The sequence below is a fragment of the Nicotiana tabacum genome, chromosome 6 (assembly GCF_000715075.1).
Source record: "Nicotiana tabacum cultivar K326 chromosome 6, ASM71507v2, whole genome shotgun sequence".
Taxonomy (NCBI): domain Eukaryota; kingdom Viridiplantae; phylum Streptophyta; class Magnoliopsida; order Solanales; family Solanaceae; genus Nicotiana; species Nicotiana tabacum.
In genome coordinates, this window is record NC_134085.1 from 144,725,075 (window position 1) to 144,869,253 (window position 144,179).

The following is a 144,179-nucleotide window of genomic DNA, read 5'->3' on the forward strand; positions in this document are numbered from 1 at the left end:
TTCCGTAGCATAAAAATGAATGTACTAATTTTTTTTTTGATGAAGAACATAAAAATGAATGACTATGTTGTTAAATGTTAAATCCACCTATTTTTGTTAACATTTATGGATTGGTAAAGTTATTATAGGTCATGGGTTCGAGCCACATCACACCCTTTGGGGTGCGACACTTCCCCAGACACTGCGTGAACGCGGGATGTTATGTGCACCGGGCTGCCCTATCTATGGATTGGAGGATTCGGACACCATAGGCTTTCCTTGAAAAAGTCGAGAGCACAGACTAGCCTACAGCATTGGCCATAGGCCTGTCGCCTGTTCAGTGTATAATATTATCAAAGTTTAGAACATAAAAAACTCAAAATTGCAATACATATCATTACTGCATTTTTAAAAAGATTCAGAAGAAAATAGCATGCTAAAATCCAAATATTTACCTTATTTGCTTTTTAGCAATAAGAAAAGAAGAAAAGTTATAACATGCTAAAAATACTTACAAATGAAAGTTAGAATACCATTTATGGATCTCATATCCTGGTTATAAGCCCCCAACTAACCAAAACACCCAGTAAACTGATAGTACGGCATGCAATGAAAATAAAGTAAAACAATAGACAAACAATGGAAATAGAAACAAACAATATTATAAAAACAGAAAAAAAAAAGAATTATCTTAAATATTAACTATCTTTCTTGCAACTATCAACATACTGAAACTATTTGTATTCACTTCCCAACTAAGTCCTTTAGGGTTGCTGAGATAGTTACACTTACTGCTTTGCACGTTTCGTGTCATTTTCTGATGCAGAACTCTTACTGTGAGAAGAATCCTTTTTTTCACCAGATCCCTTTGGATCAGGAGTGACAGATTCAAGTAAACCCTGCTTGTCACTTCCTGCAGATTTGGGTCTCTCTCCTTCTTGTGGAAGAAATGATGATCCCAAGCTCTGAGTCTTGACATTTTCCCTAGAAGGTGGAAAACCACGGAGATGTGGTTTGGCATTTGGAGATGCATCCCTTGACCTACTCTTTTGTTGGTTAGAGGAGTTTCGATCAACATGAAATGTGGCATGCCGAGCATCTTTGTAATAATCAAAGTCTTGGGATCCCCAAGAAGCGACAGGAGTTATATTTCGAAATTTGTTATCATCTTGCGCTATGTAATCTAAGTTTGCAATATTAGCAGCATCAAAATATGTAAAGGAGTCACTAGATGAACGCCGGTGGCCACCTCTGCGTACAGGAGTTTCCGGTTCATTAAGAAGATCATCTAACCAAGATGGTTGCTCCTCTATAAGACAGCTTTCAGAAGAAGTACGCTGATGGTGTGAACCATCTCTGCATTTCGAAATGCCCTTTTGGGTGACTGCAGAACTAGGGGGATAATCAACATACGAGGGACATGTGCTAGGAAACGGACTTTTAGGAGGCAGTAAAGAGCTCTTTCCATTGTACATCATATGTCTCATGTTAGATGGCCCTTTGGAATTTGCCATAGCAAAGCATGCAAGATCCCTGCTAAAGGATGAAATAGAGGTAAAATATATTAAAAGAAACAAAGAAAACTATTGTTTCCAAAAGTAAGAGCATAAAATTACCAATTTAAATCAATATTAGATAAATTAGAAGTAACTTATATTCCCTCTCCCCCCAATTCAAACCAGCCAAAAGAAAAACAAAAAAGGAAGAAAAGAAAAAGGTAAACAGATAAACAGTCAAATTGAAAAAGAATCTAACTTTACAATGGTAAATTTATCCAGTGATCGATTCTCATTACATCACGAGGCAAAATTCACCAAAAATTCAAAATATTTCCATACTAAAGACATTAATAGAAGCCAGTCTTCCAACCAAATATTAAGAGGAACTAAGAGCCATTGCTAACATTCATGTCACTATACAAAAATATCATACCTAATCATGGAATAAAAGTTACACAAAAATTGGAAAAGCTCGCTGCCTCTGCAGCAGGTGAAGAAAGAGCACGTCAGGAAATGAACCACATGAATTTTGGACGTTTTATTTAAGGATGCTAAAAGCGAAAGGAAAGCGGAGGAAGAAAAGATGAAGGAGCATATTTATCACCAGCAGAGGAGCAAAGAAGAATGAATGCTCCTCTCAAAATTTGCAAAAGCTGTCAAGACACATATTCCAAAAGAACTGCCATCTTCTCATTTGTGCAATTCTTTTCTTTTTTTCTTCGTTTCAAGAAAGAAGATTAAATGCATATAGCATACAACATGTGGGAATCCAACAATTGATTAAAGCACTAAGCTTGCTACAAATCAAAGTCTGAACTATCTGCCCGTGGCTATATGTAGTTATGTACCACTATTTCATGATAAATTTACACTACCATTTTAGGGAGAGGGACCCACAATAAATAGAAGAACAAGGGAAATAAGAATATATAGTATCACAACTTCGAAGGGGAGCCTTGGCGTAACGGATAAAGTGGTTGCTGCCGTGTGACCAGAAGGTCATGGATTCAAGCCGTGGAAACAGCCTCTTGCAGAAATGCAGGGTAAGGCTGCGTACAATAGACCCTTGTGGTCCAGCTCTTCCCCGGACCCCGCGTATAGCGGGAGCTTAGTGCACCGGGCTGCCCCATAGTATCACAACTTCATCAAATGGATAAAAATATCATAATTTAACTTTGCAACAGGAAGCTATGCTTTTCTTTAGTTATGCTGTTTTGTGTAAAACAAAGAAGCATAGGTCTGACTTGGGGCCTGTAATTAAGAAGAAACTCCAATGGCATCGGAGTTGGACGTTGTTTTGAATTTCTAGCTTCTGTATTTCATCAGAATAGTGTTGGCAATGGTCAAAACATTTTGGTGGACGGGTACAAATTCTGGATCAAACTTTGAGGAATCCTGTTATAGGCTTTTGTTGAATTTAGGAGCAAATAGAATGGAATAGAAGATTGGATTGAAGAGTGCATCTCCTCTAGCTTGGGTAGCAGTTACCAAAAGCATAACTTTGCTATACATGGTTGAAAGAACAAATTGAATGTCAATCAAGTGTAGCGTAAGTGTGTAACTCTAGATCACTACAAACAAGTAGCTCCAGGCATCCAAGTTTAAGGAAATAAATAAAACCCCTGCCTTGATGAAGAGCTTATGAAACTAGTTGTCATTTAAAAATTGAAAACCAGCAGGACAATAAGGCTTTCAGCAACATTATCTGTTCAGGAATGCATTTGGAAACTATTAAATCATAGCACCAAAATTCCAGCCGGGCTAACCCAAACTGCATTTTATGACACTCGAAAGGTCAAACTGTAGCTTTGCTTCCTCTCTTCTGGCACTTAAGGATCAATCTTCTCTCTCGACTAATTGGTTATATCATGGGAACCCCGTGTATAACCAACAACAACGAATACTAAGCCTCAATCCAAAGTAGTTGGGATTGACGGTATGAATCACTTTTATCCATTATGTTATATTTGGGCATGTTTCTTTCCACTATTCGATAACACTTGCTGTTTAAGACAAATTATGGTCTCTCTAAAACTAGACGTTCTCTAAATCTCACACTTATTCTTGCATTGACATACAAATCTCGAGATAAACAAAAAAAAAACTTATGGAAAACACCAGAAGTAATCAAAAGACTACCGACATGATGATGCCTTAATCCCAACTAGCTGGTAAATTCAGAGATTATTTCCATGTTGAACATCTAAACGAGGAACCATGAATTTCCATTAACTCTACTAATGTACAATTAGGAAACCAAGTAAATTAAAAAAAAAGGAGGAAACTTTCCCCCAAATCTCAGGTTAACAGAACAACTTATTTTTTTAATTTTTTTTTCTCAACCAACATGCAAATCCAATTGATCACACAAAAAGGACAAAGAAAAAAAAAAGATTCAACCTTTTCCCTTTTCCCTTTTCCCCTTCTAATTCTTTCCCTTTTAATCAACCCCCATCCCCGAGCAACCAAATAGATAATTTCAAGTATAATTATAAAATTTAAAAAAGAAATAACTAATGAAGATGTGAACATAACTTTACCAATGAAAATGCTGATCTCAAATCGATGTGATTCACTGGTGATAAATTGAAGATTCAATCAAATTTAAAACTCAGTATATTCGAATCTCTTTCTTCTTTGCTAAATCTATCAACTACTCTCTCGTTGACGTCTCATGTCGAAAAAGGGACACAGACAGCTAAAAATGAGATGGTTTTATTACTTTTATTATCTTTGCAGTATCATCCCCAATGTTCTTGGATATTCCTGTATAGATCCCTACTATTTTGCCCTCTTTTCAACTTTTACGTAGAGAACAAATAGCATGTTGCAGATTTGGATAAACATATTTTTATAGCTAGTGTATGAATTGTTTGATTATAATATATCCTCTAAATAATGGACCTAAACAAGACGAATATATACAGATAATCGATTTTCATGAATTTGGACATGTTGTATTGTTAATTGTTTTGATTTTAAAGAGTGTAAAAAAGAGTGAGGTGATACAAAATCTGAATCGTAAAATTTGTTACCTTATATTTACTGATATGTTTAACAATTTATAATTATGGACAACGTAAATTGAGAATGATACACGATGAATATATACAAAGAATTGATTTTCATGAATTTGGACATATTATATTAGTTGATTGTTTGTTTTTGAAGAGAGTAAAAATTGATTTTCATGAATTTGGACATATTATAATAGTTGATTGTTTGATTTTAAAGAGAGTAAAAATGAGTGAGGTGATATAGAATTTGAGTCGCGACAGATTTACTTGTGGCCTCTTAATTATTGAATTGTATAATAATTTATAATTATGAATAATGTATACAGAAAATGATCGCCATTAATTTGAAATTGAAGTGCTGTTGATTGATTGATTCTATAAAGAATTAAGGTTTACTAATAGTCTTTTTTATCACTAAAGAATTCTCTTGGTATAGTGTTACTTATTAAGTATTTTCTTGACTTTTTCTGGTGTTAGTTAATATCCGAAGCCATTAATGAGTTCTTTTTCCTTTTAGTATTGTGAAGGAAAAGATTTTGCCATTAAATTTTGTAGTATTATTGCTGTCAAGAACTGTCACAATCATATACAATGAGGAAGCCTCATAACTCACTCAATAGTGTTGTATGAGTTGCAGGCATAATCTTTACAACTCATTTTATACTACCACGTTATGTTTTCCAATAATAGTGCATTCTTAAGAGAGTTTAAGTTTTACACGTTCAATGTTTATTTTTTTTGCATTACCAGAATTTAGAACTTAAATTCCTTCAATATATATACATTTTGTATTAATAACTCACACCAAACCATCCATATTATAGCTTCATGTCAATAGGATACTAAATTTGTCATATTGTCTGTCACACCTCCTTTTTGCGCGCCCGCCCCGAAGGGTTAAGATGCGCGGGTGGAGTTTTTCCAATTTAAGTGACAATATTCGAAATGGGATTATTTATTTAATTCAGAGTCGCCACTTGGGAAAGGATTGGCTTTTGGTGTCCCAAGTCACCGGTTTATCTTAAATCCCAAATCGAGGAAATTTTCGACTTTTCCAAATGAAGTCTGCGAACCAGAAATTCTAAGTAAGGAATTCTGTTGACCCGAGGGAAGGTGTTAGGCACCCTCGAATCCCGTGGTTCTAGCACGGTCGCTTAAATTGTTATAATGGCTAAATATCTGATTTAAATACATGTTGTGACTTATGTGCTTTTTATTAAGTTCAAACCGCTTTTATTATTATCATTTATTTTTATAGAATTGCAACGTCGTGAAAATGCACCTCGAACCACGTCACAGTCAATGCGTCCGTAGTTGTTAACACATTTCGACTCCGTTGAGATTTGGATTCGGGTCACATCAATGTGCACCCAAGTTTAATAGTGTAATTTATTAAGGGCGCCTAAGGGGGGTCTAGCGCGTTATTATTTGTGGAAGGCCATGAAATTTATTAAATGGCCTATCCTGAATTCTAGATAATTATCATGGTTATTTATTGAGGGCCCCGCGATTTACATCTCATTTGGCGAGGCTCGTCTCATTATTTTAGAAGGAACATCCTAAAGCGATTACATTTCTAATGTGTTTATCTCTTAAAAATAGAAGAAAAGATGCGTGCTATTTTTAACTATGTGTTTGGCCCAAATCCAGATTTTAGCTAATCATCCGATTAATTATTTACGGAATAAAGAAACATTGTACCTCATGAAAACATGCTTTGAACTCGATAAAAGAAACGTATATGGGATTGATGAAATGCTATGACTGTTACAAGAGCTCCCTAACTTTAACTTATTCAGACAAGATTAATTAAAATTGTTTGTTAGGAAATGCGACTAATGGTATTTTAAACTCATCCTATAAACTGCTTCACGCAAACTGAAACTCAAGAGTTTGAAACTGCATTGTCTTTAGCTAGATCTAAACAAACATTTGCCCCTACATATTCGAAACATGCTGAAATGGCGAGTTTGAGTTAGCAATTGTATTAAAATGGCTGCACATTTCATGGATTGTATTTACATCTTATGTACTACTAAACGAATAAAATGTCACAGCTTCAGATGGGCATAAACTTTAATTAAGTACAACCTTACTAATGTGTCTCTATTAGGCTAACAGACCAAGAAACTGCATATCTTAACAACATTAAAAAAGCAATCCGTAAGCAATACAACAGGTGATTATAACTCCTTCAAATCTTTTGATTCATGCTTTCATTGTTACATCAAATGTGAGTCTTAGTATGTACCTGGATATTGGATACAACAGGAGAAGCAAGGGGTCAGTAGGGCAATAGAAGCGATACCAAACAACAGCAGTAACAGCAGGTACCAAATAGAACAGAAATCCCAGTGCAAGAGACCAATAAAGCCAATGGAGGAGAGGCAGAATGAGACAAATTCCCAGTAGTAACGGAGTCAGAAAATCAAGCAATCCAATTCCAGGAGAAGCCAACAACATAAATCCAAACAATAGACAACTGACACTTGAAGGAAAACAGGACTAACTTGGACAGTTTGAACCAAATGAGAATCGAACAAACAGTAGGGAGAAGACAATTCCTGATTTTGTGATATCCCTTTCCCTATCTCCTTTCTTTTCAAGTTCTAATGTTAGTCCTCAATTTGAAATCTATTTGGATTATCAAAGAGAAAACTTTTCCAGTTTCTGTTTTCAGAATTTGAACTCTCAGATGTTCCCTCCCAGTGTCTCTCTCTATCTCTGTATGCTTTTTTGTGTATCACTATCAACTCTCTCTTTCAAAACTCCTCACAGTGTCTGTATTTTCTTTCCCTCCTTTTTCTGTCTTTTTTCTTTCTGATTCTGTATGTCTATCCCTTTATAAGCCTCAAAACTATCTCTTTTAACAGCCTGTTTTCAGAATATCACAGTACCCCTCCCATGTGCCTTCCATTTTCAATTCCAACTTTAGCTAATTAAGTATTAGACCTCATTCACATTCCCTGGCAGATTCAACTTTTCCATTTTATTAACTAAAAGCAAGTATGGGCAGTAGAATATATCTGACAGCATATGCTGTCAAACCATTTTTAAAATTGAAAGCCCTTTTATGCAGGAAAACAGGCTGTGCACAAGGCACATGAGGTGCACCAATGCACATGCTGTGCTAAGTGCACATGCCCTCCATTTCAGAACTTTAAACAAACAATCCTTTTTACATTACTGATCAATTCAAACAGCTATAAGTAAACAAAAACTGGTTCTTAATTGACTCAACAAATGCTTAGCAGAAGTAAATCGATTTGTTATTGTTCGGACAGTTGAAACTAATTGACGACACATGTCGACTCGACTATATTAGCATTAACATACACAATCGTAACCAAAAATCCGACATTTAACAGTATCGACCCATAATTCGAATTATACTGACTGAGCAAAGTGGTACTCGAGGAACCAATTGCTCAGTCAACATTTGAAGCTCAATTATTGTACAACAAATACATATGTCTTATCAGAATAGGAGGGGGGATTTTAGACAAACAAACAGAGGTTCAGGCAAAGCGGTTGAAGCACAGTTGATAGAAGTCAAGGACAGAAAACGAACAGACCCTTACAACAATCAAACGAACCAAAACAACTAAGAAAAGAAAGAAACTCACCTTAAACCGCAAAAGATCAAAACCTTAACTCGGACTTGGTCAGGCCTTTCTTAAGGCTGAACGGACTTTAAACGAAGTGTTTCTCAGATGAGAAACACTTTGATTAAAGTCCATTAGACCTTAATCTCTTCGGTTGAACCAGTGACGGAGGAACACAAAACTTTCAAAACTTAGTTCTGGGATTCAGGCTTCCCTGGTTAGATTCGGACCAAACCAAGTATGGTTTGGTCACGAGGAGGGTCTGGGGAGTGTCTGGTGTGAAGCTGGGGTTGGTTGGTGTAAACCGAGTTTTGACTCGAATCTTCAAATGAAGATTCGAGGACCTAGGGGATGATTCGAACTACATGGTTAACAGATCCATGTTCAGGATGGAAAGGGGGTTCTAGGGTGTTAAGGGGAAGGTCACCAGCGTTCATGCCGCCGGTTTTCATGGTGGGGGATACAGGGGCGGCTCTAGGGTTTGATGAGGATGAGGTTGAAGACGGAGGCTGGGGTGTCGGATGGGGGGCAGGGTAAGGATCTGGGCTTATATAGTTAGTGGGTGGGTTGATCTCAACCGTTAGATCAATCTAGATCTACGGTTTGGATCTGATGGTCTTAAGTGAAACGGTGTCGTTTCAAGTGTTGAGGGTTTGGGTTCGGTCCGGGTGTAAACGGGTCGGGTTCCTCAGTGGGTTGTGGGGAAGTGATCTTGGCCGTTGATCAATCTGAGATCAACGGCCCAGATCACACTGGACCAAAACGTCGTCGTTTGGACGTCCTGGGTATCAGGTGGTGTTGGACCTGGGCAGGCTTGGGTTTTGGGCTGTTTGTTTGGGCCAATTTTGTTAAAATTGGCCCAAGTCCGGAAGAAGAAGGGGTCCTTTCTTTATTTTTTTTTATTTATTTCCTTTTTCTTATTTATTTTAAAACAAAACTAAGCCAAAAAATCAAATTAAAATTAAATACACACTCAATACAATTATTTGCACACACACTAAAATATTTCAAAACAGGTAAAGTCAAACAAAATAAAATCACGGACGAAGATGCTTATTCATGATTTTCTATTTAACGACCGGATTACGGTTCGAATTATGCAGGACACATATATTTTTTTTGAATTTTGTTTTAATAAAGTAAATAAATAAAAATGGGCTGAAGTCACAAATAAATCAACAAGGTGCCGCACAGAAATCCAAAAATTGTACAGCAGGGCCAATTATTATTTTTTATTTCTTTTTGGAGCGATTGTCGTGCGAAACAAAAATCACGTGCTCACAGCTGCCCCTCTTTGTTCGGAAACACGAAGGGTTTTCGTGCAAAGATAAAGTGAGCGTGTATGAGCGATTTTTGCCTATAGACCACTCCGTATGAAGCATGTTTTTTTTTTTAATAAAAGATCTGACCGAATCTTGCTTCAAAGATTTCCTACATATCCTGGGCTAAACAGGAATCAGGTCAATGTAATTCGAGAAGTTTTGGTAGCTGGGACTACCATGGGATTGCAATGCTTGCTGCTACTGCTGCTGCTGTTGTCACTGCTACGTTACTGACCGCCTTATTACAACCAAACGAAAATTGGAAACTGAACTAACTACTTATATGCATGTCAACTGCTAGTTACAAGATTCCTATCTATGATTCTTTTACGACTTGATCTTGGGTCTTAGCTGATTCTGCTTGTAGACTCCGATCTGAATCCTGATGCTTGCGAGTTGCGGCGACCTGTTTAGTCTCTGGGATACTTAGTGAGACGCGATTGGCAGGGTTTAGGACCTTAGTCAAATGTTGGAGTCGATCTGCTCTCCATTCACTCTGATATCTCGGGATGTCTTCTTTTGTCTTTTTCTTCTTTGATTCTGAGTTGAGACTCATCTCGTGGGTCATTTCGATCCGTGTGGCTCGAGGTTAGACCTGCGGGAGAAAACAAACGGACGAAATTTTCTGCCCCAGTTTCACTAGGAAAATTTCGTTAATTATTCACCAGGAAGTTCATAAAATTGATGAAAGAGGATATGCATGCTCAGTTCAGGGTTGGAGCCCTAATACCGACTAGATGGGGAAAGGTTCAGTTTAGGGTTTAAAACCCTAAAGCTGATTGCGTGAAAAAGCTCAGTTTAGAGTTTAAAACTCTAATGCTGGCTGAAAAAAATTCAGTTTAGGGTTTAAAACCCTAATGCTGACTAAAAGGAAAATTCAGTTTAGGGTTTAAAACCCTAATGCTGATTGCATGAAAAAGCTCAGTTTAGAGTTTAAAACTCTAATGCTGGCTGGAAGGAAAAAGTTCAGTTTAGGGTTTAAAACCTTAATGCTGACTAAAAGGAAAATTCAGTTTAGGGTTTAAAACCCTAATGCTGATTGCATGAAAAAGCTCAGTTTAGAGTTTAAAACTCTAATGCCGGCTGGAAGGAAAAAGTTCAGTTTAGGGTTTAAAACCCTAATGCTGACTAAAAGGAAAATTCAGTTTAGGGTTTAAAACCCTAATGCTGATTGCATGAAAAAGCTCAGTTTAGAGTTTAAAACTCTAATGCTGGCTGAAAGGAAAAAGTTCAGTTTAGGGTTTAAAACCCTAATGCCGGCTAAAAGGAAAATTCAGTTTAGGGTTTAAAACCCTAACGCTGATTGCATGGAAAGCTCAGTTTAGAGTTTAAAACTCTAATGCTGGCTGGAAGGAAAAAGTTCAGTTTAGGGTTTAAAACCCTAATGCTGACTAAAAGGAAAATTCAGTTTAGGGTTTAAAACTCTAACGCTGATTGCATGGAAAGCTCAGTTTAGAGTTTAAAACTCTAATGCTGGCTGAAAGGAAAAAGTTCAGTTTAGGGTTTAAAACCCTAATGCTGACTAAAAGGAAAATTCAGTTTAGGGTTTAAAACCCTAATGCTGATTGCATGAAAAAGCTCAGTTTAGAGTTTAAAACTCTAATGCTGGCTGAAAGGAAAAAGTTTAGTTTAGGGTTTAAAACCCTAATGCTGACTAAAAGGAAAATTCAGTTTAGGGTTTAAAACCCTAATGCTGACTAAAGGGAAAATTCAGTTTAGGGTTTAAAACCCTAATGCTGATTGCATGAAAAAGCTCAGTTTAGAGTTTAAAACTCTAATGCTGGCTGAAAGGAAAAGTTCAGTTTAGGGTTTAAAACCCTAATGCTGATTGCATGAAAAAGCTCAGTTTAGAGTTTAAAACTCTAATGCTGGCTGAAAGGAAAAATTCAGTTTAGGGTTTAAAACCCTAATGCTGATTGCATGAAAAAGCTCAGTTTAGAGTTTAAAACTCTAATGCTGGCTGGAAGGAAAAAGTTCAGTTTAGGGTTTAAAACCCTAATGCTGACTAAAAGGAAAATTCAGTTTAGGGTTTAAAACCCTAATGCTGATTGCATGAAAAAGCTCAGTTTAGAGTTTAAAACTCTAATGCTGGCTGAAAGGAAAAAGTTCAGTTTAGGGTTTAAAACCCTAATACTGACTAAAAGGAAAATTCAGTTTAGGGTTTAAAACCCTAATGCTGACTAAAGGGAAAATTCAGTTTAGGGTTTAAAACCCTAATGCTGATTGCATGAAAAAGCTCAGTTTAGAGTTTAAAACTCTAATGCTGGCTGAAAGGAAAAGTTCAGTTTAGGGTTTAAAACCCTAATGCTGATTGCATGAAAAAGCTCAGTTTAGAGTTTAAAACTCTAATGCTGGCTGGAAGGAAAAAGTTCGGTTTGGGGTTTAAAACCCTAATGCTGACTAAAAGGAAAATTCAGTTTAGGGTTTAAAACCCTAATGCTGATTGCATGAAAAAGCTCAGTTTAGAGTTTAAAACTCTAATGCTGGCTGAAAGGAAAAAGTTCAGTTTAGGGTTTAAAACCCTAATGCTGACTAAAAGGAAAATTCAGTTTAGGGTTTAAAACCCTAATGCTGATTAAAAGGAAAATTCAGTTTAGGGTTTTAAAACCCTAATGCTGATTGGCTGGAGATAAAGCTCGAGAATACTACACGATCTATTTTTGAGTTTTCTTGTTTCAATAGAAGATAAAAGGGAGTTTTGCGGGAACTTACCTTTTGAGTGAATTCCTTATTGCCAAAATGTTCTTTGTACTCGTGTACCTTCTTCTTTGGGCGACACCTGCTTCTTGCATGGTTGTCTTAGATCATTCCTGTTTCAACTTTTCAGACAAAGAACAATTGTTAGTTCGGAATCGACGGTTGGTTCGGTGACCTTGATCGTTCCCAATTGCTTTGTTGCATCTCTATTTCTGTTGCGAAGTCCCGCCATTGATTTGATTCGAATGGCGAAACCTTTAGGCTGCTCAGGCTTGTATTTCCGGATTCTGTGATGATTTGCCTCGTAAGGCCTCTTTTTTTCTTTTTGTACCGTTTTGATTGAAGGTTCTCAACGGGGATTTTATTGGAGGTGTTCTGTGGGAACTTGTACAAAAGGAAGCTATGTGGGGGGATATTTACAAAGTGGATTATTTGTGCGGATTCTGTACAATGGGGTATGCTGGGTTTTTGTTTCAAAACGGGTTTCCCAGGGTTTGTAAGCTTGTTGGGGAATATTTACAAAAGGACTCGCTGGGGATGTGCTGATGAAATTCCAACGGGGATTTTTTTTTTTTTTATACTGGGGAGACCTTGTGGGAGATTGTACAAAAGAGAAACTCTGTGGGGTTTTGTACAGGGGGAGACTCTGTGGGGATTTGTCCGAAGGTGGACTTGCTGGGGGAAGATTTCAAGATTCCTCTCTTTCTTCTTTACTCCGGAACACCATCAAACGTCATGATTCATCATGCTTGGGTAATCATATCAACGAGATGAGGTGCTTTCCTTCATGAGACGGGATTCCGTGCAAACAAACCTGCCACCTGTCCTTTCCGGTGTGTCCTGAACTCGGGGTTAAAATGCAAAAGGGATTCGAAAAGAAACAAAGAAAGGGGAAAACAAATCAGAAAAGGAATACCCTTTTCGGGATGAGAGAGACTTATCTGAGGAAGATAACGCTGGCTTTAAATGACATGCTTTTTGGACTGGACGTCTGACCTTCTAAGAGCTTGCGTTTTCCTGAACCAGAACGGATCTGTGATTCCAAACTGGTGGCACACTGCCGAAACTTTCTTGGGATGGCGTCATTCTTTTTCGGTCAACAGCGCCCTTTGCGGGTTTTCGCTGGCTGACCTCTCTCATTTCTCTTCCTGTCATCGCTTGATAGCACTCTTTGCGAGTTTTTACTAAACAAGCTCTCTCATTTTGGTTTCTCTTCTCCCGTCGCCTCGTGGTGCCCGAAGGTTTTCACCGCCGAGACTCTCTCATTTTATCTCTCTCAATTTAGAGTGTGATAGTCTTCGTTTGTGACGCTTATTGATTCCCCACCATATTTGGTAATTGATTTGAAGGCTTGTGCTTGGTAACGAGAGGTAGTGATACTAACTTCTCAACTGCTCGACGTGCCCCGGTTTTCAATTTCAGGGTGGATGGGATTTTATTGTTGGTGTGACTGAACCTCAGGGAGAGGCTGCCTACGTATCCTTTCGGAATCAAGTCAAACATAGTTCAGGCCTCAATCAATGTTTTGTTTTGTTTTCTTTTTATTTCGTTTTTTTGTTTTTTTTTTGTTTTGTAAGTGGCTCAAAAGCGGGTGGAGAGGATTGGGTAGTGTTTGGGAAGTAGTGGGGAACAAATCTTCGTCATTTTCAAACGTGTCAGGACCACTGGAGTACGATTTAGACGTAGTATCTCTTGACTGCATCTGCATTTACTGCTGTGTCGGGGTCATTTCCTTCGATATCGCCTAAATACAATGCTCCTCTCAGCAATATCTTCCTTATGATGTACGGGCCTTTCCAATTTGGGGCAAACTTTTCTTTTGCTTCTTCATGATGCGGCAGAATACGCCTTAGTACCAGCTGACCTACTTCGAAACTCCGGGGTCAGACTTTCTTGTTATAAGCACGGGCTATCCTTCGTTGGTATAACTGTCCGTGACAAACTGCGGCCATTCGCTTTTCATCAATCAACGTCAATTGCTCTAGTCGAGCCTTAACCCACTCGCTGTCTTCGATTTCTGCTTCGACAATGATTCGAAGTGAAGGAATTTCTACCTCTGCCGGTATTACAGCCTCGGTCCCATAGACCAAAAGATAAGGAGTCGCTCCCACCGATGTGCGTACCGTAGTGCGGTACCCCAATAATGCAAAAGGTAACTGCTCATGCCACTGTCGGGAACTTTGTATTGTTTTCCTCAAAATCTTCTTGATGTTTTTATTTGCAGCTTCCACAGCACCATTGGCTTTCGGCTGATAAGGAGTAGAATTCCTATGCGTTATCTTGAATTGCTCGCATACATCTCCCATCAAGTGACTGTTCAAGTTTGCTGCGTTATCTGTAATGATAGTCGCAGGAATACCGAAACGATAGATAAGATTTGAGTGTACAAAATCTACCACAGCTTTCTTAGTGACCGACTTGAGAGTGACAGCTTCTACCCATTTTGTGAAGTAATCGATGGCAACCAGTATAAACCTGTGTCCATTCGAAGCCTTTGGTTCAATTGGTCCAATGACGTCCATGCCCCAAGCGACAAATGGCCAAGGTGCGGACATGGGATGCAGTTCCGTGGGAGGTGCATGAATTAAATTACCGTTCACCTGACACTGATGACACTTCCGAACAAAGCTAAAGCAATCCTTTTCCATGGTCATCCAGTAATAACCTGCTCTAAGGATCTTCTTCGCTAAGACATACCCGCTCATGTGAGGTCCGCATACACCTGCGTGTACTTCGTGCATGATCTTTCTCGCTTCCTCGATATCGACACATCTTAGGAGATTGAGGTCCGGAGTCCTCTTATATAACAATTCACCGCTAAAAAAGAAACCACTTGCATGTCGCCTAATGGTCCTCTTTTGATCTCCAGTAGCGTGCTCGGGGTATTCTTGCGTCTTCAGGAACCTCTTGATGTCATGGTACCAAGGCTGCGTATTTGATCCTGCCTCGATTACACTGCAGTAACCGTGTCTTTCCTTGATTTGGATTTCCAAAGGATCGACGTGGGCGTTGCCCGGGTAGGGTAACATTGAAGCCAAAGTAGCAAGTGCATCTGCCAGTTCATTGTGACACCTCGGAATATACCTGAACTCTATTGAGGTAAAGCGCTTGCTGAGGTCCTCCACATGTTGTCGGTATGGGATAAGTTTGACATCCCGAGTTTCCCACTCGCCTTGAGCCTGCCGGATGATCAGGTCAGAATCTCCCATAATCAGTAAGTTTTCGACATCCTGATCGATTGCCATATGCATGCCCATAATGCAGGCTTCATACTCAGCTGTATTGTTTGTGCAAAAGAAACGCAGTCTAGCTGTGGCGGGATAATGCTGACCGGAAGGCTAGATCAAAATTGCCCCAATCCCTACACCCTTGGCGTTCACGGCTCCATCGAAGAACATCTTCCAAACATGTGCATCCTCCGAGATTGCTTCTACGTTGTTTACCTCTTCATCTGGAAAGTAGGTATCCAATGGCTGGTATTCCTCATCAACCGGATTTTCGGCCAAATGATCTGCTAACGCCTGGGCTTTCATCGCCGTGCGGGTGACATAAACTATGTCGAATTCCGTAAGCAAGATTTGCCATTTAACCAGTCTCCCAGTAGGCATTGGTTTCTGAAATATATACTTCAAAGGATCCAACCTGCTTATGAGGAATGTAGTGTGGGCTTGGAGATAATGTCTTAGCTTTTGAGCAACCCATGTGAGAGCGCAGCATGTCCTTTCCAGCAGAGTGTATTTGGCCTCGTAGCCGGTGAATTTCTTGCTCAAGTAGTAGATTGCTTTCTCCTTCTTTCCGGTTACGTCGTGTTGCCCTAGGACGCAGCCGAAAGAGTTCTCCAAGACTGTCAGATACAAGAAAAGTGGCCTCCCTGGTTCTGGAGGGACCAAGACTGGGGGATTCGAAAGGTATTCTTTGACTTTATCAAAGGCTTCTTGACACTCAGGTGTCCATTTGATCGCCGCATCTTTCCTTAACAGCTTGAATATGGGCTCACACGTGCTTGTCAGCTGGGCAATAAACCGACTGATGTAGTTCAACCTGCCCAAAAGACTCATCACGTCTTTCTTTGTTTTTGGGGGAGGTAGATCTCTGATGGATTTTATCTTAGTTGGATCTAGCTCGATTCCTCTTCTGCTTACGATGAAACCCAAAAGTTTTCCCGACGGAACTCCGAAAGCGCATTTGGCTGGATTTAGCTTCAAGTCATACTTCCTTAGCCTCTCGAAGAATTTCCTCAAGTCTTGGATGTGGTTATCCTGCGTCCTGGACTTGACTATCACATCGTCCACGTACACCTCTATTTCCTGATGCATCATGTCATGGAAAATGGCAGTCATGGCCCTCATGTAAGTAGCCCCAGCATTCTTCAGACCAAATGGCATGACCCGGTAACAGTAGGTGCCCCAAGGCGTGGTGAAGGCAGTTTTCTCGGCGTCTTCTTCATCCATCAATACCTGGTGATACCCAGCATAACAATCTACGAAAGACTGTATCTCGTGTTTGGCACAATTGTCAACGAGGATGTGGATGTTGGGCAGCGGGAAGTTATCTTTGGGACTTGCTCTGTTCAGATCTCGGTAATCTACACATACCCGAGTTTTCCCGTCCTTTTTTGGTACTGGAACCACATTTGCCAACCATGTTGTATATTGGACTACCCGGATCACTCCTGTTTTCAGTTGCTTGGTGATCTCCTCCTTAATCTTGTCACTGACCTCAGTTTTGAACTTTCGTTGCTTCTGTTGGACTGGAGGACAATCAGGATGAATCGGCAATTTATGAACCACCAGATCAACACCTAGTCCCGGCATGTCATCATATGACCAAGCAAACACATCTTTGAATTCAAAAAGAAGTTGAATTATCGCCTCCCGCGTTTTCTCGTCCGTGTGAATGCTTATCTTGGTCTCCCGGATTTCTTCCTTGGTTCCTAAATTTACCGGTTCAGTGTCATTAGGATTTGGCTTAGGTTTATTCTCGAAATATTCCAACTCTCGGTTTATCTCCCTAAAAGCCTCTTCCGCATCGTATTCTGGTTCTGGGTTCATTAATTCGCAGTTAAATAACTCATTGTGATCCGGGCGTGAAGTCCGCAAGCATGTCATATTTAAAGCCGCATTATTAGGACTGAAAAGGAAAATAAAAGGAAAAATGATAAAAATCAGAACAAAAGAAAGAATAGGAAAGCAATGATGATTTTTTTTATATATTTTCTTTGGAAAGTTGGAAGACAACAATGTTTACAACTAGGAATTCAAAGCAACAATTGAAAAGAAGAAAACGTTCAAGTTATGTCCTGGAGATAACTTGTGACACAGGAAAGGTGGCAGGACAGGTCTACCCGGACTTCCGTCTAGTCGGGAATGGCGTAGCCTTCCAGTTTTGAAGTTGGGCGCTCGGCCCCATGTACAGCATCTCAGCAGTGCTTGTGCCTTCACCTGGTTGAACCATGTGGACCTCGTAGAGCATCTCTCTCATTGCCCCACATATTTCCTCAATTTCCTCAGCTGTGAAGACCTCATCATCTTCTTCTTCAGCGTACCTTGGCCTGATGAAAGTCGCATACAAATCCGGCAGTGGTTGAGGTAACTTCCAGCCCTCATTTCTCCTTTCCTTTGCCCATTTTTCGTCTGCTGGAGTAGGTTTGAAACCTAGTCCAAAAGGTTTCTTGATGACTGGCAAAGTAATGGGTTCTGTTATTCCCTGAAGGGTTCGTCCAAGTCCCTTCCCTGGCCTAAATCCGTGTCGGATCATCTCTTTGGCCACCATGACCTAAGCGTTAAACAAGAAAGGCTGGGGGCAAGGTACTCCCTCTTCGTGCTGCACTGCCAGTACCACCTCGAAAGCTTGATAGACCGTATGTTCGCTCCCTTCTCTTGGTTCAAGATACGGGATGGATGGGTCCCGATAAATGGCATGTTCGTCTTCCCCATGAACCACGATCTCTTGGTCTTCGTACTCGAACTTCACCATCTGGTGAAGAGTGGAAGGCACGGCTCCTGCCGCATGGATCCAAGGTCTGCCAAGGAGGAAATTGTAGGATGTGTCCATGTCGATCACTTGGAAGGTTACTCGAAATTCAACTGGTCCTATGACCAGCAGCAGGTCTATTTCTCCCATGGTATCTCTCTTGATGTCGTCGAAAGCTCTTACGCAGACGTTGTTGGGTCGGATTCTTCCGGTCTCAATTTCCATTCTTTGCAGCGTGGAGAGCGGGCAAATGTCAACGCCTGAGCCTCCATCCAACATTACCCGCTTGACATAGTAGTCCTCGCATTTGACTGTTAAATGCAAAGCCTTGTTGTGTGCTGCTCCTTCCGGGGGTAAATCATTCTTGCTGAAAGAGATTTGGTTGACGGCGAAGAATCTCTCTGTCATCCGCTCTAGTTGCTCCAACGAGGTTTCGACTGGTACATATGCTTCATTCAGGGTTTTCAGCAGGATCTTTTGATGCTCGGTTAACCTCATTAATAATGACAGCATGGATACTTGCTCAGGGTGCTTGCGTAGCTGATCTATCACTTCGTAATCCGGCATCTTCATCTGTTGGAACAACACTTCCGCTTCTTCAACACTCACGGGCTTCTTTGGAGGGAAGCGCCTTTGTGTGGCGTTGTTCAGTTCTTGGGTATTTGAGTACCCTCCAATGAAAGTATTTTCTGGAAGTTCTCCCATGACCTCTTTACCTTTGTACATTACCAAAGTCTTTTGATAATTCCACGGCACTGTGGACGGGTTGGTCATTGGCTTTTGTGGCACGCGTCCGATAACCACTGGCTCATTCAGCTGAGGTGGTTGAATCGTTCCCCGGACCACATAGGCCCTTTTAGGCACGTACATAGGTTTTGTCTTTTTGATTCCGAAGTTCTGCTTCTTCTTGGCTTGACCTCGTGGTATGTAAAGAACTCCACCCTTTGCTGGTACCACTTTCTTCTCCACCTTCTTTTCGGGCTTGCTCTCTGCAGCCTTGACCTCCTCCCCCTTTTCTGATTTCTGGTCTATTTCAGGCCTCTTCCCCGTGTCGACAATGGCAATTATGGCTTTCAAAGCAGGGTCGAACTCTTTGTCTTCACAAATCATGCCGATCAGCGGCCCATTATTGTGAGCGGGCAATGGATTGTTAGTCACATTTGGGATCTCTTCGTCCCTTAGCACTATTTTCCCCTGCTCTATCAAATTTTCGACCACTCTTTTCAATGACCAGCAGTCGTTTGTATCATGTCCTTCGGCTCCTGAATGATAGGCGCATCTGACTCCGGCTTTGTAAGAAGGCGATGTTGGGTTTTGCCTCGTTTGGGGAATTGGTTGCAAGAAACCCAACTGGACTAGCTTAGGGAACAAAGTAGAGTATTGTTCACCGATGGGTGTGAAAGTCCGCCGTCGAGGTGGCTCCTGGGGGCGGTAGTTATTCTGCGGGGGTTGTGGGTTATAGTGGTTGCAGTAAGGAGGCTGATTTCTGGGAGGTGGAGCTGGGCCTCGGTTGGCTTGTTGTGGTGGGTGGTTATAAGGTTGGGCATTCATGACCATATAAGGCTGATGAGCATATGCCAAATTTGAGTGGGGGTAATAGTGTTGTGGGGCTCTTTCCGGAAAATGGGGCCTGGGATGACGATACTCCCTTGCTTCAGAGGCTGCCATAGTCGCTTCTTCCTTCTTCTTCCCCCTTGTCGTTCCTCCAGACCCGCTTTGGACGGCCTGAGAGGTTGCCCTTATGGCTGCTTGACTCAAAATCCTTCCCGTTTTCAACCCATTTTCCACCATCTCTCCAATCTTGATCGCTTCCGCGAATGGCTTACCCATGGCCGACATCATGTTTTGGAAATAGTCAGACTCTTGAGCCTGGAGAAAGGTAGTGACCATTTCCACTTCATCCATGGGAGGCTTCACTCTCGACGCCTGTTCACGCCACTTAATAGCATACTCTCTAAAGCTTTCTGAAGGCTTCTTCTTCAAATTCGACAGAGAGTTGCGGTCTGGCGCAATGTCGATGTTATACTGGAATTGTTTTACAAAATCTCTGGCGAGATCATCCCATATATGCCATCGGGACATTTCCTGATCCATATACCATTCCGAAGCTATCCCTACTAGACTTTCCCCAAAGTATGCCATTAGCAGTTCTTCTTTTCCGCCGGCTCCCCGCAATTGGTTGCAGTATTTCTTAAGATGTGTAATGGGGTCACCGTGCCCATCGTATTTCTCAAACTTGGGGGTCTTGAAACCCGTTGGCAGGTGCACGTGAGGAAACATGCACAGGTCGGCGTAAGAGACGCTCTTTTGCCCGCTCAATCCTTGCATATTCTTCAGACTTTGTTCAAGGCTCCTCATCCTTTTGGCAATCTCATTTTGTTCTGCAAATCTGGGGTTCTGATCCTGCCCGGGTGCAGGCTCGCACTGAGGCGGTAGAGGATTAGTATTGGTAGCGAACCTAGTTGGTTCCATTGAGAATGATGTGGCTTGGAATGTAAAAGATGATGAGTCAAAGCTTGGCTTGTATGTGGTAGGTTGTGCCGTAACCGGGCAAGGCGATGCAGTAAAGATGTTCATGCTTGCATCAGTGGCCGACATTCGGGGATGAGGCTCAGAAGGCGATCCAGCGGAGAAGGCTGAGGCGGCTGGGTACCCGAATGGGGTAGCAGGGTAGTTTATGGGGACATTAGAAGTCCCACTTGACCTGGAGAATATTTCGGGGAATCCGGGGACGACACTTGGCGGCTCTTTCCCATTGTTCCAGTCGTCCAGCATTTCCAACATGCGGAGCCGTAGGATTCTATTTTCCTCCGCAGTTGCGGATTCAGGTGTGAGGACGGCTAAGATTGAGCTCTCCTCAGAAACAGGGATCGTTTGCAGTGGAATTTCTGAAGACATTTCCACACTTCCTTTTGACCTGGTGAAGTAAGTGTGAGTACTGCTTCTGGTCCTAACAACAGGTAGTTGAACACTTTTCCTTGACCTCGTGAAATATGAGTGCGAGGCCAGACTTTCACCAAACCAACCGTCTTTTCAAAAAACCCTGGAAATACTCAATGACAAACGCACGGTTAATTGTAGCAAATAACAGATAGTTAATCTCACGTTGGGCATGATGCACCTATACAGTTAAGTGGATTACTATATGTTTGCTACGAGAGCATGCGTCATTCCGGCGTTTTTGGTTAGTTTTCTTTTTTTTCTCTTTTTGTTTTTCTTTTATTTATTTTATTTATTTCGCAGTAAAAGAAATGCGACCGGATCCGATGAGGATTGCCTACGTATCATGATGCCTACGTGAATCAGATCATTGCGTAGTTCGAAAAACACAAATGAGCGTGAAAGAAGCAAACTCTTTATTATTGAAACAGTCTATTACAAACTACATTCTGCAAAAATCAAACTTTGAAAAATAAACCTAGACTCAAAAATAGACTAAAAATCACCCTGATGGAAAAACAAACAGAAGACGCTAAGATACAGATTTGACCTATGAATGCATTATGGTTTTAAAAATTGATTTCCGCGGGGCATCGTTCGGCCTCGCCGCGGTCCTAGGCGTGAGATCCCTCTCAAGTTGCTCTAGCTCGTGCATAATCTGCTTGACATAAACCATTACTGCCGAGAGGAAGGTAACACTGGACATGTTCTCACATCGTAGACATCGTCTGGTGATGGCGTGGGCAATGGCTTTGATCCTATCTCTGGTTTGCTTCTTCTTTACAAGCAGGTGCCTTATCTGATCGCTGCATATCTTGAAGACTTGAACATCTTGTACATGTTGATGCTTCAATTGCCGTACTTCCAACTTCATCTGGGCTATTGAGTCATACCAGTATCTGCTCTTAATTTGGAAATCCTTGGCCTGACTAGCTGCTTTGATCTCAAGTGTTGTCATCTCTCTCTTTATTTTAGCAACGGTCTTCTCGTGGTCACCTTCCAATTGATTCAGGTATATGCGATGCTTATCTGCTCTTGTATCCCACTGTGCCCTGAGCTCTGCTATGATGTTTTCAGATTTCTCCAAACCATCTCGCCATTCCCTGATTTCACCTTTTAGCCCTTTTATCAGCTGCTTATCCGATCGACGCCTTGGTTGTCTATCTGCATCCAACCTTATTTGTTTGATCTGGGCTCTGAGCATTTCATTTTCTTGAATTAACCTGTTCCGCTCTCCCAGATCGATAGCAATTTGCACGCTGTGCTCGTATTTCATGCCTTCTACTTGTTGCTTTAATCTGCTGATTTCGGCACAATAACCTCTTTCCTTTGCTAGCCAATCCCAATGCCTTTGCGATGACTCGGTGAAATCCCGGAGGTGGGGTCTCTTAGCTGGCCTTTCATGCTCGAGTTACCTTCTATACCATGCAAGGTAACCTGGCGTCGTTTCTCCTTTGGCTCGATCCCGCACGCAAGTATCTGATTTCAAAAGTTGACCCTCATTCCAGATTTGGCGAATCTTTGCTTCTGGGAACTGTCCGTTAGGACTTATCTCAACTGTTTGAGCGCTAAGATCTTCCTCATGAGGTACTGTCTGGCATCTTCCGAATTGTCTCAAAACTCGGCCGGGTGCGTAAGGTTGAATGCTCTTAAGCCCCATCAGCAAGAAATGAGTTTTAGCCGCCGACATATATAAGATCTCATCAACAGGCAACCATCCCGACGTCCATTGTATTTGGCTGGCAGTAAGAGCTTGCAAGAACGAGGTCCATGCCAGGACTCCTTTGGGCCAAATAATCCCTTTGGTTCTCGTGTAAGATTCTTCTATGCGGGTCTTTTCCGGGGAACCATGGCTCAAAATCTCGGAATGATGGCAGAGGTGCTCGGTCATCCATATCTGTAGGAGCAAATTACAACCTTCGAAGAAATTTCCCCCAACTTTACAAGCTGTGAGAGCTCGAAAGATGTCAGATACCACCATTGGCGCGAGAGTACTGTCACTTTGCATGAGTAAAGTGCTGACGACCCCAGATATCTTCAAATCGATGTTTCCATCTTTCCTCGGAAATACCAGAAGACCCAGGAACATTATCATGAACGCTACCCGTCTGTGCTCGTCCCACTTCTGACGAACTCCTTTGCTGCACAGTTTGTTGATTGGATTATTGAATCCCCCCTTGTGACCGTATCTATCATATATGAAGCATGGAGTACAAAATCCGGCTGCCAGATCCGGGTTGTGGACTGTTCTAGGTATCTTCAATGAATCTAGGAATCGATGTACCGTGACGACTCTTGGGGCGACCAAGTATTTTTCCCTCAAGGGAAACTCAGTATTCCCGATGTATCCGGCCATTTCTTCCAAAGTCGGGCTGAGTTCAAAATCAGAGAAATGAAAAACATTGAGCGCCGGGTCCCAATAGTTAACCAAAGCTCTTATGATATCTCCCCGAGGCTGGATTTCCAACAGACCCACAAGACCTTTCAGATATTTCTTAACCTCATTTTGTCCTTCAACACCTAGATCATTCCACCATAGCCGTAACTTGACAGGGATTTTGGTCATTAGTGAAAAATGTTCATTTTGCATCGTGCTCATCCTGCACATTTATTAAGGTGAAAATGACTGACTCAAAAAATATTTTTACAGAGAGGATCAAGTTTTGAACACGGCCTTTAAACACTTCGGAGACGAAGATTTTAAGGCTGTGCGGGTCTATTGGATAAAAACGCTAAACAAGACCCAAAGGTGGCTGTTTATGCAAAGTCAGCCTTCCGGCGTCCCTTTCGGGAACATTCGGCTATTTATGATAAAACAACGTCACCTGACTTATTTACGACTCTTTTAAAAATTTGACACATCTTTTATTTATTTATTTACTGATTTTTGGCTATTTAGAAAAATGGGGTTGAACCCGACGAGGGTTGCCTACGTATCTCACATCCGGTGAGAATCAAACCGGCGTAGTTCGGGCGTATCGTAAAATAGGAAAAAATCGAATAAACCTAGAAATCAGGAATGCGTATTTTTTTTTACATTTTTTTTTTGAAAAGAGATAAAGATTAAAGAAACTATTTATTTTTATATTATTTTTTTAGGAAAAATTTGGACTATTAGTCTGAATTCATAAAAGGGGTACTACGAAAGAAACAACACATTTTTTGAATTATGAATTTTCGATTTTTTTTTACTTTTAAAATAAATACCTTTTCTTTCTTTTTTTTGATTTTGAAAGTGATAAAAGAAAATTTTTATATATTTTTTTTAATAACTCTCAATAAACAAGACAGTTTTGTTTTTTAGAAAAATTCCGGCGAGGTTTTGATACTACTTGGACATTGGTTTTATTTTCCAAAAATAAGTAATTATCTCCCCTACGCTGCTATTTTCCCTTTTTTTTAGGAACCGGTCGACATGTGGAACCGAAGCAAATAAATGCACAACACAGATAGGAATGCAGCATGATGGTCTTTTCCATTTCAGGTTGCCTGTCCTAGACGGACCCAACCCCTGTGTTGAGTCCCCTAAGTCAAATGCAATATGATGCAAATAAGCGTTCCTACTAGGGATCCGGCATGAAGTTTCGTTATACTAGGTTTAAACCTTGGTATTTGTTCTAGACTGTGTACCCGAGCGGACAACTCGAGTCGAGGAGGGGGCTACGTACCGGGGACCCGCGAGATCGTCCGGCTTTGTAACTTGTCCGACCTCTTTCTTATTTCAAGTATTGACACTAACAGAATAGGGAGTCTCGACCAGCGAGCTTCTCCCCGGAGGTAAGAAAAGAAGGGTTTCGGCACAGTTTATATACAGTTCAGATAATATCAAAAGCGGTAAAAGACAACATTTAGCACTTTTATGCAAAACATGTAATAAAGATCAGATAATAAAGCCAAATATAACAATTATTCTAAGCTCGAATTCTTGGACCCTGAACCAGTGGTTCTGGGTCAATTCCCCAGCAGAGTCGCCAGAGCTGTCACACCTCCTTTTTGCGCGCCCGCCCCGAAGGGTTAAGATGCGCGGGTGGAGTTTTTCCAATTTAAGTGACAATATTCGAAATGGGATTATTTATTTAATTCAGAGTCGCCACTTGGGAAAGGATTGACTTTTGGTGTCCCAAGTCACCGGTTTATCTTAAATCCCAAATCGAGGAAATTTTCGACTTTTCCAAATGAAGTCTGCGAACCAGAAATTCTAAGTAAGGAATTCTGTTGACCCGAGGGAAGGTGTTAGGCACCCTCGAATCCCGTGGTTCTAGCACGGTCGCTTAAATTGTTATAATGGCTAAATATCTGATTTAAATACATGTTGTGACTTATGTGCTTTTTATTAAGTTCAAACCGCTTTTATTATTATCATTTATTTTTATAGAATTGCAACGTCGTGAAAATGCACCTCGAACCACGTCACAGTCAATGCGTCCGTAGTTGTTAACACATTTCGACTCCGTTGAGATTTGGATTCGGGTCACATCAATGTGCACCCAAGTTTAATAGTGTAATTTATTAAGGGCGCCTAAGGGGGGTCTAGCGCGTTATTATTTGTGGAAGGCCATGAAATTTATTAAATGGCCTATCCTGAATTCTAGATAATTATCATGGTTATTTATTGAGGGCCCCGCGATTTACATCTCATTTGGCGAGGCTCGTCTCATTATTTTAGAAGGAACATCCTAAAGCGATTACATTTCTAATGTGTTTATCTCTTAAAAATAGAAGAAAAGATGCGTGCTATTTTTAACTATGTGTTTGGCCCAAATTCAGATTTTAGCTAATCATCCGATTAATTATTTACGGAATAAAGAAACATTGTACCTCATGAAAACATGCTTTGAACTCGATAAAAGAAACGTATATGGGATTGATGAAATGATATGACTGTTACAAGAGCTCCCTAACTTTAACTTATTCAGACAAGATTAATTAAAATTGCTTGTTAGGAAATGCGACTAATGGTATTTTAAACTCATCCTATAAACTGCTTCACGCAAACTGAAACTCAAGAGTTTGAAACTGCATTGTCTTTAGCTAGATCTAAACAAACATTTGCCCCTACATATTCGAAACATGCTGAAATGGCGAGTTTGAGTTAGCAATTGTATTAAAATGGCTGCACATTTCATGGATTGTATTTACATCTTATGTACTACTAAACGAATAAAATGTCACAGCTTCAGATGGGCATAAACTTTAATTAAGTACAACCTTACTAATGTGTCTCTATTAGGCTAACAGACCAAGAAACTGCATATCTTAACAACATTAAAAAAGCAATCCGTAAGCAATACAACAGGTGATTATAACTCCTTCAAATCTTTTGATTCATGCTTTCATTGTTACATCAAATGTGAGTCTTAGTATGTACCTGGATATTGGATACAACAGGAGAAGCAAGGGGTCAGTAGGGCAATAGAAGCGATACCAAACAACAGCAGTAACAGCAGGTACCAAATAGAACAGAAATCCCAGTGTAAGAGACCAATAAAGCCAATGGAGGAGAGGCAGAATGAGACAAATTCCCAGTAGTAACGGAGTCAGAAAATCAAGCAATCCAATTCCAGGAGAAGCCAACAACACAAATCCAAACAATAGACAATTGACACTTGAAGGAAAACAGGACTAACTTGGACAGTTTGAACCAAATGAGAATCGAACAAACAGTAGGGAGAAGACAATTCCTGATTTTGTGATATCCCTTTCCCTATCTCCTTTCTTTTCAAGTTCTAATGTTAGTCCTCAATTTGAAATCTATTTGGATTATCAAAGAGAAAACTTTTCCAGTTTCTGTTTTCAGAATTTGAACTCTCAGATGTTCCCTCCCAGTGTCTCTCTCTATCTCTGTATGCTTTTTTGTGTATCACTATCAACTCTCTCTTTCAAAACTCCTCACAGTGTCTGTATTTTCTTTCCCTCCTTTTTTTCTGTCTTTTTTCTTTCTGATTCTGTATGTCTATCCCTTTATAAGCCTCAAAACTATCTCTTTTAACAGCCTGTTTTCAGAATATCACAGTACCCCTCCCATGTGCCTTCCATTTTCAATTCCAACTTTAGCTAATTAAGTATTAGACCTCATTCACATTCCCTGGCAGATTCAACTTTTCCATTTTATTAACTAAAAGCAAGTATGGGCAGTAGAATATATCTGACAGCATATGCTGTCAAACCATTTTTAAAATTGAAAGCCCTTTTATGCAGGAAAACAGGCTGTGCACAAGGCACATGAGGTGCACCAATGCACATGCTGTGCTAAGTGCACATGCCCTCCATTTCAGAACTTTAAACAAACAATCCTTTTTACATTACTGATCAATTCAAACAGCTATAAGTAAACAAAAACTGGTTCTTAATTGACTCAACAAATGCTTAGCAGAAGTAAATCGATTTGTTATTGTTCGGACAGTTGAAACTAATTGACGACACATGTCGACTCGACTATATTAGCATTAACATACACAATCGTAACCAAAAATCCGACATTTAACAGTATCGACCCATAATTCGAATTATACTGACTGAGCAAAGTGGTACTCGGGGAACCAATTGCTCAGTCAACATTTGAAGCTCAATTATTGTACAACAAATACATATGTCTTATCAGAATAGGAGGGGGGATTTTAGACAAACAAACAGAGGTTCAGGCAAAGCGGTTGAAGCACAGTTGATAGAAGTCAAGGACAGAAAACGAACAGACCCTTACAACAATCAAACGAACCAAAACAACTAAGAAAAGAAAGAAACTCACCTTAAACCGCAAAAGATCAAAACCTTAACTCGGACTTGGTCAGGCCTTTCTTAAGGCTGAACGGACTTTAAACGAAGTGTTTCTCAGATGAGAAACACTTTGATTAAAGTCCATTAGACCTTAATCTCTTCGGTTGAACCAGTGACGGAGGAACACAAAACTTTCAAAACTTAGTTCTGGGATTCAGGCTTCCCTGGTTAGATTCGGACCAAACCAAGTATGGTTTGGTCACGAGGAGGGTCTGGGGAGTGTCTGGTGTGAAGCTGGGGTTGGTTGGTGTAAACCGAGTTTTGACTCGAATCTTCAAATGAAGATTCGAGGACCTAGGGGATGATTCGAACTACATGGTTAACAGATCCATGTTCAGGATGGAAAGGGGGTTCTAGGGTGTTAAGGGGAAGGTCACCAGCGTTCATGCCGCCGGTTTTCATGGTGGGGGATACAGGGGCGGCTCTAGGGTTTGATGAGGATGAGGTTGAAGACGGAGGCTGGGGTGTCGGATGGGGGGGCAGGGTAAGGATCTGGGCTTATATAGTTAGTGGGTGGGTTGATCTCAACCGTTAGATCAATCTAGATCTACGGTTTGGATCTGATGGTCTTAAGTGAAACGGTGTCGTTTTAAGTGTTGAGGGTTTGGGTTCGGTCTGGGTGTAAACGGGTCGGGTTTCTTAGTGGGTTGTGGGGAAGTGATCTTGGCCGTTGATCAATCTGAGATCAACGGCCCAGATCACACTGGACCAAAACGTCGTCGTTTGGACGTCCTGGGTATCAGTGGTGTTGGACCTGGGCAGGCTTGGGTTTTGGGCTGTTTGTTTGGGCCAATTTTGTTAAAATTGGCCCAAGTCCGGAAGGGAAGGGGTCCTTTCTTTATTTTTTATTTATTTATTTCCTTTTTCTTATTTATTTTAAAACAAAACTAAGCCAAAAAATCAAATTAAAATTAAATACACACTCAATACAATTATTTGCACATACACTAAAATATTTCAAAACAGGTAAAGTCAAACAAAATAAAATCACGAACGAAGATGCCTATTCATGATTTTCTATTTAACGATCGGATTACGGTTCGAATTATGTAGGACACATATATTTTTTTTGAATTTTGTTTTAATAAAGTAAATAAATAAAAATGGGCCGAAGTCACAAATAAATCAACAAGGTGCCGCACAGAAATCCAAAAATTGTACAGCAGGGCCAATTATTATTTTTTATTTCTTTTTGGAGCGATTGTCGTGCGAAACAAAAATCACGTGCTCACATTGTCTAGTGAAGCACAAGCGTCAAAATACACAGTATAATTCGTATGAGTCACACTAGTCTGAAATGACGAGAAATAAATTTACAATATCATTATAGTTTTATTAACTTCAACGAAAAACAAGATAATTGATTTTAGACACCAAAATACTTGAACTCTATTAATTTGAACAAAATTAGAGGTAAACAATTTCAGTATGAAGATGTTATTACTTATCGGTCTTTTTGTAATAGTTGGTTACAAAATTGAAAGGAAATGGAAGGACAGGAAAGTAAATGTTGAGTACAGTGGGCCCCAACTATTTATTAGTTAGGAGTAATTAGTTATAACTATCATTAGTTAGTTGGTTAGCTGGTATTTTTGTATAAATACAGTAGTTAGCTGATAGTACTGTACAACTATTCATTCTTTTTCTGGTCAGCTAATAACAGAGATTGCATTTCCTCTCATTTCTTCTTCTTCTAGAATCTTCAAGTCCTGCCATGGCTGAAACTCCTTAACAAAGTATCATAGCTTGGTGTTCGATCTCCTCAAGCTCAATCGTGAGAGAACTTGAATTATTCAGCTGTATTGAAGCATCCTTGCATCGATTTGATCGAGCTATTTTTTCAACACAGAAATGTCCCTACTCGACCTAGGATTTGGGGATTTTTTATTTTCTAGTTGAATCACGGTTAGATTGTATCTACATTGTGTGAATTTGATAAAATTGTAAAGATTTCTGATGAAGCATTTGCTGCTGGGACAATGTCGATCAATGAAAAGGCAGTTGGTTCTCTTGTTGTTGCTTCAATGTCTATAGAACTCGTCGACCACAATCATCCTCTCTACATTCATCCTTCCGATACTCAAGGTTTTTTTCTCATTTCTATTCAGCTTCAAGGTTCAGAAAACTATTCTATTTGGAGTAGATCTATGAAAACCGTGTTGCACGGTAAAAATAAGCTAGGCTTTCTCCTAGGCACTTGTAGGAAAAACATATATGATACTAGTTTGCATGAATTGTGGGATAGATGCAATGCAATTGTACTTGCTTGGATAATGAACACAGTTTCACCAAGTTTGATTAGTTCAGCGATCTATGCTTCTGATGCATACACACTGGGAGGATCTTAAGGAAAGATTTGATAAAGATAATGCATCTTGGACTTGCTATTTGCACAAGGAAATTATCACATTAACTCAAGGCATATCCTTTGTGCTTGTGTATTATACTAAACTGAGAGAGTTTTAGGACGAGTATGAAACTTTAACTCCGCCACCTACTTGTGGTTGTGCTAAATCAAGGAAACATATAGAACACTATCAGATACAGAAATTGTATCAGTTCCTCAAAGGGCTAAATGAATCCTTTGAGAATACAAGGAATTAGGTCTTCATGACTCGACCATTGCCTAATTTGAACAAAGCTTATGCTATGATAGTTAATGTGGAGAGTCGGAGAATTAATGAAAAATGTATACATCCTGAGGGTAATGAAGCTACTATGATGAGTAATAAAGTATATACTAGAGGTTACAATAGTGGAGGACAGACTAACAATAACTCTAATGGAGGTTATATAGGGGATACAATGGTGGAGTACAAACTAATACTAATTCCAATGGAGGGTATAGACCTAGAAACTCATTTGGTAAAGGTGCAGTTTGGTGTGATTATGGTACATATAAGGGTTACACCAAAAAGAACTTTTTTAAGCTTCATGGCTATCCTTCTGACTCCAAAAACAAGAGGAAATGAGGGGCACAAAATGCTCGTGCTAACAGTGTGACAAGTTCTGGTATTCCAACTTCAGAGACACAGGGTCAAGGATATCAGACACCAACTTCTCCAGCTCACTTCTCCAACTCACTTCTTCACCCAGGAACATTCTGCGTTTGCTAAACAAGGATAAGGAAGCTGAACCTGTTGCCAATGTTGTCACTGTAGGAACAACAGGTAGTATACATGCATATGACAAGCTTGATGCATAGTAACTGGATTATAGACACAGGAGCAACAAACCATATGATTCATAGTTTGCACCTGCTAGAGAAGTATGACGAAATACTAGAAAATGTTAGGAGTAAAGTTCATTTACCAACGGGAGAACATGTGTCTATTACTCATACTGGTATTTGTTCTTTCTTTAAGGATAAAAGGATTCAGAATATTCTCCACATTCCAAAGTTTAAATATAATCTTCTCTCAGTGTCCAAACTCACAAAGGAGTTGCAGTGTCTAACAGCATTTTACCCTGATTTCTATATCTTTCAGGAACTCTCAAGTGGGAAGGTGTTGGGGATTGGTGAGAAAGAGTTGGATCTGTACATTCTCAAGGTAGAAGACAAAGCAATACTCAATCACCAAGACATTCATTCCCATTCAATTGTACATACCATTCCAGGTGACACCAATAAATATAGTAATCTGGCAAACAATAGAACTTGTTTTGTATCTTCTTTGTGGCATCAAATATTAGGTCATGCTCCCTTAAAGGTTTTGAGATCTGTAGGTACTTTGCATAGTATGTAGTTGAAGGAACATCATTATACTGTATGTCCTATAGCTAAGCAATCAAGACTACATTTTCCTATTAACTCTTCCTGCTCTAAATCTATCTTTGATATTGTGCATGGTGATGTTTGGGGTCCTTATAGGGTTCCTAGGCATGATGGCAAGATATATTTTTTGACCTTGGTAGATGATTACTCCAGATATACCTGGCTATTTTTATTGCATTCTAAATCAGATACTATTGAGGTGATTAAAAGTTTTATAGCAATAGCCTCAACACAGTTTATCACATACTCAAATGCCTAAGAACGGACAATGGCACAGAGCTTTTTAATGACTAGTTGAAGACCTTGTTGAAGACTCAAGGTATAGTTCATAAAAGTTCTTGTACATATACCCCTCAACAGAATGGGGTTGAGAGAAGGCACAGATCTATCCTAGACATGGCAAGAGCACTCAAGTTTCAATCTTTCTTACCTTCAAATTTTGGGGAGAATGTGTCTCTACTGTAGTCTACCTTCTAAATCGTTTACCTATTGTGCTACTACAAGGCAAATCTCATTTGAGAAGCTATTTCACAGAAATCCTTCATTACAGCATCTCAGAGTATTTGGCAGCCTTTGTTATGCCACTACCATGAAAAAGGGGATAAGTTTTGCCCCAAAGCAATTCCAGCTGTTTACATAGGATATTCTTCATCTCAAAAGGGCTATATCCTCTGTGATTTGTGTTTAAAGAGGTTCTTTGTTAGCAGGGACAATGTGTTCAAAGAAGAAGTGTTTCCTTTTAAGCATATGTCTTCTAGTGTTTCTCCTTTATTTCTTGTCTTGGAGTTTGTAGAACAACCTACACAACCAGCTGCCTCCTCTGATGATTCTTCTTCTGTTGATGGTATCCACGCTCACTGGGGGTGTGCAGACTCCTGGAGGGGCCCCTTTGTCACGACCCAAACTGAAGGGCCATGACTAGCACCCGACCACACTTGCCGAGCACCAACGTACATTTCATCTAACCTTCATTATTATCTTTTAGGGCTGACGAGATCAATATAAATGGTAGACCTGGATCATGGACAACCAGCAATAAAATATGACGGCATGAACATACATAGCAGGGGATGACCAGACAATCAAGAAACTACATATAAGGTATGAGCTACCACGCTACTATGAAAGACTATACAACAAAAACTAGCCGACAAGGCATACCAAACTATACATGAGCCGACACCTGTCTATGAGCCTCTAAACGAACATAAGTGTTGCAACATAGCCGGAACAGGGCCCGACATACCCATAATGTCTATAACAAAAATTGCATACCAAGACCAAGGCAAGTCCAGAGAAGGGATCTCGCCAATCACCGCTAAACTGGACAGTCTACTGTGGTGGGGGAGCTGCACCTGCCTGTCTATCAGGACCTGCAGCACGACATGCAGCGTCCACAAATAAAAGGACGTCAGTATGAATAAAGTACTGAGTATGTAAGGCAAGGAACCATAAATATGATCAGTAATGTAAGCAAGGATAGAGAATATACAACCTGTAACATCTTAGTACCTCTGAGGGCTACTTACATGAAATGCATGATACATATGTATAAATACATAAACCTTTAAAGCATTCGCCTCTGTGGGCATCATCATCATCATATCGTACCCGACCATAATAGGCTCGGTAGAATCGTACCCGGCCACGTGGAGCTCAGTAAAACCCAACTGATCAGTGGTTGCACAATAGGTGTCGTACCCGGCCAACTATAGCGTGGCTCGGTAGAGTAAAATAGATACATATATATAATGCATGCTCGACTCATGGAATCACATTCTAAACCTTTCGGAGTGACGTAAGGTCGGTATCCTCTGTACACGTTATTAGGACTAACTCTTCACTATGAACGTTATAAGAATCAGGAAGTACCAATAACATTGATAACATAAGAATAAGAGAAGCAACATTAACATCAATCGTTCCATAAGAGGGAAAACAATGTAAGTACTGCTAGCTTCTAAGAGTAGAGTATCTTGGAAGCTCGTTCATTACATTATGTACAATCGGAGTCGTGCAAAAGAAGGAAAGGGATAGCCTCACATACCTTGTATATACTGCCCCAATCTCAAGCTATGCAATTGTCAAAACTCCTTAGTCTACAATAAGAGAAACAATACTATCGTTATCATTTAAGCGTCATAACTATTATGTATCGACCACAACCTATTTTACGATGAAACGGACAGCACCTCCCCTATATATATGACCTCACACCATTCAAAACAGTCACCAAACAGCCCAAACAACATCAATAATAAACATATTGAGCCTCCCAAAATAGTCCACACACAGCCTAATCACTCCATACATACGACGGCCACCGTAGTCGTGTCAAACAACCTAGAAATGTTACGAATAACTATCAGCCCATAACCCTACATATATATGGTGTTTCTCCACACCCTTCCTCCTCCAAAACTCCACAAGATAGTAGTAAAATACGCAGCCCAACAACAACGCAATACAGTCCACAAAACAATAACATTACTACCAAGCCTTTCGATATATATCTCACAAGTTCTAGCTTCAATGGCTTAGCCGCAACTTGGATAATCTTAAATACATATAGAGTAAGAGGTTACTTACCTTTATATAGAAAGAACAACTCCAATTTGACCTTAAATTTACATGAAATATCCCTCCAATGCTGCCACAACAACAACAAAGCGAAACTAGCGATCAATTAGTGTTTTTTGGCACTAGAATCACTTTAGAAGGCTTGAATCACCTAGGATTGATATTAAGAACATGAGGGAGTATTTGCAGAACATAAACCCTTTAAAACAACCTCCCACACGAGCTGAAACGACACAAAAATGAGTAACAACAAGAAGAACAAAAGACTTACTAGCGCCACGGAATTCCCGACACTTGATTTGTGTTGTTTGCCCTTTTTTTGGGTCTTGAACCTTGAGAGAACCTTGAGAGGATGTTTCTAGGGTTCTAAGGTCTGAAAATAGTGAAAATAAATGACTTAAAACGGGTTGGAGGCATCCTATATAGGTCCAAATATCTTAAACCGACTTAGTGGGCCCCATAGAGAGGGGCTTGGCGCAGTCTCGCGAAAACGCGAATATCTCTCTACTCCGAGATAGTATCGATGAATGGTTTAATGCGTTGGAAACTAGACTCATAGATATTTAATTTGGTTGGTATATCACCCCGTAATTCCTTGTAAATTATGAGAAAAGATTAGAAACATTTGACTCAATGTTTAAGTAAAATTATGAACCTAAGTTGCGACAACTTTTGTCGACTTTTGTTTCATAACTCGTTTGACTTCATGACTTATGATACAGATATTATATGATTAAAATACCTTAATAAATGACCTCTCGAGTGTATTAAGCACCGCTAGATTAACTGAAAATACGAGTTACAACATCCTTGATTCGTTTAACTTCTAATACTGGTTAATCACCCTTATACACTCTTGTATCACTTAAGACCAATAGGATTGACTTCTTATCATCTCAAAGATAATTCCTTCTTGGATTTATGTTAACTAATATATGGCATGAACTAACACATGTGGATATGGGTTGTAACACCCTCCCCCTTAGGAACATTCGTCCTCGAATGTAAGGGTTTATGGGGAGTTTAAATCATCGTGGATTCCAATGGAAATTTCCGATCAATTTTCCCCTATAAAATGGTCACTAGCAAAACTTGCAAGTAATTAAGCCCATCATATGGCTTCACAAGGCTACACAAAGCATTATGCGTATTTACATTATCTACATATCACCATTTTGTATTAAGGAGGAGTATTCTCAAATTATTGCTTACCTCATAGAGCCGTTTCACCTTCCAATGTATCCTGTCTTCCACCAGCATCCTTGTTATCTTCATTCTGGAATAAGTAAGGGTATTTAGACTTCATCTCCTCTTCTGCTTCCCATGTCATTTCTTCCATATTTTTGTTCCTCCACAATACTTTGACGAAAGCTACATCTTTTGTTCTCAGCTTGCGGACTTGCCGATCTAATATCGCCACTGGCACTTCTTCATATGATAGGTCCTCTGTAACTTGTACATCTTTGATAGGGACGACTCGAGAAGGGTCTCCAATACATTTTCTCAACATAGATACATGGAATACTGGGTGGACAAATTCCAATTCGGATGGCAATTCTAACTCATAAGCAACCTGTCCAATCCGTCGAAGAATTTTATACGGCCCGATATACCTTGGACTCAGCTTACCTTTCTTCCCAAAATGCATAATACCCTTCATTGGTGAGATCCTCAGGAAAACCCAATCACCAACCTCAAACTCTAGATCACGACGTTGGACATCAGAATAAGATTTTTGCCTGCTTTGTGCCGTCCTCAATCGCTCTGTATCACTTTCACCTTCTCAATAGCTTGGTGAATCAAATCTGGCCCATATAATTCTGTTTCACCGACTTCGAACCATCCAACTGGTGATCTACATCTCCTCCCATATAGTGCCTCGTATGGGGCCATTTTAATACTGGAATGGTAGCTATTGTTATAGGCGAATTCTATGAGTGGAAGATGATCATCCCAATTCCCCTTAAAATCTAGAACACATGCTCGTAGCATATCTTCCAGTGTCTGAATGGTACGTTCAGCCTGTCCGTCAGTCTGCGGATGAAATGCAGTGTTGAGATTTACCTGTGTGCCTAAACCCTTCTGGAAAGACCTCCAAAAGTTAGCCGTAAATTGAGCTCCTTGGTCTGATATAATAGATATGGGCACGCCATGAAGCCTAACAATCTCCTTGATATACAACTTTGCATAATCTTCAGCCGTGTAAGTTGTCTTCACTGGCAGAAAATGGGCACATTTTGTAAGTCGATCAATTATCACCCAGATGGAGTCAAACTTATGATAAGAGCGAGGTAATCCAATAATGAAGTCCATATTAATCACCTCCCACTTCCAGGTCGGAATCTCTATATTTTGAAGCAATCCACCGGGTTTCTGATGTTCTATCTTTACTTGTTGACAATTGGGACACTGGGCTACAAATTCTACAATAGACTTCTTCATATTATCCCACCAATATTGCTCCTTGACATCATGATACATCTTTGTCGAGCCGGGATGGATGGAATATCGGGATTGATGAATCTCATTCATAATCTTCTCTCGCAACCCTGCCACATTAGGCACACACAATCGGCTCTGGTATCTCAGTGCCCCATCTTTTCCGATCCCAAAAGCCATACTTTTACACTGTTGAATGCTTTCTCTTAATCGTACTAAGATAGGATCTTCATATTGTCGTGCTTTTACCTCGGCTACCAAAGATGATTCTGATGTATTCTGTACAGTAACACCTCCATCATCAGAGTCTAACAATCTGATTCTCATATTGGCTAGCTGATGAAGCTCTTTAATCAACCCCCATCTACCTGCCTCAATATGTACTAAGCTTCCCATTGATTTACGGCTGAGAGCGTCTGCCACAACATTGGCTTTACCGGGATGATACAATATCTCGACGTCGTAGTCTTTCAATAATTCAAGCCACCTACGCTGCCTCAAATTCAACTCTTTCTGCTTGAAGATGTATTGTAAACTCTTGTGATCTGTGTAGATGTCAACATGGATGCCGTATAAGTAGTGCCGCCATATCTTCAAAGCATATATTACTGCAGCCAATTCCAAATCATGGGTTGGATAATTCTTTTCATGCTTCTTCAATTGTCTTGATACATAAGCAATCACATTCCCACGCTGCATCAATACGCACCCCAAACCTATACCTGAGGCATCACAATATACCACATAACCTTCTGTTCCTTCAGGAAGAGTGAGCACTGGTGCAGATGTCAATCGATTCTTCAGCTCCTGAAAACTACGTTCAAAAGTGTCAGACCACTGGAATTTGGTAGCTTTTTGTTTTAACTTAGTCAATGGTGATGATATAGAGGAAAATCCTTCTACAAACCGCCTATAATATCCTGCTAGCCCTAGGAAGCTGCGGACTTCTGATGGTGTTGTAGGTCTCGGCCAATTCTTTACTGCATCGATCTTCTGAGTGTCGACACTAATACCCTCATCAGATATCACATGGCCAAGGAATGCTACTGAGTTCAGCCAAAATTCACATTTGGAGAGCTTAGCATATAACTTACGATCCTGAAGCGTCTGTAATACTATCCGCAAGTGGTCCGCATGTTCCGCCTCCGAACGAGAATACACTAGAATGTCATCAATGAATACAATCACGAACACATCAAGATAGGGCCTGAATATAGTATTCATGAGATCCATAAAAACTGTTGGGGCATTTTTTAGCCCGAACGACATCACCAAGAACTCAAAGTGCCCATATCTTGTCCGGAAGGCCGTCTTTGGAATATCCTTCTCCCTAACCCTCACCTGATGATACCCTGAACGTAAATCAATCTTAGAGAAATACTTGGCACCCTGGAGTTGGTCAAACAGGTCATCAATTCTTGGAAGTGGATACTTGTTCTTTATAGTAGACTTATTCAACTGTCGATAGTCGATACACATCCGTAACGACCTGTCTTTCTTCCGCACGAATAGGACTGGTGCACCCCAAGGTGAAGTGCTAGGCCTAATAAAGCCCTTATCCAGCAAGTCCTTCAACTGCACCTTCAACTCTCGCAACTCTGCCGGGGCCATTCTGTGTGGAGGAATAGAGATCGGTTAGTGTCAGGCAACACATCAATGCTAAACTCAATCTCCCTTTCAAGAGGAAGGCCTGGGAGTTCACCTGGGAAAACATCTGGGAATTCGTTGACCACAGGGATTGATTGTAAAGTAGGCGGTTTCGCCTCCGCATCCCTAACGCGAACGAGATGATAAATGTAACCTTTTGAGATCATTTTCCTTGCCTTAAGATAGGAAATAAACCTACCTTTCGGTGTAGCAATGTTCCCTTTCCATTCAATGACGGGTTCACCCGGAAATTGGAACCTAACCATCTTCGTACGACAGTCAACATTTGCATAGTATGAGGCCAACCAGTCCATTCCCATTATCACATCAAAATCAACCATTTCTAACTCAAATAAATTTGCCGAGGTTTGACGACTACAAATCATCACAGTGCAACCTCTATATACCCTTCTAGCAATCACAGAATCTCCTATCGGAGTAGATACCGCGAGGGGTTTACTTATCAATTCAGGTTCAATGCCAAACTTATTAGCCACAAAGGGTGTAACATATGATAATGTAGATCCCAGATCAATCAACGCATATACATCATAAGAAAACACAGATATAATACCTGTAACAACATCTGGAGACGACTCGAGATCCTGTCAACCTACTAGAGCATAGGTTCGATTTTGAGCACCACTCGAACTCGGCACTGCACCTCTACCCCTACCACGACCTATCGACTGCTGAAAACCCTGTGCTGGAGGTCGAACTGATGAGGAAGAACCAGACACGGATCCAGTCGGCTGAGCCATACCATCACCTCCTATATTAGGACAATCCCGCATCATATGGCCAGGCTGCCCGCACGAATAGCATGCATCAGAACCTCGACGACACAGTCCAAAGTGGGCCTTGCCGCAATGATCACAATGTGGTGTTGGGGGTCTCATCTGACTAGTATCCCTGTGATGTTGCGAGCCAGATGCCCGCGAACTCTGACCTGGACCAGAATAGGATCGATCATATCGAGGCCTCTGAAACTGTGGAGGAGCAATAGCTACAGGTGGCGCCGAACTCCTCAAAAACTGTGGCCTGATGCGGCCTCTGAAGTCATCAGAATACCCTGCAAATCTCGCCCTCTTATGCTGGCCTCTATCCTGCTCCCTAACTGCCATCTGCTGGCGCTTACGATCCTCTAGGGTCTAGGCATAAGCTTGAATACGGGAAATATCCATGCCCTCCACCAAGGAGGCTGTCGTACACTCATTTATTAGATGTGGTCCCAACCCATTCACGAACATATGCACCCTATCACTCATCTCGGCCACCATATGGGGAGCATACCTTGCCAAAGAATCAAACTGCATACTATACTCTCGCACACTCATATTACCTTGTCTAAGGTTCAAGAACTTATCAGCTCTAGCTCGTCGTATCTCAACTGGCAAGTAGTAACGAAGAAAGGCCTCAGAAAATTCCTTCCACACAGCTGGAGGAGGGTTCGGACCACTAGATCTCTCCCAACTATCATACCAGAGAATCGCTAAATCCCGTAGCCGATAAGAAGCCAACTCTACTGCCTCTGTATCACTAACATGCATAACCCGAAGTGTATGATTAACCTGGTCAATAAAAGTCTGTGGGTCCTCCTTGGGGTCTGATTCGGTAAACACTGGAGGGTCTAAATTAATAAAATCACGAACTCTTGTACTAACTGGTTTCTCAGCAGCACCTGTATTCTGCCTCTGAGCCTGAGCAGCTACCAAGCTAGTCAATAACTGCAAAGCACTCCGCATATCCTGGTCTGGAGTGCCAGACGGAGGAACTGGAGGTGCTGGGTGCCTTCTAATATCCTCTGGAGAAGATGGAGTAGATGAGGTATGAGAGGGCATCTCACTTTGAGCCTCACTTTGTCCTGCTCTAACTTGGGGCACTTGATTGGTACCCTCTCCCGCTGTTGTATCAAGCCGTCTACTAATCGTTTGCTTTCTAGTCGAAGGCATCACTGGAAAAAAATAAGGTGAATATTAGAGACGAACACTTACGACTCAACTCTACGCACGACCTAGATTCAGGAAGAAGGTAACAACCCTAGATGTCATGTAGCCTCCTGATTATAAATGTGGCGCGCTACACATCCATAATCAAGACTCTACTAGACATGGCTCATAGACAACCCCTAGGACAGACTTGCTCTGATACCAAGTTTGTCACGACCCAAACTGAAGGGCCATGACTAGCACCCGACCACACTTGCCGAGCACCAACGTACATTTCATCTAACCTTCATTATTATCTTTTAGGGCTGACGAGATCAATATAAATGGTAGACCTAGATCATGGACAACCAGCAATAAAATACGACGGCATGAACATACATAGCAGGGGATGACCAAACAATCAAGAAACTACATATAAGGTATGAGCTACCACGCTACTATGAAAGACTATACAACAAAAACTAGCCGACAAGGCATACCAAACTATACATGAGCCGACACATGTCTATGAGCCTCTAAACGAACATAAGTGTTGCAACATAGCCGGAACAGGGCCCGACATACCCATAATGTCTATAACAAAAATTGCATACCAAGACCAAGGCAAGTCCGGAGAAGGGATCTCGCCAATCACCGCTAAACTGGACAGTCTACTGTGGTGGGGGAGCTGCACCTGCCTGTCTATCAGGACCTGCAGCACGACATGCAGCGTCCACAAATAAAAGGACGTCAGTATGAATAAAGTACTGAGTATGTAAGGCAAGGAACCATAAATATGATCAGTAATGTAAGCAAGGATAGAGAATATACAACCTGTAACATCTTAGTACCTCTGAGGGCTACTTACATGAAATGCATGATACATATGTATAAATACATAAACCTTTAAAGCATTCGCCTCTGTGGGCATCATCATCATCATATCGTACCCGGCCATAATAGGCTCGGTAGAATCGTACCCAGCCACGTGGAGCTCGGTAAAACCCAACTGATCAGTGGTTGCACAATAGGTGCCGTACCCGGCCAACTATAGCGTGGCTCGGTAGAGTAAAATAGATACATATATATAATGCATGCTCGACTCATGGAATCACATTCTAAACCTTTCGGAGTGACGTAAGGTCGGTATCCTTTGTACATGTTATTAGGACTAACTCTTCACTATGAACCTTATAAGAATCAGGAAGTACCAATAACATTGATAACATAAGAATAAGAGAAGCAACATTAACATCAATCATTCCATAAGAGGGAAAACAATGTAAGTACTGCTAGCTTCTAAGAGTAGAGTATCTTGGAAGCTCGTTCATTACATTATGTACAATCGGAGTCGTACAAAAGAAGGAAAGGGATAGCCTCACATACCTTGTATATACTGCCCCAATCTCAAGCTATGCAATTGTCAAAACTCCTTAGTCTACAATAAGAGAAACGATACTATCGTTATCATTTAAGCGTCATAACTATTATGTATCGACCACAACCTATTTTACGATGAAACGGACAGCACCTCCCCTATATATATGACCTCACACCATTCAAAACAGTCACCAAACAGCCCAAACAACATCAATAATAAACGTATTGAGCCTCCCAAAATAGTCCACACACAGCCTAATCACTCCATACATACGACGGCCACCGTAGTCGTGTCAAACAACCTAGAAATGTTACGAATAACTATCAGCCCATAACCCTACATATATATGGTGTTTCTCCACACCCTTCCTCCTCCAAAACTCCACAAGATAGTAGTAAAATACGCAGCCCAACAACAACGCAATACAGTCCACAAAACAATAACATTACTACCAAGCCTTTCGATATATATCTCACAAGTTCTAGCTTCAATGGCTTAGCCGCAACTTGGATAATCTTAAATACATATAGAGTAAGAGGTTACTTACCTTTATATAGAAAGAACAACTCCAATTTGACCTTAAACTTCCATGAAATATCCCTCCAATGCTGCCACAACAACAAAAAAGCGAAACTAGCGATCAATTAGTGTTTTTTGGCACTAGAATCACTTTAGAAGGCTTGAATCACCTAGGATTGATATTAAGAACATGAGGGAGTATTTGCAGAACATAAACCCTTTAAAACAACCTCCCACACAAGCTAAAACGACACAAAAATGAGCAACAACAAGAAGAACAAAAGACTTACTAGCGCCACGGAATTCCCGACACTTGATTTGTGTTGTTTGCCCTTTTTTTGGGTCTTGAATCTTGAGAGAACCTTGAGAGGAGGTTCCTAGGGTTCTAAGGTCTGAAAATAGTGAAAATAAATGACTTAAAACGGGTTGGAGGCATCCTATATAGGTCCAAATATCTTAAACCGACTTAGTGGGCCCCATAGAGAGGGGCTTGGCGCAGTCTCGCGAAAACGCGAATATCTCTCTACTCCGAGATAGTATCGATGAATGGTTTAATGCGTTGGAAACTAGAATCATAGATATTTAATTTGGTTGGTATATCACCCCGTAATTCCTTGTAAATTATGAGAAAAGATTAGAAACATTTGACCCAATGTTTAAGTAAAATTATGAACCTAAGTTGCGACAACTTTTGTCGACTTTTGTTTCATAACTCGTTTGACTTCATGACTTATGATACGGATATTATATGATTAAAATACCTTAATAAATGACCTCTTGAGTGTATTAAGCACCGCTAGATTAACTGAAAATACGAGTTACAACATCCTTGATTCGTTTAACTTCTAATACTGGTTAATCACCCTTATACACTCTTGTATCACTTAAGACCAATAGGATTGACTTCTTATCATCTCAAAGATAATTCCTTCTTGGATTTATGTTAACTAATATATGGCATGAACTAACACATGTGGATATGGGTTGTAACATTCCTATTCTTCTATCTCAGCTCCTCAAGATCATGGTCAGTCTACTCTGTCCTCATTAATTCCCCCTCATGTCTCAGCTTGTGAACCATTTGCTCATTCCATAGTACTCAGGAGGTCCTATATGACCAACAAGCCACCTGTGTGGCTAGCAGATTATGTGGTTCCACCAGATAAGTTTGCATATCCTATGTCAAACTATGCGGCCTATGATCAATTTTCCTCTGCTTATCAAGCTTCTCTTGCCGCTTTCTCAGCTATTGTGGAACCCAAATCCTTCTCAGAAGCCAGTAGGGATCCCAAGTGGGTTGAGGCTATGCAAGCTAAAATCACAGCTCTTGAAGAAAACAACACCTGGTCTATTGTTCCTCTTCCTCCTGGCAAGGTTCCTATAGGTTGCAAGTGAGTGTTTAAAGTCAAATACAAGTCATCTGGTGAAGTGGAGAGATATACAGGCTGGTAGCCAAGGGTTACAACCAACAAGAAGAATTAGACTACAAAGAAACTTTCTCTCCTGTAGCAAAAATGGTTACTGTGAGGGTTGTAGTTGCATTAGCTGCTACTTCAGGATGGTTTTTATTTCAAATAGATGTTCACAATGCCTTTCTTCAAGGAGATCTTTTTGAAGAAGTGTACATGCATGTTCCTGATGGTTTTTCAAGCCAGGGAGAGTGTCAGCATGTGTGGAGATTGCATAAGTCGCTCTATGAATTAAAACAGACACCTAGGCAGTGGAACCTGAAATTAACTGAAGCTCTTATAGATAAAGTTACTATGACTATTCTTTGTTTACTCAGAAGATGAATTTAGAGTTAGTAGTCATTCTTGTCTATGTAAATGACCTTCTTGTGACTGGAAATAGTCTAAGACTGATCAACCAAGTCAGAAAGGGTTTACAGGAGAGGTCCAAGATGAAAGATCTTGGTGGACTTAAATAGTTTCTAGGGATTGAGTTCTCTAGATCTCACGAAGGAATTGTTATGTTCTAAAGAAAGTATGTTCTAAAACTAGTTTCTGAACTAGGCCTAGTAGGTGCAAAGCCAGCAGTAACACCTCTGGAGTTCAATCACAATCTCACTTCCATTGAGTTTGAGAAAAAAAATACCAGATGTTAGATCTACAGTTGATAAAGAACTTGAAGACAAGGGAGGCTATCAGAGACTAGTTGGAAGGTTGATGTACTTAACCATGACAAGGCCTGACATTGCCTTTGTGGTTCAAGTGCTCAGCCAATATATGCATGCACCTAAGGTTTCTCACATGGAGGTTGCCCAAAGAGTGGTAAGGTACATTAAAACTGCTCATGGATTTGGACTATTTATGCATGCAAAACAAGCAAATCTCTGTCTACATACTGTGATTCTTATTGGGGGCTTGTGTAGAGTCAAGGAGACCAGTGACAGGCTATATAGTGAAATTTGGTGAAGCACTGATATCATGGAAGTAAAAAATAGGGAACTGTGTCTAGAAGCTCTACTGAAGCTGAATTTCGAAGTATAGCCTCTATTGTAGCAGAAGTGGTGTGGATAACAGGACTCTTTAAGGAGTCGAGAACAGAACTGGTTCAGCCTATACAGCTACATTATTATAGCAAGGCTGCTATACAAATTGCAGCTCACTTTATTTTTCATGAATGAACCAAACACATTGACATTGATTATCATTTTGTGAGAGAAAAGTTTGTCCAAGGTCCGATTAAGACTCAACACATCAGAACAACTGAGCAGCTAGCAGATCTGTTGACTAAGAGTCTATGCAAGCCACAACATGAATATCTACTAGGCAAGATGGGAATGAAAGATGTATTTTATCCCTCAGCTTGAGGGGGAGTGTTGAGTATAATGGGCCACAACTATTTATTAGTTAGGAGTAACTAGTTATAACTACCATTAGTTAGTTAGTTAGTTGGTATTTTTGTATAAATATAGTAGTTAGTTGGTAGTACTGTGCAACTATTCATTCTTCTTCTGGTTAGCTAATAACAGATATTGCATTTCTTCTTATTTCTTCTTCTTCTTCTTCTAGAATCTTCAAGTCCTACCATGGCTGAAGCTCCTTAACAGTAAAACTACGATAAGATTATTCTAAGGTATGTTTATATGCTTCTGAAATAAATCACATCAATTATTCATTGTATTTCTACCTCCTCTCAAAAGAGACGAAGAAGACGAACAATCATAAAGTTTGAACTTTTACGAACACAATGAAGATTAAATGTTTTGTATTGTCAAATTAGTGATTTTTAACGAACGAATGTGAAACATCAATGTACTTGTTATTATTTTGTGGCAATAAAATCGATCCAAATCCAATCCACCTTATTATACCAACAAGTCAACTCGACAGATAAAATTGGGATATCATGAGCAGACATTATCTCTGTTTTCTTTGTATTTAAATTGCTCACCACACATATGAGACGCGTAGAAAGGGGAGATATGGAATTGATTTCCACCTAGCTTTTCTAGAAAAATAAAAATAAAAATTGGCCCATCTTTATCCAAAATGCTATAATTACTTTAAATCAATGTTTTTATGACTGTTACTTAAAAAATTAGTATTGTGGGATTATTACATGTTCCTTAGAAACACATATATCAGTTATCACATATTTTATCCAACTCAATCATATAAAATTTCACGTAAGCTCAATCTTTGGTTAGAGATATTTAAAACACATAATTTGAACATATTCATGTATTTGGATGAAAATTTGTGGAATTAGGAGGCCTAGAACATAACTCTGTGCAAGTACAAGCGTCTATTTGCCTCTTAAGCCTAAAAATATTACTAGTAAATATCTTGATCTTCATACTCCAAATCGCGGGCGGAGTACATAAATAGCTCTCAAAATGGACAGTCTTGAATTTTTGTCACCGCTTGCCTTATGAACAGAACTTTACGTTTAACAAGTATTGCCCTTCGCATATCCTAAGGGCAACACTTTTAACTTTTGACCTTAAAATTTTGCCCATAGAACAAGCAAAGTTCGAAAGTTAAAGACCAAACCAAAACGTCTCATATTTTTTTAATTTTTTCGCCAAATCTCACCAACAAATCAATATATTATATTTTAGGCTTAAAAATATGTAATGTAGTATAGGATAGTACAACAGTTCATAAATCTATTCTCTGTATTATCATGCCATAGTATTATATTTCCAAATATGGTCTAAGAAAATTTATTATATTCCCAAAAATTCCAAATCAAATAAAAAAAAAGACAAAAATTATAACTCAAATGGTAATGGACACGGGTTATATTGGGCTTCCTCCATGGTTGTTAACTTATTATAGAAGAATTTAAGTACTAACCTAAATAGTCGTTCACCCAAGCATTTAAATTAAATAGTTGATGAATATATAGTATAGTTATAATTTATGTATAATATAAGTATAATCATATATATATGGGAGAGGGTCGTTGAAGCGTGGGTGAGGATGACAATGTCTGTATCCGACAACTAGTTCGGGTTCATGCCGGGTCGTTCTACCACAGAAGCTATACACCTTGTTAGGAGGTTGGTAGAAATATACAGAGAGAGAAAGAAGGATCTGCACATGGTGTTTATTGACCTAGAGAAAGCATATGACAAGGTTCCTAGAGAAGTTCTCTAGAGATGCTTGGAGACAAAAGGTGTGTAGGTTCCCTATATTATGGCAATTAGGGACATGTATAATGGGGCTAAGACTCGGGTTAGGACAGTAGAAGGCGACTCAGAGCATTTTTCGGTTGAAATATGGTTACACCAAGGCTCTACACTCAGTCTGTTCTTATCCGCCCTAGTGATGTATGTATTAACAAACCATATTCAAGGGGGGTGCCATGGTGCATGCTATTTGTCGATGACATAGTTCTGATTGATGAGTCACGAGCCGGTGTTGACGAGAGACTAGAAGTTTGGAGACACACTCTTGAGTCTAAAGGTTTCAAGCTGAGCAAAACGAAGACAGAATACCTGGAGTGTAAGTTCAACACTGAACCGGGGGAAGTGGGCATGGATGTGAGGCTTGAATCACAGGTTATCCCAAGTAGAGGCAGCTTCAAGTACCTTGGGTCGGTTATCTACAAGGCAGGGGAGATCGATGAGGATGTCGCACACCGTATTAGGGTATATGGATGAAGTGGAGGTTAGCATTCGGAGTTTTGTGTGACAAGAGAGTGCCTACGATACTCAAAGGTAAGTTCTATAAAGTGGTGGTTAGATCGGCCATGATGTATGAGGCTGAGTGTTGGCCTGTTAAGAACTCACATATCCAAAAGATGAAAGTAGCAGAAACGAGGATGTTGAGGTGGATGTGCGGGCACATTAGGATGGACAAGATTAGAAATGATGATATTCGGGAGAAGGTGCGTGTGGCTACCATTGATGACAAGATGCGGGAAGCGAGGCTCAGATGGTTCGGACATGTACAGAGGAGAAACCCATATGCTCCAGTAAGGAGGTGTGAGTGACTAGTTATGGAGGGCACGAGAAGAGGTAGAGGGTGACCTAAGAAGTATTGGGAAGAAGTGATCAGGCAGGCTATGGCGAGGCTTCAGATTTCCGAGGACATGTCACTTGATAGGAAGTTGTGGAGGTCGAGTATTACGATTGTAGGCTAGGAGGTAGTTGAGTATTGTGTTACCTTGTACTGTTGTGAGCCTAGTCTGGTAGGGCTTTTGTCTGAAATAGCTAGGGGCATTGTCGTGTCTTAATTTTCTCTTTTCGGTGCAGGGCCTATTACTAGCCATCATTTTTGTTTTGCATTTTTCCTTCTGCATTTTATGTTCCTATTTTTCCTATGATCTCTGTGGTGAAACTAATATTCTCTCATTTTTGTTTTTCTTATTATCTTGAGCCGAAGGTCTTTCGAAAATAGTCTCTCTACTCCTTCGGGGTAGAGGTGAGGTATGCATACATACTACCCTCCCCAGACCCCACTTGTGGGATTTTACTGGGTTGTTGTTGTTATTGTTGTTGTATACTTGTATATATTTTTCGTTCATATACACTATTTGAAACCTTATTACGAAAAATATCCAAGTTCTTATATTTACCCGACCTAAACACGTTTTAGCTACAATACAATATACCTTAAAAGGCTTCCAATCCATTATTAGTGCTTTCAATCAAGTGATTTAGTTATACCCTTTTTCCTTTTTTCTCTCCTCTCTCCCGTGTTCTCTCCAGATCTAACTTATATTTAGGGATTACTGTTTGCTAATTTTTTCGGTCTTTTTTTAAAATCCTTAAGCTAATATCTGTAAGAGCAAAAAAAATCAAAAGTTGGGGAGGGGGGGGGGGGAATAGGCCTCAGCTTTAATTTTTGTAGTAGTTTTGTGACGACCCAAAGGGTCATCACCTGTTTTTAATTGAATTTTGTGCTTTCGACACCTAGAAAACCTTATTTAGAGTTGCCTTGATTTGCGTGAGCAGTCCGGACGCATAGCCGGAAAGCTTAAATATAAAATTCTATGAAAAATGATAAAATTTGAGTTTAAAATAAATAAATTTGACTTCGGTCAACATTCTGGGTAAAACATACCCGGACCCATGATTTGATGGTCCCGAAGGGTCCGTGGGAAAATATGAGACTTGGGCGTATGCCCGGAATCTCATTTCGAGGTTCCAAGCCCGAGAAATGAATTTTTAAGGGAAATTGTTTTCTGAAATTATTTTAGGAAATTTAAAATGAAATTTGATTAGAACATGGTGGTATCGGGAACGTATTTTTGTTCCGGCACCCGGTACAAGTCTTATATATGGTTTAAGTCATTTCTGTAAAATTTTGTTGAAAACGGAGTCGGTTTGACGTGATTCGGACTTAAATTGCTAAAGTTGATGTTTTATGAAGTTTGAGAAAAATCCTTTGATTTTGAGGTTTGGTTCATTGTTTTTGAGGTTATGTTGGTGATTTGATCACACGGATAAGTTCGTATGAAGTTGTTGAGTTAGTACGTGTGTTTGGTTAGGAGCCCCGAGGGCTCGGGTGTGATTCAGATGTGTTTCGGAGGGTTTTAGACTTAGAAAATGTTGCAGGTTTCTCAGCTGTTGGGTTTCTGGTGTTTCCTTCTTCGCGGGAGTACCCACGCGAACGCGATGGGTTAATTGTTGCTAAAGGAATTTCCTTCTACGCGAACGCGTAGCTCATGTCGCGAACGCGAGGCACTGGGGGGATATCTCTTCGCGAACGCGGTCCTGGCCATGCGAACGCGAAGACCAATCGAGCCTGGGCGGGGGTAGGGCATTTACCTTAAACGCGAACGCGAACCCTTAGACAGGAACACGAGGGCTCGAGGATATTACTCTCCATGAACGCGAGCCCGTGTACGCGAACGCGAAGGCTTATCCAGCTTGACCATCGCGAAAGCGAATGGTCAGTCGCGAACACGAAGGGCATTTTCGCCCAGTGATTTTTAAAAACCCAAAATAGAACACTTTCGGGATTTTATAAAAATTTCATAAACCTCTTCTTCTCCAAAGCTCCTAGACGATTTTTGAAGCATTTCTTCACCATAATCTCTTGGGTTAGTAATCTTTAACTTACTTTCTTTCATTTTCATCAACACCTATTGAATTTCTAGGCCTAAAACATGTGATTAAGGGTAGAAAATTAGGGATTTGGGTAGAGTTAGGGCTTTTTGATTTATTGGGATTTAGACCTCGTTTTGGGGTCAAATTTGAAAATAGATTATATATTCAGGCTCGTGGGTGAATGGGTGATCGGGTATTGCTCTGAACCTCGTGTTTTGACCAAGCGGGCCCGAGATCGATTTTTGGGATTTTGGGAAGAATGATTAGAAAGTTATAATTGAACATTGGAATTGGATTGTTTAGCACTTATTGATGATATTGAGTCAATTATGTATTGATTCGATTGGGTTGGAGCCGAATTTGAGAGGAAAAGCGGTGTTCGAGGCTTGAGTTAGCCGTGGAAGTTCGAGGTAAGTGTTTGGTCTAACCTTAGCTTGAGGGATTAGGAGTTGAGTCCTATTTGCTACTTGCTTCTTGTTGAGTGCGACGTATAGGCATGGTGATGAGTATCTATACATTGTTGTCGAGCATGACCGTGAGTCTTAAATTTGAACGTTGTTGTGCTCTTAGATGGCACTTCGGATGCTTTAATTAATGATCTCCTATATTGAGTAAAGATTGATTTTATCCTCGTAGATCTTAGTTATGATTGAGTATTGTCATTAATTGAGCTGAGCACAAAATGAGTTAGGATTTGGTTATAGCTGATTCTCCCTTGCCAGGATGACTGTTTCGATATTGTTGTTCTCTTGCCGAGAAGTTATTATATTATTTTGCTCCATTACCGGGACTTCTTGTAATTTTGTGATGATTTGTAAATGGGAGCGAGTGGTACGCCTACCACAAGATATAATAAAATGGGAGCGGGTGGTACGCCTATCACAATATATAATGAAATGGGAGCGGGTGGTACGCCTACCACGAGATATTATGCAATGGGAGTGGGTGGTACGCCTACCACAAGATATGAGAAATGGGATCAAGTTGCACGCCTGCAACAAGATGAAACTGAAAGTGAAAGTTGCCTTATTTCTTTTCTTCGTGTTAGAAGTTAAATTGTAGTTTCCTTATTATTCTTTGATATTCTGTTTTATCTGCTACCCCCGAAGCATGTTCCGCTTCCCCAGCTTTGATTGCTTATTACCTGTTTACTTTTTTCGCCATATATTATATAACTGCACATGTTTATCTGGAGTCTGGTCCTAGCCTCGTCACTACCTCGCCGGGGTTAGGCCAGACACTTACCAGCACATGGGGTCGGTTGTGTTGATGCTACACTTTGCACTTATGTGCAGATACCGGAGCAGCGTTTAAGCAGCAACATTAGCTCGGGAGCTAGCCTTCAGTCCACCTAGACACCGAGGTAGCCTTGCAGGCGTCCGCATGCCCGGCGTCTACTCTATCCTATTTTATATTCTGTTATCTCATGTATTCGAGACAGACAGTGTTATCTTTCTTTCAAACTAATGTATGTAGTATTCTTAGTAGCCCGTGGATAATGTGATACCAGGTTCTGGGTAGAGACATGTATTGGTTTCTAGATATTTGGGTTTCATATTTATTTAAGACTTCCACTAAATTTTATTTTTCGCTGTTATTTAAATGCTTAATCGTCGATAATTTAACCGGCGAAACATGTATTAAAACGAAAGAGTTAATGGTTTCTAAGTTCATTGCTTGCCTAGCTTATACGAGTAGGCGTCATCACGACTCCCGAGGGTGGGGATTCCGGGTCGTGACAAGTTTATAAATTAATATGTTCAGATATAAATGTGTATATGTATTATCTATATATGTATATATCTAAGAAGAACCCAATATAATTTAAGCTTTCAAGAATTGTAGAAGCAGTCTACAGTTTGTTAAAATAGGTGTGCAGGCTATTGAAACTGCACTTTAAAATGAGAAGTCAGAAAATTTAACCAATTAATAGTAATAAGTTATTGACAACAATTACATCTCGTTGTGGACAGTGTAATACACGAATCAGCTGAGCCATAGTTGTTCGATCGCTATATTCTTACGGGGTCTTGCTTGATATAATATAAGCGGATGGGTTAGTTATAATTAGCTTAGATGTGACTTCTTTGCTCGATTTTTCATTATTTTGTTTAATTGCATATTAAAGAAGCAATAACTGAAAAGATAAAAAATCAATTAATTGAGAGAAAAAGGCAAACAAATCATTCTCAATTAACATTTCACCAAACTATCCACAAAAAATAACACAAACTCATCATAAACCGAATTAACAAGAAAGAAAAAGAATCAAAAAGCTAATAAATGGAAAATATATACTTACTACCGGTTAAATACAACTACAATGTCATACAACTTAAATACAATTTTTATACAATATATCTTTTGTATATTTTGTATCTGATTTATACATAATAAAAATAAATTTTATACAACTAATTATATATTATACAACTTATCTACAACTTTCATACATTATTTCTACCCAGTTATATACAACTACAATATCATACAACTTAAATGCATTTTTATATAAATTTTATACAATATGTCTTTGTATATATTTCGTATCTGATTTGTATATTTTTGTTTGTGGTGTGTGCTTCTTCCTCTCTAAAATTCCAATCAAAACTTACTCTCTTAATACAATTTTGATACATTCAATAACTTTATGTAAAAAGATTGTATCGATAACTTAAATACAAATTTTATACAATGATTCATACATTATACAACTATTGTTCAGCTTTCATACAACACTCAAATAGAAAAAATATATAATTACAACATAATACAATTTACATACAATGATAATATAACTTTACACAATTTCGTAAGTATATTGTACGTCATGTCGTCTTCTTCTTCTTCTTCTTCTTCTTCTTCTTCTTCTTCTTCTTCTTCTTCTTCTTCTTCTTCTTCTTCTTCTTCTTCTTCTAGTTTCAATCTGAAATTCAGCCAAAATCAAGTCTAATCTTCATCAAACACCTTCAAAATTGAGATATAAACTCCAAACAATATTCCCAATTGTTTGCAACAACACGCAATCCAAACCAATAATGATTTTTGAAAACTCCAAATTCGAATTCAAAGCTTCAAAGATTTTTAATGACTGTCAATGGTGGAGAGTCAAACACTTTCAAAATTTATTGATTGACAATTTTAATTTGAGCACCAATTATGCAGCATGAAAGGAAATTACTAAGTTAAAACGAGTGAAATCCATTGATGAATTCCATTAAAACTCTATACAACAAGAAAGCATAAAAATAAAGAACATCAAATGAAGAAAAATTGAAAAGAAAAAACAGAGAAGGAGAGTAGAGAGACGAAGACAGAGAGAGTGGGCAATTATGGATAATGAAATAATTTATATTTCTTATTCAATTCCTAATATAAAGGGATACTCATTTAAAATTTATTTGTATATAATTGTTAAATTGTATATGATCATATAATTAAATTGAAATTTGAGTAGTGTGGATAATAAAGTTTCAAATAGTATATTTAAAAAGTAAACGGACTATTTGTGAAAAGATCCGGAGTTTACTCTGGGCTTTTGGATGAAGAATCCGGCCTGTTACACTTTTCTATCGTTTCTCCAATCTTCTGCTACTGCTAAACCCTGACAGAACCCTATTCCCCTCCATTTTCAAACAAGCACCATTTCCAAATGGCTCTCTCCAAACACACCTTTTTCACCCATCACCTCAAAACCCTAGCTAAACCCCATTATCTCCGCCGCCCTCAACCACCACCACCTTCCTTCATCTCCCTCCGTCTCCTCTCCTTCGCCACCCCAGAAGAAGCTGCCGCCGAACGCCGTAAACGCAAGCGACGCCTCCGTATTGAACCTCCTCTATCCTCCCTCCGCCAACAGCACCAACCTCGTCCTACAACCCCTCAAAACCCTAGCTCCGCCAATAACCCTAATGCCCCGAAAATCCCCGAAACTGTTTCCGTACTCACCGGAAATAGACTCAATCTCCATAATAAGATTCTCAAACTGATTCGTGAGAATGATCTAGAAGAAGCGGCGTTGTACACGCGCCACTCTGTTTACTCCAATTGCCGACCCACTATCTTCACGTGTAACGCCGTTATGGCTGCACAGCTCCGTCAGTCCCGTTATTCCGACCTGCTCTCACTTCACCGGTTCATCACGCAGGCTGGCGTGGCGGCGAACATCGTCACACACAATCTGCTCCTCACGGCTTATATGGATTGCCGTAAAACTGATATGGCTATGGAACATTACAAACAGCTTATTAATAATGCACCATTTAACCCTTCACCTACGACTTATCGGATACTTATTAAAGGACTTGTTGATAATAACAAGATTGATAGGGCATTGGAATTGAAGGAGGAAATGTTGTCTAAGGGTTTTAGTGCTGACCCAATTGTGTATAGTTATTTGATGTCTGGACAAGCTAAGGGTTCAAACCCGGATGGTGTTTTCGAACTTTATGAGGAGTTGAAGGAGAAAATGGGAGGGTATGTTTCGGATGGAGTGGTTTATGGGAGCTTAATGAAAGGTTATTTTTTGAGGGGAATGGAGAAGGAGGCAATGGAGTCTTATGAGGAAGCTGTGGGTGCGAATTCTAAGATTAAGATGAGTGCAGTGGCGTTTAACTATGTTTTAGATGCTTTAAGCAAGAATGGGAAGTTTGATGAGGCTTTGAAGTTATTTGATAGGATGTTGAATGAGCATGATCCTCCTAAAAGATTGACTGTGAATTTGGGTAGCTTTAATGTGATGGTGGATGGTTATTGTGCATTGGGAAGGTTTAAAGATGCAATTGATGTTTTTAGCAGCATGGGTGAGAAGAGGTGTAGACCAGACACGTTGTCTTACAATAATCTGATTGAGCAGTTGTGCAAAAACGACTTGTTGGGTGAGGCTGAGGACCTTTATAAGGATATGGGAGAGAAGGGGGTCAGCCCCGATGAGTTCACGTTCGTTTTGTTGATGGATACTTGCTTTAAAGAAAATAGGCCTGATGATGCTGCCATGTATTTTAAGACTATGGTTGATGCTAAATTGAGGCCCAATCTTGGGGTTTATAATAGGTTGGTTGATGGGTTGGTTAAAGTTGGTAAAGTTGATGAAGCAAAATCATTTTTTGATTTAATGATGGGAAAGCTGAGGATGAATGATGATAGCTACAAGTTTATGATGAATGCATTGTTCGAGATTGGAAAGCATGATGAGGTGCTTAAGATTGTGGATAGAATGTTAAGGGAGGATCCAGCCGATTTCACTGATGAGTTGCAAGAGTTTATTCGAGAAGCCTTGAAGAAGGAAGGTAGAGACGAGGAGTTGACCAAGCTTATGGATGACATTGAAAGAGAGAAGAAAGAAGCTGCAGCCGCAGAAGCTGAAGCAGCTGAAAGAGCAAAGGCGAGTGCAAGAGCTGCTGTTTCTTCTTTGATAAATAGTCCTAAATTGTTTGGAAATAAGGAGCCCGAAGAGCAGTCAACAACTGCTGGTGAGGCTGCGAACAACAATGATGATGTTAAACAAGCGGTCCCTGAAGAAGAGGTGAGTGCTCAAGAAATTGCTGCCGAGGCTAGTTCTTCTGGTGAGGGTGCAGAAGCTGAGAACCTGGTTGCTACAGAAGCTAGAAGTGATGGTGCAGAAGCTGAGAACCTAGCTGCTACAGAAGCTAGAAGTGATGGTGCAGTTTGATCGGATAGCAGCATGAAGTTGCAATATGTTGGTCGCAACTAATGAGAAAAATAGCATGTTTCTTTTCATGCTGTCACAGTTGCAAGCATGAAATAAGATCCTCTTTTGATAAATTGCTGGTGGTTAATTGTGTAATTTAGATGAAAATGAAATGAATGATTTTCTATATCATCTTTAAAGTAAATGGTGGGCGACAAGTTGTAATGCAACAATGTATGGTGGAATCTAATTGTTATTATTTCTTGTTACACTAATACACAAGTTATATTGTGATTGTAGGTTTACCTACAAGGTAGTGTTATTGACATAGTTAAATGTTATGAGGCATTAGCTTCCAATCTGGTTGTCTGAATGCTCGTGGCTATAACATTTTTCAAGCAGAGAGCAACTGCCATAATGTGAACAAACTGCAGGCTCTATATTGTAATCTGTTCTTAATTAAAAAAGATTATTGATCTGTTATGGGGTTGGCCTCTTTTCATTTAGGAATCTTGCACTACGTTTATCTTTGAATTATTTGGCGGCATGAACTATTATTGCCAATATTAGATTTATCATAGAGATTTTATTATGGATACAATCAAAGGGATTACAAAATTCAAAACTTGAGAAGTAAGGAATTATCGATGGCCTTTGTTTTAATGGAGAGCAAATGGAAACTGTTGTAGTGGACACTATTGTTTTGAGCATTTTGCTTATTCTTATTATCTTTTATTACAGCCATAGGCGATAGAATAATCATTCCAATGAACCCTGATCTAGATTGTCTTTGACTATCATTAATCATTCGAGATGAAGCTACAAACACAAGAAACTGTAACATGGTTATTAACAATTGATACAACTAAATCTTCAGGACAATGATATGTAGCCGGGCAGAGCATGAATTTGCGACGGTACAAACAGATTGCTGTCTGTCTCTTACACCCACTGTCACATGCACATACATCCACAGGAAAAAAATAGGGGAGGGAAAAAGTAAAGGGAAAAAACAATCACCCCGAAAGATAAATTAGCTACAGAGATTTGGTATGCACACTCCACCCTCTGGATTTTGCTGTTCTTTCCATATCCTTCCAGTAACTCGAAGTTTTAGCTCCTTTCGATCCCCGCCAGAAAAGAAAAGTGCCATGTTACGTTGGATTATAAGACCATCATGACTGTCCCTGACCTTGCGGTGGCTATCTCGAATACTTCTTGGTGTTCCCTCCCATATGAGCTTTCTACCATTCGCACCTACTTCGAGACTATAGCTGTAATTGCGTGCCTCAGTCTCATCCCCCATAAATCGTAGAAAGGCCATGTAAACAGGGGCCACTCCAAGCTGGAAGGCCTCAAAGTGGAGACAAAAATACTGCCCAAAACAATGGAAGACCTGAGAAAGGAGCAATAAGGTTTAGTCAATGAGAATGTACTTAGGATACGTCAATAGAAATATATGAGAGGAGAATTTTTCTGGTTCCACTGTCTTAAGAGGCAAAAGTGGAATTATTCAGAATGTGTGCCACCATAAGATGTCTAGAGAAAGTTTAAAACACATCATGCCTCAGAACTCTTCCCTAACTATGTTGTATTTGAATGTATCAAAGTAAAATGTACACCCTTTAACTCATAAAAGGCCAGTTTTTCTTTTATTTGAGGTCAATCATAAGGAGCACTTTTGTTTTAGGTGATAAGATGCACTTGTTCATTCATTGTTTTCAGAAACTCAATACCCAACTAATAAGAACCTTTAACCTTTCAATAAAATGATAGTATAATATTGTCCAACACATTCCTTAAAACAGAATCTCCAGGAACCAATCAAGACCCTATAAAAGAGAAGATGAGCACAGAAAGAGAGAACAAGAAGATAATGCAGGGCATTACAGCAAAAGCTACAGAATGTCATAGATTAATCTGGTTATCCAAGTTTTCCAAATTTGAATAATTCATCCACAGAACTTTTACAGGTCTATTAGTCAGCTAGTTGGGTGGATGAAAAGGAAACTTAAAAGCTTCATTATCCAAGAAAAGCAATGAAAAAAATGACACATGATGTTCATCGGTCACCATTATCGTTGAACTCCAAAAAGTTAAAAATATAGCTGGACTTACCGTCAGCATCCATGTGGCATTTTCTACTTCTCGAGGATTTGACTTCACGTAACGGTGGTTGAATGTGCATCCGGTGTGCATATCCACTTTATGATCATCTCTTAAATGTGCAACCAAATAAGGGATGTCACCGGTCACTGAGCACTCTGATCCAGCATATGGGCAATTGTATGGTCTAAAATTGCACAGTGCCTCATGCTTGAGCTTACTGTAATATGGGAATATTTCTGGGCACCCCAAAGAATAATATTTGCAAGGGAGTTCAAGTGACTCTGCAACCTTCTCAAGTGCTAAGCACCTTATATCACCAAGTTCTTGTCTGCATGTAGGACAACGATTATGCACCCTCGTTTTGCAGGTAGAACAAAGCGTGTGTCCATTATGACACTGCAAAATAAACAAACTTTTAAGTCTTCACCACTCTATGTACTCTAATTTAAAGACTAAACGAACAAAAGCATCGAAGATTATCATTGGTCACTCACTTTATGCACCAAACTATCATACAAAAAAACAGTTCACTCACAGCAACGAGAATCTTAAGGAACAAATGTTAATAAACAAGAAAAGCTATAGGGAAAGGAGAAGGCACATATTCATTAGTGGTTGTACAAGCTCAACGTTCTCTAGGCACATGCATTTCCGCTCTATCTGATGTAGGAAAGCAGGCTGCTATAAGATTTAGCCAGCAAAGCCTTCTTTTACTAATTGACAATAATTTGGTAGGCAAAGTATCAGTGACAAATTTCCAGCTTGGTCCCTACAGGCATACTATAAATGAAACAAAAAGACAGCATCTATATATGCTGAGGAGTTTCCACTTCTGCATATAGAATTCCTAGTGCGTTCAGTATTAAGTAATGTCGAATGTCAATCAAGTCACCTGAAATAACTATAAAGAATCATGTCACCTGAAATATACTCTGAGATTGTACCAACTGACAGGCTTACTATAAATGAAATAGAAAGACAATAACTATATATGCTGATGAATTTCTACTTTCAGCATATTATTCCCAGTGGTATTCGGTATGTCCTGGAAGGGCATAGTTGAATTACTCCCAGCGCGAGTACACCATTTATAACTTGTTCAAGAAAATTTGGATATGACTACAGAGAGTGAAGTCAAACTTATCTATTACAGTTTGCCCAAGAAAGTTTGATGTGTCATTACAAACACATCAAACTTATCTTACACAGTTGCTTGTCCATCTCCCTAAGTCTCACTTCCTACCCATCGAGGAGGAATTTCATGTTTTTATTTATTTATCTTTGGATGGGGTGAGGGTGGTAGGGTTTATGGGGTCTGCCACAGATTGAGTGCCTTCCTGACAGAGACCTCATTTTCCTGACAATCCTATCCCATAGATGTACATCTATGGGACCAAATTCATCCAAGCTTCTAAGACCACACTAGTTTGACCCTATATAATGAGTACGATCCTAGTAAGGCTGCACAAATCTCAATCAAAGAAAATGAGCTTCAAGGAGCAATAATAAGCAAAATATGACTAACCAATCTACACAGCCGGCAGATATGACAACAATATAACTCCCCTACAGAGCTTCTATACTAAGTCCCTAAAGGGAGAGACTAATTTTATTTGTTATGTGATGTCGAGGTCTGCTTGCACACACTTGCACAGTTCAATCAACTTCGTATACCTCCAACTAGCACAAGTATTAAGATATGACTAAATTAGGCCATGTCCAAATTATTTGTGTAGTGGCTAATTATTCTTGAAGCCAAAGTAAATTGTGTGGAGCCAATGTATTCTTGTAGCCAAAGAATAAAAGTTCTTTCTTTTATAATTGGAGACAAAGAATATTCTCTTGTAAGTAGGTATCTCACTTTGGAATGAATTCTCTATGAATACCTCTTTCAAGTTAGGAAATGGCATCAACATCAGGTTTTGGAAGGATAGATGGTTACAAGGGACTGTCCTAATGAATGAATTCTCAGACCTCTACCAGATAGCTAATGATCAAGATTCCTCTCTCTCTCAGAATTGGCAAGACAATTGCTGGCAAATCCAATTCAGAAGGGACTTCCAAGACTGGGAAATTCCACAGTTGTTGAGTCTCCTGGCTAAATTAGAGGGATACTCAGTCAACCACAACATTGCTGACAATATTAAGTGGATGGATGGCCTCTACTCAGTGAAAGCAGGGTACTCTCATTTATGCTCAACTAATGAAATCATTGATAGATGGCCTTGGAAGTACATCTGGAAGACAAATCTTCCCCCAAAGATCACTTGCTTCAGCTGGATAGCCCTTAATGAATCTTGTTTAACACAGGACAACCTTAACAGAAGAGGTATGCCAATTATTAACAGATGTTTTATGTGCCGGCAACATTCAGAGTCCAACAGACACTTTTTGCTACGTTGCTCAGTTGCCTCAGACATATGGTGCATGTTTCTTTCTATCTTTGGTCTCAGTTGGGTCATGCCACAAAGCATCAGAGAAGTCTATGAATGCTGGTCTGGTTGGAAAGTTGATAGAGTCATCAGGAAAGTCTGGCAGATGATCCCTGCTTGTATCTTTTGGTGTGTCTGGCCAGAAAGGAATCACAGATGTTTTGATGGGATATCAACCCCAACACACACACTTAAAGCTAGATGTCTCCTTTGGTTATTTAGTTGGCAGTATTTAGCCCCTGTAGATTGCCATATTAACTTTTTGTATTTTGTAAGCTCTTTTGCTTTAGCCTAGTATTTCTTTTCCTTTTTGTATCAAAGCTGACTCTTTCCCCTTCTTGTACTTCTTGGATCTTCTTGATGCCTTTTTCTATAAAATTCATTACTTCATCAAAAAAAAAAAAAAAGGTATCTCACTTCATTTTTATCCCTCCCGTTCTCAAATACAAATTTCTGTATTCTATAACATTCCTGGTTCTGTAATTAGTTAAAGAGTTCAATACATTCCATAGAAACACTTTTGAGTGAGCCTCTATGTAAGTGAATGTAGTGAGGTTTCTAGAATTATTAGAGTTTTATCTCTAATTTTGTACACTCTTTTGTGTAACTGTCGATATAGTAGAATTGCTCCTCTCAACCCGTGGGTTAGGTATCACTTACCGAACCACGTAAATTTGTGCCTCCTTTATTTGCATTACTTACCGTCACTATCGACTTGCATTGTGTTTGTTATTGTAGTAGCCTTATAATGACAATACATAGACAAAAGTCATGTGAAACACCAATCTTACTCAAATCCATAAGAATGGAATAAAAATGTGTCGATATGTCAGCATAATAAGTACCTTAACCGTACGAAGCATGTAATTGCTTCAAGTAGAGTCTATTTTCTATTGTCCTCTTCATATACAAGGCCTTCAATTTTTCTCACATGCCTTTAACAATGGTTTTCTGAAGCGCTTCACGTAAAACCTCATCAGAAAGATTTAATATAATACTTGATTTTGCCTTTTTATCAATGCTAGCAAACACCTCGTCCATCATTTTCTCTGGCTTATTCTCCTTTTCGTGTAGCGCCAAGTTTATCAATCTTGGATTACGATAGCTTCCATCTTAAGCCGCAACATACTAAAACTTGCATTTCGGTCAAATTTCTCAACATAAGTCTCTATTACCGTCTTGGTGACTGGTAGGACAACCTGGATTAACTTGGCACTAGTACCAATTTGTAAGGATCAGGATTCCGGGTAGTGTCATTTCCCAACACTATTCTTGTGAAATATGTTAAACTCTCTAACTAACTATAAACCCGAGATAATACAAAAGATTTGTAATTGAGAATGGGATGGATAGAAATGAATAGGGAAACCATGTTCTTGGTGTCCAAATTTTTTTTAAAAAACTTTTATTCTTTGGCTCCAAGAATACTTTAACTAAACACAATTTACTTTGCCTTCGAGAATACTTAGCCACCATTTGCACATGGCCTAATTTAGGTCATATCTCATAAGTCGACACAATTTACTTTGGCTTCAAGATACTTGGTATCCGGTGTTAGGTAACTCTCCCATCAACGTTTTAACAAATAAAAAGAAATCACCCTCAATCAAGCGTTACTTGAAAGTCAGGATAGATACCACTCTCAGTTAGTACTTTTTTTTTAAGCAAGAACTCTTAATCGTTTGTATCCCGTACCCATGGGCCTCAATAAGACAATGGTCGGATTTTACAAGCTGCTTTGATTGGAGCAAGTTAAGAAAGATAGCTGAAAGTAGCATAAGGAAGAGAATTTATGGATGGAAAGAGGTCCTTACTTTTTTTTCAAGGTTTCGCAATTCAAAGTCAAATGATGCTTAACATTTTTTTAAATCTATGCTACAATCTGAATTATAGTTTTCACCCACTTCATTGACTGCTGGAAGATACCCTTGGATACGAGGATCTGACTAACCTTTCTCATTTACCTACTCATCGAAGGATTCAAAATTAAAGTACAGAATAAGGCTGATATGTTTAATGGACAGGCATGAGGCAGCAAATCATCTCTCCTCATATTCATAAAAGATTTAAGTAAGTAAGCCAATTGCAGAATAGTCAAACTCAGTTGCCGTCATTTGGCAAACAGTCAAAAGTAATATCGCATATCCTATAAATTATAATCTGCAGTCATTTTCAAGAACTCAAGTTGCGGCAAGTTGATTATAAATTGTTCAATCTTTATGAAATTGATAAAAACCTAATCAAATTCTCAAGGCAAACTTCCATAATCATCAGCATACCACAGTCAAACTATCTGCTTTACATCTACCAAAAGTTTTCACAGTATTCCTAAAGGCAGTAGAAAAAGCACTCGAAATTCTAAAGAAATCACCTTTAAGGTAAAACAAATAGCACAAAGATCAACATACCGCTTCCAACGTATTTGCATCATTATCCATCAATAGAACAGTAAAAACTAATAATCGAAAAAATTCAAAGACCTAAAAAACAGACGTTCATAAAATGGACAAAAATACTACCAATAGGTAATTTGAAAAGTCAAGAGAAAAAATAAAAAAGAGAAGACCTGATGAATAGGAGGGTACATAGAATTGGTGCAAACGGGGCATTCAAGTAATTCATGGACACTGGTAGGGGCAATTCCGGAAGGAATAATGTTGTGAGTTTTTGCAGAAGAAAATTGATGCACAGAAGAAGACTGGATCTCTTCATCTTCTATGCCATCAGATAACGACACACACTCTATACTCTCCATTTCCATTCCTTCTTATCAAATTCAGAAAAAAGATTCAATCTTTTTCTCCCCACCCAATAATTTACAAGTCACAAATCGCATGTTTCAAAATTCACATTTCTTAAAAATAGAATTTGAAAGAAAAAAACTGGAAAAAGAGAGAAGAGAAAGGAAAGATAGTTTTTTTTTTATGGATTCTGAGGAAGAACCAAACCAAACAAGCCCTTTTCCTTCCCTGAAAAAGAGGTTCTTTTCTTCTCTCTCTGAGCACCTGAACTTTGTGTGAGAGAAATGAGGATCACCGTTAAATTCCCGACATAAATTGTTGTTAGATCTTTATCTGACGGCCAATGATTTTTCCTAATTGTTGCTTTTGGCGAATATTTAAAAAACAATTATTGCATAACCTATTTGATGTGATTTTTTGGGTTCAACTTCAATATGCAAATTCCCAATACAGCTATTTGGCGCTTATTGTTTTTCCTTTTTGGTCTTTTGAAAATAGTATATTATCCGTATTTTATTTAACTGCAGATAGAAAAATAAAAATTACTTAATCTCTCTTTTCCAATTGACGTGAACATGTTTGATTGAGCACGAATTTTAAGAAAAAATAAAGATTTTTAAAATTTGTGGTCCTAAACAAGCTAAAATAGGGTACAGAGTATTTGTGTGTTTATAAAAGTTTCCCGTTGAGGGTAAATTTTGAAGTTTAAGCTAAATTGTTTCCAAATTTAGAAAAGGGGTCATTCTTTTTGAAACGGACCAAAAAAGAAATGGTTCACATAAACTCGAACGGAGGGAGTAGTACATTTGATATTTATATCAATCTAATGGATACTTGATACTATAAGTTATCGCATTCACTTATAATTTAAGTATAAGTATATATATATATATATATATATTTCCTCTCATATATTTACTTGTTTATATTTGGACCCCTTGAGAATTCTGACTCCACCACTAACTAAAACATAAGTATGACTTATGAGACTAGACTTGTTTAATTTTCTTATCATTAAATATGGTTATTTTGCGGTGGATCTATTAAAAACTATTAAAAGTCTAATAACAGCATGATATACATGCATTTATGGATTAATTAGGAATTAAGTCATACCTCGGTACAACTAATGATGTTATTATTACCCATTTTATTTTAGCAACATATTTAAAAAGTCCAGCAACAAATAATTTTAAAAGAGCCGACTTCTTTATGGACGGTGGGCTGCAGGTGAACAAAGGGACAAATGAAAAAAAAAATCTTTTATTTCTCACCGTTCTTGTTTAAAATTTCATTTAAAAAAATATCGGTAAAATTCGACTGGAATTTAAAAGTATATGACGCAACACAACAAAGTGGAAGGGATACGTTAAGACTAAGTCCTTTAAATAAACAAGATACTTAGAATCACTAGGCGTTTGACCATAAAAGAAAATGCGAGATATGACAAAAATACTTTTTAAGTTAAATTGAAACTCATCATAAAAAATTCAATGAAATGTATAACCAAACAATATTTTGAAGATGAGTTTCGGAAAAAGGAAAAAAAAATTGTATGGACAAATGGATCTGCGAGTTTCCTATAAATATGAAAATTTAATTGTTATCGTCTGTAGTATTAAGAAATGATAGTAAAATAGAATAATATACTAATTAAGACAAAATAAATATGAGGGAGAATGATTTTGTTATTTCTTTTCTTGGTATATTTTTTATAGGGTCAAAAGTTCCCTATTTATAAAGGTACAAATACATTCAAAGGTTATAAATAATGTACTTCTTAATTGAGTACATGAATACAAAGTAGGTTAAATGGACAGACAAATGCATTCCTCTCACTCACATGCATTCATCTCATTTATAACAAGTAGAGAGTTTTAAATGTACAAAATCAGAGAGTATTTTCCTTTAGGGAATAAATATAATTTGCAACAGAGTGTATGTATATCGTTTTTGTCACAGTTTCCATGCAATCTTAACTTTACTAATATTTGGCATATTCTTTGGAACCAAAAACAGAAATTTTGTGGGTAGAATCATTGCCACTGTGGGCCTGTGAGTGTCAGTGTTATTTGCCAATTTATTTACTTCTCTTGCATATATCGCTTTTTCAGTTGCGCAAAAACAGAAATAGCTCTGAAATGCAGGACTTATTCTTTTACTGATTTTCTATGATTACCAGTAGTCGCCAACTAGAACGATAGTATTATTTTTTAATAATTCAAAATTCTCGTGAGCTAACGACAGCCGGCTTAAAGCTCGACGGATAAAAGACTCACCTATTTATCCTTCTTCAGTTAAATATTAGACTTCTATTTGCAAAAAAAAAAAAACCGAATTCATAACATGCAACTAATTCACATATGCATTGTGCTCTTACGAGCGAAATATAGTTATTTAATCAACTATAAATAATTTTTACGGGTGACGTGTCACAAGCTAACATTTTTGGATTTTCTACAAGCTTGAATAAAGGATAGATAGTTCAAATTACTCTTTCCATCCGAATGTGATGGTTATGATTGGGCACAATTATATATATATTTTTTTTAAAAAATAAAAAATTTAGAACTTGTGATTTACAATAAGTCATAAATATTTGCACGACTGCAAATCATAATACAATAGGCATTAAATTATTACGAAATATAAGAAATAGACATCGTTTTTAACTGACTAAAAAAAGAAAGCCACATAAAAGGAAAGAGAGGGAGTATAAAACTAAGCGTGGGTTCGTGTTTTTTTACGCGACTTTGAGTTTGAACGGAAGGATATGCACCCTCAGTTATTATTTTGACAAATTTAACTTTCATTGGTACGTATCTTCATGATAATTACTAAGCTAATCGCATAAAAAATGTCTAGAAAGGCAATGGTGGGGAAGAAACGTGGACTGGCAAAAAGGGAAGACAATAATTGGTGCACGAGTTTGGTAAATAGGAGACAATAAAATTATGCAACTGCTTACACCTAATCTTTTACAAAAGAAATCTTAGTTCAAACAGCTGCCAGAATGTACCAAAACATATCATTTTATACACCTCATTACTCTGTCCAATTAAGGTCCCCACCCAAATTGCTATCATTATCATTCTACGTGCAATAATCAAAACGATAGCTAACTACAACTTACAGCTCTTCTGTGTCTTAGCCCACTGGATCATATAGTGTAGTAGGGTGTCTTGCTTTTCCCTCGCCGAAGGTCTACTAGAAACAACCTCCCTACATTCACGGTATACGTACTCACTACCCATCCAGAACTCACTTGTGGGAATATACCGTGTTTGTTGTTGGTGGTGCTGGTGGAGTGCTTTTCTCCACTTAAACACCAAGCTTTTGACTGCGTTAAGGTTCGAACTAGTGACACACACCTAATCCACCAATAACATGCGCCTCCACAACATATCATGTGTTGCACTTTTACCACTAGGCCAAAGCCCCGAGGCCATTCAAGCAAATAATTAAAGATGGCCATTTGGAGAAACCGTGTTACAAACACTATGATATAAAAGGAATGACCGAAAAAGAATAAAAAGTTCCTCAGTCCTTCAACCCTTTCTAAATGATGACTAGCACATAAGAGCATGGTCAGTTCAAATAATGGCCAAGAGGAAAGTTGAGGAGGATGGTTCTAACTTCAGAATTATAGCTGGAGTAGATCAAAGAATAAATAGCAAGATAACAGTAAAACACAACAAAAATGCAGTATGAAAGCACATTGAGCTTATTAAATTAACAATGTTTATTTGAATTTAGAATACTGTACACAAGTGAGACCAGAAATACACCTCACAGAACATTTACAAAGCAACAATGGAAGGAAGCTCTTGTTCCGCCTCATGGTCTCCGTCAGACCCCTCCAGGTTTGTCTGTAGTAGCACAACACGAAAAACGTTAAGGACTTGTTTCGTTTGAGGTATAAGATGAAATATGCATGGCATAAAATTTGGAATTCCTTATTCAGTGTTTGGTGTGTATTTTGAATCTTGCATAGTTAATCCTAATATAATTTAATACACCAATTGGTGTTTATTACATAATATAGCAGGGGACAACAGTACATGAATTAAGTAATATTACATGGATTAAACACAGAAGACAAAATTACCCCTTGTCTTTTCCTCAATCCATCATCAACACCCTCTACTAATCTCTCATTCTAATCCCTATATTACTAATCCCTATATTACAATCCCTGTATAATTGTTTGTTAAGCAAAGGACCCTTAATAGTATGATTTGACATTGTATTTAGAACAAATGTTTGGTTGGTGAATAGAAAATATTTTCAGAAAAGAAAAGCACTCCCATTAAAGATTAATAATAACATTAGCATATCAGAGAGCATTTCAATGAAAATTTTAAGTAATAAAGATTAATAATAATGTTTAAGTGTTAGCTGAAGTAACTAATATGAGGTTAAAGGTTTAATATAGTTGTTAGGAAAATTTATAACACCGACTTGGTGTTTGTCAATGAAACTTTTTGACTAACTGAAGAAAAGATAGTCGTAACTCCTAAGGAAAATGACATCTGCCGATAAGTGAGGGAAGTATTTTCTCCCTTTTGATGGAAAATATATTTCTTGGAACATGACTTCCTCCAGACGAAATGCCTGACTTCCTAATGGAAAACATTTTCCTGAAATGATTTCCATCATATCACATATATCCTAGATCAGGAGAGGTTAAACTAACCTCATAATCCTTTGGTCTATTCTGTGAAAAGTGGCGATCAAATGCACCCTTGCCATAAAGGATTTTAGCCCCACATCCTCGCCCCTCAGCTCCGACAGACTCCTCATCAACTACAACGGCATCTATTATGTCATCGCCTGTTCTGACATCAGGAATCTGCAAACATACAAATTAGAAATATTCTACTGGAAAAGAATGAAAAAATAGAAATAAAAGATAATTGTGGTATTGATCGAACAAGGCAACACACTACATCTTGTGAAGAATGTATCCCACCAGGATTTAAAAAAAAGGGCAACCCAGTGAACTAAGCTCCCGCTATACGCGGGGTCCGAGGAGGGGCCAGACCACAAGGGTCTATAGGGTCTATTATACGTAGCCTTACCCTGCATTTCTGCAAGAGGCTATTTCCACGACTCGAACCCGTGACCTCCAGGTCACATGGCAGCAACTTTACCAGTTACGCCAAGGCTGCCCTACGCGGCCTCCAGTTTATTTTAAATTTTGTTTTGATGGTTCCCTCAAGGTTTTGATTAATTGTTTTCTGTTAATTAAGTTTACAACTGTTTTCAGCTAAAGCTTTCATATATATATTCAGTGACAACCAAGTATTTGTCATCAACTCAGAGTACTCTGTAATATTCAAATGCACAGAGTTGAACCTGCATATTCTAAGTACAATTACAAAGATGTGCAGAATTTGAGATAAGACCTCATAGTTTTTTTAACACATTATGTTTAGTAGATTATCCCAGTCGGAGAGAAATACCACACAACGAATCGTCGAGTCCTTATTTTTTCAGTGTATCATAATGCCAAGTACTGTGGTTTACACAATTAGTAAATTCATTTCAAGATCAGCATACACCACCTAAAGGAACATTTCTTCCAAGCAGTCCTCACTATATGATGTATGTCAACCAAAGACAGAGATAGAGAGACGAATTACACACCTCATACATAGCATCCATCAGGAGGCTCTCCAATATGGATCGCAATCCACGAGCACCAGTATTTTTAGATATTGCTTTCTTAGCTATCAATCTTAACGCATCTTCAGTGAAATGCAGCTTTACCTGAGAAAGAAGTCTCCGAGTATGAGAAAAGTAAGTTCCTGGTAATAAAAGTAAAGGAAAACCAGAAAAGTTCCTTCCTGCTCCTTGCCCAAAGAAATAAAATGCGAGCAGGATCTGAAAGAGATAAAACAATGCAAATGCATCTTTATGCATATACAGAGAAGTTTCTTAGAGAGGCAAATACTCGCCCCATTCATTTGGAACATCTTTTTGTACTGCTTCCCTAGTGCATTTTTTGGCTCAGTTAGAACCTGCAAAGAATCAAAACAGTGAGAAGGGAACAAACAATCTAGATTTGGCATATAGTCTCATATTCTGAATGAAAATCCTAGAAGAGTAACCCAAAGGCATAAATAATGTCCAACCATGTCCACCTTATTCAAACAAACAAAGAAGAACGGCTTTCCATAAAATCATAATTATGTGCATAAAGCAGTTAGTACTATAGAACCAAAGTGACAGAAGACATTAGCATTACCTGCACAAGTTGATTCTCCGTTAAAGCTGACAGATTAACAAGGATGGGGAATCGTCCAACAAACTCAGGTATCAGACCATATGATATTAGATCACTACTTTCAACCTGCATAACAGGAGAATTATGTAATAGGATTAGTAAATACTTCAAAAAGTTACCCATCAGAAAAGAAGTAGATAAGCAAACTTGTTTGTCTTTTTTTGTTATTGTTGCAGCTAAATTGGCCATAAAATAATCCATTTATTTAAAAGATAAAACTTAAATATTTAGAAACTACATGAAAGTACTATAAGTCAGAACCTTTCCATATCAAAATGACAAAAGAAATATATTTAAAAATCTAAGTGAAAGATCACTTCTAATGGAACATGGAAAAAGAAGTCTGCCATGAAGCGTAAGGTCAACCATTTTGGGTAAGAGGAAGTAAATGAAACACAAGCACATACAACTCCCCATCTGCAAAATACAACAAGGAGAAAATCGAATCCCAGTAAAAGGGTGTTTGATATGCAGGAGAATAATGATAACTAATAGTAAAGACACAGTTTCACATCTTGGCACATTAATAAGTTACTATCTCAGTTCATGTTGTTGCAAATATTTGACTTCATCTGATGCATATGCAACTAAATTTATTGGGACGATAGGCGTCTTAGCATTTACATAGTCATCAGTTTTTTACTTCAGATAATATGGTGCTACATCTATGATAATGCAAAATACAACCACAATCAAGCTAAAAGTACTTAGTATATATGCTCTGGGCGGTCCGCCAAGCTGCAAGATTGAAGAACTTACTATCTCCAATAAAGATGATGTCACAGCAGCACTTGTAACACCACCAGTCCTCATGTTTGCGCGAACTGGTGCACCGAACCCTATAGAAGAATCTTGGCGCCTGAAAACATCAACAAGTATATCTTGCAGGAATAAGGTAGATGTCAGACTAAATGGAAAGAAAATAAGAACTACAATGGGCAAGTAGTAAGACCTCTCTGATATTGTTTTCTCCAAGTCAATGAAGGCACCACCGCATATAAAGAGAATATCTTTCGTATCAATCTGTAATGACATAAATAACAAGGCTAATACAATTTTTTGGCTCAAAGACACATCTGTAGAGCATCAAACCAACAATATAACCTAGCATGGCAGAAGAGGCTCAAATGGGCGTCCAACAAATAGGAAAAGCGTAAAGAGTAAACAAAATAAGTACAAAATTCCTTATCTTCTTTTTTACAAAACAAATGTCTTCTACCCACACCAGAAGGCTAAACAAAACAGTTAATATATCTCACTTATAAAGACAGTAAATGATACACAATTGCTCATCGATGGTAAAGTAATTCACACTAAAGAACTAAGAACAACAACAAAAAGTTAAAAAAGAAAAGAACTGTCTACTTACTGATTTTCTCTCTCTATTTTCTTGAGCTCTCAGGCACACTCCCCGAGGAGCCTGAGAACAAGGAATCTTGAGGATCCATAAACACCATGAGCATGCTCACTCAATTCCGACCAACCCTCTGAAAACAGTTCCGACAAACAGCCTCTCACGCGCCGCCACGCGCGGCACTTTCCGGCGAGCCAAACGCCACGCGCCGGCGCGTGAGCTCAATCCCGGCCACTTTTCAAAATTTTTGTTTTGGACAGCATGATCGTTGGGAAATTCCGAGCACACCCATACAACTTTTTCTGAATTTCGACAACTTTTAGTTTTTCCGGTGGCGGGGAATCTCTCTCTGTCCAGAATTCTGGTTTTTCTGTCCTTTTTTTCAAGCTCTATAGCTCACGGTGATAACGTCCAAACAACCCCTAAAATTCCATAACCTGAGCAGCTGTTTAGTACAATATGGGAGACAACAGGATATACTTCAACGCAGGATTCAAATCTTTTGACATCACCAGATGGAACTCCAACAAAGATACTTGGTTTGAATGGGTGGAGAGAAGCCGCAACATGATGAGAAGATCATCCATGGGTAGTAAGGCAATGGAATGGATATGCTTTGCACTTAAAGAAGCGTCGACTGATCAAAACAATCGAGTGATGAGATGGAAGTACAAGGAGCAAATGACAGAACATTTCTGTACTAGGAAATTTAACGCACATGGAAGATATATGAGTATTCTGTCACTGAAGAGAGAAGGGAGGTCAGTGATTATAATCCCAGAGTTAACTTTGAATTCTGGCTGGAAAGACATAGCAGCTAAGATAGAGAGATTCATATCCACCAAGTTGAATCCCATAGTACCACCCAGAAATACTGTGGAAAATTTCTCTTATGCCCAAGCAGTTAAGGAGAGTAAATGGCAATCCAATACTCTTCGAGAGGCAAGGGTCAGCACGAACAATGGCGATATCACTGTTTTGGAACCTACTGGAGGAGAGGACACAGGCCTACTAAAAAGTGCATTATCGGGTCTTTAGGGAAAGAAATCAATGAGAGACCCACTTTAGCAGATATAAGGCGATGGGCTAGTGCTTCATGGAACAAAGCATCCGGAGTAAACATATATGAAATGACAGGAAACATGTTTCTTTTTGAGTTTCCAAACAGATTCATGGCAGAGCAGATTGTGCAAGGAGAATGGAGATGGAAAAAATACAAGCTTCATCTGGATTGGTGGAATCATACAGCTGGTTGCATTCCAAACTCACAAATTGAGGAAACATGCTGGATTAGAGCCATGGGGATTCCTTTACATCTATGGTCACAAAAGATCTTCAAAGAAATAGGAGATCTCTGTGGGGGTTGGTTAGCTACAGAAGAAGAAACTGATCTCAAAAACCATCTTAAGTGGGCGAGAATCAAAATTGTTGGTGATGGCAGAAAGACTCCCAATGAGGTGGGGATTGAAAAAAGATGGTACCAAATTCTTCATCCCAATCTGGGCTGAAAGAAACACACGGTATGAGCTAAACACTGGTAAAGGAAAAGCAAGTGGACAATTTACACAAGGTTCAACTTCGATGAATCAAAGCAGTAAAGTGTCAAAAGTCAAGCTGAGATCCTATGGCCCCGATATGGCTGCACAAGTCATTTTTAATGACCTCTCGTGTGAGATCTCTGATGATACTGGGCTGAAGCCTTATATCGAGGAAATGGGAGGCCATTCTCAATCGGGGGCAAAAGAGTCACCTCCAGGGGATCAAACCTTTAATGTGAATCGTGAAAGTATGCAAAAGGAAACAATTACCAGTTGCAGTCAGCCAGAAGGTGGAGTAGATTTAGCAAGATTGGAACAGAAGGAAGGGGAACAAAGCATAAACTCAAAGATGGGGAATGATCACGTGGGAAGTACTTTGGAACATCTAAAGCAATTTAGCCCTATTCAAGAGTGGGAAATTGAGGAGGTGAATCCTTTAGCAGTTCAGCAACACAATCCATTATTGGATAAAGACATGGATGCAACAATATGGGTCCATCAAAATATGATCAAATTGGGGAAAATGTTTGGAGTAGATTTCCAAGGACATGAAGAAGAAGCACTGGAATTGTTAATGCAAATTGACAGCTGCAGACAGGTTAGAAGGGTGGAGACAGAGTTGGAGGTGAAGAAACAAAGATTCAAAGGATCACTGGAATTAAAAGGTTTGACTTCTTTCGATGTCAAATTCAAGAGTGACGGGAAAAGGAGTAGGGGAAGAGATCTATCAATTATTTCTATATGAGGATCAAAGTAATTTCCTGGAATGTAAGGGGTCTAAATGATAAGAAGAAAAGGGAGATAATAAAAAGTCAAGTGCAGAATTGGAGGGCAGACATTATTTGCATGCAAGAAACAAAAGTCGAGGGGGATATCGAGGAAATAGTCAGGCAAATATGGGGTGGTAGATGGGTTAGGTATGCAAGTTTAGAAGCTAGCGGCACGAGAGGGGGGATTTTGATGTTATGGGATTGCAGAGTATGGAAAGGGGAGGTGTTACAGACTGGTGCATACACTTTGACGTGCAAGTTTGACGCTCTTCTACAGAATTTTCAATGTCACATAACAGGAGTGTATGCTCCAAATTGTAGAATAGAAAGGAAAAAAGTATGGAATGAAATTGGTGCAGTGAGGGGATTGATGGAAGGTCCTTGGGCGGTTTGTGGCGATTTTAACGTTACAAGGTACCCTTCTGAAAAACGGGAATGCTCAAGGAGGTCCAGAGCGATGGTGGAGTTTTCGGATTTTATAGAAGATATGGAGCTGATAGATCTTCGACTTGAAGGAGGAAACTATACTTGGTTCAAAGGGGACAAACTATCCAACAAAGGCTGATTTCGGACCATTCACCTGTGGCTCTAGACTGCGGTGCGTGGGAACAAGCTAAATCATACTTTAAGTTTGAAAATTGGTGGCTGAATGTGGAAGGTTTTGAGGACAGAATTAGAGAGTGGTGGGGATCTTTTGAATTCTCAGGAAGACCTGATTACATTTGAAGGAGGAAACTATACTTGGTTCAAAGGGGACAAACTATCCAACAAAGGCTGATTTCGGACCATTCACCTGTGGCTCTAGACTGCGGTGCGTGGGAACAAGCTAAATCATACTTTAAGTTTGAAAATTGGTGGCTGAATGTGGAAGGTTTTGAGGACAGAATTAGAGAGTGGTGGGGATCTTTTGAATTCTCAGGAAGACCTGATTACATTTTAGCTTGCAAGTTAAAAGCTCTCAAGGGCAAGCTAAAAGGTTGGAGCAGAAGTTACGAAGGCAATTTGGGACTGCAGAAATCAAAATTGCTAAGTCAACTAGCAGATTTTGAGACAACGCAACAACTAAGAGCGTTGACAGAGGAGGAATCAGTCAGGAAAGCAGCCACTCTAGTGGAGATTGAGGTGCAACTCAAGAATGAAGAATTTGCATGGAGACAAAAATCAAGAGCTTTGTGGCTCAAAGAAGGGGATAGGAATACAAAATTTTTCCATCGGACTGCAAATGCACGCAAGAGAAACAACAACATTGACCAAATAATGATTCGACATGAAGTAATTGAGGATCCAGAAAGAATAGAGAACGAGATTATTGATTTCTACAAGGAGCTATACACAGAACCTGAACAGTGGAGACCAACAGTCAATTTCGAAAATAGTCCAAGCATTTCTGAATCGGAAAGGGAGTCTTTACAAAGTAACTTTGAGGAACAAGAAGTGCTGAGCAGTTTGAAGATGTGTGCAAGTGACAAGGCTCCAGGTCCAGATGGATATACAATGGGTTTTTTCAGAAAGTGTTGGGACATTTTGAAGGAAGATATCATGGCGGCTTTTAACAACTTCCATTCACAGGAGATGTTCGAGAAAAGCTTCAATGCAACATATATAGCATTGATTCCAAAGAAGACAGGTGCGAAAGAATTGAGAGATTTCAGACCGATCAGTCTGATAGGGAGCTTCTACAAACTGCTCTCAAAAGTCTTAACTGAAAGACTTAAGAGGGTGGTTGGGAAACTTGTTGATGCTCAACAAATGGCGTTCATCAAAGGAAGACAAATAATTGATGCAGTCATGATTGCCAATGAAGCTGTGGATTCAAGAATAAAAAAGAAAGAACCTGGAATCTTATGCAAATTGGATATCGAGAAGGCCTATGATCATGTGAACTGGAGATTCCTACTAAGAATGTTAGAACAAATGGGTTTTGGGCAAAAATGGATTAGATGGATGAAATTTTGCATATCTACTGTGAAATTCTCCATTCTTATAAATGGAAGTCCTAAAGGTTATTTTCACTCACACAGAGGTCTCAGACAAGGTGATCCTTTATCTCCATTTCTATTCATCATAGCCATGGAAGGATTGAACAACATGATCAAAACGGCTAAAGTCAGTGGATGGGTTAAAGGCTTTGAGGTAAATAGGAGTGGGGCTAATAATCTAGAGATCACACATCTCCAATATGCTGATGATACTCTAGTCTTCTGTGATGCTGGAAAAGACCAACTTAGATTCTTAAGGATCATTTTGGTTTTATTTGAAGGAGTATCAGGTTTACACATTAACTGGAGAAAGAGCAATATTTTTTCCATTAATGAAGTTAATAACATGTGGCAACTGACTCAGATATTGGGAGGAGAAGTTGGGTCCCTACCAACTGTTTACCTTGGGATGCCTCTTGGTGCAAGATCCAAATCAAAAGAAATCTGGAATTCAGTCATAGAAAAATGTGAGAGGAAGTTGTCAAGATGGAAATCGCAGTACCTATCACTGGGGGGTAGGCTAGTTCTAATCAACTCAGTATTAGACTCTCTCCCTACTTACATGATGTCTTTGTTCCCAATTCCAGCAGCCATTTTACAGAGATTGGACAAACTCCGAAGAACATTCCTCTGGCAAGGCAATAAGGAGAAAAAGGTCTTCCATTTAGTCAAGTGGAAGACACTAACAATGGATAAAAAACAAGGTGGATTAGGGATAAGGAATTTGAAGAACCAAAGCAAGGCTCTTAGAATTAAATGGTTATGGAAGTACTCTAAAGAACCCCAATCTTTATGGGCCAAAGTGATCAAAGCAAAGTATGGTGAAGAAAACAACTGGGTGTCAAAAAAAGTCAGTACATCATATGGAGTAAGTGTGTGGAAATCCATCAGAGAACTTTGGCCAATAATGAAGAATCACTCCTCTATAAGAGTGAACAACGGAAGGAACACATCTTTTTGGAATGATAACTGGCTAGGAATGGGAAGCTTAAAGGAAAGATACCCAGATATGTTCGGTTTAGCACAAAACCAGCATAAGACAGTCGCTGATATGAGGAGTTGTCAAGGATGGGAAATAGCTCTAAGAAGACAGCTGAATGACTGGGAGATAACAAAATTAACTGATCTCTACAAAGAGCTGGAAGCATTCACAGGACTACAGGAAGGTTTGGATTCAATATGGTGGAAGAGGCACAACAAAGGGATTTACCGTGTGAAGGATGCATATAAGATTTTGAATCATGATAATCAACAGGTAGACACATGGCCTTGGAAACATATATGGAAAACAAAGATTCCATACAAGGTAGCCTGCTTCACTTGGCTACTAGCAAAGGAGGCGGTTTTAACCCAGGATAATCTCATAAAAAGGGGAATTTCTCTATGTTCAAGATGTTTTCTGTGTGGGGAAAATGCAGAAACTGTCAACCATATGTTTCTACACTGCAAGATTACAGACCAACTATGGAAAATCTTTATTAGTCTTAGGGGTATTTCTTGGTCAATGCCATACAGGATTAAAGATGTCATTTATAGCTGGGAGGAAGCTGGAGCTGAAGCAACGAGCAGAGATAGATGGAGGACCGTTCCGGCATGTATTTGGTGGACAGTCTGGAGGGAAAGGAATACTAGATGTTTTGAAGACAGAAGCAATTCACTGCAGAAGATCAAACTCAATTGTATTCTTCTATTTTGTTTTTGGTGCAAACAGATGTACACAGAAGATACATTAACAATCATAGACATACTAGGATCCTGCTAGGTCTCAAATTAGAATATCTATAAATTCTCTCTATGTAAATTTGGTTTTCAGTGCAACCTATGTACTGATTTTTATTATATATACAATAGTTACCAATTCAAAAAAAAGAACTAAGAACAACATTTTTACTTTCAGGACTTCCCAAATTTCTCTTGAAAATGAAAGAAACATCTTAATCCCAAAAAGAAGTGCTTTTATAACCATCTTACCTGAATATTATCCCCTCTAGGGTGCTTCCGAGCTCCCTTCTCCGGCACATTGACTATCTGCACCGGAAAGCTCATTATTGTTACGCTGGGTACCAAAAACTCAATATTTTTTCTTTTGGGATAAGTATAACAGAAAGCTCATTATAGTAACAAACAAATGATGCAACCATTCATTTTTCTAATCATAGAAAACTGAACTATAGATTGTAAATTGATCTGTTATAGTAAGTTCGCAGACTAAGATAGTCAGGCCATTATCACAGAAATTCTTTGTCACATCTAAAGGTCATTAGAAACCATACCATCCTTTTTCGAATGCTTTGGAGACACAATATTCAATCAATTCTGACAAGCATCATCAGAGTAGAGAAGAAAGAGGAAAGAATTGTTAGCACATGCAGACTGTAGCGAGAAACCAAAAGGCGATGAAACAGGTATCACGGCCACCAGCAATATAAATGTTAGTTCATAGTTGATGAGCCACATTCAGCCAGTCAGTGGGATCTAAAACCTAGTTCAGTAAGACAAAGCAGCCAACACTAAGCCTCCAACTCTCAAGTTAGTGATCCATCCATAACAGCCTGGTAATTTTCATATGCAGCTACATCTCATTTCAAAGCAAGTCACCCATACGAATCCTCAATTATCATGCTGTTCCTTTTAAGTTCATCTTATACCAACATTCACTCTCATATAAATATTTCTGGTCTTACAACTATTTTATAGAACTTACGTTTCACTTTTGTGGGTATCCTTCTATCACATAACACCCCGGTAGTCCTCTCCATTTCAACCATCTACTTTTATCCTATGTGTAACATCTCCGTCCATCATACCCCAGTGATTTTCGTATACAAAAGCTTTTTGTCTAGCTCTAATCTTAACAGACCAATAACAGTCAAAGTTGCTTCTGCATTTGCGACATCAACTAATACCCATATTTGATAAAAGTTGTGAGGATTGATTCACGATTAACAAGCAAAAACTAAGGTGAACACTTACTGTTCCTTCAAGCATCTTCAACAATGCCTGCTGGACGCCCTCTCCTGAGACATCCCTACTGATGTTGAGGCTTTCAGCCTGGAAATGTCAGTATAATAGGAATCAGCTAAATTGACACATGAAAAGTCGCCAGCGAAAGTTTAATCTGAAAAAGGAAAGTATAGTCTATGAGCTAACATCTACCTTTTTCGTGATCTTGTCAACTTCGTCAATATACACTATGCCTTGCTGAGCAGCTGCTACATTATAGTCAGCAACCTGAAATAAAATCAGACCAGAATAATCAAAGGATAACATATATCAAGGCTAGAAATCACTGGAAAGGATGCAAAACAATATTATGTTCCCACTAAAAAGCAAGAACATCTCACAGTAGTAACCAGTTTTCTTTCCTCCTCCATTCCTAAACCCTAAATTCGATATTGCAGTGATTGCTGGTGATGAGTTAATTAGACACACAAAACAGAAAATTACTATAAATACAGAAATGAAAAAGGTTGCAATTGGTACTATAGACTTCTAGCCACCAAATTGCTTGGAGAACAAAACATCCTATAGGCTATATCTACTCCTTTTACTAGGATTTTGTTACAAGTTTGAAAAAAGCTAGAACTTGATTTGTCAGCCCCCTCCAGTAAAATAGAAAATATAGTAGAACATTTTCAGCAAAATCACCAAATAAGCACTTTTCTGCATCACATTGGCTAGAATTAAAACCTATGCTTAAATTGGCAAGGATTAAAAGATAATATTTCTTCTTCTTTTTCCGTGTAAAATACTCTAAGAAATGAGATATGGGAATAAAATAATAAACTGAGATTAAAGACTGAAAAGGTATAGTACTTACAGTAAGGAGCTTATATAGAATGGATTCAACATCTTCCCCAACATATCCTGCCTGCAAACAAAAGTATTGTCATGAATGGGAACCAAAGCTCTGGGACTCCCATCAAGGTGCCAATTATTTCTAATAGTAACATCAAATGGTTTCTGCTATTCTACTTCTAGAAAAGACCATCAAGAATTAAGTTTTGGGAACATGGTAAGCAAGGATTTAAATAAACATACTCTGAAAATTAACTTAGCCACCAGGGAATTATCATTGTTTAAACTCAAGATAAACATAGATTAAAATGGGCATCTTGTATGTTCATGTTAGCCGAAATTAGGATATTCAAGTCTCATTCTATCTATTTGCAAAGGTATCAATCTCTTGGAATGAAAAAACAAGGTTTTCCCAATTATAATAATAATAATAATAATAATAATAATAATAATAATAATAATAATAATAATAATAATAATAATAATTATAATAATAATAATAATAATAATCTAGACTCGTGAAATTTCATAGTTGTTGAATAGTGAAATTCAGGTGTGACGGAGCAACTAACCTAATCGTCATGAGATTAGCTATTCTTTATTTCCATCTTCTTACAACTTCACTTTTCTAACATTTTCTTCTCATCTTATCAAGAAAGACTCTTTTCTCATCTTGCCTTCAGCTTCTAAGGAGAACTGTTTCAATGACTTTGTCCCATCAAAGCTTCTCACATGCACCAATCTACTACATGGCCTTAAATGACAACACCAGCACTTACAAACATTCTCATCTTCAATAGATGAGACAGGTCTTCTACATTTACAATGAATCAAACTGCAACAAGCTCAATTGCAGCCCTGAGCTAATCCAGATTTCCCACCCTCCACAACCTAAATCTGACCTCAAACAGACTATTCGGAGACGGTTCCTCAGGCTTATGGGGTCTCTAATGTTCAAACAACTTAACATAATGCGCAAAAACAACAATGCATGGAAGGGAACAAGATTTAGACAAAAATTGATCTCTTGCAAAGATTATTAAGCTGGGATAGATGTTTTCTATCTCTATCAAGGTGACAGGATAACAACATACCTGAGTTAGTGTAGTCGCATCTGCTATCACAAATGGAACGTTCACCAATCGAGCCAAGGTCTTGGCAAGTAAAGTCTTCCCTGTCCTTGATATGACACCAATATACACAAGTGAAAAAGTAATATTTTTAACAATTAAGGATCATAATTTTAGCAATGATAATGGCAATAGTAAAGCTCTATCAATTCATACCACCCCACCCCACCCCACCCCCACCCCGACCCCGGCCTAACACGAAAAAGAAGGGAATCCAAGATAAGTTGAGGGCTAAAAGGATAAAAAGAATAAAGGAGAATGACGCTTTTAAATTACATGATCATTAGTCTTAAAGCAAAATCATGTGGCCCTCTCATCATCACAGTTTTAGCCTTAATATACGAAGTTAAATCTGAAGTATCTATTTATCAGCGCACATGTTTGCTTTTTGACATTATGAAGCAGACAATGAGCATTAGCTTGAATCCCTCATACCACCACTACAAGTGAATAGCACTTCTCACTGTCTTTCAAAAAATTTCACAACTAATAAGAAAACGAAAGCAGGAGAAGGGGGAAAAAGATTTCTCTGCTGATGAATCTAAAGTTCCACTACGCAACAGGCAAATTAGTCTACAATGCGTTTTTACCACACTTTAGACTTCAAGAAGCACAATGGATCATTATAAAGATTACCTGAACCTGTCGGCCCCATTAAAAGGATGTTACTCTTGAATAGCACTTCTCACTGTCTTTCAAAAAATTTCACAACTAATAAGAAAACGAAAGCAGGAGAAGGGGGAAAAAGATTTCTCTGCTGATGAATCTAAAGTTCCACTACGCAACAGGCAAATTAGTCTACAATGCGTTTTTACCACACTTTAGACTTCAAGAAGCACAATGGATCATTATAAAGATTACCTGAACCTGTCGGCCCCATTAAAAGGATGTTACTCTTCTCAAGCTCCACGGATTCATTTTCTGCTCCATCTGCCTTTTCACTACTGTCATTTCCTGCGGGCCTATGTTATCACATTTAAACAATAGCATTAGAAGAGTAAAAAAAGTGGCAAATGCCTGCATCAGGCATTTCCATCTCTGACTTCCCACGGTCCAAATAACTTCATAGCGCATGTTACAACTCACACGTCAGAGGTAAAACATAAAGTACAGGGAAGGGGGTCGGTGAAAACAATGTGGAAATTATGCAGTGATCAAAACTAACCACTTATGTGAAGAGTCATTATATATTCTCTTGTAATGATTGTATACGGCTACAGACAGAACCTGCAATCACAAATTGAATTACAAAATGATGAAGGAAGTCACTCCAGCAGCTCAAGAATAGTGCTTTTTTGTTGTATTAGTATTGTAATCAACAAAGAAAGCATAAAAACCACAAGCTTAACTATCTTTTTATCTACACTCAAAGGGTACTCAGAATTATCAATTCCAAAAGAGAAAACTCGAAAAAGACTACCTTTTTAGCTCTCTCCTGTCCTATAACAAACTTATCAAGCCCTTTACACAGTTGCTTGGGTGTAGGAAAATGGGCACCCAAATTGGATCCACCCCAAGACCCATCTTTCGACCCGGAACCAAACCCACCTCCAGAACCCGGCCCGGGACCCCCTTCCCCTTCACCAGCCTGAACAAACTTGACACCTGGACGAACCACAATTCCCTCACCACCAGGTGGCTGCCAAATCTCAGGTGGGTCCCCCCCGTAGTTACTACTAGAAGACATGCTTATTTTCCCTTTGTTCTTATTACTCTTCCTATTTGAATAATTCTGTGAACTCTTGAATTCACCAAGAAATGAAACAGGCTTAAATAAAGAAGAATTATGAGGAGCAGACGAGTTTGAGAGCAAATTGTCCCATTTGCTGGTTCGGGTACATAAATGGAAATTGGGTAAACGACCCGTATGAAAATCATTGATGATGAAGTATCTGAAGTGGGTTATAGCCATAGAGGCTCTGTGTTTCGATCTAAATGCAGCTGCCATATGTGCTTAGTTTAAAAAAGTGAAAATTCAGTAGGAAATACTTTCTTTATATGTCTGAAGAAGAAGAAGAATAGAATTTCAAGATTGGAGCTTTGTGGGAGAAGAGAAGACTTTTGTGAGATTTGGGAGATGACCCATCAGACAAAGAAGATCCGAAATTGAGAAATTGTTTCGTGGGAATTTGAGATTGAGGTTTTTAGAGAAGTGAATGATGGAGGAAGGAGGATTTTGTAGAGGAGTACAGAAATATCCGAACAAGGAGTGAAAGCAGGCAAAGAAAATGAAAGTTTTAATTTGGTAGGAAGGACAATCTTTCCGGAATATCTATTTTTGGCGCATCCTGCATGATTCTATGCCAAGTAAGAAACGACGTCGTACCGATTCTCTAAGTTAGGTAGCTGACGGGTGGGCGTGGGGGTGGGGGTACAATGGTAAATGATTAAAATATATATATATATTACAGCCGATTTTAATAGGTGCAGGACATATATTTGCATATAGACTTCTCTTACATAGTCATAATAGTCATAGTAAATTGGTATAGTTTATTACTACAACGACAACAATAGAGGTGGGAGGGTGCGCAAATATTATCTCCTACCTTGAGAATATAGAAATGATATTTCTTATAAACAAATTGGTGTTAGCTTAATGTTGAATAAAAAAATTTCGCTTTGATAATTTCATGGAGTATTAAATTCATATCCTTTATTCAGATTTTACCTCTTTTACCAAATTTGTATATTAATGGTGCATTACAATTGCTTCATTTCATTCAATACTTGTAATCTTTTATCAACAGAAATATTAAGTAATTTTGTTAATCAAAGTGTAAAAAATGAGAAGAAATATTTTTACTTTTGTTAGAGTATAAATGGTTATATCTCATAATAGTTATCGTATATCAGCAAGTTATGACGTATACATCATCTATGTTGTTAGACCATGATAAAACACAAAATCTTTATGTGCAAGAGACTTTAACAGGAAAACTAGCACATTCTCATTATTCAATAAGTTTTCCTAGTTAAAATTTCATAACTTAGAGGCATTCAAGCTACCATTTTTGGGACCTGACACGAATTGATACCAAATGCTGGTAAAAAAGCATTCGAAATTAAAAATAATACTACGAAATTCTTGAAATCTTCACTTCCTTTTTTTTTTTTTTTGAGAGAGAGAGAAGGTAAACGGCTTATTTAAATTTTCACTTTTCTTTTCCCAACTTTGCTAACTCAAAAACTTGGTTAACTGAATTCCATTTTCTGAAAGGGAAAAATAGTTCAGCTTTGTCACGATTTGGGGTAAATGCATGTTGAGGGAAGTGGGAACCAAGAAGTGGTTAGTAAAGTTGTTAAAAGGTTGGTTAGAGAATCAAGAAGTAGTCAGATCATTCAGTAGAAATGGCGTGGGGTAACCACTTTTTTAATGTGGTATTTAATTTTTATATAGCTACTACTCTATTAAAATTAATACGAAAAGACAGTTTTATCCTTTCTTCATGAGTGCTGTGTAAAAATATTAAAGACATGATGTCCTAAAGTTTAACAACAGAAGGTACAAATACAATACACTTTGTCCTTAATATTTACATTGCACACATGAAGTCAAGGACACCATGTCCTTAACACTTACACTGCACATATGACGTTAAGGACATGATGTCCTAATGTTTAACATCAAAAGGTGCAAATACAATACAATCATGTCCTTAATATTTACACAACACTTATGAAGTTAAGGACATCATGTCCTTAATATTTACACTGCACGCATGAAGTTAAGGATACCGTGTCCTTAACACTTACACTACACATATGAAGTTAAGGACATGATGTCCTAATATTTAGCAACAGAAGGTGCAAATACAGAACACTTTGTCCTTAATATTTACATTGCACATATGAAGTTAAGGACATGATGTCCTAAAGAAGGTGCTAATTCAGGACACTTTGTCCTTAATATTTACACAACATTCGTGAAGTTAAGGACATGTCTAGCACAAGGGTATTTTTGTCCGGACTGGTAAAAACTTATTAAACCACCGACTAACGAGTAAATACATTTTAAACAGTGACTTGAGTAAATACAATAGTAGCTAATTGTGCACTTCCCCGGCTAAAAGTATTCCTTATCCATTGCCTCTTGATTCCCCTTCTCTCCCTCTACTCTTTCTGATTCTCTCTCTCTTTCTTCCTTCATTCTCCCTTCTCTCTCTTCCCTCTGTTCTTGTCTTTTCGCCATAGGCTACATACGGAAAAGAGCTTACCCCAAGATCTGACCCCCTGTGCAGGAGTTCGGGGGGCCAAAAGCAAACAAAGAGTGGTAGAACAAAATAAAGTATTGCATCTATTCTTTTCTTTCATAGCTGGAGCAAATGGGAGACAGAATGCAGTCAATACAGTAGAATTGTAATATTTCCACTTGGATTAAATATCAATATGAGACTCTTCCTACTCTGCATTTCCTGTGAAAGTGAATTCGTTACAAGCTTCAATGAGCCATGAGGACATTTCAAAGAAACGCCTGGCATTACTTCTACAAACACGAAAAACAAGTACTATATAAAAATAGACATGCCTTGTAATGCAACCAAATGATTGGAATCAAATACAATATACTATACAACTTGCAAACCGTCATATTAAAATAAGATAAGCCTCAACTCTTGGTTACTATAGCTGATGGACTCCCACCTAGGCCTTCTGCAATGGAGCTCCCAGTTTCGGCAGCTTGTTCTTGCTGTTGCAATTCATCACAAGATTGAGGAGCACTGCCAGATGAAATACAAAGTTGCTCATTTCAGGAGTGTGAATATCAAAAAGTCAAATTTTAATATGCCTCAGATCAACTAATTAGCCACAAGAAATGCCGGGGCAGGGGATGTCTTCAAATGTGAAAATCAGCTAAAGACAAATACCAGCTGCGAAAAAAGGCAATAGTTCTTAGGGTTGGCCACTATGTTGAAGAAAAACAAATATCATTTTACTGATGTTTGGGCAAAATGCAAGAGATCATCATATTTCAGTATCAATAACACAATGATCAGGTCAACCCAAGTTTGGCCGCCGTTTTGATTAGATATTTATATTCATCCATTTTGTGAACTTAAACCTTGTCTCTTGACATTCCTATCGCCCTAGACATTGTAGTTCCACGAACCCTTGGATCACTATCATTAAAGGTGTCCGCCTAGAGCTCCAATTGGAAGTTCATCATTATCAATTATCATTCAGGAGATGCTCGTGGCTTATAGTGTGAACATCTAATTTCACCTAAACTAGCTGAGCTGTCGAAGTAGTTAGACTTAGACTGATTAAATCCCTAACAACAGTTGGCCAAAACCAGTTGACGAATGTAAGCATTAGACTGAAACTAGGATGAAAGTACCACAAAGAGGGAGCAGAAATTTTGGGAAGAAATCTGGGTAAATTTTTTTGAACTTTTATTGGCACTGAACTACTTTTCAAAGTGATAATTTAGTTCATTTCTTCTTTGAATATGCATCATTTTCAGCAAATGGGTTTGTCCAAGTCGTCAGAATAGACTTACGTCTTTTGTCTTTTGGCAGTGTGATTCCAGCTGACATTTAAGAAACAATTACCAGTTTATATTGTTGACCTTTTACAATATCCGGTGGTAGGGGACCAGCTTGCATGCACCTCAGCCAATAGACCTGGCAGCTTGTCTAGCCGACAAGTACATATTGCCAAGTGTGATGCAGCTTACGAAGGCTGGAGCAGATGAGCTTCACACCTAGTTTTGTAGCTGAAATTCGACCTTGGGATCTGAAGGTTGTTGTTGACTTGTTTCTATGCTACAACCACTACAGGTAGTATTGCTTATACTCATAACAATTTATATTGTTGACCTTTTACAATATCCGGTGGTAGGGGACCAGCTTGCATGCACCTCAGCCAATAGACCTGGCAGCTTGTCTAGCCGACAAGTACATATTGCCAAGTGTGATGCAGCTTACGAAGGCTGGAGCAGATGAGCTTCACACCTAGTTTTGTAGCTGAAATTCGACCCTGGGATCTGAAGGCTGTTGTTGACTTGTTTCTATGCTACAACCACTACAGGTAGTATTGCTTATACTCATAACAATCACAAGAAAATCAAGTTTGCATTTATTATCCGCCATCTTGAGGAAATCTTTGAAAGATTAATCTGGATGACATCTTTCTTTCGTGAAAGGCTAGTAAATATAAAACCTAGTTAAGTCCAGAATTTTGTCATAATTCAGTAATCGATCACACTGGTCTTTTTCATTTCACAAGAAACATGCAAAAACAATGAATAACATGACCAAATAACAAAAAGCTTACTTAAAGTTCGACATCAGATTTGTGGCTTCATTAATAGCAACACTGGCAGCATAAAGCCCCAACTTCTTCACCTATAAAGATATCAAACAATCATTAACAATATTAGGACATCTACAGAGCATGATTCATCAAATTTTTCAAGCTTATGTTAGTGATCAAAAAGTAATTTTCGTTATATTTTCGAGTTTCATGCCAGGGAGCAGCAAAATAGTATGCAGTAAGAGATACCCATCACTGACTCTGAGTTACTAAGTGCCAAATGTAAATCCAGAAAACCAGAAAGAACTAACAGAAATGTCACAATCATTAATGCACATGTGTTGCCGCCATAAATACAGGGAAAAGAATAATGGATAGACATCTCTTGAGTTTGAATCATCAAGTGCAAAATGTCAAATTTGATTCTCAACCCAGGTCAAACTTAACAGTCACAGAACACGTAAAGGTCCAGCTGATGAAGATTGTACCAACCAAAAAAGGGAGAAAAACGAAATAAAAATTGAAAACATGGCACCAGCTGTAACTGCAATGCTTAAGCTTTAGACTATATATATGCGCGCACACACACACACATGATATTAAGTGTCCGTCATTTGGCCATGAAAAGCAAGTCCTAGCTAGCAAAAAATTCTCAATATCAGACAGCTACCCCTGATGATTGGTATACCACCTGACTTAATTAATTGAAGAGATGAATAATCCTTCTTACAATTGCTAGCAAATGTCCCCTATTTTCTTCAGGAAAGGAATTTACTGTCCGATAATTTGAAGCTATAATATGGAACGTAAAATGGGACACGTATTAAAGACATCTACTGAAAATTTTCAAAAATAGTCCACTTCTCAAAATCACATGAATTGCAAGTCAGCGTATATTCTTTCTTTTGTCACTTTGAGGCGATCGGAAAATAAAGAAATGGTTAATATATTCAAGATAATTACGTATTTACTTAATAATGTCTCATCCCCAGAGATCTCAGATGAGGGAACCCTGGGAGAGCCGCCGACTCCAACTACCGTCCATGTACGATCCATACTAGACCTGACCAACTGCCCATCCTACCTCCTCTACGTTCTTGACAGCGAAAATACTTCTTATATTTACAACTCTTCTGCAAATCCATTTTTAAAGGAAAAGAAAAGGATAGAGTGTAAAAATGGAAAGTATACGTTTCGGAAAAGCTTCAGGATAATATCCCCATAGCATCACTGGTATTTGAATTGGGTTCTGATTCTACTAATACTCGATCATAATCTTCATTAGCAGACAGAGGTATCTTCCTGTGATTTAATAATGCATAGTGGTAGAAAGAAACCGTTGAAGTCAGACAACCAAATAACATTTTTGCCGTAATATGCCAATAATGAATATACCTCCAATATATCTTGCTTAGATCGGTGGGTTTTGGGGAGCAAGCGAAACTCCTCTGTCAAGCGAATACATTCTTGAACATTTTCAGGGGATACAAAGTCAACAGCAACCTTGATACATGACTGTATAGCAGTAGATCAACGACAAAATCAATACCAAGATCAGTACATTAGCATGTGAACATAGATGGAAGCAGCAATATTAATAATTTACCAACAAAAGTATCAGGAAAATGAAATGTTGCAGATATCATATCTCATATAGCACTAATATTAGTATAAGTGACTTCAAATAATATTAATTCCTGAACCTGTTGGAGAAAGAAAGAAACTGCAAGGCCCTGCGAAGAGCTACAGTACAAAGACACTCCTGAAAAACTGTTCTAGCCAAAGTCAGATTCAGCCTATATCAAATTCCAGAAGGAGAGAGCTTCGGTTTGCTTCAATTACTAGGCTTCTTAGATTATCAAGCTCAGACAAAGAATAACAGACATTTGCCTCGAAGTAATGAATCAAACTCAAAATCCTATTATTATAGCAATAATGTACTAGTTGTAATATCATGTTACCATTTTCAAAAAAATACTGTCTCAACATCATCGTCCACTGTCGAAAACAGAACAAAAAAATCATTGTGCATTGTCAAACTATAACAGGATTTGATATTCTGAAACATGTTCCCTTTTGCATAAAATTGATAGCTATTGTGATATTAGCTCCAGAGTACCAAAATTTCACGTTTTGGCGCCCATGAAAGATATGCTTCGAATCATAAACTTTTAACAATCTGTCTGAACACAACGATGCTCAGTGGGTCAATATACTGAAGGCTCTAATACTTTAATATTCTCCTTGTCAATGTAAACTGTGATCACTATTGGACCTAGGAAAGATGCAGCATTCTTTCTTACTCTGCCTGGTCTTCCACATTTATCAGTCTACTGCACCAATCTGGCTTATTTCTTCTGCTCTCATAGACCACATAAGCAAAGTATTCACCAGGCATCAGACAAATTGCAAAAGGGTACCTGCTCATTAGCCCGTTGGCCGTTACGACATTCATGCTTCTCCACATAAGCCACCACACAACCTCATTGAACACACAGCTCAATGGTCTTCCCAGCTTGGTGTTTGCAGTTAGGGAGGCTGCATCAGACAACCTCAACATGACTTACACCCTATTCAGCCAAGCTTCTGGAATGCCAAAAGTGCTTATTTTAGAGAGTTGAGGTTTTTTTGGCCAAGATTTTAGGGGGGGAAATGAGTGCTTTTGAGTAGTAGCAGATTTCAGAAGTTGAAAAAAGTAGCTTTGCCTCAAGCACTTTTGGAACCTTGGCCAAGCACAAATTGGTGCTCTAACAAAAGTACTTTTCAAATTGATTAGCCACACACAAACTGCTACACTTTTTAAATAAGCAGATTTTGGAAGCTTGGCCAAACAGCTTACTGGACAGAAAAAAACCTCCTCCATATCCATCATTAAGATGAAGCCAGACAAACTTCCACAATAAACCATCTTTCGTCCTTTGATTTAAATTTCACTTCTGGACATTTAACTTGTCTATAATATCTTGTTGCAATTCATAATAATTAAGAATGATCATTCAAGATTGTAATGTGCTTTTTTTAAACCATAAACTGCAATCAAGCTCGAGCAAAAAGCACACTTTGATAAAAAATCCACAGTAGACTCATGCTGAAGATCACACTTGAGCGTCTCATATAACACTGAAATTCGACTGAGGTATCTCTGGGTTTAGCTCTGCTCAGTTTGAATAGATAGTTCAGTGCTGGCATGCACCGCCTTTTGTGGGAAAATTAGAGGCGATCAGAGATGCGATGAAGGGATTTATCGTTCAGTCATTTCATTCAGGCTAAATACCTAGACAGCCCTTAAACTTGCCACTATGTGTCAGTTAGACACGTCAATTTTATTAATGACCAGTTGAGCACCTCAACTAGGCAAATGCGTCTTGTGCACCTCTCACATTGACATGGCAAATAGCGTGTTCTTCACTCAAATTTGAGTGCGTGAAATTGAGTTAAATTATGTTTTTTATCTTCTTTTTTTCCTTTTCCTTCACCATGGGCTTTATTCCACGTTATTTTCCTCCATCAATATCTATGACAAAGAAACCCAGCAACAACTCTCACTTTTCTTCTTTGTTCTTTTCGTTTTTCCTCCACAAGTACTCCATTTTGATTTACAGAAAAGAACTCATCTCCTTTTCGTTCATCTTCTTTGATCACTTTCAACCATGTAAGAAAGAAACCTTTATCCATCTCCAATCTTCATTTTTACACACCAAAGCTGCTAGCTTATCCAGCATAACTACCACCATTATCATACAACACCAGACCCATTTTAATCATCCTTTTTTTCATTTTCCTTCACCATGGGCTTTATTCCACGTTATTTTCCTCCATCAATAGCTATGACAAAGAAACCCAGCAACAACTCTCACTTTTCTTCTTTGTTCTTTTTCATTTTTCCTCCACAAGTACTCCATTTTGATTTACTGAAAAGAACTCATCTCCATTTTCCGTTAAAACAAAACACCAACAAAGTTAATCACCACCTAGTACCACCACCACACACCTAGAAAAGTCAGTCACCACCTACAATCAAGTCTTCGTCAAATCATCAATATTTAACCTATTTTAAAATGGATCAATTCCTTCTTCATCCCTTCTTTTTCAAGGCCACCTTCGATAATTAAAAATAGAAAGCAAAATGGGTTATGGGGAAAAAGCGATACGACGATTATGTAATATAAGTTTCACAGATTCTAAATAGCAATATGGAAAGAAGAATTGGGGGGGGGGGGGGGATCTGGTGTTTGAAGGACACAGAACATAGAGGGGGTTGAACATGAAGACGTTCGAGCGTGCCCGGGAAGAAGGGGGGGGGCTGGATTTGGACGAAGCCACAAAAAAGAAAACAATAAGGAGGTAGAAGAAGAAGAAAGAGGGAGGGTGTAATTTATTTATTTTTTTTGATAAATATATGTGTCCGTTTTCTTTATTCCATATACAGGTGTCATTCATTGATTTATTCAGGTGACACATCAGCAGCAATCGTGTTTCACGTGCATGGTCTTACCGACAGAGGTATGCACGAGACATATCTCTACCAAGTAGAGGTGTCTAAATGGTCCTAAGAAACATTAAGGTGTCTAACTGAAAAATCGTGCTAAGTTTGAGGGGGTATCTAGGTATTTAGCCTTTCATTTATAGAAACAACTAGCAGTACGCTGTACTAAAAGCAAGGAGAATTAACCAGATGAATCCATTGGATAACATAGCAAACACACAGGAAATTAGGTACAACAACCATGCTACTGATGAAATATAAAAAGTCTGATGCTTCATAGTTACACCGGGAATTTCACCTGTCTATTTCTCACTTGATGTGGGCATCCTGCAGGAATAAAAACAGCTTCACCAAGGTACTGCTCAAACGTCCATGGCTCAACATCTGTACAGCACAAGAGGGAGACGGGGTGGGATTAAATACCCTTCAAAAGTCATTACCTACTATTTTTCAGCATCAATTAAGGAAAAGAGGATTCTTACTGAACTCCTCCTTCAGCTGTTTTTTGTGCTTCTCATTCAAATAGAATGTCTGGTCATGGATAGGGTGAATAACCTAAGAGTGAAAGCAAGGAGCGAATTCAAATATTCAGCACTTTGTGATATCATCAAACTTGAAACTTAAAAGTGCAAGAATACTTACTGAAGTCACTGGAGCATTGTTAATATGGCGAAATTCTCTCCAATGCTTCTGCAAGTATTCTGTTAACTTGGGCACATCTTGTCTGCGAAAGATATCCCATACCGCACCGCCACATTCAACTTCTGCACAATCTTGCTTGATTTCGAGAGCCACACTTGCTTCTACTATTGCCAAACTATTGGTACTTGGGTTTATCTCATCGGATAGAGAAGTTCTGCCAGAAATATCAGTGTACTTCATATTGGAAATTATGTCTTTTTCTTTATCAAAATCTTTCCCCTTGTCCATAGTTTCTAACAAGCAACTTTTGTTATCGTCGATGCTTCCCTGTGATTTAGAATCAATTGTTTCAGTTTTGTCAAATCTTTGTTGAGAGTCTAGTGCCTCTGCTATGCCTGAACAAAGTTCCTTTGAATCTTCAACCTCATGTTGCTTCCTTAGTTTCTCAATGATTTCACGTTGCCCGTGAGCGACATTTACTTCGGTTGTATGAGTCAATATGTTGACCTGAAGAACAAACATAAAAGTTGAAATGATCATTAGGTTGATTATATAAAGCAGCAATGGGAGGAAAATTGCAATGTGTTATGATGAGCCAATATACAAGTTAAAATGTGCACTAATATGCCAATAAAATAGACAAGCTAATTCACAATTTTTATTGACACGAGGACCGATGTACCTGACCTAAATGACTGTTACAAATAATATCATCATTATGGATTGGGTATTTCTCTATACAAAGAAAGTTCATTTAATGGTAGCAGAAAAAGAAAAGGTGGAGCATTTTTCCATTCCGAGATTCTGATGGCAGACCAGTGAAGTTTGAATATCTACACACCGAAGAGAAGTGAAAAAAGACTGCTCTTTCCACTTCGGGAAAAGAAAGGAGAAAAAGGCAAAACTGATATTCGAATATCCAGTTGTTGCTTGCATCTAAATGCACTAACGCCTGCAAACTGGACACCCTTCTGTAGAGTTTAACGCTTTTTGCTATTTAGAGGAACACGTCTGCCACGGTCGTGGGAAGGTCACAATACCACCCAAAACAACAACAACGACCTAGTAAAATCCCACTAGTGGGGTCTGGGGAGGGTAGTGTGTACGCAGACCTTACCCCTACCCGAGGGAGTAGAGAGGCTCACAATACCACCCAAAAATGGAATAAAATTCTACGACATCTCTTAAAGCCTAGGAGTTGAAGACAATTATTTTCTGCAAACATAATCAATTAGCTAAGAGAAGAGAAATAAGGAAAGGGGGCAAAAAGAGAAACTACAGTTTAAAGGGCTCAAGATACTGGAATTGTCCTCCAAACACGTTGGTCTAACTTCCTTGCCCATCTAAAAGTTAACTTAGTTTTTTCTTTTTTCTTTTTTTGCTTTTGATTGGTAAAGTTAACGTAGTATTCAACATCATACCTGATGCCTATTCTCACTCTATCATAAATTTCCATCACTTCTTGAACCCCATTATGAAAGACAATTACAGACTTCTATCTCTATGAAGCTTCAATCAATGGAGCCGACTAAAAGTACTAGCATTATCAGCTTTTGTAATTCATATTACATGCAAAAGTAGTAAATGCATACTTTGTTAAAAATAAAAATAAAAAGATTAAAAAAACAAATAGGAGCATACCGTATGTAAGCTCCAACTCCAGAAAGTGTTAAGAATTTGTAATATGGCAAGAACTCACACCTTGTAAGCATGAAAAGATCTAGAAACCCTATAATTTTGTAATTAAGATTTATAGCTTGTAATTACATCTTTTCCTTTTCCAAGACTATTTGTAGAACAATTTAAATCCCAATAGAATTAGAGGGGGAAATGAAATCATTCATTTCCAAAATCTCTTTTTCTCTCCGTTCTTTTTTCTTTAAACCCCGTGAAGCATTATACTTGGTCTCTACAGTGGTGAAGCACCTTTAGCGATGAGGGCCTCAAATGCCAGTCAACCGGACTACATAGGAAAATACAGCAAGTTATCATTTTTCAACTAAATCATGTTCACTTCAACCAGTCAACACTAGCAACTACCAATGCCATGAAAGGCATTATTAGGGCTTGCCCTGAAACCAATGTCGTGACAGGGATTTCAAGAATGTCACAAAAATTTATAAGTCAGTGCAAATTTTCTTGTTTCCTTTTTCCCTTTTTTAGCTAAATGTAAGTAAGATGTTTTATTACCGAAAGTTAGATCACGTCTAAGTGCAGATCTGTACAAATGTTGAGGTTCCATGTACAAAAAGATACAAGCTGGTAAAGGGCTAATAAAATATATCATATCCTCTTCTCCATGCATTCTGTATCCTACACCAGAGAGCGAAAGAAGAATAGGAATCTAAAGTTTAGCATATGTACAGTCGAAGCTCTCCCTTCAAAGCACCTGTGGTTCCTTTCTATCCATGCAACCCAGCAAATACAGTATTACAGGCAGGGATAGTTTTCCACAGCTTCCTCAATTCTTTCCTTGCAATTCTGCCCTAACCAGCTCTTTCTCAAAATTTTCTTTCTAAAAAATTCTACCCTAACGCACCCCAAGGGTGTGGCCTAGTGGTCAATGAAGTTGGTTGAGAACCATGAGGTATCAGGTTCAAATCCCAGCGGAGACAAAAAGATTAGATGACTTCTTCTCATATGTCCAAGCTTTGGTGGACAGAGTTACCCGATACCTGTATTAGTGGAGGTAGCAGGCAACCCGTGAAATTAGTCGAGGTATACGCAAGTTGGCCCGGACACCACGGTTATAAAAAAAAAAACTGCCCTAACCAGCACATGTATTACTTTCCAGAAGAAAATTAATCTAGATTTTAGGTCTTCTCATTCCAAAGGTCGATTTTTTTTTCTTTTCATAAAGATCGGGAGTTTTTTTGTATATTGTTTGAAGGAAAAGATTTGTTTCCATATAGGCAACTACTGTTAATTTAAATACAGTATTTCACATTGTTTTTCATGGTCACTACTTTAGCAACTTCTAGATTTTATATGATATATCAACAACATTTAAGACAGAATAAGGTACCCATAAAAAGTACAAATCCGACCATACACTTTGCCTAATCAAACACAGACAACTTCTGGTTTCAAGAGGAAGTTTGCACTAGAATGTCAGCACAGAATTTGAGAAAGGGATGCATGCCCCATAAAAGCAAAATAAAATCTCAAACAGGAACCTGGAATAGAATAATCGAACAGTTATTGGAATGAGCATACCGCATCAGAGATATCACAGTGCAATTTTGTGACAGAATCACCTCTCCGAAGCTCTTCTGGATATCCATAAGCAATATAAGTTTTAGGCCCCAAGTCTGGCTTCAAGGCAGTATCGGGAAGCTTAGTGGCCAAATTTAGAAGACCGCGTCTAGGATGAGTGTATTCGCTGAAGGGAAGCATAGCAAAAAAGTCAGCTCCATGCCTCGGCAAACATTCTTCAAAAGAATTTGTTGGAGGCCAATCCTTCAGTTTTAATATTTCTGGCCACCCACTGCGATGCCAACGACCCTCTAAGTAGCCCTTGAAGAACTGATGAATATTTATCTCAACCTGCATCATATAATAATAATGACAATAATAATGATAGTAATAACAACACAAAAATAACAACCTTAGATTCATTTTCAGTTAACCAGCACATCATGATCCTTGTAAGGTCAAAATAACAAAGACAAACCAATATAGCAGGTTAGCAACAATCTACCAGGAAATGTAGGGCGTGTTTGGTATGAAGGAAAATATTTTCCAATCTTGCATGTTTGGTTGGCTTAAACATGGGTTTGTTGTTGTTGTTGTGGTTGGCTTAAATGTTTTTTGGAAAACATTTTTCCCATGAACTCATTTTCCTCCAATTGGAGGAAAATGTTTTCCCTACCAAAAGGAGGGATAACATTTTCTTCTTTTTCACCCTTCTCCACCCTATTCCCTACCCCATCAAACCTAGCCACCACCCACCCCACCACCCCTCTCGCCCAGCCCCCCACCCCACTCACCATACCCCCAACCCCCCCTCCACCTCCACCCCATAGTATTTGCCTAAATTATATATTTTTCAAAAAATACTTTTTACTCACTAACCAAACACTAAAAAATATTTTCCGGAAAGAGTTTTCCACTCACCAACCAAACATGGGAAAATAAGTGATAAAACTACTCATTTTCCAGGAAACTATTTTCAAGATACCAAACACACCCTTAATTGCCAATTCTAGACTTCTTTTTTGTTTGGATAATTTTCCAACTATAATCATGAAATAGAAAACTGCAGTTTTGTCAGCTACAGTAAAAACACAAGAGATCAACTAGGAGGTGTTGGGGCAAAATCACGCAAAAGATAATCTCTATTAAAATTCATTTTTGATGGAAAAAAGGTTCAATGGCATTCAGTCTGTGGAGTTCATATTAAAAAGAAGCCATGATACACAGTGCAATGAAATTTGACGGCAATAAAATTACAGAAAGGCAATTAGCTACTTATATACAGTAGACTTTAGGACGAAAATTGAGGATGCATGAGACAACTTGGAACTCAAATGATGAGACTCTGTCTCCTTTTTCCCTAAAGGGTAATTTACACAAATCAAATGCATACCTGACACCAATCCAAGCAATCAATGGACTTGACAGAGAAAGTCTCCTCGTTCAGCTTTTTCCTTGCGTTTCTGAAGGCCCTCCACATTACCATTGGCTCCCAGCTAAGACCAGAGGCCTTAGCTTGTGCATTTCTAACTATTACAGGTTCACCAGCCCTCCAATGCATTTGAAAATGCTCAAAGTCATTACCACCAATATGAACAGCATTAGGACAGTACAGAGAATTATCGTGGCTGTTATTCCTAAAAGATGCTTGTCTTACTTGACAGTGGTTATCACTGTTTTGGACAGAAGTGGTAGCAAGACAAATTGAACACCCATGTGATAAATCCATATCTGGAAGGTGGTAGTTGCATGTTAGGGCCTCAGCACTTTGAATTAGTTGGTCAACCCAATTTGCTTCAAAGATACGCCTTAGAGCCATTAATGAAGAGCCACAACCACCATGCTCTTTAGGAGGACAAGGTATACTGCCATCAGATTTGGCTCTCCATTCAGCAACATCAGAGAACATGTGATTTGGACAACCATTAGCAAGGAGGGCCTCTGGACTTCTCCAATCATCTGAAGGAACGTTTCCCTTCAAAGCTGCAGTATGACTAGCTTCCACAGACTTGCTGAGAGATGAGCTGGCTTCAGTAGCTCCACGTGCGGCACCATCTCTGAGTTCCCGACAACAATTGATACAGATTTCAAAAGAGCAATCAGGATTTGGGCAGCTTCTATGGAAATTGACAATGGATGTGTTGCAATTATCACTGCCAAATAAGGAACCATGCATCATTACAGCTATTGTGTCATGACAAAACTGAGCTCTGGAAATAGTAAACATTTTCTGCGTAAGCTTCCATCCTTTCTTCCAGAACAAATAAACAAAGACAAAGAACATGGTCAACAAAAAATACATCCCAAACTAATATGTTGCTGAAACTTTAAGCAACCGCAGACAAACTACTTTTCTTTATATAATTAACTGCAGACAATTACTGTTCTTAATCAAAAGGACAGAGAAACCCTTGGTATCAACGTAGGAGGTAAAATGATCACGAGGCATGAACAAGGCAGCTTCAAGAAACTGATCACGTAAGCAAAGGCTGCTGGGTTAGAGAAAAGATCAGAAACAAAGTGTTATTTTAACAGAAAAATATTTGAACAATCAAATCACACTGTTCATTCCCATGAAGAAACAACTTGCATCCCTCTGCTAAACATAAGAAATTGTCCCAATAGATTTATTAACACCATATATAACCTTACACTTGGTTTCCGAGCATAGACAGAGCTTCAAGAAATCTATTATGTTGGGGGACCATACCAATATACTCGATCATCATCATCAATGAGTGATTTGGTAACGTCTTCTTCTGTCAGCCGAACACCTGAAAACAACGGAGGACCAAAAACAGCATTGAACATTCTGTGTCATCAACCACAAGCAAACTTGAAATTATTCGAGCGAACAAAATAGTACCACGGATGTTTGCTTCAACATCTAGCTCAGATCTTTGCTCCCTTTGAATATGCCTGAGGAGGGGCAGAATGTTGAAAAGCAAATAAAGTGAACCCTCCAGTCTTATCTTTTCATCAGTTTGTTTGCAGCAGTCCTGTAATCCTAACAACCAAGTTATTTTCACACCAAATTGGCATGTTGCATGAAGGATAATCATTTGATTTATCAAAAGAAATTACAGCTAAGTTATTTCATAATATCAGCACCTGCACTATAAATACATGATCATACAAGAAATAAAAATAACTTGTGCACAGACCTTTAAAAAGACATCTGTTTGGAGACAAGCTCCGCAATTGCAATTCCTGCAACAGAAAGGGCATGCATACTCTACTTCATCTTTTGTTCTCTCTGGATACCTGTTGATTATCACGACATTTTAGAAAAGAGCAACCTCAATCAGAATTAACATAGTTTAAACTGTTATAACAACAAAAAGCCTCTACCATTCACCAATGAGGGAAAAAAAAAAAGACAACTTGCAGACCAACAAATCTAGAATCCTTTCTCTTTTAGGTAGTGAACAAAGGAGATTAATTTCTTTACCACTTCGCAATACAATCATTGCAATAGCGTTTTCTTTTGCATCTTGAACAGAAGACAACAGCAGCTTTATAATGTTTGCATTGATGACAGTTAAAATTCTGCTGATCCTTCCAACTGATAGTGTCCTACATATAAATACCTCATTAGGACACAGTTTCAAATATAAGCCACATGCTATGCCTGTGATACTATTCCAAATTTGCCTGCTAAAATCAATGAAAATAACTTAGTGGCACTCCAATCCTCTTTCCAGGAGTACACTCATTTTATGCTTCAAAACTATAAAAGAAGCTTTCCTGTTCAGACTCAGGTTCAAATTATTATAGTGACCATTTGTGCCAAATGGACCTATACAATAGTTCCAACTTTTTTAACTCCTTGAACAGTGTGAGATATCACTTATTTGAGAAATCGAACATTAACAAAAGTTGAATTGAGAATTATATGCTAGATATCAGTATCAGAAGGCTAATGAGCATGCAAAAGGAAAAAAGATTAGCCCCAATTTCCTAAGGAGGTTGGTCTCTGTTTTGATATGTCCAGCTGTATCCATTGTCGGCTTCACTATGCAAGCATGGACCATCAATAATGAGAACTCTTTCCTCTGATCTATCTCTTGCCCCGAATGAATCTAACCATGACAAAAAATTGGATGGAAGGCAAGAGCAACTTTTTTAACTCCTTGAAGTGTGTGAGATATCACTTATTTGAGAAATCGAACATTAACAGAAGTTGGATTGAGAATTATATGCTAGATATCAGTATCAGAAGGCTACTGAGTATGCAAAAGGAAAAAAGATTAGCCCCACTTTCCTAAGGAAGTTGGTCTCTGTTTTGATATGTCCAGCTGTATCCATTGTCAACTTCACTATACAAGCATGGACCATCAATAATGAGAACTGTTTCCTCTGATCTATCTCTTGCCCCGAATGAATCTAACCATGACAAAAATTGGATGGAAGACGAGCAACTTTCATAAATGGCAAGAGGCAGTTTGTTGCATATAGTTGGCTATGGTACCCCAAAAACTTCCCTAGGCCTCTAATTGCAATGATACAATCAACAAATTTTGATGAACTATAACTTCAGTTTGCAGCTCTTAACTTATATCTATATTTGACATTTTAGCTTCTATTTTTTACATATAAAAATCCATACAAATCATAACAAAAAGACAATATATGTTCGACAAGAAGGGATCCTGACCAATACTCCTGGCTGTGTCAGTCCATTTATTTCTGCATATGTGCTAAGTTCCTGCTCTCCCATGCATGCAGGGACAATAGCAATTTTCTTCTTATCATTTAATCCCTTTGGCCTCCCTCTGCGCTTAACCATCCTACTAATAGCATTCTGACAACTAACTTGACAAGGCAATCCCATATCGAAAGCTCCTAACTTTTTCTTGTTCTTTGAACCTTTTGGTCTCCCTCTGCCAACTCTCCTCTTAATGACCCTGCCTCCCTCAGCATCCAACAAAGTAGGTTCACCCGATATTCCCCCATTTTTGGTGGCAACAGGAAGCAGGCCACAAAATTTCACTTTCTGCTCAGCTTGACTACCTCCTCTGTTATCATGCATTATAAGTGCTACTGCAGTTTTATTATTTTCTTCACTCTTATTTTTTGACTTCTTATTTGTTGAACCTTTGGGTCGTCCAGGTCTATTCTTTCGCTTGATGCTCAAATTTACCCCATTAGTATCAACAGCAATTTCACCTGTCATTCCCTGAATTTCTACAGCATCAAATACTACTTTCTTTTTGTTTTTCAAGCCCTTTGGCCTCCCTCGGCTACCCTTCCGCTCAGAAACCCCATTTTCACAAGGAATGAAGTTAACAGTATTAGCTTTTTCAGATTCACCAATCTTATTCTCGTTATGTAAGCCATGGGGCAGGCTGCAGCTATCCTTCTTAGCTATAGTAACTTCACTCAGAATCTCCATGCGGTCAGTTGCCAGGCTCGCCGTTTTATCCTCGTGTTCCTTCCAGATATTCATTGCTCCAACTCCATTACCAGAATAAACATCGCTGGAGTTGCTTGTAATAGTTTTCTTTTTATTCTTTGAACCCTTTGGCCGTCCAAGGACACCCTTCCTCCTGACTACTCTAACTGCAGAACCAAAAGCAAATTCATTCAGGTCTCCCCTATTTTCTTCAGTTAAAAGAATTCCCTTTTCAACCACATCTATCCTCGTAGTAGCCACATCTTGTCCTCCATTATTAAGATTAGCATCAATGAAATTACCACCAGTACTTCTCTTCTTATTTTTTGAGCTCTTGGGCCGACCACGCCTCTTCTTCTTGAATATCCTGTCTCCATTACCCACAGCTAAAAAAAAATTCTTTTCATTATCTTCCTGACTGACTGCATCCATGTATCCACATCCATTATTAGTATTAATATCCCTTGAACGGCCTAGTATAAGTTTGTTTTTGGTGTTTGAACCCTTTTTGGGTCTGCCGCGCCCATCGTTCTTCTTGACTATCATCCCTTCTTCCTCATTCAGAATTACTCCACTTTGACCAGCCATAGTGATTCTTTTCTTCCTCGCATCCTGGCGCATAACATCTACTTCATCTCCAGTAGTAGCATTAGCATTACTCAAATAGCCTAATGTGATTTCCTTCTTAGTCTTTGAACCCCTACGCTGGCCTTGCCTGACTATATGTTCTTTGCCTCCACCTCCATTCCAATGGCCAACAGTCAGAAGACCAATCAAGACTTTCTTCTTGTTCTTTGAACCCTTGGGCCGACCAACTTTCTTCTTATTCTCGGAACCCTTGGGCCGACCATCTTTCTTCTTATTCTTAGAACCCTTGGGCCGACCAGCTTTCTTCTTGACTATCTCATTGTGTCCAGCAACTTGGTTTACACTTATCCCAACATCACCAGCTGCAACAATGTCAGTTTTAGACATTTCATTTGCAACAATAATCTCAGCATTACTCTTTTCAAGACAAGTATCACCTATTGGTAGCACTATTTCCATTTCATCACTGGTAACATTTTTCTTCTTATTCTTTGAACCCTTTGGCCTTCCTTGATGTGCCTTTTTGACAATCCCTTCTTTGTTTCGTTCAAAATTTCTATTTTTGTTCTTAGAACCCTTGGGCTTTCCCCCTACATTCTTCTTCTTGATAAGAATGTCCCCACAGCCATTAACTAAGTCAACTGCACTTGGCAATTCTTCCCCATTTTCTCCAACCTTTCTCTTCTTATTCTTAGAACCCTTTGGTCTGCCGATTCGTTTCTTCTTCTCATTCATAACTACCCCTTGTCCACTTACATCCCTCATGCCACTAACTGTAATTCCCACATTTTCGTCAACATTTTCCCTCTTATTTTTAGAAGAACCCTTTGATCCTCCTTTTTCTTTAAAACCCTTTGGTGGTCTTCCTCTTTTTTTAGAACCTATAACAACACCAGCAGCAGCAGTAGCAACTACTACATTTTCTGCAAATGGTACCACAATTTGCTGCTGGCCATCCCAATTCCCCTGCATCTGCTCTTCTTGCGTGAACATTCTTAACTCTCAAACCTACTGACGAAAAGACTCAAACTTCGATCGTCATAGAACACCCTTTTCATGTTTTTCTTGGTTAAGTTTCAGTTTTCAGCATAACCCTAATAAATCACCAACACAACTCACCAAACCCAAGAAACGGAAAACCTACAAAAAATATTGACAGAGTTTAAAGGCTAATGAATGAAGGGACCAGTAGTTTACACTGTAACAAACAAAAGAGGAAGAGGCTTTTGGACTTCTATTTCGGGTTTTTCTCTATCTCTTTCTCTGTTTCCCTCTATCAGTTGTCGATATGGAATGTGACCAATCAAATTTTTATTGATTTGTTGGTTCTAAGTTGTGTGTGAAGTCATTTTGACTTATAATTGGGGAACCTGGTTTTGTTGATTCGTTCGTCCCTGTTTCCATGTTCTACTTGGAAACTATGTAAAGTTGTCAAATTAATTCGACATATTTTTTCTTCTTCGTTTTCCTATAAAATGTGATAGTAGTTTCACCTAGCACAAAATTAAAATGTATGGGCCAAAAAAGATTTAAAATTTATAATCTTAAATATTTCTATATTATATTTTCAAATTTGTAACCTTAAACATATTTGAATTACATAACTTTAAAAACTTCTCATAAAGATAAAAAAAAAAATTAAATATTTTACTAATAGAAAAATATGGCAATTAGTTTTGAAATAAACCAACAAGGAAATATAAACTTTGCAAAGTAAAAAATAGGATTTTTTTCATTCTTATATACTATTGGAAACTTTATTACCCTAAATGTTCATGTTTAGTAAATTACTCTACCTACACAAGTTTTGTTTACAAAATATATACATTCCACCTTAAAAGACTCTCAATCCATTATTAGCGTCTTCAATTAAGGGATTTAGTTACACTCTTTACCTTTTTTTTTCTCTTATTCACTAGATCACCAATTCTGGAGCATAAAACTCTCAACGACAACGTGCATGATCATGAATATTATTATGAAAACCAATTCTGGTAAGATACTAAATTTATTTCTAAAAGGTCAGTCTTCAAACTCTTTATGTTTTCACAGGATTATATAATGTTCGCTCCAAGCGGACAACCTAGATTAGTTCACTAAGATTAAAATTCATAAATTTTAATTTTAGTTTTATTTTGGTAAAGAATTCATGATTTTTGTACGATTGAGGACACAAAGAAAATAATCCGCGCATTTGTGTCCCACCACTTTTCCTCCAGCTATGTACAATTATGACACTAATTGCCCCTTCAACTACGATATATAATTTCAATATCACATTGTCTAAATTAAAAGAGACCGAAAAAATCCCAAAGCTTATGTCATAGGCTTGTAAAACTTATTTACAACTTTCATACATTATTTATACCCAGTATATACAATTACAATATATCTTTTGTATATTTTATATCTAATCTATACATAGTAAAAATAAATTTCATTCAACTAATTATATATTATATAATTTATTAACAACTTTCACACATTATTTCTACCCAGTTAAATACAACTACAATAACATATAACTTAAATACAAACTCTATACAATATGTCCTTTGTATATTTTGTATCTGATTTATACATAGTAAAAATAAATTTCATACAACTAATTATATATTATACAACTTATCTACAATTTTCGTACATTATTTCTACTCGGTTATATACAACTACAATATCATACAACTTAAATATAATTTGTATACAATGTTGTTCAACTTTCATACAATAGTTAAATGAATAAACGAAAAATAAATAAACAATAGAATACAATTTTTGTACAAAATTTCTATAATTTTACTACAATTTTTGCAATATAATATATGTCATGTCTTCTTCTTCGAGTTTCAATCTGAAATTCAGCCAAAATCAAGTCTAATCTTCACCAAAAACCCTCAAAATTAAGATATAAACTCCAAACCATATTCTCAATTATTTGCAACAACACCCAATCCAAACAAATAATGATTTTGAAAACCCAAATTCGAATTCAAAGCTTTTAATAGATGTCAATGGTGGAATTGCTGCTCTCTTTTCCTTTGCTTTATATTACTGAAATTTGGGATTAAGAGATAGAGAGAGACGTAGAGAGAATTCTCAATTCTTTGCAACAACATCCAATCCAAACAAACAATGTCTTTTGAAAACCCAAATTCGAATTCAAAGCTTCAAAGCTTTTTAATGGTTGTCGATGGCGGAGGGGTTATAGATTTTTGCTGGTTTTAGAAGAGGAAATAGTGGGTGATTGAAGAGGAAATCGTGGGGTGTGGTTTGATACGTGGGTGAGGGGGTGAGATTTGGAGAGAGAAACTTGGGGGAGTGGGAATATACGGTAGAGTTAAATTAGGAGACTAATTAATACCATTAAATATTGTTTATAATACCTTCTGGAATTTCATACTGAAATTTGATAGCATTTGGAGTTGATTTGAGGTGATTGAGATCGACTTTTTCAGTTAAAAATCGAAGAAGAACACAACTACATAATAATATACTGCTACGGTATACAATATGTCGTAGGAGTATATAGCTATACTGCAACAATATACTATTATAGTTTACAATATAATGCAATGGTATATTGTAATAATCGAAGAAGAACATAGTAACCTAACAGTATACTGCTACAATATACAATATATTATAGGAGTATATAGTTATACTACAACAATATACTATTAGTATACAATATATTGTTATAGTATATTGTAATAATATGCAACATACTGTAACAGTATACAATATGTTATAATAGTATACTTATTACCCGTAAATTCACTTGTTTTTTCCCTTTTAATTTGCTTTAAGCTTTTACCCATCGCGAGGGGAAAATTGAAAATGCAAAATAAAATAAAATATTATAGTATGCTATATAATGTAACGGTATAGTCTTACAATTAGATCCTTTTAGAATTTTTTGAAATTTTTATTGACAACTGATATTATTTCAGTTTAATAATTGAATTAATATTTTTTTTAACTCTTTGCGTACAATTATATACCATGTTGGTATAGCTATATACTATACTGGTATCATATGTTAGTTAATAATTTTTTATTGTATTAACTATATTTAATTGGTACACAATTTAATTTTTCTTTAGTAATAATATAAAAAAAAGAATAATAAAAAATAGTGAAAACAATAAATAAAATTAGATTATGAACAGAAAAAGAATATATAAAAAAGTTAAATAAAATTAGAAAAGGAAAAAAGAAAAAAATAAGAAGAAAAGGAGGGGAAAAAAAGAAGCATAGAAATAAAAAAGAATTGGAGAATAAAGAAAAAAATCCGCCACAAAAACTATTATGGGTAGAAAAATAAATGGGTAGATAAGGGTAAATAGTTTTGTTTTCGTGAGTAACTGTGTCAAAACCCCTTTGTTTTAAAGTGAATTTCATACTATTAAATTTAACATGTAGTGGAAGATATATTTATGTCGAAGTAAAGCAGCACGGTTCCATGGTCTAGTGGTCAGGACATTGGACTCTGAATCCAGTAACCCGAGTTCAAATCTCGGTGGAACCTTTCATTTTTTTGTTTTGTAATTGTACATATATGATATACCTCTCACGTTAATACTTCCTCACATTTTATCTACTCAACTTGACGCAATAATTATATACAAGGACAATAATCAATACTCAAGTTAGAAGAAGTAATTATCAGATTTCAATAATCAATCCGAAAATTGGCTATACCGTGCTATTTTTACTATTTACTATGTTACATTAATATCCACAAAAGTTTCAAAGTCATGAGCCAAATTAACCACTCAGTGACTTGGGAGTTTAGGTGAATTTATTTACTAGGTGATTATAACTTAATAACTACAAACTTTTTAAATATGTTATAAGCCAAATTAATTGCCTCAGATTTAGTGAAAAGAAACGTGTGAAATATACTAGTTGGCGGTAGCCCGGGCAGTGCTCGGGCCCAAGAACCTTATTAATTTTCTATTTAACATAAAGAACTCTTGTTTACATACTGTAAAGCGAAGGTTTGATTCAAAATATTTGAAGACTAAGAATATAACTAATTAATAAAATATTTGAAATCTAATAAAAAATATACAATGTGTTGTTCTTCTTGTGCTGCAATTCTACCGGTTGTATTAGGTCCTTAATAGTTTTCGTGTTCTTAGAAAGCAGAATGTTTTTTCCTTGCGGCCGAGACAGTAAGCTGATCTGAAAAATGCAGAAGTAAAAAATGCATTAGCACATGTGCGTAAATGCGAAAGTTATTGTTGTAGCTCAGTGACTAATTTCTAAATGTAAATTATTAGCTTCAAGCTTCAAGTTATTGTGGTAATACATTTTTGGAAGCCAACTTTTGAATGTGATAAACCCAAAATCAGACCAATTATACCAAATAAAAAGAGACATGTCGAGAACATATTGGGCAGCAACAACATGAAGTAAATGATAAAAAAACGGCGATCAACAAAAGAATAAAACACAGATGATTCATCACTTTCTATCTAGCCAATTACCAGTTTAAACAACAACAAACTTGAAATGAGCAGTTGGAACAACTTCGAGGCAACATAATAAATGGATATGCAGCTCAAATCCACTGATAGAAGTGCGTAAAATGCTTCTTTATAAAAATGCCAAGTTGGAATATATAGTTTGAAAACTTTAAGCACATCATCTTCATTATGAAGAAAAATAAACAACAAATACACAAGGGTGTGACACATAATCACTGTGCAAAGCCTTAAAGCTTATGTTTTTTTCCAGAAATTGTATCTACTCATAGCAATGTAACAAGAAGATAACGAATATCATATCTGAACAAATTGAAGCATATTCACGAGAGATTTATATTCGAAAAGGAACTGAAATGGCAGAAATTCTTTGTTAATAATGTAGGTAACAAATGGAATGAAGAGCATAAGAGAAGAACAATAGATTTAACAAGGTAGAAAGCATAATCAGGAAAAATAAAAATTGACAAATTAACATTCGATACTGTGCTAACCCTGGGAAACCCCCAAAAAACAAGCACCAATGAGCGATAAAAATCAACATTGAAGGGGAAGGCACATATATTTTCTATAAAATCGAAAGCACCAACGAAATTGCTATCAAAACAACAAAGAGCTTATAATAATTCAGAACAAACTCATAAACAGTGATAACAAATTCATCACTCACTTGAAAGTTGAAACAAAGAAGAAATCAGAGGATGAAGCAGAACGAAGACAGAGAAAAAAGGCAATCTGTTGGACATTACCTTTACTCCTTCTTAAGTTATCACAAGATGCGTTGAAGCTCTTTGGGCTTTAGCTTCTGTCTAAAAATGTAACTTTGACAAACACACAAATATTATACAAATAAAAAATCAAGGTAGCTAAATCGGAAGGAAAAGTGATCGCTTGTCTTACCTGTTAATTTGCACTTCTATTATTGTCACGACCCGGATTTTTCACCATCGGGAGTCGTGATAGTGCCTACTCATAGAAGCTAGGTAAGCCACGAAATGCGAAAAATTCAACCTCTTTCATTTTAGCCTTTTTTTAACCAATTAAATTAGCAGGTAATCAACATTTAAATAATGACGAAAGATGAAATGTAAGAGGAAGACTTAGATAAATATTATACCAAAACTGATACGAATAAAAATCCAACATATATCTCTACCCAGAAACTGGTGTCACAACATTCACGGACTGTCTAGGAATGCTACATACAAGTGTCTGAAAAAGGAACTATAGTCTGTCTCGGATACAAAAGAAAACAGAACATCTAAATAGATAGAAGAGACGTCGGGCCTGCGAACGCCTGCAGGACTACCTCGAAATCTCTATGGACTGAAGGCTGGCTCCCAAGCTACTGACCAAGCGTTGCTCCTGTATCTGCACATAAGTGTAGAGTATAGCATCAGCACAACTGACCCCATGTGCTGGAAAGTGTCTGGCCTAACCCCGGCGGGGTAGTGACGAGGCTAGGACCAGACTCCAGATAAACCTGTGTAGTTATGTATATATATACAGCGGAAAGATATACGAAAACAAACAATTAAAACTGGGGAGGGGAAACATGCTTCGGGGAATAACAGATAAGGCAGAATCTCAATAAAATTATAAGGAAACCAAAATTTAACTTCTAACAAGGATAAGGAAAATAAAGGCAAATTTCACTTTCAGTTTACATCTTGTTGCAGGCGTGCAACCCGATGCCATTTCTCATATCTTGTGGTAGACGTACCACCCGCTCCCATTTCATTAAATCTCGTGGTAGGCGTACCACCCGCTCCTATTTCATCAAACCTCGTGGTAGGCATACCACCCGCTCCCATTTTATCATATCTTGTGGTAGGCGTACCACCCGCTCCCATTTCATCATATTTTGTGGTAGGTGTACCACCCGCTCCTATTTCATCATATGTACCACCCGCTCCCATTTACAAGCCAACAATAATCACAAGGAATCCTGGCAAGGGAACAAGAGCAATATAACAGCTTCTCGGCAAGGGAACAATGATATTTCAACAACATCCCGGCAAGGGAACAATAATATCAAAACAAACATCCCGGCAAAGGAACAATGGTGATAATAACATATAAAGCGCAATAAACCATAACAGAGTCATAACAATTACAATACAAGACTCACGGGCATGCTTGACACCAACGTATAGAAACTCGTCACCATGCCTATACGTCGTACTCCACAATTAGCATGTAGCAAATAAGACACAACTCCTAATCCGTGAAGATAAGGTTAGACCAAACACTTACCTCGATGCCTCGAACACAACTCAAGTTTCAATTATAGCTTTACCCCTTGATTCCACCGCCAATTCACTCGTATCTAGCCACAAGTTACTTAATTACATCAATAAACGCTAAATGAATCAATTTGAATGCATGAAAATGAGTTTTCCAAAGTTTTACCCAAAAATTCAAAATCGCCTCGGGGCCCACGTGGTCAAAACCCAAGGTTCGAACCAAAATCCGATTACCCATGCCCCCACGAACTCAAATATATAATTTGTTTTGAAATCAGACCTCAAATCGAGGTCCAAATCTTCAATTTTTGAAAATCTTAGGTTCTACCCAAAATACCTAATTTCCCCATGAAAATCATTGATTTGAAGTTGAAATAATGTGAGATGTTAATGATTGAAGAAAACTAGTTAAAAATGGCTTCCAATTGATTTGGAGAAGAAAAGTTGTTTGAAAAATCGCCTCTTATATTTTTGGGGTTTTAAAAAATGAAAAATAATTGAAAATCTCGTCTATTTATACCCCTCTCAGACCCTCTATGCGGACCGCACAAAATGGACTGCGGCCGCACAGGCCTTCCTGAGGGTATTGCGGTCCAGTGCCCTGTGCGGACCGCACGAAATGGACTGTAGCCGCACATGCCTCCACCGCGCACCGCACAAAGCCGACCGCGGATCGCACTGGCCCCCTTCCGCGGTCGCACACGTTTTTGTGCGGACCGCACTAACGGGTTCAGAGACCTGCAACTTCTCTGAACCTGGCACAACTATGTTTTTAGGCCTAAGGCATCCTGGAACCTACCCGAAACTCACCCGAGCCCTCGGGGCTCCAAACCAAATATAAACAAAATCCTCAAAAACATCCTATGGACTTATTCATGCAATCAAATCGTCAAAATAACATCATGAACATCAAATTAAATCTCAAAATCAATGAAATTTTCTCAAAACTTCTTTAAACATCAACTTTGCGATTTAAGTCCGAATCACGTCATATGACATCCGTTTTTCACCAAATTCCACAGAAACGTCTTAAATCATATATAAGACCTGTACCGAGTGCCAGAACCAAAATACGGGCCCGATACCATCATGTTCTAAGAAAATTTTATTTCAATTTTCCTTAACCAGTTTCAGAAAATAATTTCCTTTAAAAATTCATTTCTCGGGCTTGGGACCTCGGAATTCGATTCCGGGCATACGCCCAAGTCCCATATTTTTCTATCACGGGTCCGAGTCTGTTTACCCAAAATATTGACCGATGTCAAATTTATTCATTTTAAAGTCAAAGCTTATCATTTTTCATAGATTTTCACTTTTAAGCTTTTCGGCTACGCGCCCGGATTGCGTACGCAAATCGAGGTGACTCTAAATGAGGTTTTCAAGGCCTCGAAAATGCAGAATTTAATTTAAAGCAAGTGAATAAATTGTTCGTCTAAAACAATTCTCCACCTCTAAAACAATTGTTCGTCCTCGAACGGACAGAAGAAGGAAGTACCTGAGTCGGAGAAAAGATGGGGATAACGGCTCCGCATGTCGGACTCGGACTCCCAGGTCGATGCCTCAGGAGGCTGACCTCTTCACTGAACACGAACAGAAGGAAAACTTTTCGACCTCAACTGATGAACCTGCCGGTCTAGAATGGCTACCGACTCTTCCTCATAAGACAAGTTCTTGTCCAACTGGACAGTGCTGAAATCTAACACGTGGGATGGATCATCGTGATACTTTCGAAGCATGGACACATGAAACACTAGATGCACGACTGATAAGCTTGGCGGCAAAGCAAGTCTATAAACAACCTCTCTCACTCGATCAAGAATCTCAAACGGGCCAATGAACCTAGGGCTAAGCTTGCCCTTCTTCCCAAATCTCATCACGCCCCTCATAGGCGACACTCGGAGTAATACCCACTCACCGACCATAAAAGCCACGTCTCGAACCTTGCGGTCTGCATAACTCTTTTGCCTGGACTGAGCTGTTCAAAACCTATCCTGAATAATTTGACCTTGTACAAGGCCTCTTGAACCAGATCCATACCCAACAACCGAGCCTCTCCCGGCTCAAACCATCCAACCAGAGATCGACACCGCCTACCATATAAAGCCTCATAAGGAGCCATCTGGATACTCGACTGGTAGCTGTTGTTGTAGGCAAACTCTGCTAAAGGCAAGAACTAATCCCACGAACCCCCAAAGTCAATGACACAAGCTCGGAGCATATCCTCCAAAATCTGAATAGTCCACTCGGACTGCCCGTCCGTCTGAGGATGAAATGCTGTACTCTACTAAACGTAAGTGCCCAACTCTCGCTGAACTGCTCTCCAGAAACGTGAGGTAAACTGCATATCTCAGTCCGAAATGGTAGACACAGGCACACCATAAAGACGAACAATCTCCCGGATATAGATCTCAGCTAACCTCTCGGATGAATAGGAGACTGCCACAGGAATGAAATGCGCTAACTTGGTCAGCCTATCAATAATGACCCATACTGCGTCGAACTTCCTCCGAGTCTGCGGGAGTCCAACAACAATGTCTATAGTGATCCGCTCCCACTTCCACTCGGGAAGCTCAATCCTCTAAAATAAACCACCAGGCCTCTGATGCTCATACTTAACCTGCTGACAATTTAAACACCGAGCCACATATACAACAATATCCTTCTTCATTCTACGCCACAAATAATTCTGCCGCAAATCCTGATACATCTTTGCGGCCCCCAGATGAATAGAGTACTGGGAGCTATGGGCCTCCTCTAAAATCAACTCCCGAAGCCCATCCACATTTGGCACACACACATGACCCTGCAATCTCAAAAATCCATCATCATCTAAGGTAACCTACTTGGCACCTCTGCACTGCACCGTGTCTCTAAGGACACACAAATGGGGATTATCATACTGCCGATCACGGATACGCTCCAACAATGAAGAACGAGTGACTGTGCAAGCTAGCACATGGCTGGGCTCAGAGACATCCAACCTCACGAACTGATTGGCCAAAGCCTGAACATCCAAAGCAAGCAGTCTCTCACCGACCAAAATATAAGCAAGACTGCCCATACTGGCTGACTTCCTATTCAACGTATCAACCACCACATTGGCCTTCCCCGGGTGATATAAGATAGTTATATCATAATCTTTCAACAACTCCGACCACCTCCTATGTCTCAAATTCAACTTTTTTTGCTTGAACAAATACTGAAGACTCTTGTGATTTGTGAACACCTCACATGCCATTCCATACAGATAATATCTCCAAATCTTCAATGCGTGAATAATGGCTGCCAACTCCAAATCATGAACCGGGTAGTTCTTCTCATGAATCTTCAACTGCCGCGAAGCATAAGCAATGACCTTGCCCTCCTGCATCAATACTGCACCAAGCCCAATACGAGATGCATCACAATAGACTGTATAAGGCCCTGAACCTGTGGGCAAAACCAACACTGGTGCCGTAGTTAGAGCTGTCTTGAGCTTCTGAAAGCTCGCCTCACACTCGTCCGACCACCTGAACTAGGCACCCTTCTGGGTCAACCTGGTCATCGGGGCTGCAATGGATGAAAACCCCTCTACGAACCGACGATAGTAGCCTGCCAATCCCAAGAAACTCCGAATCTCTGTAGCTGATACTGGCCTAGGCCAGTTCTTGACTGCCTCAGTCTTCTTCGGATCCATCTGAATACCCTCTGCTGATACAACATAACCCAGGAATACAACTGAACTCAGCCAGAACTCACACTTCAAGAACATAGCATATAGCTGACTATCCCTCAGAGTCTGAAGAACCACTCTGAGATGCTGCTCGTGCTCCTCCCGGCTGTGGGAATATATCAAAATATCATCAATAAAGACTATCACGAACGAATCCAAATAAGGCCTGAACACTCGGTTTATCAAATTCATAAAAGTTGTTGGGGCATTTGTCAACCCGAATGACATAACCAAGAACTCATAATGCCTGTACCGAGTGCGAAAAGCTGTCTTAGGGACATCGGATGCCCTAATCCTTAGCTGATGGTAGCCAGATCCCAAGTCAATCTTTGAAAATACATTGGCACCCTAAAGCTAATCAAACAAATCATCAATCCTCGGCAATGGATACTTATTCTTGATCATAACCTTGTTCAACTGCCCGTAATCGATACACATTCTCATTGACCCATCCTTTTTCTTAACAAACAACACCGACGCACCTCAAGGCGAAACACAGGGTCTAATGAAACCCTTCTCAAGTAAGTCTTGCAACTGCTCTTTCAACTTGTTCAACTCTGGCGGAGCTATACGACACGGCAGGATAGAAATAGGCTGAGTGCCCGGATCCAAATCAATGAAGAAGTCAATATCCCTGTCGGGTGGCATCCCCGACAGTTCTGAAGGGAATACCTCAGGAAACTTGCGAACAACAGGCACAGAATCAATAGAGGGAACCTTAGCACTAGAATCGTGAACATATGCCAAATAGGCCAAACACCCCTTCTCGACCATACGCCGAGCCTTCACATACGAGATAACACTGCGGGTAGAATGACCAGGAGTCCCTCTCCACTCTAAACGAGGCATACCTGGTAAAGCTAAGGTCATAGTCTTGGCATAACAGTCCAAGATAGCGTGGTAAGGTAATAACCAGTCCATCCCTAATATAACATCGAAATCGACCATGTCTAAAAGCAACAAATCTACATGAGTCTCAAGACCCCCAATTACCACAACACAAGAACGATGGACTCGATTGACCACAATAGAATCACCCACCGGTGTAGACACATAAACAGGAACAATCAATGAATTACTAGGCATGATCAAATACGGTGAAAAATAAGATGACACATACGAGCATGTAGACCCTGGATCAAACAACACTGAAGCATCTCTATCACAAACTAGAATCGTACCTGTAATAACTGCATCTGAAGCCTCAACCTCGGGCCTGGCTGGAAGAGCATAATATCGGGGTTGGGCCCCACCACCCTGAACTACATCTCTGGGATGGCCTATGGCTGGCTGGCCTCTACCTCTAGCAGCCTGAGCTCCACCTCTAACACCTATACCCCCACCTCTAGCTGGATGGGCGACCTGTGGGACACCTGGTGCCTGAACCATAGCACGGGAACCCTGATGCGGAGAACTTCTCGAAGCTCGAGGGCAATACCTAGCAATATGCCTCGTGTCGCCACAAGTAAAATAAGCCCTCGACTGCTGGGGCTGACAACCCTGGAAACTCTGAAGCGGTGGTACACTGATAGGTGTTGGTGGCGCACTGTAGGACTGCTGATCAGAATACTGCATCTGAGGACCACGACTACCTGACGCACTATGAGAAACCTGGAGTGCTGACTGGAAAGGCCTAGGGGGATGGCCTCTACCGTATGAATCTCTACCTCCAGACGAGGTACCACTGAATCTGCCTGAATGACGGGGCCTCTTATCCGACCCATGACCACCTCCCTATGACAAGACCATCTCCACTCTCCTAGCCACATTGGCCGCCTCCTAGAAAGATATCTCACTCCTAGTCTCCCTAGCCATCTGAAGACGAATCGGCTGAATAAAACCATCAATAAACCTCATTACCTCTCTTTCTCTCTCTCTCGGTAGGTAGTACGACAAGAGCATAGCGAGCTAAGTCGATGAACCTGGTCTCATACTGGGTAACAGTCATGGAACCCTGTTGGAGGCGCTCAAACTGCCTCCGATAGGCCTCTCTCTGAGTAATAGGGAGAAACTTCTCTAGAAATAGCTGTGTGAACTGCTCCCTAGTCAAGGCTGGTGATCCAGCTGGTCTAGCTAAGCAATAATCCCTCCACCAAGTCTTGACGGATCCAGACAAGCGAAACATAGCAAAATCGACCCCATTGCTCTCAATAATACCCATGTTCCTGAGAACCTCGTGGCAGCTGTCTAGGTAATCCTGGGGATCCTCAGCAGATGCACCGCTGAAAGTAGAAGTGAAGAGCTTGGTGAACCTATCCAGCCTCCACAAAGCATCGGCAGACATAGCCGCTCTATCATCGGTCTGAGCTACCACACCCGGCTGAACTACTCCAACTAGATAAACCACTGGAGTCTGAATCTGGGGAGCTACCTGCTCTGGAGTGTGGGTAGAAGGAGTTTAGGCCCCTCCTCCAGCCTAAGAGACGGCTGGTGCCACAGGAAGCAAACCTGCTTGGTTGACACTCTCCATGAGAACCACTAATCGGACCAGAGCATCTTGAAGAACTGGGGTAGCAATAAACCCCTCTGGGACCTGAGTTGGGCCTACCAGAATTGCTAGGGCCGGAACCTCCTCATCAAAATCAACCTAAGGCTCTGTCACTGGTGCTGCTGCTCGGGGCTAAGCTCTGCCCTTACCTCGGCTTCTAGCATGGCCTCGGCATCGCCTTCTGCCCCTCGTGGAAGCTGATGCTGGGCGCTCGGGCTACTGAGCATAGGATGAGAAAGCGCGTGTTCTCGCCATCTACGTAAGAACAGAGTATAAATTCAATTAGCATTGAGAAACTAACCACACGACAAGAAAGAACGAATGTGAAGTTTTTCCTAACCCTGTAGCCTCTGGGGGATAAATATAGACGTCTCTGTACCGATCCCTTAGACTCTACTAAGCTTGTCTGTGAATTGCGAGACTTATGTAACCTAGAGCTTTGATACCAACTTGTCACGACCCGGATTTTTCACCCTCGGGAGTTGTGATGGAGCCTACTCATAGAAGCTAGGCAAGCCACGAAATGCGAAAAATTCAACCTCTTTCATTTTAGCCTTTTTTTTTACCAATTAAATTAGCAAGTAATCAGCATTTAAATAATGACGAAAGATGAAATGTAAGCGGAATACTTAGATAAATATTATACCAAAACCGATACGAATAAAAATCCAACATATATATCTGTACCCAGAAACTGGTGTCACAACATTCACGGACTGTCTAGGAATGCTACATACAAGTGTCTAAAAAAGGAACTATTGTCTGTCTCGGATACAAAAGAAAACAGAACATCTAAATGGATAGAAGAGACACTGGGCTTGCGAACGCCTGCAGGACTACCTCGGAATCTCTATAGACTGAAGGCTGGCTCCCAAGCTACTAACCAAGCGCTGCTCCTGTATCTGCACATAAGTGCAGAGTGTAGCATCAACACAGCTGACCCTATGTGCTGGTAAGTGTCTGGTCTAACCCCGGCGAGGTAGTGACGAGGCTAGGACCAAACTCCAGATAAACCTGTGTAGTTATGTATATATATACAATGATAAGATAGACAGAAACAAACAATTAAAACTGGGGAGGGGAAACATGCTTCGGTGAATAACAGATAAGGCAGAATCTCAATAAAATTATAAGGAAACAAAAATATAACTTCTAACAAGGATAAGGAAAATAAAGGCAAATTTCACTTTTAGTTTACATCTTGTTGCAGGCGTGCAACCCGATCCCATTTCTCATATCTTGTGGTAGGCATACCAACCGCTCCCATTTCATTAAATCTCGTGGTAGCTGTACCACCCGCTCCCATTTCATCAAACCTCATGGTAGGCGTACCACCCGCTCCTATTTCATCTTATCTTGTGGTAGGCGTACCACCCGCTCCCATTTCATCATATCTTGTGGTAGGCGTACCACCCGCTCCCATTTCATCATATCTTGTGGTAGGCATACCACCCGCTCCCATTTCATTATATCTTGTGGTAGGCGTACCACCCGCTCCCATTTACAAGCCAACAATAATCATAAGGAATCTCGCCAAGGGAACAAGAGCAATATAACAACTTCTCGGCAAGTGAACAATGATATTTCAACAACATCCCGACAAGGGAACAATAATATCAAAACAAACATCCTGGCAAGGGAACAATGGCGATAATAACATATGAAGCGCAATAAACCATAACAAAGTCATAACAATTATAATACAAGACTCATGGGCATGCTTGACACCAACGTATAGATACTCGTCACCATGTTTATATGTCATACTCCACAATTAACATGTAGCAAATAAGACACAACTCCTAATCCCTCAAGCTAAGGTTAGACCAAACACTTACCTCGATGCCTTGAACACAACTCAAGTTTCAATTATAGCTTTACCCCTTGATTCCACTGCCAATTCGCTCGTATCTAGCCACAAGTTACTTAATTACATCCTGCCTCAACTGTGTTTTTAGGCCTAAGGCATCCCGAAATCTACCCGAGCCCTCGGGGCTCCAAACCAAATATACACAAAATCCTCAAAAACATCCTACGGGCTTATTCGTGCATTCAAATCGTCAAAATAACATCATGAACATCAAATTAAATCTCGAGATCAATGAAATTTTCTCAAAACTTTTTTAAACATCAACTTTGCGATTTAAGTCTGAATCACGTCATATGACATCCGTTTTTCACCACATTCCACAGAAACATCTTAAATAATATATAAGACCTGTACCAGGTACCAGAACTAAAATACGGCCCCAATACCATGATGTTCTAAGCAAATTTCATTTCAATTTTCCTTAACTAGTTTCAGAAAACAATTTCATTTAAAAACTCATTTCTCGGGCTTAGGATCTCGGAATTCGATTCCGAACATACGTCCAAGTCCCATATTTTCCTACGGACCCTCCTGGACCGTCAAATCATGGGTCCGGGTCCGTTTACTAATAACTACAACAACATGTGCTAACAATTATTTACACAAAAAATGTGAAACACTTTGTTAAGGCGGACAACTATTTAAACCTTTTTAAAAGATCGGTACGATCTGTCAAAATGTGCTTATACATCGCATACCATCTGAGTGGACATCACGGCCTCGACAAACTGTACGAATAAAATATTCATTTAAGAAAATTAGTAGATGGTAAAATATGGTATTTGAATTTCTAACCTTGAGTGTGGCTTTGATAGAGTACTTTGTTCCCTTTTTCGTTTGTTAGTTCCTTTCATATCGCTCACAAGTATTGGCTCATCTTCCATAGTTGCGAAATTCTAACCTTCGCAGTTGAAATCAGATACATCTCAAAAATTTCGAACAAGTTATCACATCGTATAATGTCGTCACCATAGAGTATTACACAAATTTGTTCCTCCTACAATGTTATTAAGAACAATAATGCAGTAATTATTGGAAGAGTACAAGTGAGAAGATGTTATGTTACAATTATAGTTGTAACTTGACTTACGTTTTCATCCTGGACAATTATTGTCTGAAAACGAACTCGCTGATCTCTGCTATCTCGAGGCCGAAATTTATCTACAGTCTGGACTTTACAAGTCCATTATGTAGTTTGTGGTGTAATTTCACTAATACTAAGTCTTTGTTCCATTTTATCAATATAACCTGCATATTGATATTCATAAAATTGTAAGAACAAACCATCCCACATTAAAAATATGAGGCAGCAAATAAAGAAAACAAAAAAAGAAGTAGATATAGAATCATGAGAAAAATTCAATATTAATTACAAACAGTTGGAGAAAGACTATAATTCCATGAATCACATTGCAAACATGAGTACAAAGAAAGCTTCCACTCTGATGGGGAATTCATTTCAGCAGGGAAACTATTTCTACCTTGTACTTGTAAAAATTTTGAAAGTTATTTCTGCTCTGCTCCGGTTCTGTATCGCTTACTCCTATAACATTTGAATATCATCTCCATTGTTTACTAATTTGTGATTATCAATGAAGTTGGAATACTATTTACTCTATGTTCAACCAAATCAAGAAACTGACTTGGGAAAGTAGTATCCTTGAGTAAAATAATTTCTAAAATATTACTGTACACACACATAGTTGCTCCTTTGTGCCATACTGATAAAGGTATGTGTGAGAGTGCATAAAGGAATACAACCTAATTAATAGTTGTACAAAAATTACAAATACGTCTAATTAGTCTATACCTAATTAATGTTCAGCTATCAGGTCAGGATCCCCTTGGCAACAGTTGTTTGATTATGACTGGTATTTCTTCTGCGAAGACCAAAGATTTAAAGGAGAACAGGTTTGCGCAGAATAAAATAAAAAAACTACTTAAATTTGAAGTCATTTGGTTAAAGATAAAAATTTGAAGGGTTTGAGAAGTTTGACCGGAAGTGAACTTCTTAATATCGGGGTTAGAATCCAATTCCGGAAGCTAGAGTAGATCCGTAATGTCAAATATGACTTGTGTGAATAATTTGAGCTTAATCGAACGTGATTAGATATGTTTCATCATTGAATGTAGAAGTTTGAAATTCTAAAGTTCCTTAAGCTTGAATTGGGGGTCGATTCATGATTTTAGCACTGTTTGATATGATTTGAGGCCTCGAGCAAGTCCGTATTGTGTTTTGGGACTAGTTGGTATGATTGGTTGGGGTTCCAGAGGCCTCGAGTGGATTCCGGATGGTTAACGGATCAAATTTGGAGTTTGAAGAAGGGCTTTAACAGCTGGTATCTGGTGTAACCAGACCTGCGGGGTTTTGGCAGCAGGTGCAGAGCCGCAAAAGCGGCCAAAGGAGCGCAGACGCGGTTGAGAAGGGAGAAGGCTGGGACCGTGTGACGACCCAAAGGGTCATCACCTATTTTCTTATCCATTCTGTGCTTTCGAGGACTTGAAAACCTCATTTAGAGTCGCCTCAATTTGCGCGTGCAGTCCGGGCGTGTAGCCGTAAAGCTTAAATATGAAATTTTGTGAAAAATGCTAAGTTTTGATGTTAAAATGAATAAGTTTGATTTTGGTCAATATTTTGGGCAAACAGACCTGAACCCGTGATTTGATAGTCCCGGAGGGTCCGTAGGAAAATATGGAACTTGGGCGTATGCCCGGAATCGAATTCCGAGGTCCCAAGCCCGAGAAATAAATTTTTAAGTAAAATTGTTTTCTGAAAATGTTTAAGAAATTTTGAAATGAAATCCGATTAGAAAACGATGGTATTGGGCCTATATTTTAGTTCCAGCTCCCGGTACAGGTCTTATATATGGTTTAAGTCATTTCTGTAAAATTTCGTTGAAATCGGACGTCGTTTGACGTGTTTCAGACTTAAAATTCTAAATTAGAAACTTGATGAAGTTTGAGGAAAAATTCTTGATTTTGAGGTTATTTAGGCGATTTGATCTCATAGATAAGTTCGTATGATGTTGTTGAGTTAGTGCATGTGTTTGGTTAGGAGCCTCGAGGGCTCAGGTGTGCTTCGGATGTGTTTCGGAAGGTTTCGGACTTGAGAAAAAATTGCAGAAAAAGCAGTTCAGGTGTTCTGGTATTTCCTTCTTCGCGTTCGCATGATGGCCCTTGCGAACGCGATGTGTAAGATGTTGCTGAAGGAACTTCCTTCTACGCGAACGCGTAGCTCAGGTCGTGAACGCGAGGGACTATACCTTCGCGAAAGCGTTCCTGGCCACGCGAACGCGAAGGCCAAATGGGCCTGGGCAGGGGGAGGGGTAGTTACCTTATGCGAACACGACCTGTAGAACGTAAACGCGAGGGCTTGAGAAGCTAAAGCTTCACGATCGTAAGCCCGTTAATGGGAACACGAAGGCTAACCAGCCCGATCCATCGCGAACGTGAGGGGTCTGTCGCGAACGCGTAGGGTAAAATCGCCCAGTGATTTTTAAAAGCCAAAAACAGAACACTTACGGGATTTCTCAAAATTTCACAAAACCTCTTCTTCTCCAAAACTCTTAGGCGATCTTTGATGCAATTCTTCACCATAATCTCTTGGGTTAGTAATCTTTAACTCGTTTCCTTCATTTTTCATCAACATCTATTGAAAATCTAGGCCTAAAACATGTAATTAAGGGTAGAAATTAGGGAATTGGGTAGAGTTAGGGCTTTTTGATTTTTCTTGATTTAGACCTCGTTTTGGGGTAGAATTTGAAAACAAATTATATATTCAGGCTCGTGGGTGAATAGGTGATTTGATTTTGGTCTGAACCTCGTGTTTGACCGAGCGGGACCGGGGTCGATTTTTGGGATTTTTGGAAGAATGCTTGGAAAACTATAATTAGGCATTGGGTTCGCATTGTTTAGCATTTATTGATGTATTGAAGTCATTATTGTATAGATACAATCGATTTGGAGCCAAATTCGAGAGGAAAAGCGGTAATTGAAGATTGATTTGGCCGTGGAAGTTTGAGGTAAGTGTTTGGTCTAACCTTAGCTTGAGGGATTAGGAGTTGAGTCTTATTTTCTACGTGCGAATTGTCGAGTACGACGTATAGGCATGGTGACACGTATCTATATGTTAGTGTCTAGCATGATAGTGAGTTTTTATATTGCGGATATTCTGATTTTTGTTGTATCTTTCATGCGTTAATGATGATTTCTATATGTTGTAAAAACCATGTGAAAGAAATTTCTGATCTTTGAACTTCGAGGAGCATTGGCTCGAGTTATAATACGAATTGTGAAAGTATATGAGATAATTGAACTCTTTGGAGCGTTGGCTGAAGTGGTAAAGTGAGTTGAGAAGTAAAAGTGAAAGAAAGAGAAAGAGTTATTAAATTGCTCCCTTGCCGGGATGCTGAGATTATTGATATTGTTCCCTTGCCGGGATTTAACTGTTTGATTGTGTTTCCTTGCCGGGATTTCTATTATTATTTGTTTACTCCCTTGCCCCTTTGTTTTTTGATTGTTGTTTGGGTGAGGAAGAGTGTTAAAGCACGAAGGGTGATGCCGTACATTGTTTGCTATTTGAGAAAAGAGTGTAAAGCACGAAGGGTGATGTCGTGCCGTACGATGTACCATTCCGTACCGATATTCATTGACTATGTGGTTAGGAAAGATAGTAAAAGCACGAAGGGTAATGCCGTGCACATTATTATGATACGATTGATTTGGTGAGAATGAGAGTAAAAGCACTAAGGGTGATGTCGTGCACATTTTTATTATAAATATTGTTTGGGTGAGGACGAGAGTAAAAGCACGAAGGGTGATGCCGTGCAAAACGTTGAATTCTGATTCTTGTTGATATTTTGGCTTTGTTGTTTTTTTTATTTTATTGAGGTTTTCTATTTGGAACTGTTACCTCCCCACAACATGTTTCCCCTTCCCATATTGACTGATTATTTCCTGTATTTCTTTTATGCTGTACATATAGATATTTGAACTGCACAGGTTATTTGGTAGTCTGGTCCTAGCCTCGTCACTACTTCGCTGAGGTTAGGCTAGGCACTTGCCAACACATGGGGTTGGTTGTGCCGATACTACACTCTGTGCTCTTTTGCGCAGATCCAGGTATTGTACAGCATCACTAGCGCGGGAGATTGCCTTCAGTCCACCGAAACACCGAGGTAGCCTTGCAGGTGTCCGCAGGCCTGACGTCTCCTCTATCTTATTTCATATTCTGTTATCTCATGTATTCGGGACAAACAATGTATATTTCTTTCAAATGGCTGTATTTAGTACTCTTAGTAGTTTGTGAGTGATGTGACACCAGTTCTTGGGTAGAGGCATATGTTGACTTTCGCATTATTGTTCAACTTATTTAATTTAGGTCTTTCGCTTATTTATTTAATTCCGATGTTTTCATGCTTTCACTGATAATTGTTAAAAGAAATAATTTGTTAATGAAAAAGGTAGTTAAGGGTTGGCTTGCCTAGCTCTCATTAGTAGGTGCCATCGCGACTCCCGAGGGTGGGAAATCCGGGTCGTGACAAGTTGGTATCAGAGCTCTAGGTTACATAGGTCTCACAACTCACGGACAAGCTCAGTAGAGTCTAATGGATCGGTGTCCTTATCCCCCAGAGGCTATAGAGTTAGGAAAATTTCACATTTGTTATTTCTTGTCGTGCGGATTTGTTCCTCAAATGCTCATTGGATTTCTACTCAATTCTTTCGTAGATGGCGAGAACACGCGCTTCCTTATCTACCGCTCAGTAGCCCAAGCCCCCAGCAGCAGCTCCCATTAGGGGCAGAGGGCGAGGCCGAGGCTGTGCCAGAGGCCGAGGTAGGGACAGAGCTCAGCCCCAAGCAACAACACCAGTGGCGGAGCCTCAAGTTGATTTTGAGGAGGAGATTCCGTCCCCAGCAATTCCGGTGGGCCCAGCTTAGGTCCCAGAGGGGTTCATTGCCACCCCAGTTCTTCAGGACGCTCTGGTATGATTGGTGGGCCTCATGGAGAGTCTCACCCAAGTGGGTTTGCTTCCTGTACCACTAGCCACTTCTCAGGCTGGAGGTGGGGCTCAGACTCCTGTTACGCGCACTCCGGAGTAGGTAGCTCCCCATGTTCAAGTTCTAGCGGTTCAGCCAACTATGGCAGTTCAGCCGGGTGTAGTGGCTCAGACCAGCGATGGAACGGCTATGTCCGCCGATGCTTTGTGGAGGCTGGATAGGTTCACCAAGCTCTTCACTTCTACATTCAGTAGTGCATCTACTGAGGATCCCCAGGATTATCTGGATAGTTGTCACGAGGTTCTTCGGAACATGGGGATCGTTGAGACTAATGGAGTTGATTTTGCTACCTTTCATCTGTTTGGATCCGCCAAGACTTGGTGGAGGGATTATTACCTAGCCAGGCCAGTCGGGTTGCCATCTTTGACATGGGAGCAATTTACAGTGTTGTTTTTGGAGAAGTTTCTCCCCGTGACTTAGAGAGAGGCCTTTCGGAGGCAGTTTGAGCGCCTCCAGCAGGGTTCCATGATGGTCACCCAATATGAGACCAGGTTCATCGATCTAGCTCGCCATGCTCTTTTCATACTTCCCACCGAGAGAGAGAGAGAGAGAGAGAGAGGGTGAGGAGGTTTATTGATGGTCTTATTCAGCCGATTTGTCTTCAGATGGCCAAGGAGGCCGGTAGTGAGTTCACCTTTCAGGAGGCGGCCAATGTGGCCCGTAGATTTGAGATGGTTTTGTCACAGGGAGGTGGTCATGGGTCGGATAAGAGGCCCCATCATTCAGGCAAATTCAGTGGTACCTCGTCTGGAGGTAGAGATTCATATGGTAGAGGCCATCCTTCTCAGCCCTCCAGGTCTCCCATGGTACTTCAGGTGGTCGTTGTTCTCAGACGCACCATTCTGATCAGCAGCCTTACAGTACACCACCAGCTACAATCAGTGCACTGCCGCTTCAGAGTTTCCGAGGTGGTCATTCAGGTCGATAGGGCCAGCAGTCTCAGCGGCCGAGGGCTTGTTACACTTGTGGTGATCCGGGTCACATTGCTAGGTTTTGCCCTCGAGCACCGAGTAGCTCTCAGCATCAGGGTTCTCGTGCTATGGTACAGGCACCAGGTGTTCCACAGCCCGCCCAGCCAGTTAAAGGTGGGGGTAGAGGTGCTAGAGGTGGAGGTAGAGGTCCTAGAGGTGGAGCTCATGCCGCCAGAGGTGGAGGCCAGCCAGCAGCAGGCCGTCCCAAAGAGGTAGTTCAGGGTGGTGGGGCTTATCCCCGATGTTATGCCCTTCCAGCTTGGCCCGAGGCTGAATCTTTAGATGTAGTTGTCACACCTCCTTTTTACATACCCGCGAGGGTACAAGGGAGTTTTTTTCAATTAAAGGACAATCGAAACGGGATTGGTTTATTTATTTCAGAGTCGCCACTTGGGAGATTTAGGGTGTCCCAAGTCACCAATTTTTAATCTCGAATCGAGGAAATGAATGACTCCATATTACAGTCTGCGTACCAGAAATCCGGATAAGGAATTCTGTTAACCCGGGAGAAGGTGTTAGGCATTCCCGAGTTCCGTGGTTCTAGCACGGTCGCTCAACTGTTATATTCGGCTTGATTATCTGATTTTACACCAATATGAACTTATGTGCAAATTTTATCTTTTAACCGCTTTATTATTATTATTATTATTTTTAAAAGAAATGTGAACATCGCTTAAAACACGTCTTTGGACTGCGTCACATAAAATGCACCCACAATCCGGAACACGTTTTATTTGATGTTTTGGGATTTGGATTTGGGTCACATGAAATGCACACCCAAGCTTAAAAAGGTAAACTATTAAACACGCGCCTAAAGAGACTATCGCGTTATTATTTTGGGGAAGGCCGTGAAATTCGCTAAACGACCCTCCTGAATTCTAGATAATTTTAACACAAGTATTTACTGAGGGCCCCGCAATTTGTATTTTTATTCGGCGAGGCTCATCTCATTCTTGTTTTTTAAAGGAATTTGCAACGTCATGGAAATGCATCTCCGGCCACGTCACAATCAATGTACCCATGATTAGAGACACATTTCGACTTCGTTGAGATTTGGATTTGGGTCACATAAATGTGCACCCGAGTTTACGAAGAATAAATTATTGAAGGCGCGCCTAAAGCAACTAGCGCGTTATTATTTTAGGTAGGGCCGTGAAATTTGCTAAACGGCCCGTCCCGGAATCTAAGTATTTAATATATACATCTAGAGGGCCCCGCAACTTGTATTTTTTATTTGGCGAGGCTCGTCTCATTTTTATTATTTATTTATTTTGCTTTTTTTTCTTTTAGAAACAGGACAAGGCTAAAATAACTACGTTTTTTGCTACTTCGCGAGATCATGGGTTATAAATTTAACTTATTTGATGAAGCAAGTATTTTTCCGCGGAATTAAAATTGCTACTATAATTTCAACATTACTACCACATGTATAAACAACTATTAAGACAAACTAAATAATTAACACCTTTCAGAATATGTGCAAACCTCTATTATGACAAATATTTGGATAACAACAATTTAAACATGAAGAAACAAAATGTCAAATAGCTACTTAAAATAACGAAACAACGGAAAAGACATTCACGGCCAAATTTCAATACCATACGGAGTTAATTATCAAAAATAACAATTCGCAATCATCATGTATATATGTCTCGCGCAATTTCGCGTACTATCCGCATGAACTAGGATTGTATTTCAACAAACACCTATACATATTACTAAACAACAAACATGAAGGACACGGGCAGAGATAACCTACTTGAGATTAACGTCCAATGCGTTGGACCTGTGACGAAACCTCGGACAACAACCTCGACGTACCGGACCTCGACGAACCAAAGTCGACCTCGACGGAAAACAGAAAACTCGGCCAAGCAGGATCGCAGCAACCCACAGCTGCTCGCGAAAGATGAAACAACGTCGACAGCAGTAAGGTCGACGCGAGGGGGGGATGCTGACGGGCGTTTGGACGGTTTCGACGCGAGGAGGATGAAGCAGAAAAAGGGGTCGTTTGGATGCGAGGAAGGAGCAGCTGTGCGTTGCTTGCCGGGCTGGGGGATAGGGACAGTGACGGGTGGTGGAGTTGGGGTTGTTTGTAGCGACGATGGAGGGAGCTAGGAGGAGGAGGAGTGACGATGATTATGGGTGACGGACTGGTCGGGAAGGTGACACAGCAGCAGCAGCAACAGCTGCTGCTCGACGGGGCCGGTGGTTGCGATGGAGTTTGGGTCTGTTTGGTGCTGGTGTTTGGGTGGTGGTGTTCGCTGGTTGTTTGGTCGTTGGTTGGACAGTGACGACAAAGGGGGGGAGCTGGAGGTGGAGGTTGACGGTGGTCGTGGTGGGTTTGGACGTGGTGTTTGGGTCTGTTTATGGTGGTTTCACGGTGGGGAGTGCGACGGGCTATTTGGGCAGTGATCGACGGGCAGTGACGACGACGGAGGGAGCTGGTTGAAGGGTCGTTTGGTGGTTTACTGGAGGTGGAAGGAGTGGGGGCCGGGATCGTTAGGGTTTCTTCTTCTTCTTTTGAAGAAGAAGATGAACAGTCTCCAAAAAATTTCTTCCGTTCAAAAAATCAAAAGTCCCCCCTTTTCCAAAATGTTTGTCCGTGTATTTGATATGGTTTTGCCCAGGGAAATGAGCCCCACGCGTGGTGGGGTTCGAGGCTTGTGTCCCCCACGCGTGGTGGGGTTCCCCGTGTATGGGATTCCGTCCGTGTTCCCCACACGTGGTGGACTCGGATTATTATGGGCTAGGTCCGAAAATTAGGCCTAAAACCGGGTAGTTTGAACCCGAATATTATTCTTTTGCCCGGACTCGATTAAGAACACGACGTTGTTCGACTAATCCTATGTAAGCAAAATAACTACAAAAATAAGACTAATATTTAAAACAAAACTATATCTTTTTTTTAATATTTTTTTCAAGATTTAAAATAACTACAAAATATCAATAAAACTATTTTTTAATTTTCGTTTTTATATATAAAGATAAAATACAAAGTAATATTTTTTGTATTTTTCAAAAAATTAAATTGACTACAAAACATTAATTAGAACTATATTTTTGGTTATTTTTCGAAATTATATAAAGTACAAAAAAATAAAGTGCAATTTTTGTATTTTTTCAAGTTTATGAGAAATACATAAACTAAAATTTATATATATATATATATATTTTGTAATTTTTCTTTTTGCAACGAAATAAAGTAAAAATAGTCAAAATAGGTATATTAGACCTAAATTACATATTTATGCTAAAAATGTGAAAATCCTCGGGGAGGGTCAAAAATCCGGTGTCTACAGCTGCCCCTCTTTGACTGGAAACACGAAGAGTTTTCCGACAAAGAACGACTAGACATGTTTTTGACCCGACCATTACTTGGACGGACTACACTAAGGAAAGGGAGGGAATGTGACCGAGCCCTGGTATCTGAGCTGCCTACATATGCTTGGTTTTACAGGAATCAGGACACGTGTAGTTCGGAAATGAGAGAGAGATGGTAGAGTGTACCGAGGTGAAGAGCCGATCGAGGTGCCGTTCCGTTGAGGTTCCGGTCCGCGGTCCTGTCATTACAACAAAAATGAAAACTGAAAAAGACTAACTAAGCCTATCAGCTACTAGTTACAAGGATTCCTATCTTTAAGTCTTCTGAAACTTGGTCTTGAGTCTTGAATGGTGCTTCATACAGACTTTGGATTTGAACCTTGACTTGCTAGTTTTAGGTGTTAGTTCTTGAGCAGACCACATCTGTTCTCCACTTCCGTACTCTGGGTTCTTTTTCTTTTTTTCTCTTTTTTCTTTTTTTTCTATGCTTGCTTTTTTTTCTCTTCTTGTTTTTGTTTTTGTGACCAGCTTCTGTTGATCATCCCAGACTATTGACTCGCGTTCTTGAGGCGAGTTTCTACTATTTCCAACTTGGATTGAATGCTGGGGATTTCTGTTGTAACCTTCTGTTTTCCAGTGGGTCACTGCTCGATCTTGAAAAATGTTCCTCTGTCCTACAGGCGGACTCCTGACTTCTTCGATCTTCGACATACAACAACCTCCGTTCTACAGGCGGGTCCCTGACAACCAAAACAAACAAACAAACAAAATTTCCTAACCCAGTTTGTACTGGGAAGATTTGTGAGTCGTTAGCAAAATTGTAACTCACTTACCCTACTAATGATATGAGAGTAAACTAAAGACTAGGCTAGGATGTGCATCTCCTACGAGTAAAACCAAAACTCTTGCTAGCAAATGTGTCTGCTAAAATAAAAACCTCAATGACTCAAACTAGAAAGTGCTTCCTCTATGGTTGAATCGGAACGAGCTAAACTAGGAAGTGCGTCTCCTAAGGGTGAAAACTTCATTGACTAGAACTAGGAAGTGCGTCTCCTATGAATAAAATCTTGATTTAGGAAGTGCGTCTCCTAAAAAAACTTGAAAGACCTTGATTAGGAAGTGCGTCTCCTACGGGTAAACTTCAAAGAACTGGACTAGGAATTGTGTCTCCTATGGTCGAACTTAAAATGAATCAAACTAGGAAGTGCATCTCCTAAGGGTGAAATCTCAATTCCGGAAGTGTCTCCTGAAATAAAGTATAACCTGAAAAAGCCAAACTAGGAAGTGCGTCTCCTAATAAAGAAAACTCAATTCAGGAAGTGAGTTTCCTATGCACGAAATTAAACTTAGGAAGTGCGTCTCCTATGAGTAAAACTAAACTGAGGAAGTGCGTTTCCTATGGTAAAACTGAACTTAGGAAGTGCGTCTCCTATGGTAAAAATGAACTTAGGAAGTGCGTCTCCTATTGTAAAACTGAACTTAGGAAGTGCGTCTCCTATTGGTAAAACTGAACTTAGGAAGTGCGTCTCCTATTGGTAGAACTGAACTTAGGAAGTGCGTCTCCTATGGTAAAACTGAACTTAGGAAGTGCGTCTCCTATTGTAAAACTGAACTTAGGAAGTGCGTCTCCTATGGTAAAACTGAACTTAGGAAGTGCGTCTCCTATTGGTGAATCTTAACTTAGGAAGTGCGTTTCCTATTGGTGAAACTATCTTAGGAAGTGCGTCTCCTATTGGTGAAACTAAACTTAGGAAGTGCGTCTCCTATTAGTACAATGGACTTAGGAAGTGCGTCTCCTATTGGTGAAACTTCTTAGGAAGTGCGTCTCCTATTGGTACAATGGATCTAGGAAGTGCGTCTCCTATGGGTAAAACTTAACTTAGGAAGTGCGTCTCTTATCGGTGAAACTTAACTTAGGATGTGCGTCTCCTATTGGTGAAACTTATCTTAGGAAGTGCGTCTCCTATTGGTGAAACTTATCTTAGGAAGTGCGTCTCCTTAGGAAGTGCGTCTCCTTAGGAAGTGCGTCTCCTTAGGAAGTGCGTCTCCTTAGGAAGTGCGTCTCCTATTGGTGAAATTATTTTTAGGAAGTGCATCTCCTATTGGTGAAACTTGCTTAGGAAGTGCGTCTCCTATTGGTGAAACTAACTTAGGATGTGCGTCTCCTCTTGGTGAATCTTATCTTAGGAAGTGTGTCTCCTATTGGTGAAACTTGCTTAGGAAGTGCGTCTCCTACTGGTGAAATTATTCTTAGGAAGTGCGTCTCCTACTGGTGAAATAAACTTAGGAAGTGCGTCTCCTACTGGTGAAACTATTCTTAGGAAGTGCGTCTCCTCTTGGTGAAATTTACTTAGGAAGTGCGTCTCCTATTGGTGAAATTAACTTAGGAAGTGCATCTCCTATGGGTAGAATGAACTTAGGAAGTGCGTCTCCTCTTGGTGAAGCTTAATCTTAGGAAGTGCGTCTCCTATTGGTGAAACTAAACTTAGGAAGTGCGTCTCCTATTGGTACAATGGACTTAGGAAGTGCGTCTCCTATTGGTGAAACTTCTTAGGAAGTGCGCCTCCTATTGGTACAATGGATCTAGGAAGTGCGTCTCCTATGGGTAAAACTTAACTTAGGAGGAAATGCATCTCCTATGAGTGAAATCTTTAATTTAGGAAGTGCGTCTCCTATGGGTAAAATGAACTTTAGGAGGAAATGCGTCTCCTATGGGTAAAATAAACTTTAGGAGGAAATGCATCTCCTATGGGTAAAGACGTGGAATGTATTCCTTTGTTATACAGGTGGGCGCCTAATGGTAAAGACATAAAAGTATTCCTCTCGTTATTCAGGTGGGCGCCTGGTATGAAATTTAAAGACTGAAATGTATTCCTCTCGTTATACAGGTGGGCGCCTGGTATGAAATTTAAAGAGAGAAATGTATTCCCGCATTATACTGGTGGGTGACCTAGAACAGAAATGAAAAGACCGAAATGTATTCCTCTCGTTATTCAGGTGGGCGCCTGTATTCATCAATAATTTTGAAAATAACATCCTATTTGAGGGCGGATGAACCCCACATATCCTATTTGAGGGCGGATGGACCCAAAATATCCTGTTTGAGGGCGGATGAACCCGACATATCCTATTTGAGGGCGGATGAACCCGACATATCCTATTTGAGGGCGGATGAACCCGACATATCCTATTTGAGGGCGGATGAACCCGACATATCCTATTTGAGGGCGGATGAACCCGACATATCCTATTTGAGGGCGGATGAACCCGACATATCCTATTTGAGGGCGGATGAACCCGACATATCCTATTTGAGGGCGGATGAACCCGACATATCCTATTTGAGGGCGGATGAACCCGACATATCCTATTTGAGGGCGGATGAACCCGACATATCCTATTTGAGGGCGGATGAACCCGACATATCCTATTTGAGGGCGGATGAACCCGACATATCCTATTTGAGGGCGGATGAACCCGACATATCCTATTTGAGGGCGGATGAACCCGACATATCCTGTTTGAGGGCGGATGAACCCGACATATCCTGTTTGAGGGCGGATGAACCCGACATATCCTGTTTGAGGGCGGATGAACCCGACATATCCTGTTTGAGGGCGGATGAACCCAACATATCCTGTTTGAGGGCGGATGAACCCGACATATCCTGTTTGAGGGCGGATTAACCCAACATATCCTATTTGAGGGCGGATGAACCCAAAATATCCTATTTGAGGGCGGATGAACCCAACATATCCTATTTGAGGGCGGATGAACCCGACATATCCTATTTGAGGGCGGATGAACCCAACATATCCGGTTTGAGGGCGGATGAACCCAAAATATCCTATTTGAGGGCGGATGAACCCAAAATATCCTATTTGAGGGCGGATTAACCCAACATATCCTGTTTGAGGGCGGATTAACCCAACATATCCTTAAGACTTGAAAATGTCTTACCCCGAATACTTGGTGGGGATTGGGATGGATTTCCCTTTCTACCTTCCCCATTTTTTTTTTATTATTATTATTAGCTTCTTCCTTTGAAGACTAACTCCTTTGAGACTCGTTTTGCCTTATCCTGAAAGGAACCGCTGAGGATACCGATTTTCACCAAACTTGTGTTGGACTCCTCAAACCTGCTAGGGATAACACTGTTGGGATTATTTACTTACCTGTTGGGGGTAAAATGTTATCAGCCGGGGATAACGCTGTCGAGGATAACACTGCTGGGGGATTCTGATTCCGTCAGAACTAGTGCTTCACTGAGCTCAAGTTTCATCCATTTGTCGTCCACTGCGGAACAACTTCCTCCATTGAAACTTATTATGTTGGGGCAACACTGGTTCAAAGACCACTTCCCTTGAGATTTGTGTTATCTTTATCCTTCCCCAAATGGGTATCTGACTTTCAGAAAATTTTCTGCCCCAGTTTGATAATCCCTTGTGGCATGCATTTCTGTCATCAATGCCACTTCATTTACCTGTTAGTTTAAAACACGGTGGTTGGTTGTGATACTCCCACTGGGATGGTTTTCCCTTTCTCCTTCCTTGCTCTGCGTTCCACAACTTGTTGGGGATGACATTATTTGCTGGGGATAATCTTTTTCTGCTGAGGATATCCCTCTTCTTTTGTGGCATAGTTCGGGAACTGGCATTTCCCAAATCAGGCTCACTGCTCTCCTTGCTTTGTTTAGGGGCCTTGGCCTTGAAGTTTATATCCTTTGATTTCGGCAAGGATATCCCTCTTGACACTCGTCAATCCTTCTATCAATTCCCTTTTGCTGGGGATATCTTTTTGACACTGGCCTCGCATTTGTTCCCTGTTGACTATACCACTTGGATGTACTAGTCAGATCTCATTTTGGAAAGCTGATGGCCTATTTTGAAGTCAATTCACACTTGTTCTGACCAAACAGACTCTATTGGGGATTTTTCTATGAAAGGAAAAAGATAAAAGAAACAAAATAAAAGGCAAAGGAAACGATGACTCTTTTACAAAAGAAACTATAAATAAAAATATATCAAATACAGATACCGACTCTAATGGCCATGACATGCGTATGTGGCCTATCCTCCGCCGTTAATCATCTTTCCAGACCTTCAATTGGCAATTCCCCATCTGATTTTCAGTCCTATTCGACTTGTAGTGCCCAAAGGGTTTTCACTATCAAGCCTCTCTCATTTCTGGTTTTTCTCTCAGCTTTTATCGCCTTATGGTGCCTGTGAAGGTTTTCACCGATAAGACTCTCTCATTTGTATCACTTTCCAGCTGGGGGTTTGGAGTGTCGCCGGTATGACTCTTTCTGCTGGGGATCAGAGTCCTTTCTGCTGTGGAACAGAATGTTATGCTCACCGGTGAGACTCTCATTTGTCTGACTTGGCATCTTTTGAAGACTGATCAGAACGTCTTTCTTTGGACCGTAATGTGGGTTTTGGATAGGCTAGAAAGAAAGGGTATAAAAGGCTCAAAAATACATTAATTTTGGGTTATTAGTTACAACCTTCGGAATTAGATTTATTTACAACAAACGCAACTTTTGCCCCAGTTTCTTGCTAGGGGATATTTTAATTGTTTTTTTTTTCATTTTTCAAAACTATGACCGAGCCGTGAAGCGCCTACGTATCCTCTTTGAGGAATCAGGTCAAACGTAGTTCCCACTTCCTCTTTTTTCATTTGACTTTCCTTTTTTCTTTTGTTATCAATTTTCTTTTCTCATTTCTCATTTTTCTTTTGTTGTTTTGTTGATTTTTCTTTTTTTTTCTTAGTTGCTACTGATTCCGAACGAGGGGTATGAAAGAAAATAAATAAGGCCCAAAAGGGGTAACAAAGGATAAAAGTGTTTGGGTAGCAGAACAAAATGCCTTCGTCATTCCAGTCTTCAAAACATGCCAAATGCAAACAACACAGTTAAACAAAGATTTGCAGTCTCTTCCGATGGTGCTGGGCTTTGACAATTATGTTAAACATTTGCTTTTCCTTTGTCGTTTCTAAAGCACCGTTGGGCGACACTCTCATTATCATGAACGACCCTCATGCCAATTTGGCGAATCTTGCTTTTAACGGTTTTTATTCATATTTTACTTGCCCCAGTTCCATATGACTCGAGCTCTGAATAATCTCAACCGTCCTTATTTTCTTTAAATGATCTGATCGCCTTTCCGAGGTTTTATGATTAACTTTAAAGACTAGGCCCAAACTGTGTGCGCATGTCATGTTACTAGAATCGGCGCTGAACAAAATGACAAGAGGACTAAACAAAGAAATGACTGGAAATAATGAAAGACCGGATTTGCTTTAGACTACCGGCGAAATGGTTTGAATAATAAAACAAACAAAACAACCAGAATAAAATCCTAACACAGACTCGACAAAACTTAAACAAACTGATATGCCAAAATGGAAAGATAGGAAGGTTTGACACAAGAAAATATTCGGATTACAACCCTAAGAATAATCCGGACAACAAAAATGACAACAAAATAAGCCACAACCAGCTTCTCTTTTGCTAACCAAGGAACGGAGCGTCCTCCCCTTTTATCAAACTTGGCATCGTAGCCACTGAGCTTCGCATCAGTATTGCCTAGGCCATTACCAACTTCAATATCATCAACCTTAGTCAACAAGTCCCCAATAGGATTCGAGTGCTTCTGTTATCAGGCCTGATCCCAGCAGAGTGTGTATCATGAGGTGCAAGTAAAGGATTCTGCGTGTCATTGTCCGGCTTACCACAAACCAACCACCTAAACTTTCATTGCGATTCAAAACAAAACAGGTTAGGATGGACTCAGTCGGTCCCCATTATTAACAACATCTTTTTTTTTCTTTTTTTTTCATTTTTCTCTTTTTTTTTTCTTTTTTTTCGATTTTTTTCATTTTTTTTCGATTTTTTTTTTCATTTTTTTTCCTTTTTCATTCTCTTTTTTTTTGCTCTTTTTTGTTTGTTGTGGTCGAATCTTATGGAGATTGCCTACGTATCATGACCCCGCATGAATCAGACCTTGCGTAGTTCGGACCAATAAAAGATAAACAATAATAAACACATTTTTTTTGGGAATTTCCAACTTTCAAATTAAAACAAACTTGTTTGCAAAAGTTTAAAAACTAGCCATACTAACAGACTTTTGACAAGAGACAACAAACGGCCTCGAAAATCAAATAACTCGCATACTCTACTCAAAGAATTACAAACTCAAACACAAACGGCCAGTTCCTTTCCCCATTTTCCAAATGCAACCAGACGGTTATTTTTGCAAATGTGGCCCCTTCCAAATCTCACATGAATTTTGAGGCCAGGGAGGATTATTTTGACACTTTACAAACTTGTCCATTCTTTTACGAAAATAGCCTTTCGACAACTGAAAGATACTCTAAGGCTTATTTCGGCAAGAGCGGTTTAAGACGCGACCGAATATGACTTGGCTTATCATGACAAAATTCAAACGGTATTCACTTGACCGCTGACTTATTGTTGTTGTTTTTTCTTCTTTTCAAACTACAAAAGAAACTGGTGTTGCAAACACGGCCCTTCAGCGCCTCGGGGACGAAGATTTATAAGGCTGTGTGGGTCAACTAGACCAAAAATCCTAAACATGACCCAAAAGGTGGCTGTTTATGCAAAGTCAGCCTTCCGGCGCCCCTTTCGAGAACATTCGGCTATTTCTGACAAAACAGCATCACCCGACTTATTTATGACTCTTTTTATCGTTTTTCGAATTAGAAAAGTCAATATTGAAAACACGGCCTTTCAACGCCTCGGGGACGAAGATTTTTAAGGCTGTGTGGGTCAACTGGACCAAATCTTAAAAAAATGACCCAAAGGTGGCTGTTTATGCAAAGTCAGCCTTCCGGCGTCCCTCTCGGGAACATTCGGCTATGTCTTGATAAAACAACGTCACCCGACTTCTTTATGACAAAATTAAAATTTGACATATTATTCTTTTATTATTATTTATTTGTTTTTGGCTTTTTAGCAAAAGGTGGGGTTGGACCCGATGAGGGTTGCCTACGTATCTCACATCCGGTGAGAATCAAACCCGCGTAGTTCGGGTGAATAAACTATTTTTGAGAAGACCCTTTTCCATTTTCCATTTTTTTTGTATAACAAACAAACAAACTATTATTTTTCATTCCTAACAAACTAGCAAAAAAACATAAAACATTCCTTCTTCTTCTTTTTTTTTTTAAAATTTCGGCAGAGTTTCAACACTACTTGGACATTGATTTTTTCTAAAAATAAGTAGTTATATCTCTACGCTGTTATTTTCTCCTCTTTTTCATGATTTTTTTTAACCTATGGAAAATGAAGAAAACATACAAAATCTTTTGAATTTTCATGCTTTTTTTTATATGTATTTTTATTTTTTATATTTATCATTATTTTTCAAAAATGTGGCATGGGAAACATAAGGATTTTCAAGACATCTTGGATTCCGCAAGTGTTCCCCGTGCGTTTTTCCCAACACTTGAATCATGGGGGACATATGGAATTCCAAGACTTCTTGGATTCCACAAATGTTCCCCATGTGCTTTTCCCCAAAATGAAAGCGTGGGGGACATAGGGAATTCCAAGAATTCTTGGATTCCACAAATATTCCACATGTGTTTTTCCCAAAAATGAAGCGTGGGGGACATAGGGAATTCCAAGGCTTCTTGAATTCCACAAATGTTCCCCATGCTTTGATTAAAATAACACCATGATGGAAATGACCAAATGACCCATTCGCCCTTGAATAAATACAACATGTAACACATAGGATGCCAAAAGATGGTCTATTATCTTCAGGTTGCTTGTCCTAGACAGACCCAACCCCTGTGTTGAGTCCCCTAAGTCAAATGCACATGATGCAAATAAACGTTCCTACTAGGGATCCGGCATGAAGCTGAGTTATTTTAGGTTCAAAACCTGGGTGTTTGTTCTAGACCTGGCTTACCCGAGCGGACAGCTCGAGCCGAGGGGGGCAGCGTACCGGGAATACAGAAGCTTCACCGGCTTAGCAACTTGTCCGAACCTCGTTCTAAATTAGGATTTGACACTATACAGAAAAGAAGTCGTACGAAGTACACCCTTCTTCATGATTTAGAAGACTCAGAAAGGATATGGGTTTCGGCACAGTTTATATACAGTTCACGTAATATCAAAGCGGTAAAAGGCAACCAATTAGCACATTAAGCACAGATCATGTAACAAAATCAGATAAAGCTGAACATAACAATTTATTCTAAGCTCGAATTTCTAACCCTGAACCAGTGGTTCGGGGTCTTGTCCCCAGCAGAGTCGCCAGAGTTGTCACACCTCCTTTTTCCGCCCCGCGAGGGGGCAGGGGAGTTTTTTCCAATTAAAGGACAATCGAAACGAGATTGGTTTATTTATTTCAGAGTCGCCACTTGGGAGATTTAGGGTGTCCCAAGTCACCAATTTTTAATCCCGAATCGAGGAAATGAATGACTCCATATTACAGTCTGCGTACCAGAAATCCGGATAAAGAATTCTGTTAACCCGGGAGAAGGTGTTAGGCATTCCCGAGTTCCGTGGTTCTAGCACGGTCGCTCAACTGTTATATTCGGCTTGATTATCTGATTTTACACCAATATGAACTTATGTGCAAATTTTATCTTTTAACCGCTTTATTATTATTGTTTTTAAAAGAAATGTGAACATCGCTTAAAACACGTCTTTGGACTGCGTCACATGAAATGCACCCACAATCCGGAACACGTTTTATTTGATGTTTTGGGATTTGGATTTGGGTCGCATGAAATGCACACCCAAGCTTAAGAAGGTAAACTATTAAACACGCGCCTAAAGAGACTATCGCGTTATTATTTTGGGGAAGGCCGTGAAATTCGCTAAACGACCCTCCTGAATTCTAGATAATTTTAACACAAGTATTTACTGAGGGCCCCGCAATTTGTATTTTTATTCGGCGAGGCTCATCTCATTCTTGTTTTTTAAAGGAATTTGCAATGTCATGGAAATGCATCTCCGTCCACGTCACAATCAATGTACCCGTGATTAGAGACACATTTCAACTTCGTTGAGATTTGGATTTGGGTCACATAAATGTGCACCCGAGTTTAAGGAGAATAAATTATTGAAGGCGCGCCTAAAGCAACTAGCGCATTATTATTTTGGGTAGGGCCGTGAAATTTGCTAAACGGCCCGTCCAAGAATCTAAGTATTTAATATATACATCTAGAGGGCCCCACAGCTTGTATTTTTTATTTGGCGAGGCTCGTCTCATTTTTATTATTTATTTATTTTTCTTTTAGAAACAGGACAAGGCTAAAATAACTACGTTTTTTGCTACTTCGTGAGATCATGGGTTATAAATTGAACTTATTTGATGAAGCGAGTATTTTTCCGCGGAATTAAAATTTCTACTATAATTTCAACATTACTACCACATGTATAAACAACTATTAAGACAAACTAAATAATTAACACCTTTCAGAATATGTGCAAACCTCTATTATGACAAATATTTGGATAACAACAATTTAAACATGAAGAAACAAAATGTCAAATAGCTACTTAAAATAACGAAACAACGGAAAAGACATTCACGGCCAAATTTCAATACCATACGGAGTTAATTATCAAAAATAGCAATTCGCAATCATCATGTATATATGTCTCGCGCAATTTCGCGTACTATCCGCATGAACTAGGATTGTATTTCAACAAACACCTATACATATTACTAAACAGCAAACATGAAGGACACGGGCAGAGATAACCTACTTGAGATTAACGTCCGATGCGTTGGACCTGCGACGAAACCTCGGACAACAACCTCGACGTACCGGACCTCGACGAACCAAAGTCGACCTCGACGGAAAACAGAAAACTCGGCCAAGCAGGATCGCAGCAACCCACAGCTGCTCGCGAAAGATGAAACAACGTCGACAACAGTAAGGTCGACGCGAGGGGGGGCTGCTGACGGGCGTTTGGACGGTGTCGACGCGAGGAGGATGAAGCAGAAAAATGGGTCGTTTGGATGCGAGGAAGGAGCAGCTGTGCGTTGCTTGCCGGGCTGGGGGATAGGGACAGTGATGGGTGGTGGAGTTGGGGTTGTTTGTAGCGACGATGGAGGGAGCTAGGAGGAGGAGGAGTGACGATGATTATGGGTGACGGACTGGTCGGGAAGGTGACACAGCAGCAGCAACAACAGCTGCTGCTCGACGGGGCCGGTGGTTGCGATGGAGTTTGGGTCTGTTTGGTGCTGGTGTTTGGGTGGTGGTGTTCGCTGGTTGTTTGGTCATTGGTTGGACAGTGACGACAAAGAGGGGGGGAGCTGGAGGTTGACGGTGGTCGTGGTGGGTTTGGACGTGGTGTTTGGGTCTGTTTATGGTGGTTTCACGGTGGGGAGTGCGACGGGCTGTTTGGGCAGTGATCGACGGGCAGTGACGACGACGGAGGAAGCTGGTTGAAGGGTTGTTTGGTGGTTTACTGGAGGTGGAAGGAGTGGGGGCCGGGATCGTTAGGGTTTCTTCTTCTTCTTTTGAAGAAGAAGAAGATGAACAGTCTCCAAAAATTTTCTTCCGTTCAAAAATTCAAAAGTCCCCCCTTTTCCAAAATGTTTGTCCGTGTATTTGATATGGTTTTGCCCAGGGAAATGAGCCCCACGCGTGGTGGGGTTCGAGGCTTGTGTCCCCCACGCGTGGTGGGGTTCCCCGTGTATGGGATTCCGTCTGTGTTCCCCACGTGTGGTGGACTCGGATTATTATGGGCTAGGTCCGAAAATTAGGCCTAAAACCGGGTAGTTTGAACCCGAATATTATTCTTTTGCCCGAACCCGATTAAGAACACGACGTTGTTCGACTAATCCTATGTAAGCAAAATAACTACAAAAATAAGACTAATATTTAAAACAAAACTATATCTACTTTTTTTTAATATTTTTTCAAGATTTAAAATAGCTACAAAATATTAATAAAACTATTTTTTTTGTAATTTTCGTTTTTTATATAAAGATAAAATACAAAGTAATATTTTTTGTATTTTTCAAAAAATTAAATTGACTACAAAACATTAATTAGAACTATATTTTTGGTTATTTTTCGAAATTATATAAAGTACAAAAAAATAAAGTGCAATTTTTGTATTTTTTCAAGTTTATGAGAAATACATAAACTAAAATTTATATATATATATATTTTGTAATTTTTCTTTTTGCAACGAAATAAAGTAAAAATAGTCAAAAGTATATTAGACCTAAATTACATATTTATGCTAAAAATGTGAAAATTCTCGGGGAGGGTCAAAAATCCGGTGTCTACAGTAGTCATTACAGGTACCATTCTAGTTTGTGATAGAGATGCTTCAGTGCTATTTGATCCAAGGTCTACGTATTCGTATGTGTCATCTTATTTTGCACTGTACCTAGTCATGCCTAGTGATTCATTGAGTATTCCTGTTTATGTGTCTACATCGGTGGGTGATTCTATTGTGGTCGATCGAGTTCATCGTTCTTGTATTGTGGTGATTGGGGGTCTTAAGACTCGTCTAGATTTGTTGCTTTTAGACATGGTTGATTTCGATGTTATATTGGGGATGGACTGGTTATCACCTTACCACGCTATCTTAGATTGCCACGCTAAGACTGTGACCTTAGCTTTACCGGGTATGCCTCGTTTAGAGTGGAGAGGGACTCCTGGTCATTCTACCCGTAGTGTTATCTCGTATGTGAAGGCTCGGCGTATGGTCGAGAAGGGGTGTTTGGCCTATTTGGCGTATGTTCGCGATTCTAGTGAGGAGGTTCCCTCTATTGATTTTGTGCCTGTTGTTCGCGAGTTTCCTGAGGTATTTCTTTCAGACCTGCCGGGGATGCCACCCGACATGGATATTGACTTCTGCATTGATTTGACTCCGGGCACTCAGCCCATTTCTATCCCGCCGTATCGCATCGCCCCGCCATAGTTGAAAGAGTTGAAGGAGCAGTTGCAAGACTTGCTTGAGAAAGGTTTCATTAGGCCCAGCGTTTCGCCTTGGGGTGCGCCAGTGCTGTTCGTTAAAAAAATAGATGGTTCGATGAGAATGTGCATTGATTACCGGCAGATGAACAAGGTTACAATCAAGAATAAGTATCCACTGCCTAGGATTGATGATTTGTTTGATCAGCTTCAGGGTGCCATCAGTTGAGGATTAGGGCATCTGATGTCCCTAAGACAGCTTTCCGCACTCGGTACGGGCATTATGAGTTCTTGGTTATGTCATTCGGGCTGACAAATGCCCCAGCAGTTTTTATGGATTTGATGAACCGAGTGTTTAGGCCTTATTTGGACTCGTTCGTGATAGTCTTTATTGATGATATTCTGATATATTCCTGCATCCAGGAGGAGCACGAGCAGCATCTCAGAGTGATTCTTCAAACTCTGAAGGATAGTCAGTTATATGCTAAGTTCTTAAAGTGTGAGTTCTGGTTGAGTTCAGTTGCATTCCTGGGTCATGTTGTGTCAGCAGAGGGTATTCAGGTTGACCCGAAGAAGATTGAGGTAGTCAAGAACTGGCCTAGACCAGCATCAACTATAGAGATTCGGAGTTTCTTGGGATTGGCAGGCTACTATCGTCGGTTCGTGGAGGGGTTTTCATCTATTGCAGCCTCGATGACCAGGTTAACCCAGAAGGGTGACCAGTTTATATGGTCAGACGAGTGTGAGGCGAGCTTTCAGAAGCTCAAGACATCTCTGACTACGGCACCGGTGTTGGTTTTGCCTATAGGTTCAGGGACTTATACCATTTATTGTGATGCATCTCGCATTGGGCTTGGTGCAGTGTTGATGCAGGATGTCAAGGTCATTTCCTATGCTTCGCGGCAGTTGAAGATTCATGATAAGAACTATCTGGTGCATGATTTAGAGTTGGCAGCCATTGTTCACACATTGAAGATTTGTAGGCATTATCTGTATGGCGTGGCATGTGAGGTGTTCACTGATCACAAGAGTCTTCAGTATTTGTTCAAGCAAAAGGAGTTGAATTTAAGGCAGAGGAGGTGGTGGGAGTTGTTGAAGGATTATGACATCACTATCTTATATCATCCGGGGAAGGCCAATGTGGTGGCCGATGCTTTGAGTAGGAAGTCAACCAGTATGGGCAGTCTTGCTTATATTCCGATCAGTCAGAGGCCGCTTGCTTTGGATGTTCAGGCCTTAGCCAATCGATTCGTGAGGTTGGATATTTCTAAGCCTAGTTGGGTATTAGCTTGCACGGTCGCTCGTTCTTTATTATTGTAGCGTATCCGTGATCGGCAGTTTGATGATCCCTATTTGTGTGTCCTTAGAGACACGGTGCAGCAAGGAGGTGCCAAGCAGGTTACCTTAGATGCTGATGGAGTCTTGAGATTGCAGGGGCGAGTTTGAGTGCCCAATGTGGATGGGCTTCGAGTGTTGATTTTAGATGAGGTCCATAGTTCCCGGTACTCTATTCATCCGGGCGCCGCGAAGATGTATTAGGATTTGCGGCAGCATTATTGGTGGCGTAGAATGAAGAAGGATATTATGGCATATGTGGCACGGTGTTTGAATTGTCAGCAGGTTAAGTACGAGCATCAGAGGCCTGGTGGTTTATTTCAGATGATAGAGCTTCCCGAGAGGAAGTGGGAGTGGATCACTATGGACTTCGTTATAAGACTTCCGCTGACTCGGAAGAAGTTCGACATAGTTTAGGTCATTATTGATAGGCTGACCAAGTCAGCGCATTTCATTCCTGTGGTAGTCTCCTATTCGTCCGAGAGGTTAGCGGAGATCTATATTCAGGAGATTGTTCGTTTTCATGGTGTGCCGGTCTCTATCATTTTGGACCAAGGTATGCAGTTCACCTCGCATTTCTGGAGAGTAGTTCAGCGAGAATTAGGCACCCCGGTTGAGTTGAGTACAATATTTCATCCTCAGACGGATAGGCAGTCCGAGCGGACTATTCAAATATTGGAGGATATGCTCCGAGCTTGTGTTATTGACTTTGGAGGTTCGTGGGATCAGTTTTTGCCTTTAGAAGAGTTTGCCTACAACAACAGTTACCAGTCGACTATCTAGATGGCTCCTTATGAGGCTTTATATGGTAGGCGGTGTTGATCTCCGGTTGGATGGTTTGAGCCGGGAAAGGCTCGGTTGTTGGGTACGGATCTGGTTCAGGAGGCCTTGGACAAGGTCAGGATCATTCAGGATAGATTGCGTACAGCTCAGTCCAGGCAAAAAAGCTATGCGGATCGTAAGGTTCGAGATGTGGCTTTTATGGTTGGTGAGCGGGTATTGCTCCAAATGTCGCCTATGAAGGGCGTGATGAGATTTGGGAAGAAGGGCAAGCTTAGCCCTAGGTTCATTGGTATGTTTAAGATTCTTGATCGAGTGGGAGAGGTGGATTATAGACTTGCATTGCCGCCGAGCTTATCAGCTGTGCATCCAGTTTTTCATGTGTCCATGCTTCGGAGGTATCACGGCGATCCATCCCACATGTTAGATTTCAGCACTGTCCAGTTGGACAAGGACTTGTCCTATGAGGAAGAGCCGGTAGTTATTCTAGACCGGCAGGTTCGTCAGTTGAGATCCAAGAGTTTCCCTTCTGTTCGTGTTCAGTGGAGAGGTCAGCCTCCTGAGTCATCGACCTGGGAGTTCGAGTCCGACATGCAGAGCCGTTATCCTCACCTATTCCCCGACTCAGGTACTTCCTTCTTTGGGTCATCACCTATTTTCTTATCCATTATGTGCTTCCGAGGCCTTGAAAACCTCATTTAGAGTTGCCTCGATTTGCGCATGCAGTCCGGGTGCGTAGCCGGAAAGCTTAAATGTGAATTTTTGTGAAAAATGCTAAATTTTGATGTTAAAATGAATAAGTTTGACTTTGGTCAACATTTTGAGCAAACGGACCCGGACCCGTGATTTGACGGTCCCAGAGGGTCCATAGGAAAATATGGGATTTAGGTGTATGCCCGGAATCGAATTCCGAGGTCCCAAGCCCGAGAAATGAATTTTTAAGTAAAATTGTTTTCTGAAAATGTTTAAGGAATTTGAAATGAAATCCGATTAGAAAGCGATGGTATCGGGCCCATATTTTGGTTCCGGCGCCCGGTACATGTCTTATATATGGTTTAAGTCATTTATGTATAATTTGATTGAAATCGGACGTCGTTTGACGTGTTTCGGACTAAAAATTCTAAATTAGAAACTTGATGAAGTTTGAGGAAAAATTCTTGATTTTGAGGTTATTTAGGCGATTTGATCACACGGATAAGTTCGTATGATGTTGTTGAGTTAGTGCATGTGTTTGGTTAGGAGCCCCGAGGGCTCGGCTGTGTTTCGGATGTGTTTCGGAATGTTTCGTACTTAAGTAAAAATTGCATAAAAAGCAGTTCAGGTGTTCAGGTATTTCCTTCTTCGCGTTCGCGGGATGGCCCTCGCGAATGCGATGTGTAAGATGTTGCTGAAGGAACTTCCTTCCACACGAATGCATAGCCCAAGTCACGAACGCGAGGCAGTGGGGGGCTATACCTTCGCGAACGCGTTCCTGGCCATGCGAATGTGAAGGCCAAATGGGCCTGGGCAGGGGGATGGGTAGTTACCTTACGCGAACGCGACCTGTAGGACGCGAACGCGAGGTCTAGAGAAGCTAAAGCTTCGCGATCGCGAGCCTGTTAATGTGAACACGAAGGCTAACCAGCCTGACCCATCGCGAACGCGAAGGGTCTGTCGCGAACGCGTAGAGTAAAATTGCCCAGTGATTTTTAAAAGCCAAAAATAGAACACTTACGGGATTTCTCAAAATTTCACAAAACCTCTTCTTCTCCAAAACCCTTAGGCAATTTTTGAAGCAATTCTTCACCATAATCTCTTGGGTTAGTAATCTTTAACTTGTTTCCTTCATTTTTCATCAACATCTATTGAAAATCTAGGCCTAAAACATGTAATTAAGGGTAGAAATTGGGGAATTGGGTAGAGTTAGGGCTTTTGATTTTTCTTGATTTAGACCTCGTTTTGGGGTCGAATTTGAAAATAAATTATATATTCGGGCTCGTGGGTGAATGGGTGATTTGATTTTGGTCTGAACCTCGTGTTTTGACCGAGCGGGCCCGGGGTCGATTTTTGGGATTTTGGGAAGAATGCTTGGAAAACTATAATTAGGCATTGGGTTCGCATTGTTTAGCATTTATTGATGTATTGAAGTCATTATTGTATAGATACAATCGATTTGGAGCCAAATTCGAGAGGAAAAGCGGTAATTGAGGATTGATTTGGCCGTGGAAGTTTGAGGTAAGTGTTTGGTCTAACCTTAGCTTGAGGGATTAGGAGTTGAGTCTTATTTTCTACATGCGAATTGTCGAGTACGACGTATAGGCATGGTGACGAGTATCTATACGTTGGTGTCTAGCATGACCGTGAGTCTTTATATTGCGGATATTCTGATTTTTGTTGTATCTTTCATGCGTTAATGATGATTTCTATATGTTGTAAAAAGCATGTGAAAGAAACTGTGATCTTTGAACTTTGAGGAGCATTGGCTCGAGTTATAATATGAATTGTGAAAGTATATGTGATAATTGAACCCTTTGGAGCGTTGGCTCAAGTGGTAAAGTGAGTTGAGAAGTAAAAGTGAAAGAAAGAGAAAGAGTTATAAATTGCTCCCTTGCCAGGATGCTTGTTGCTTTGTTGATTAACTCCCTTACCGGGATACTGAGATTATTGATATTGTTCCCTTGCCGGGATTTAACTGTTTGATTGTGTTTCCTTGCCGGGATTTCTATTATTATTTGTTTACTCCTTTGCCCCTTTGTTTGTGATTGTTGTTTGGGTGAGAAAGAGTGTTAAAGCACGAAGGGTGATGTCGTGCCATACGATGTACCATTCCGTACCGATATTCATTGACTATGTGGTGAGGAAAGAGAGTACAAGTATAAAGGGTGATTCCGTGCACATTATTATGATACGATTGATTTGGTGAGAACGAGAGTAAAAGCACTAAGGGTGATGTCGTGCACATTTTTATTATAAATATTGTTTGGGTGAGGACGAGAGTAAAAGCACGAAGGGTGATGCCGTGCAAATTGTTGAATTCTGATTCTTGTTGATATTCTGGCTTTGTTGTTTCTTTCTTT

The 144,179-nt window shown here is 39.5% G+C and overlaps 5 protein-coding genes and 1 non-coding gene across 11 annotated transcripts in view; 2 read left to right on the forward strand and 4 right to left on the reverse strand.

Moving 5' to 3' along the window:
• LOC107829722 (uncharacterized protein At4g06598) overlaps nt 1–4,360 on the reverse strand; it is a 9,118-nt gene extending 4,758 nt beyond the window's left edge. For 2 of the 4 annotated variants that reach the window (XR_001658000.2, XM_016657188.2), the window contains exons 1-2: nt 4,019–4,360; nt 772–1,512 (exon numbers count right to left, since the gene is read on the reverse strand). Coding sequence is in view for 3 of the 4 variants with exons in the window: in XM_016657188.2 (XP_016512674.2) it covers nt 772–1,493 (722 nt within the window). In the remaining variant the exon portion in view is untranslated. Of the gene's footprint in view, nt 1–771; nt 1,516–4,013 lie in introns of all 4 variants that reach the window. The other 2 variants (XM_075255544.1, XM_075255546.1) reach the window with 2 other exon arrangements.
• A 48,742-nt stretch (nt 4,361–53,102) lies between these two features.
• On the forward strand, nt 53,103–55,539 carry LOC107763128 (pentatricopeptide repeat-containing protein At3g49240, mitochondrial). Its single transcript, XM_016581572.2, has one exon. The coding sequence runs from the start codon at nt 53,235–53,237 to the stop codon at nt 55,251–55,253; it is 2,019 nt and encodes a 672-aa protein (XP_016437058.1). The 5' UTR covers nt 53,103–53,234; the 3' UTR covers nt 55,254–55,539.
• Nucleotides 55,540–56,052: 513 nt separating this feature from the next.
• On the reverse strand, nt 56,053–62,809 carry LOC107763129 (E3 ubiquitin-protein ligase SINAT3). Of its 2 annotated transcripts, none has more exons than XM_016581573.2 (3): nt 62,340–62,809; nt 57,351–57,737; nt 56,053–56,628 (listed from the first exon to the last, which is right to left on the reverse strand). In XM_016581573.2, the coding sequence occupies exons 1-3, from the start codon at nt 62,532–62,534 to the stop codon at nt 56,266–56,268; spliced, it is 945 nt and encodes a 314-aa protein (XP_016437059.1). In that variant the 5' UTR covers nt 62,535–62,809; the 3' UTR covers nt 56,053–56,265. The 2 variants fall into 2 exon arrangements, with proteins under 2 accessions (XP_016437059.1, XP_075111648.1); XM_075255547.1 differs by lacking the exon at nt 62,340–62,809 and adding an exon at nt 62,182–62,295.
• A 3,432-nt stretch (nt 62,810–66,241) lies between these two features.
• On the reverse strand, nt 66,242–81,620 carry LOC107763130 (CLP protease regulatory subunit CLPX1, mitochondrial-like). Of its 2 annotated transcripts, XM_075255548.1 has the most exons (15): nt 80,793–81,620; nt 80,538–80,599; nt 80,234–80,334; nt 79,337–79,416; nt 78,265–78,315; nt 77,601–77,675; nt 77,418–77,495; nt 76,416–76,472; nt 69,756–69,826; nt 69,563–69,662; nt 68,765–68,869; nt 68,475–68,537; nt 68,164–68,286; nt 67,211–67,366; nt 66,242–66,383 (listed from the first exon to the last, which is right to left on the reverse strand). In XM_075255548.1, the coding sequence occupies exons 1-15, from the start codon at nt 81,318–81,320 to the stop codon at nt 66,315–66,317; spliced, it is 1,719 nt and encodes a 572-aa protein (XP_075111649.1). In that variant the 5' UTR covers nt 81,321–81,620; the 3' UTR covers nt 66,242–66,314. The 2 variants fall into 2 exon arrangements, with proteins under 2 accessions (XP_075111649.1, XP_075111650.1); XM_075255549.1 differs by lacking the exons at nt 80,234–80,334; nt 80,538–80,599; nt 80,793–81,620 and adding an exon at nt 80,009–80,081.
• A 2,099-nt stretch (nt 81,621–83,719) lies between these two features.
• Nucleotides 83,720–101,376, reverse strand: LOC107763131 (uncharacterized). The gene is made up of 13 exons (XM_016581575.2): nt 98,608–101,376; nt 97,402–97,526; nt 97,115–97,214; nt 96,817–96,949; nt 96,661–96,724; nt 95,344–96,103; nt 93,972–94,301; nt 90,756–91,262; nt 90,596–90,668; nt 90,412–90,497; nt 87,023–87,142; nt 85,649–85,719; nt 83,720–84,093 (listed from the first exon to the last, which is right to left on the reverse strand). The coding sequence occupies exons 1-13, from the start codon at nt 100,924–100,926 to the stop codon at nt 83,982–83,984; spliced, it is 4,800 nt and encodes a 1,599-aa protein (XP_016437061.2). The 5' UTR covers nt 100,927–101,376; the 3' UTR covers nt 83,720–83,981.
• Nucleotides 101,377–104,389: 3,013 nt separating this feature from the next.
• On the forward strand, nt 104,390–104,461 carry TRNAQ-CUG (transfer RNA glutamine (anticodon CUG)). Its single transcript has one exon. It is a non-coding gene; the product is annotated as a tRNA-Gln (tRNA).
• The last annotated feature ends 39,718 nt before the right edge of the window (nt 104,462–144,179 follow it).

What these genes read in the sequence shown, in the direction of transcription:
- LOC107763128 (XM_016581572.2), top strand. Translation starts at nt 53,235, where the DNA reads ATGGCTCTCTCCAAACACACCTTTTTCACCCATCACCTCAAAACCCTA.
- LOC107763129 (XM_016581573.2), bottom strand. Translation starts at nt 62,534, where the DNA reads ATGGAAATGGAGAGTATAGAGTGTGTGTCGTTATCTGATGGCATAGAA. An exon ending in TGTACCCTCCTATTCATCAG is followed by an intron (nt 57,738 to 62,339) that starts GTCTTCTCTTTT and finishes TTTATTTTGCAG; the next exon opens with TGTCATAATGGACACACGCT. An exon ending in ATGCCACATGGATGCTGACG is followed by an intron (nt 56,629 to 57,350) that starts GTAAGTCCAGCT and finishes CTCCTTTCTCAG; the next exon opens with GTCTTCCATTGTTTTGGGCA.
- LOC107763130 (XM_075255548.1), bottom strand. Translation starts at nt 81,320, where the DNA reads ATGGCAGCTGCATTTAGATCGAAACACAGAGCCTCTATGGCTATAACC. An exon ending in ATGCGACTACACTAACTCAG is followed by an intron (nt 78,316 to 79,336) that starts GTATGTTGTTAT and finishes TTTTGTTTGCAG; the next exon opens with GCAGGATATGTTGGGGAAGA. An exon ending in CTAGAGGGGATAATATTCAG is followed by an intron (nt 69,827 to 76,415) that starts GTAAGATGGTTA and finishes ATGTCATTACAG; the next exon opens with ATTGATACGAAAGATATTCT.
- LOC107763131 (XM_016581575.2), bottom strand. Translation starts at nt 100,926, where the DNA reads ATGTTCACGCAAGAAGAGCAGATGCAGGGGAATTGGGATGGCCAGCAG. An exon ending in AATGATTGTATTGCGAAGTG is followed by an intron (nt 97,215 to 97,401) that starts GTAAAGAAATTA and finishes GATAATCAACAG; the next exon opens with GTATCCAGAGAGAACAAAAG. An exon ending in GATGATGATCGAGTATATTG is followed by an intron (nt 96,104 to 96,660) that starts GTATGGTCCCCC and finishes CTTATTTGGCAG; the next exon opens with TGATAATTGCAACACATCCA.